Source organism: Canis lupus, chromosome 20 (genome assembly GCF_048164855.1).
Source record: "Canis lupus baileyi chromosome 20, mCanLup2.hap1, whole genome shotgun sequence".
NCBI classification, from domain to species: Eukaryota; Metazoa; Chordata; class Mammalia; order Carnivora; family Canidae; genus Canis; species Canis lupus.
Window position 1 is genome coordinate 32776047 of NC_132857.1, and position 144179 is coordinate 32920225.

The window sequence follows — 144179 nt, forward strand, 5'->3', positions numbered from 1 at the left end:
CTTGATTTTGTCTACTCATTACCACCCTTCTCTGGTCTTGTAAGTCCCAGGCCTCACAGGGTGATGTTGGAGAAACTCACAGAACTGAATTCCCAGGGGTCCATCTGGTGGCTGAGGAACAGGCCATAAGTAAGACCTACAAGTGACTGTACCATCTGGCAAGATCAGTCCTCTCATCTCCATGCATCCATGCATTTGTAGACGTTGTCATTTCCTTTTTCTGTTTTTCTTTCTTTCTTTTATTTTATTTTTTTTAGAATGGATGTCTCATCCTCTACTGCCTTGCAAACTGCTGGCCATTTTTCATGCATCTAGTTATGGCAAAGCTTTACCATGAAACCTAGCAGTTAATATGTCCCTCAATAAATTGTGCATAATTATTAATGCAATTTTCATATCAGCTAACTATGACTTATTAATGAGTCTTAACTCCCCTAATAAACCATGAGCTCCTTGAGGATAAAGACCATGTGTGAGCACCTGGGTGGCTCAGTGGTTGAGCAGATATTTGCCTTTGGCTCAGGTCATGATCTCGGGTCCTGGGATCGTGTCCCACATCGGCCTCCCTGCAAGAGGCCTGCTTCTCCCTCTGCCTATGTCTCCGCCTCTCTGTGTCTCTCATGAATAAATAAATAAAATCTTAAAAAAAAAAAAGACCATGTGTTTGCTGCCTGTCCATGATGTTCTATTTATGAAAGATAGACAATAAACACGATGAACTTCATAAATGAATAAAATGTATGGCACTCTGGGAAGTTCTATGTATGCCAGGCAAAAAACAAAAAATGAGAAACAAGGCAAGGGGGTCTCAGGACTCAGAGGAGGCAGATGATGGAATTAAATAGGGTCACCTCATTGAGAAGCTATAATGGGGTAGAGGCTTCAGAGGTAAGGGGGTCACTGAGGTTTTGAGGAAAGAAATTTCTAGGTTTAGGAAAGATCTATGCCTATGGCTATTATGTGACTGGTGTGTGCAAGGTACAGCAAGTGGATGAGAAGTGTGAGACAGAGAGAAGATGGGAAAGGAGTGGGCTGGTAGACTTAGCATCTACTCTGACTCTAAATGAGGTGAGTGGTCCATGGAGTCCATGAGACGAGTTTCATTTTAAAGGTTCAATCTGGTTGCCCTGTTGGGAATAGATAGTAGGAACAGGAGATTTGTAAAAAAACAACTACTGCAGTAATCTGAGAGCACTGGCAACTGGAGTGGTAGCAGTGAATGTAGTTTGCAATCGCCAAGATCTAAAGGTATTTTGCTTGGACTTGAGCTGTAAGGGAAAAGCCAAGGGTGAGAACAAGGTCTTTGGCCTGAGAATTAAGACACACATCTGCTGAGATAGGACAAGCTGCTGGAGGACCAGTTTCAGACACATTAGGATTTTGATGTTCAGAAGACATCCATATAAGGGGGCCCCTGACCTCATGCTCACATTCTTCTCTTCATCTAGAATCCCCTGTATTCCACATTTGTTGTTTTCCTAATCATCGATCATCAAAGCCCAGCTCAAAAAGAAAATTTTTCTTGAAGCCATCTTTTATACCCACCGCGTCTATAGAAAAAATATATATATTTATTTATGAAATACATAGATAACATTTTCTTTTTTCTAGCTTCCTTTGCTATAAGAATATAATTCTTATATTCATATTATATTCATATATTCTTATATGTATATAAAAATATAATATATATGATATATATATGTGTTGCATTATATATGTCTATTATCTGATATATATAAAATATACTATATAAATCTCTTTTCTAGCTCCCATGCTGTAATAATATATAATATATAAAATTAAAAATAATATAATTTTATATATTATAACATAATATATAATATATAAACATTATACAAATATATATATAATTTTCACTCATTCATTCATACTCAATTTATATCCATTTAATAATGATTGAGCATCACTTGTCCACACACACTTTTTAAAGAAGACCAGCAAGATCTCCACTTTTGTGGAACTTTCATTCAAGTTGGAGGAAGGAGAAGAAAGTCAAGAAATAATGGGAAAGGAAATTTCAGATAGAAACAAGTCCTGTAGAGTACAGAGTGTGATATTGTGACACACGGCGCCTGGAAATGAAGGGATATCTTAGTAATATAGTCAGAAAAAGGCTTTCTGAGGCAGTGAATATTGGGAAGATGTAAGTCATGCAAGGGTGGGGAATTCTAGATGTGCAGGCAGTCCAAGCAGAATGAAAAGCAAATGCACAGTGAAATGTGTACAGAACAGCATGCAGGCCAGTAAGACAGAAGTGTGATCCATGAGGCCCAGGAAGGAGGTCTGAGAGCTGACATTGGGACCAGATTGCATGGTGTCCTCTGAAGCATGGGGAGGACTTTGGATTTTGTTACTGAAGATGGAGAAAAGCCACCTCCTCTTCCAGTCTTGAACCTTCTTGAAGATACAACACATAAATGATTCTGAGTATGGAGAATACTAGAACTTTATTTCTAGTAAGTGTCAAGAGGTATTATCATTAGTAATAATAGCAACCATTCATTATATATTCTGGGTGAGCATTTTGCACTTACTCTAGCAATATCATCTCCAAATCTTCCCCAAACCCTAAAAGTCACTGTCACCTCATTGCAAGGACATGTGAAAATGTGACTGAGACAGGCAGGTGACTGGCTAAGCCTGTGGTGGGGACAGAATTCCAGATTGGGTCAAGGCCAGTAATAGCAGGGTTCATCCTAAACCCAACTCTGTCCCCCATAGACCAGCCCTGCTTCCTTTGTACCAGGCTCCTGCCTCGATGTGCAGTCAGTGTAATTAGGCATGTAATTAATACTTATGTTGAGCACAATGACGCCATTTTCTAAAAAGAATAATGAACATATAGAATATGCATTGGAACAAAGAGAATCTACTGGGGCATGTGAAATTAAAATGTTGCCAGAAGGTCAAAATTAATTTTGAAACAGTGGTGGAACAGAGAGTTTTACAAAGGGAAAATAAAAACTGCATGAGCTCAATGAATAAAAAAGGGCAAAACATCTATCTGGAGGTCTTTTGCCTTTGCTGGAATTCATTGACTTTTATTTTGGCTTCAACTCTTTGAAAAAGTTCTGCCTAAAGGATTTCCTTAATTTGGACTTAATGTGGCCTGTGGAAGTAAAGTAGAGTTGGGAGGGTTGCAGAGGCTGAGTGGAGGCTGGGAAGAGTCCAGGACCACCCAAAGATATCCAGAATCGATGTGGTGCTGGAGGCAGAGCAGGGAGGAGGGGCTTTTCAATATTGGACAGTGTGATGACTGCCAGCAAGCCAGAATCAATCTTGCTTATGAAGGCAGGTGCCCTCAGAGAACACAGCACCCAGAGAGCTTGATATTTCTCTTGTCTTTGTCTCCTGGCAATTGACAAAGTCTCCCCACTACAAGTATTTCTCAACTGCATTCTTCAGGATTCATAGTTTTCAGATCTTCAAGGATTATTTTCACCTTTCCTCATCATTGGTTGAAAGTTTAATTTTTTTTCATAACCAAATAGATGATCTTTAAATTATCAGATTTAATTTATTAAAATTTATTCTGATTTAATTAATCAGAAAAAGGAAAAAAAGAAGCAAAATTCCTGTAACCCTCACCATATAAGCACATTATTATGTAACACATTAGGTTTCATGTACTATGTTACTAAATATGTATAGTTCATTGACCTGTATACAGTTGACTCTTGAACAATGCAAGGGTTATGGGCACCAACGCCACACACACAGTCAAAAGTCTGTGTATAAATTTTGACTCCCCCAAAACTCAACTATGAATAGCCTACTGTTGACTAGAAGCTTTAATTGACATAAAATAGTCAATTAATACATATTTTGTATGTCATATGTATTCTAAGATTGTATTCTTATAGTAAAGGAAGCTAGAAAAAAATGTTATTCAGAAAATTACAAGGAAAATATATTTACAGTTCTGTACTGTATTTATAAAAAATAATCCACATGTAAGTGGTCACACACAGCCTACTAGATAGAATAATAATCATTTCTGTTTATATATTGCAGCTTCCTTATATACTCGATGTCCAAAACAGAGTAGGCATTAAACATATATTTAAGAAAATGACCAATCTTGGTCATGAATGAAGATAATTATAGTGGTATCCCTAAAACAAATAATTTAGTGACCACTTAAGTTTTATCAAACATTTTACATGGAAGTTTCTCAGTCATGGTAAAGATTCTACAAGTTAGCAATTGCCAGCTTCATGGATGGGGATAGGAGGTTGCATAGTTTCCCCTAAATGCATGTTCACTCACAACCGCAGAATGTAACCTTATTTGGAAATAGGGTCTTTGCAGATGTAATTAGTTAAGTATCTTGAAATGAAATTCAATGAACACTATCCTTACCTTATAGAAAGTAGAGTAGAGGCAGAAACAAGGCCACATGAAGATGGAGGCAGAGATTGGACATATGCTGTCACAAGCCACAGAATGTCAAGGTGCCCAGAAGCTGGAAAAGACAAGGAAGGATTATTCCCCAGAGCTCTGCAGGGAGCATGGCACTGCTCACATTTTGATCTTGGACTTCTAGCCTCCAAAACTATGAGAGACTAAGTTCCTCTTATTTCAAGGCACCAAATTTGTGGCATTATTTTTATGGCCACCCTACGAACTGATACAATGGGCAAGGATGCTCTGAGCCTATCAGTTCACTTCTCTGAGCTTCAGTTTTCATGCTGGCAGATGGAGTGGGTTTGGACTGTTCTGTGTTTCCAGGAGAGACACTACACCTTGTACAAAGTTCCTCAAGCTATCAGAGAGGGGCAGCAGGAATTCTTCAGCATATGCAGAAAATGGGGTAGACATCAACTAAATGATGAGTTTAAAATGCAGTCCAAATAAAGCCCCTTCTAATGCAAGTATTCTTAATTTTAGAAACAGTTTATGTCAGACCTTCCCGGCCTCACCTCCTTCTACAGTTTCACTTTTATGAAAATAATACAGTGAATTGGTCTTGTGACTCTCTTTTTCAGGGCCTATTAAAAGTATCATGACCTGTATCAGTCAGCCAGTCATCTTTCTCTTCTCGTGGATCCCACTTTATAACAGTAACATGTGCTCTAATAACATTATTACCTCCAGCCTCTCCTACCAGAAATGTCAACTGAGCAGGCCCTGTTTTCCATAGCCTCATTCAGATAGGGCATTCCTATTCCTACCTTTGTGAAAGATCCTGCTAAACATGTAAAGGATTATTAACCTAAAAGTGTTTAAAGATTCCTTAAACGATTTCCTCCATTTTAGGCAATACAGGACTACAAGGAGAAATTTAAGGTGAAGCCATTTAACATCATGGAAGAAAGGTTTCTTTTGGTATAATCTGAGTTTTCAGATGTCATTTTCTACAAAACTGTTGTATTTTAGTCATTGGCCATATATTGTATTTTGTTCTGATCACAGATCCCATGTCTCAATTTTCCAGAATTGTCCAATGTTACAAAAGTATCTTATTCTATTACTTTACCTCTCTGCCTTCTTCCAGTAATGTAGGAAGTAGTCAGGAAGGTCAACAAGGTGCCTTGGGCTTCCATAGCTGAGCCCCTTAACATAATTCAAGATTAGAGGACATTTGAAGATAAAAAGAGAAACAACCTTGAATACAAGGAGAAAAACACTATTATATCTATCCTGTGATACTCAAGTAATATCAGTATTGTAAGGCTAATTCACCACTCCCTTAGAACCTAGAAGTTCGGAAGAACTCAGTTAGAATACAAAATCTATTAGTGAATATCCGATATTGACTAAGCCATTACTTAAATTTTCAGGGCCTCCATTTCCATGTCCAAAAATTAAGATAAGTAAATGCTCCATACATTTGGAGTAGTTTTAACTGTTAAATTATAATGAAGAACACCTAGTACCATAACTAAGTGTTTTGGTAATTCAATAAATAATAAAATTCATAATCTCATAGGGCAAATCATCCCTGAGTTCTACAAAAGTCAATAATAATATGGTAGAGTTAGGTCTTAGTTTCTACTATCAGAAAATCTTAGTTCTCAGTCACCAAAATAGCTCCTTTTGGGTGAGGGTTCCCTAGGGTGCCCAACTAGCTAGGACTAAGCATAATTACAAGGGAGAATTAATTACTACCTATTGTTTATTGCACATCTACTACAAACCAAGCACTGTGCTAGGTTCTGTTTTAGGAGCACTTTTTTCTTGAGACAGTCTGAGTTGAATTTTCTCTACTAAACTGAGAATTGTCCTTATCTTCAAGAATGATCTGGAACCTAACCCAGGAACCAAATGTGTCCTTGCTGTGAGGGCTCAGGGGCTTTTCCTAGACTGTTCTGTCTTATCCTGATGAATCTCAGTTTTCAAGTTCTTTACATCTTATATTCTTAGATTGGGGTACTGATACCTAGATTTCATGAAAGCATAGAATATGCAGTGATATTGATCTTATTTCACTTTGAAAGAATTGTTATATCTCCTAAAATTCATCAGTGGACATTGGAAGCAGTAATGAAAGAATGCTCTAGCCTCTAAGACAGGAAAATGGAGTGTTCCTGCCCCAACCCAAACTATTCTTGATAGAGACCCCAAAACTCAGATGGTGACATCCAAGGGTTATTTTTCTAACCCTGTAGTAACCTAATGCCAAATGTCAACACTGCTAACATAAGCTCCCTTCATGAAGCCTTTTCCTTTCTTGTCTTTCATTTAGAACCACACACATGTGTTTTATCCTTCTTCACCAACTCTTCTTCCCTAGAATTTCCTTCTCTGAAGGATATCTACAGACCATGTTCCACAGAATTCAGTCTTGTTCTGTTTCCTTTTTCTTTTTCTAGTCTCTCCATATAATCACCCTAGATGATCAAAAACATTCCATTAAATAGAATCTATAAGTGTAAGACTCTGATCATTGTTATCAAAGTGAAATAATGTGCTTTGGAATCATGTATGCTTCAAGGAGAGATTTCTACTTAGATATCTCAGAAGCATCTCAAATTTTACATGCCAATGCTATGCAAAAATCATTTTAGAAAATAATATAAATGTTTATAATTAAACTGTGAAATTAATATGTCCTGCTTTTCAAAATGCTCACGCCATCTATAGGGTCTGTCCTAAACTTCCTCAGAGAGCCTCATGTTTCCTTGCCATGAGGATCCATGAACTTTTCCCACAGGCCCTTTAGGTTTTCCCAGAAGAACCTCAATTATTATTCATATTAATCAGTTTTTCTCTGTTAGTATCTTCTGTAACTTGTGTGATTACTTGCTTTTGTCTTTTTAAAAACTAGACAATGTAAGTGCCATGAAAAGAAAATCAAAGACTCTGTTACTCACAACTGTAGCACCAAAGCCCACCATAGATTTGGCCTGTACATTTACTGCTTAGAGAAGTGATGCGATGGTGAAGGAAGAAGCCTATTGGAGGGGGTTTAGCAGGAAGTAGAAAGTGTGAAGATAAACTACTTTTAAGACTATTTCCGGGGGTCCCTGGGTGGCTCAGCAGTTTAGTGCCTGCCTTTGGCCCAGGGCGCAATCCTGGAGTCCCAGGATCGAGTCCCGCGTCAGGCTCCTGGCATGGAGCCTGTTTTTCCCTCCTCCTGTGTCTCTGCCTCTCCCTCTCTCTGTCTATCATAAATAAATAAATAAATCTTAAAAAAAATAGCCTATTTCCATGAATTTGAAGCAGACAAATACAGGAGTAACCAAATGAGAGAGGGGAAAAGAGAATTATTTGTTTCTTTTTTATTTTAAATATAGAATGTACCAGAACATATCTATTGCTAATGGAAATGATTCAGCATAAATTTAGTTGCTTGTATTTCAAGAGAAACAGGTTAACAAAGCACAGCAAGAAGAGTTGAAACACAGGTCCTAGATGTGAGGGAACTGACCTTTGATAGAGAGACAATCCTTTCTTTGCATAGGGGTTAAGAAAATAAAGCTGAGTAGATGTGAGACAACTGGTTGGTTATAGGAAAATGAGGTATTTTGTTTTTGTCAATTCTTTTTTCCTCTCAGTGCCATTTGAACAACATCATACTTGAGAGTGGGGGTAGAAGGAATGGTATGGCATTCCTATAAAGATAGGTGCTATACAATATTTACCAGAAATGAAAGATGTTCCTTCTAGGAATACAGACAATGCCATATACAAGTACCCATTTTAACTTCTACTACAGTTTTAAAGTGAAGCTATTGAGAATGCTTATGTGATTTTCCCCAGCAGCTCATCACCCAGCTGAGGGTTTCACCCTGTATTTGGACTATGGCTATGACTATGGACTACACCATTATCATAAATATCTTTTTAAAAAATATTTATTTACTTATTATTTGAGAGAAAGAGAAAGCACGGGGAGAGAGGCAGGTGGAGAGGGAGAGAGAGAATCTCAAGCAAACTCTCTGCTGAGTGGGAGCCCAACATGAAGCTCCACCCCAGGACCCTGAGATCATGACCTGAGCCAAAACCAAGAGTCAGACACTTAACCAACTGAACCATCCAGGCACTCCAGAAATATCTCTCATTCAACAACTGCAATCAAGGAAGCTTATAAGAATTTTAATGTTCCCAGTCAATTAAAATATGAGTTGATCTCTGATATTATGCCTGTTTTACTGATATGGAAACTAAAGTCAATGGCATCAAGTGATTTACTCAAGCTCTCATACCTTGGAAAGGGAGTATCCCAGATTGCATCAACAGGCCCTTGACCTCATTAATTTGATGACCACATGTAAAAATCAGAGCCACAAAGTTCAGAGCTCAGGGGAGGAGGTGACAGATGACTCAGTTGAAGGACCAATGCTCTCAGCCTGAAGGGTCAACTGTGTCCCAGATGCAACCCAGTCAGAAAACACCCCAAGGGCACTCATTGGGTTCCTTCCTAGCCTAATGTATTTCCAATTTTCAGAGTCCAGACAGTCCCTGACGACATGACAAGTTTTTATTTTACTTTTTTATGCAAATGGAAAATGAGCCACTTAGAACTAAACTTACTGTTCCCTCTGCATGATGGCCTCCTGTGGGTGTGGCAACTGCCTTCCTGGTCAGCCTCTCACTGTCAAGTACCATCTCTTCCAACAACTTTCCCTCTTGACAATCTGCCTCCTCCATTTCTCTTTGTTTAAACCAGACATAAATCAAGGTCCTTTGCTTTTATATAACCCAATAAAAAGAGAACTAAATGATTCTCAATAACTGGATCCAAGTGCCTAAGTTGAGAGTGACATATTTGCATCATGTCAGATATGAAACTGGGTTGCTTTATCCTCTCTAAACACATCTCTTCTCATAAACACATTTTAAGGAATATATTGTTTACCAAAACTCTGCTGTTAGCTTTTTGTTCTTGTTGTTAATAGGCCTGATTTCAGCTTTGGCTGTTAGAAAGAAAACAAATCATGTTCTTTATTTGAGGACTTTGAAGACAATTCTTTCAAACATCATTTTACCTTAATACAGTAAAAGCTATGTTACATTTAGTGCTGTTAGCAATAGATACCGAATTGTTCCTATATTAATTAGGAGAAGAATATGGTCTGGGCTGTAGTACTTTATTAACATGTGCTCTAAAATTATATTTGTTTACTTACATATAACCTGGGTTTAGCAATATCTACCATATGCTAGATCAAAACTCAGAACAAAAAGACTCTTAAGTGTAATATAACACAAGAAGTTTAAATGGCTTTTAGTTGTGGATTTTAATCCCATCTCTGCCATGGGTCATTAATTAGTCCTGACACTCAGTTTCTTGCTGTATGAACTGAGGTCAAACAGCACTCATTTTGCCCAGTTGTTTTAATGGCTAAATGAGATAATGTATATGAAAAGACATATCAAATAACAAGAATACAATGAGGATATTTAGTTGTTATTGTATTTCTCTTCCTTATCATAGCTCTTTACAGTCCTATATAAGGGTTGATTAAACCAGTAACCACTGCAAATATATGATAATTTAAAATAGTAATGTAAATATAAAGTTTGTTAATGAAAGATGTGTTATGTTCTTGGCTTGAGTCACAAGGTACATTTGCTGTAGTGATTGCCCTAAGCACATGGAAATGTTGAACCAGAATAATGCCAAGTTTGTACAGTCAACTCTTGACATTTTAAAGCTGAGAAAATGAAGACACAAAATGTTAAATATAACTGGCCCAAGTAGGCTGTCCTACAACATTGCAAATATGACATACTTGAGAAAGGAATGCCTTCCAAGTCATCTGTAAATAAATCTTTGGGTTTATAAAGAGGGTTAAGAATTCCTGATATAACATAATTTCCAAATATAGAATGAGAATGAAAGCCTAGACCAAGCCCACAATTGCATTTGTGTTGTCAATGACAATAAAATAACATATCTGTGGTTGAATGGGTGGTTCAGACAGCCAGGCTTCTCCAGGTCCACCATCAAGTAGCTGACCTGTTCATCAGTTGGTTCCAAAATGAACTGAACTCAACTGGGTAACTGTCAGAAGGCTGCTTCAGGTCCTTCCATGCTAATATGGACTTAGCACAGAACAGGAGAAGGGATCTGGAGCAGAGGGATCCTCCCTGACATCTTTCTTACATTGTATGTACACATGCTTAGGATCCACCCCACTAGTAATGAACAAGAGCAACAAAACTGTCATCCTTAGTTACAGGGGACCAAACTACACAAGTGCAATTATTTATTCTCTACATATTTCTCTCTAATAGTTGGACCTGTTAATATCTATTCTTCATACCTCTCATCCTCTTGAGATTTTTGGTATTCACAGCATATGCTGCTTTGGAACAATCTGCTAGATACCACTAAGTAATGATAAACTGGAGCTGTGATCACTCCTGAATAAGGCAGAAAATCACTTTCAGGGAGTTTAGTCTAGCAGCCTGTAATGCAATGGTAAGGTTATGAATGTATATGCTCACATGTGTGTGTTTGTGTTTAACATTATGTGCATGTTCAGGTGTCTGTATATCAAATAAAGGAAAACCACCCATATGGATTGAATTTTATCTCCTCAAATTCATGCATTGAAGTCTTAAACCCCAAGTACCACAGAATATGAACTCATTTGGAAGTAGGGTTATTATTAGATATAATTAATTAATATGAGGTCATACCAGGGTAGGATAGGTCTCTAATTCAATATGACTGGTGTCTATATAAAAAGAATAAATTTAGACATAACCATGCACATGGGAGAATGCCTCATAAACGTGAATACAGAGATCAGCGTAATATGCCTATAAGCCAAAGAACACCAAAGATTGCCAGGAAACCACCAGAGAAGTTGGAGAGTTCTGGAACAGATCTTTCCTTGGATCCATAAAAAGGAATATGGACATATCAATGCCTTGATCTCCAGCTTCTAGACTCCAGAGCTATCAGGCAATACATCCTATTGTTGAAGCCACTCAATTTATACCACTGTTACAGCAGCCCTAGAAAACTCATGCACTCAAATGAGAACAAGCAACAACTGTTGATTCAAAAATTGCATGTATGTATATACGCAAGAAGAACTTCAAATACCATATTATTCAAAGATGCTCATTTTCTGGAAATAGGGTTCAAATTAACAAATTCATGTGATGAGATATGCAAATACTTTCCAATCAGAAAGGAATAAAATCACTTCTAAAGGACCCTTAGGATAAAAGCATTAATATTTAATAAAATAAAACCTAAAATATTTACTCTTAAAGTGCTAAGTTCAAAATGACAGTGACAGTCAAATATCAAACCTCTCAACACATTATTATACACTTAGTGTTTTTTGAATTAATAGGAGCTAGATAATAATAACTTTGGTGTTTACTGTGTATCAGACTCTGTACTAAATGATATACACACATTTACTCATTGAAATCTCAAAATGCTCTTATGAGATTGGTACTACTATTACTAATTTTATAGGTATAATACCAAATTTTTGAGAGTCTAAATGATGTTCTAAGATCAAATCAGCAAATACATGATGGATTCGTATCCATTTAGTTCACACCCTTGAGAACTGCTCTATATTATCTGCATATATTGTACTATTTGAAATTTTACCAAATTGCCATCTCCTTAAGAAATTCTCCATTTTCTACATGAAGGCCTGGGCTTTACCCAAGATGTTTAATTGTCCACGCTCTTTTCCTTAACAAAGAAGCATATTGCAGCCTCTGCCTCACCTTCCTCAGACCTCATTCATTATATATTTCATGACACAATATAAAGCACTATATCCACGGAGCTACCAAGAATAGGTTTCAATGCTATTCTACAATCTATAAATATGCTATTTAATGCTACTGAAATTTAATTTATCTATAAAATTTTTTAAAATCTTACTTCGAATAGTTTGCATATGTTGAGAAAGTGTGCCTAAAACATAAATGCAGGAGTATATGCTCTAAAAATTCTGTAGTGTTCAGAGTTCTGGAAAGATAGCAGAGTAGGAAACATTAGAAATCCATCTTCTGGGCAGCCCTGGTGGCGCAGATGTTTAGCGCCACCTGCAGCCGGGGGTGTGATCCTGGAGACCCAGGATCGAGTCCCATATCGGGCTTCCATTCAGGGAGCCTGCTTCTCCCTCTGCCTGTGTCTCTGCCTCTCTCTTCGCTCTCTCTAAATGAATAAATAAATAAATCTTAAAAAAAAAAAAAAAAAGAAATCCATCTCCCGACCCATGTAACAATTGCAATGACAGAATCGTTCCAATGTAACCATTTTGGAACTCTCATCTGTTGGAGGCTTACAATTGCCAAGGGAAGGCTGAGACAGTAAATTCTGGTTAATTTCTGACACTTTAAGCTTTTACACATTAGCACCTACCCATTCGCCATCCCAGCCACATGGCAGGCAGCCAGGCATATTTTCCTGAAAGGGGAGTGAAGGTGAGTGAAAAGGACCTTGCCCTCCATATATTGGGCACCTGTGTTCTTATGCTGTTTGCTACTTCTGATCACAGAGATGCAGACATGGATTTAATGGGTTGGTACCCTTTTAACCCCTTTTTATTTCTACCTTTTTGTGTAAAAAGACATTAAAGACTAAAACATTCAAAAACAACTATATATATGGGGGAAATAGAAAATGGCTATGCATGCCCAAGCAAAGGCCCAGTAAAGACCTGAGAAGACCTTAAGTTTACACCTCAGGCTGATTCTTTGCACAAGATTTATTGTTATAGAGTAAAGACAACCTACATCAATAAAATAATAATAGTAATAATAATAACAATAAGCAGAAACTACAGTACCTGAGAAAGGAAGAAATCTGATTTCCAGAGTTACCACACTATTAAATGAAATTTCCAATTTTCAACAACAACAAAAAACACAAGACAAATACCAAGAAATAGGAGAGTATAATCCATTCAAAGAAGAAAAATAAATCAACAGAAACTTTCTCCAAAAAGATCTTAAGGGAGATATACTAAATGAAGACAAAAGCAAATCCTTAAAGATGCTCAAAGAACTAAAGGAAAATGTTGATAAGGTTGATAAAATAATGTATGAAAAAAATGGAAAAGTCAATAAAAAGATGGAAAACCTAAAAAGAAACCGAAAAGAAATTTTGTAATTGAAAAGTAAAATAACTAAAATGAAAACTTTACTAGAGGAACTCAAGGGATTGGAACAGGCAGAAGAAATAATCTGCAAGCTTGAAGATGCATCAATGGAAATTTTCAAGTAGAAATAGAAAGGAAAAAAAAAAGCTGGAGAAAATGAACACAACCTAAGAAATTTATGGAACAAAATCCAATGAACCAATATGTGCATTGCAGGATTCTTGGAAAGAGAAAAGAGAGAAAGAAGAAGAAAGAATGTTTTAAGAAATGACTGAAAACATCCTAATGGGATGAAAGACATGAGTACAAACATCCAAGAGGGTCAACAAATTCTAAGTAAGATAAACTTAAAGAGATCCATACAAAGACACATTATAATTAAACTTCCACAAGACTAAAACAAAGAGAGGGTCTGTAAAGCAGCAAGAGAAAAATAAATCATCACACACAAGGGATTCTTAAAAAGAAAATAAGAGATTTATCATCACAAACATTAAAGACCACAGGCAGTGGACCAATATATTCAAAATGATAAAAGGAAAAAAAATAAAGAAGACGATATCAGCAACAATACTATATTTAGCATAACTGTCCTTCATAGTGAGGAGGAACTTAGGATATTCCCAGATATACAAAAGCTGAGTGAATTAGTTACCAGTAGACCTCCTCTCCAAGAAACACTCAAGTGAGTCCTGCAAGGTGAAATGAAACACCACTAAACAAGAAGTTGAAGCCACATGGAGAAATAAAGTAAAGGTAAATACATGGACAATTATAAAAACCAACATTATTGTAACAGTTTATAAATATATTTATTGCTTTACATGAGTTAAGAAAATAATATATTAAAAAAAAAACAAAAAACAATCAATAGGAGCACCTGGATGAATCGGTGGCTAAGCTTCTGGCTTTGGCTCAGATTGTGATCCCAGAGTCCTGGGATTGAATCTTGTCAGGCTCCTGTCAGGGAGCCTGCTTCTCCCTCTGCCTATGTCTCTGCCTCTCTATCTCTGTGTCTCTCATAAATCAATAAATAAAATCTTTAAAAAAAATCATTGATCAGAAGGTAGTATTATTATAAATTTGGTTATAACTCTAAGTCTTGTTTTCTGCATAATTCAAGAGACCAATGCATTTAAAAGAGTTGTTAGCTTAAATTTAGGGGCATAGAATGTAGAAAGATTTAATTTTGTGATATCAACAACCAAAATGAATGAAGATAAAACTATGAATGGCAGAATTTTTGTATGTTATTGAAATTGAGCTGGGATAAATTCAAATTAGAGTATTATAACTTTAGAATGCTAAATATAAGTCTCATGGTAACCAAAAAGAAAAGTCACTATGGAATATATATAAAAGGAAGTGAGAAAGGAATTCAAATAGTTCACTACAAAATCATAAACTAAACACAGAGAGGACAGGAAATGAGAGACAAAAAGCTATAAGGCACATGGAAAGCAAATAGAAAAACACTAGAAGCAAATAACTCCTTAACAGTAACTACAGGAAATATAAATGGACTAAAATCTTCAGTTAAAAGACAGAAATTGGCAGAATGGGTAAAAACATATGATCCAAGTATATACTATGTATAAGAAAATCACTTTAGATCCAAAGACACAAGTAGCTTGAAATTTAAGGGATAGAAAACATACTCCATGTGAATAACAATGACTAGAAAGCAGGGGTGGATATAGTACTATTAGGCAAATAGACTTTAAATCAAAAAAGATTAAAAGACATAAAGAAGGAATTATATATTAGCAAAGTTTCACTAAAGAAGAAATGACAGTTAAAAATACTTTTGTACCTAGTGACATACCATCAAAATATATATAAAGCAAAAACGGACAGAATTGAAAGGGAAAATAGACAATTGTACAGTAATAGTTGGAGATTTCCATACCCCAAGCTCAGTAATGGATAGAACAATCAGACAGAAGATAACTAAGTAAAAAAGAGGACTAAGCAACATGATAAGCCAATTAGATGTAACATACATGTACAGAATATCCAACAAGTGCACACACATTTTTCAGAAGCAAAAATTAGATGTTTTCCAGGATTGGCCATATGTTAGGCTACAAGTTTAGTCTCAATATATTTTATTTTATTTTTTGAAAGATTTTATTTATTCATTTGATAGCGAGAGCACAAGCTGGGAGATCGACAGGCAGAGGGAGATGGAGAAGCAGGCTCCCCACTTAGCAGAAAACCCGCTATAGTGTTCAATCCCAGGATCCTGGGATCATGACTTGAGCCAAAGGCAGATGCTTAACCTACTGAGTCACCCAGGTGCCCCATCAATATATTGTAAAAGATAGATATCACACAAAATATCTTTTCTGATCACGGTGGTGTGGAATTAGATATCAATGACAGAAAGAAAACTGAAAAGTTCACATACTTATCAAAATTTAAAAACACTCTTTTAAAAAAACTAATGAACCAGAAAAATCATAAGGGAAATTAGAATGTACTTAGGAGTGAAAGAAAATGAAAATACAGCATATCAAAATTTATGATACCCAGCAAAATGGAACTAAAGCACATATTTATAGCTATAAATGCTTATGTTAAAATGCAAAAAGAGATCTCAAATTAAATCTAACTTCAAAATTTAAGGAACTAAAAAATAAGAGCAAACTAAAGCAAAAGCTGGCAGAAGAAAGTAATAAAAATTAGAGAAGACATAAATAAAAGAGAATAGAAAAACAACAGAATAAACATATGAACCCAAAGGTTGTTTCTTAAAAAGATCAACAAAATTGATAAACCTTTAGATAAATGGGTTAAGAACAAAAGAAGACTTAAATTACTAAAATTAGAAATGAGAGTGGGGACCTTACCACCAATTATACACAAATTAAAAAAAAAAGATTAGAAATAGTACCATGAATAATTATACATCAACAAGCTGGATAAGATATAAAATGGATGAGTTCATAGAAACACAAAACCTACCAAAACTAAGTCACGAAGAAATAGAAAATCTGAGTAGTCCTATAACTAATATGATTGAATCAGTAATCAAAAGTATCCTGACAGGGACGCCTGGGTGGCTCAGTGATTGAGCGTCTGCCTTTGACTCAGGGCATAATCCTGGAGTCCCAGGATCAAATGCCAGCCACATCGGGCTCCCCACATGGAGCCTGCTTCTCCCTCTGCCTATGTCTCTGCCTCTCTCTCTCTCTTTCTGTGTCTCTCATGAATACATAAAATCTTTAGAAAACAAAAGCAGAAGTATTTTGATAAAGAAAAACTCTGGACACAATGACTTCATGGATGAATTTAACCAAATAGTTAAAGAAGAACTAATAACAATCATGCTCAAACTCAGGAAAGTAGCAGGATAGACAGTCAACAACAACAACAAAAAAATCGATTGCATTTCTACGCACAAAAATTGAATATGAAAAGGAAATTACAAAAATAATCCCTTTAAATAGCATCAAAATTAAGAAAGAAAGAAAGAAAATACTTAGTAATTAAATTAACCAAGTAGCTGAAAGACTGGTGTAATGAAAACTTCAAAATTTTGCTGAAAGAAATGAAAAAAATACATCAATAAATGAGAAAGCATCCCATATTCATGAATTGGAAGGCTTACTATTGTTGAAAGGCCCATACAATCCAAAACACTCTACAGATTCAATGTAATCTTAATATTAATATTAAAATCTTAATGATGTTGTTTGCAGAAAGAGAAAAACATATTCTGAAATTCAACTGGAATCTCAAAGGTCCCCAAATAGCTAAAACCATCTTGGAAAAAAACAAAAAACAACAACAGAAAAAACAAAAAACAAAAACAAAAACAAAAAACCCTACAGGACTCACACTTTCTGATTTCAAAACTTTCTGTAAAGCTATGGTAATCAAAGCAATGTAATACTGACAAAAGACAGACATATAAACCAAAAGGAATTGGGTATTGACCAAAAACAAAGCTTCACAGATATGATCAAATTATTTTTGACAAGGGTTCTAGGATAAGCCAATAGGGAAAGGGCAATTTTTTCAACAAATGATTCTGGGAAAACTGGATTATCACATGCAAAAAATTGAAGTTGATTCCTTAACTAACATTATCCAAAGAACTTAATTCAAAATGGATGAAAGGCCAACATGTACGACCTAAATCTATGAAACATTGGGGGAAAAAAACATAGGATAAAAGCTTCATCACATTTGGATTTGGCAGTGAGTTCTTACATATGACACCAAAAACACGGGTAACAAAATAAAATTATAAATAAATAAATAGGCAAATTGGACTTCTCAAAAATTTTTTTAAAATTGTGCATCACAAACATTAACAATAGAATAAAGAAAGTACCCCATAGAATGGAAGAAAATATTTTAAAATTATATACCTAATACATGTCCAGAGTATACAGAGAATTTGTAAAACCAGACAACAACAGAAAACATATATGATTTAAAAAATGGGCAAAATGGGATACCTGGGTGGCTCAGTGGTTGAGTCTTTGGCTCAAGTCATGATCCCAGGGTCCTTGGATTGAGTCCTGCATCAGGCTCCCACAGGGAGCCTGTTTCTCCCTCTGCCTATATCTCTATCTCTGCCTCTCTGTGTGTCTCTCATGAATAAATAAATAAAATCTTTAAAAATAAATTAATTAATTAGAAAATAAAAATGGGCAAAGGATTTGAATAGATATTTCTCCAAAGAGGATCCACAAATGTCCAACAAGCACATGAAAAGATGCTCAGTATCACTAATCACTAGTGAAATGCAAATCAAAGCTATACTACCTCACACATTAGGATAGCTACTATTAAGAAAAAAAGTAAAGAAAAGAAAAGAGAACAACAAATGTTGGTAAGAATTTGGGGGAAATTAGAACCTTTGTTTACTCTTGGTGGGAATGTATGGTACATCCATTGTGGACAATGGTATGCTCATTCCTCAAAAACTTAAAAATAGAATTACCATATCACCTAGCAATTCCACTTCTGGGCATATACTCAAAAGAAATGACAGCAAGGACTCGAAAAGTTATTTGCACACCCATATTCATAGCAGCATTATTCACAAGAGCTAAAATATGGAAGCAACCCACACAACCATGGTTGGGTGAGGTAAACAAAATGTGATGTGTACATACAATGGAATAGTATTCAGCTTTAAAAAGGAGGGAAATCCTGTAACACACTATAACATGGATGAAATTAGAGGACATCGGGTCAAGTGTAATAAGCCAGTCACAAAAGAACAAACATTATATGATTCTACATAAATGAGGTACTTAAACTCATAGAGACAGAAAGTAGAATGGTGGCTTTCAGGGCAGGAAGAGGGAGAAATGAGAAGCTATTGTTTAATGTGTATAGAGCTTCCATTTTGCAAGGTGGAAAGATCTGTAGAGATGGATGGTGGTGATGGTTTCACAACACCATACATGTATCTAATATCACTGAACTATACCAAGAAATGTTTAAAATTATAAGTTTTATGTTATGTACATTTATTAAAATTCATTTTTAAAAATTCTGTAGTGCTTAAATCTCAGTTTTATTTGACCTTAGTATTGTATATATGGATTAATACGCTTGGTAGAACTCAGGGCCAGGATCACCCAGACACCTATTAGTGAGCTGGCCATCTAGGCCTCTGCTAGAGGTATCAGTCTACAAAGGATGCTAAAATATCAACAGATATATCAATGGGATATAAGGTGCCATTTAACATTGGTTTCAGCACATAATTGGTAAATAGTAAATTATAAATCATTTTATCTTGCATTGAGTAGAAGTTTTAAAAATCCCTTATTTTGAATATTAGTATGTAACAAGAAGACATTATTTGTTATTTGTTATAACGTGTTGCCTTAAGAAAAAGGAGAATCCTAGAAACGAAACTGTCTTTCCCTTAGTGAGCACAAAATCCTCAAAAATCAAAGTATTTGAAGCCCTTGAAAACAGTTTTAGGAAATAGACACAGAACACAAAATAAAGAAGCTGGAGCAGATTGAAATGACTCCAGCAGAGAAACTAAGAAACCTGTGGGAAGGAGTGAAGAGAAAGAGATGTCAGATAAGTAGTCAAAAGCCAGGAAATCTAAACACAAGATAGGAAGGGGAGAAAATGGAGACTAAGTAAATGCCATCTGGAGAATGATTTTGCTACTTCAAAGCTCAGCGCTGGGCCACGGGAACTCATCATCTCTGTCTTACAGGATCTTCAGCAAGCTCTACATTTTTCCCTGATGCTCCCAGAAAAGTCTAGTTTTGTTTGGGGATTATCCATGAGAAATTTGAAGAAAGGACATCTTCTATATGAGTGACAAACATCAGTAAAAAGGTATTCAATTTAGATTAAGTGAAACTCTAATTTTTCTCTGGTTCCAGTTTAACAGAATGTTGGGTTGAAGGGAGGGGTGATTATGACCCTGCCAAGGGCATCCTAATGTTCTGTTTGGCCTCAGGTAGATAAAAATTAGTTTACTTACCATGGGCCTATTCAAAATATTTCACTGCCAGCTCTTTCAAGGTACTAATTAAGAAATACCTACAGTTATGTTTAACTAAGCCTGAATAGCATGGGCCATGATTAAAACAGCACCCCCAGGGCAGTACAGCATGATATTTCAACTCATAAGAATGGAGTTCTTCTAGATTACCCAGGATTTTGTTGCTTCTTGGTTTCAATGTTAGATAATTAGTTGAACTGGGAATTGAGCCACATACACAGGAAAGTGGAGTCTAAAGGAAGATGTGGCCAGGATTTGCATGCAGAAAAATGACAACCCTGGTGAAGTGCCTTAGTTGGCTTCCTTTACAGTCACCCGATAGAAAAAAAAAAGCCCTGGGGAATGTGTTATAATTCTATTTTCTGAATGTTATTTTTCTCAGCCTGAGGAAGACTGATAATTCTCTCTGAAACAAGAAACAAGGTCTTGAAGAGGGTATGGAACTATTTTAAAACCATGAAATGATTGTAGAGGAGTCCCTATTGGAAATCTATGTAGAAGAAAGTTACAATATTTATGCCCCAAAAAGCCACCATCCAGAAACTATATATTATACAATGGTCATAAAGGAGAAAAACAGAGGGCTACCAATTTGGTGTGCACAAAGGAGCTACAGTTCCTGCTGCTGCTAATAATAGCTACTGTAATAGGATGCTGAGTGAAATTTTCCTAGTTGCTCCATAATTCAGCATTCAGAGAAGAGCCATAAATGAATGGGGCCAGATACAAAGATGAGATGGAAATATTTCTGGAATGATTGCCACTGGATAACTTCAACCCAGGATGTGTAATGGATGACTGAGGAGGGGTAAGGAGAAACAAAGAGAGTCATTTTTAAAAAACATTTTCAGTCCTAGGGAATAAAACACCCATGGTACCAAAGACGTTACTCTCTCCTATGATCCCCCTCACCAATTCACCCCAAAAGCCAACAGATAATAGGTAGTGGAGCTCTGAGAAAACCATCCTCAGAGGTTGAGTATGTCAAGAAAGATAGATGGGCATTTCACTCACCAGATGATGTTCACAGCATTACAAATCTATAGGGCTATCCTAATGCTTCCTGACAACATTATATTATGAGAGTTCTCTAGGAACTTGAAGTGTGTGCCCTCAGAAATGCAAACAAAGAGGACTATCTGCTTTTTGTCAAACAAGTTGATATTTGAACGTGGGAATTTTATAAGAGTAGCCCCAACCAATAGAAATAAGTATGCTGCTCCCCTCCCATATTCCCAAACGCCCCCAGGAGACAGAAGCAAGAGGACCTCATAGTCTCATGGCTCCTTCTGAAGAGAAAATGTTGAAAGTGGATTATCGATGAAGGCAGCCAATGAAGAGACACATATGCCCCTCTAAAAGTAGCCTTCATGTGGGACTACTTTAAATTTAAAATCTTCTACATAACAAAGGACATCATCAGCAACACAAAAAGCCAACTGAATGGGAGAAAATATTTGCAAACCATATATCTGATAAAAGGTTAATATAAAAAATATAGGACATACAACTCAATAGCAAAAATAAAATAAAATTTTAAAAATTCCACCTAAAAATTGGCAGAGGATCTGAGTATACATTCTTCTGAAGAAGATATACAGATGGTCAACAGACACATGAAAAGATGCTCACCATGATTAATCCCTAGGGAAATTCAAATCAAAACGCTAATGAGATGACCTTATATGTGTTAGAATAGTTGTTATCAAAAAGAGAACTAAAAAGTGCAGGTAAGGATGTGGATACAAGAAAACCCTGGTACACTGTTGATAGAAATGTAAATTGGTACAACCACCATGGAAGACAGTATGGAGGTTCCTCCAAGAATTAAAAATAGAACTACCTTATGATCTAGCAATTCCACTTTGGGGTACTTATCTGAAGAAAATGAAAACACCAGGTATATGCATCCTTATGTTCATTGAAGCATTGTAATTCCAAGATATGGAAACAACCTAAGTGTCCATTCATGGATAATTCATACACACACATACTGGAATGTTTTTCAGTCATAAAAAAGAATGGAATCTTGCCACTTGCAACAATATGCATGGACCCTGAGGACATTATGCTAAGTGAAATAAGTCAGAGAGAGACAAATGCCATATGATTTCAGTTATATGTGGAATCTATAAATAAATAAATAAAACAAATAGACCTCGTGGATACAGAGAACAGATTGGTAGTTTAGTTGTTAGAGTCAGAATGTGGGGTGGTGGTCAAAATTGGTGAAGGGAGTGAAGCAGTACAAACTTCCAGTATAAAATAAGTCATGGAATGTAATGCACAGCATGAAGACTATAACTGATGATGCTGTATTGCATATTTGAAAATAAATCTTAAAAGTTCTCGTCATAGAAGGGTCCCTGCGTGGCTCAGTTGGTTAAGTATCCAACTCTTGATCTCAGTTCAGTCTTGATCTCTAGGTCATGAGTTCAGGCCTCATTTTGGGCTCCATGCTGGGTGTGGAGAATGAATGAAATAATTAATTAATTGATTTTTAAAAATTCTTATCACAGGAAAAATTTCTACGACTACATATAGTAAAAGATGTTAAGTAGACTTATTGTGATGATCCTTTTGCAATACATATCAATATGAAATCACTATGCTGTCCACCTAAGACTGACATAATGTTTTATGTCAATTATACCTCAAAAAAAAAGTAGTCTTCAGTGGAAGACCGTACACTCTATACACATAATACCAGGTCTGCAGATGCCTTACGCATTAGGGGAAGGCCAGGGCAATTCTGCATCGTGTCAGCACCCTGCAGCTGCCAATGACAATTACTGGCTCATTATAACCCTTCACTCAGAGTTCAGAAGAGGGATGGCAAGGAGAAGTGAAAGAACAAGCCATGCCCGGTCTCCTCTGAAAGACTTTCACCCTTGGTTATAGCCAATGGGAAGGAGACAAAACCTTTACTGTATGAGGTTGAATTTATACACTATCCTGGACTGCATTTAGTAATCATAAATAGAAAGTTATGTAATGTTATAATGTTTTCCTCAGATGGGAGAATGTGCTTCAACTCAGCAAGCTGAAAATAGAGAATAGAAAAAAAATAATACTAATTTTTATATATTAGGCTATATTTTCTGAAAAACTCCATGTTCTAGGTGCTTTGTGTATTTCCAAAACCCTTTGAAGTGACGTTATTAGATCCATTTTTCAGACAAAGAAATTGAGGATGAGAGCAGCTTATCCAAAGTAGAGCATAAGTTAGATTCAGACTTGTGTCTGATACATAAAAATGCTGTGCTCCTTTCCATACATAACATTGTTTTCTCTGGTTTCATTGACCCAAATCACATCAATTTCTTTAATATACATATATTATCTAGCTAACTGGAAAAGATTTTAGGCATATATGTATGTATTTGAAATGTATTGCCTTTAAATTCCTTAGTACTACCAGTTACTCAAACTAAATACTGACAAAGTAATTTGTGTCAACACCCTTGCTAAATGTTCTATATTTTATCACCTTTACCCCTATGAGGTAAGGATCTGTGATAGTCAGCTCTCTGTGTCCACTTGGCTAGGCTATAGTACCCAATTGTTTAGTCAAATACTAGTCTAGATGTCTCTGTAAAAGTAGTTGTGGATGTGATTAACATTTACAATCAGTTGACTTTATGTAGAGCAAATTACTCTCCATGATATGAGTGGGCCTTAGCCAATTAGTTGTAAGACTTCAGAGCAAAACTGAGGTTTCTCAAAGTAATTCTTCCTCAAGACTGATATAGAAATCTGGCCTGTGTTTCAGGTCTGCTCGCCCTCTCTGCGAACTTCAGACTCAAGAATATAAACATCAATGCTTCAATGAATTTCCAGCCTGCCAGCTTACCCTGTGGATTTCAGACTCTCCAGCCCTCATAATCTTGTCAGCCAATTCTTTAAAATATCTCTGTCTCTCTGTCTCTCTTGTACACACATACTCTCTAGGGAAACCTGACTAATACAGTAACTTCATTTTCGATTAGCGATGAAGTTCAGAAAATTCATATTTTCCCAAAAAGCCAAATGACGCTTCCCAAGAGCTGAAGGTGGATTCTTCTCTTTGAAATCCCTTTCATAGGCTGTCAACTAATGCTTCAAATCATATTTAAGTCAGAGATAAAGCACATATTTTCTTATTTGCTCATAACCTTCCCCAAATGCATTGCTAAACATTTTTTCTCTGGAGTCAAACGATATTCTGCAGTATATAAATGGAAGGAACTCATGGACACAGGTGTCTTCCGGCCTCCACCCTTCTAAAGTTCCAAGGTTGTGTGTGGGGTTAATAACCATTATGATGAGGTGGGAGGTCCCCCCATAGTGTCTCCATAGCAACCAGTCCAGCTACATCTGTCCAACATTAGCTGTTGAAACACAATGGGTCCTTCGAAACCTGGTATGTTGGGGAGCAGTTATGCTCAGCAATACTTATTTGCAGTCAGAGCCTTTAAATCTTTCTCTTCTGAATCTATTTTCTTACTAGGAATTTCTTTCCTTACTTCTTATCTGTTTTTCACCCTAGACCAGCCTATTCTCCATTCTGTAGTTCCTATATACTCTATTTGATGGTTTGAATTCTGGGCCTTCACCTTGAATTGTATAACCCAAGGCAACTCACAGCAGAAGCCTTGACTGGCAACAAGTTCTGTCAAGAAAGTGTGATTCTGTACTGCATTTGCATTGTTACAGCACATTTCCACTGTTGTGCTAGGTGGCCCTCCTAATAACTTTATGCATTGGGAAGATCAGTGTCACTATCTGCATTTGACAAATGAGGACAGTGAGATTTTTTAAAGTTTAATTAGTTTTTCATATCATGTAAGTAGACAAAATACAAACTGGGGCGTGGGTCTCTTTAGGCCTTACCAGATGAACTTGCTTCTGCTAATTGGCTCTCTCTTTGTCTTGACAGGAAATATGCCACCCAGTTGGGGATTTTATTTACAGCCTCAGAAAAAGAGGCTAAAACTGATTTTTGATTTGATATAATTAGTAAAACAGGGTCACATGCTGTAATTGATTTTTCTGAACTTTTATTTTGCGTTTGGAAAAATATAGACACACATGAAAAGCACTGTAGTATCTGCAACATAGCTAAACCACTACTACTTATTTCAGAAAATACTATCAAGCAAATGCACAATTGTCAAAATACAGATTCTTCCTAGAGAATATTGTTGTCTCACTGTTCAAAAGAATCATGGGCAGGAACAAGGAGATTATACTAGAACACTAGGAATTTTGGTTTCATATTATTTCAAAGGAAAACATCTAATTACCATAAACATCAAAGTGGGTCCTTTTACTTAGAACCTCACTTACTCAACAGAAAATCTAAAATTGTTTTGCTCTTATTGTTACTTTCGTAATGAGCAACTATCATAGGCCAAGCATCATTCTAGAAGTGGTAAATAGAGAGTATAAATCAATTTCACAAAAACCTTTTGTGTAGAGCTGCAGTTTCATTCAGGGCTGAAAGTCTCCAAAACCTGTACCATTTTCACTCCACCTTCCTGTAAATGATAGATTTTCTTATGAACCAGAGTTACTTTTATGCGTTTGCATGTATCTTCATTCCTGCTTCTTCATTTATTGCTCCATGAAAACAGGAGCACCAGAAAAGAGGGGCATTTATATTTTGCTTCTCAAGTGTGAGTCTTAAGTATGTTATTCCAGGCTTTATAGAAAGAGTAGATCATGCTATGTGCAATTATTCACAAGGGGAATGACCAAGAGCATTTAGTGATAACTGGGATGCTAATATTGATAGTCACAGTAGCATTGCTGGTGTAAATGACTGGTACAATGGTGTCTTTTCTTGGATAAAAATTATTAGAGGACTCAAATGCAGCATTCGAAGGAGAGTCTTGATTCTTTTTGTGAGTTGTTTTATACGGGCTGACCAGTGCTCATCAACTGCCACACTGACAGAACTGCTGGGACCTCAACTCCTTACACCGTAGAAACAAAAGTCTCTTTTTTCTTTACCCTTTTATGAGGTGAAAACCTGGAGGGTACATATAAATTACAAGCATGGGAAACGGATTTGTGAGAAGATTCTGGAGGAAGTGTAAGGATTCCAAGTTTGAGATGTAGTTGGATATAAACTGATGCTGGAGTGTAGCAAGTGTAATGCAGAATGTGAAATAAAAAGTAACTAAAAAATATAGGAAAGAAAGGTCAGTAGCAACATATCTTCTCTATTCTTATCAGACCAGGAAAAAGTTTACATCAAACCTATTGTCCTGGGGCAACTGGACGACTCAGTCAGTTAAGCGTCTGACTTCAGCTCAGGTCATGATCCTGGGGTCCTGAGATCAAGCCCCAAGTCAAGCTCCCCACTCAGCAGGGAGTCTGCTTGTCCCTCTGCCCCTCCCCCCCACTTGTTCACTCTCACTCTCTCTCTCAAACAAATAAATAAAATATTTAAAAAAAAAACATATAGTCCTGGCTGCTCAAGAAAAGGATACACTTTCCTCATAAACTTGCTTTGCTTGGGGCATACCAGAAGAGAGGAAATGAAATAATGAAATAATGAAATAATAATAATATTTCAAGTCAACAGACTTGAAATAATGTCTGTTACAATTAATAATCTAATGAAGACTCATACATAAAATTGCATGTGGATATGTGTGTATTTATATTATGCTGTTTTGTATTGCAGAGTACATATTCTTTAATTCCTCTGAATGAAAACGCACAGCAGGCCACTCTAGGGCCTGTTTCTGCCCTGACAGATACATCAAGTTCCTGGTCCTAATTAACATCAAAAGCCTATGGCTCAGGGGCACCTGGGTAGCTCAATCAGTTACGTGTCTGCCTTCTGCTCAGGTCATGACTCAGGGTCTCAGGATTGAGCTCCAAGTAGGACTCCCTGTTCAGCGGGGAGTTTGCTTTTCCCTCTCCCTCTGCCCTTCCCCACCACTCATGCTCTCTCTCAAATAAATAAAAATAAAATCTAAAAAAAAGAAAAAAAAAAAAAAAAGCCTATGGCTAAGAGGAAATCAAGCACCAAACCATATTTTTTATATTTGCAGCTCCAGCCTTTCTGCCTCATACGTCTCTGACTCTAGCTGATAGCTTTATTTTCTTATCTCCTGACCCTAGAACTAATAATTTGATACCATTTTGGGACTCTGAGGACTACTTGCATTCCCCCTTACACTGGGGCTTGCCTGACTTCTTGGATTATACTAATTGGGCCCAAACAACATCTTGCCCCAGATCTCACAATCCAAAGACATCAGAGTTTATTTTTTCTTGTATTTCATTTGTTCTAGATAGTAACAATACTTTAGCTGGCTGGCTGGCTATAAAGGACAAGTTAAAAAACTAAAATCACAGGCTTTATTTATACAAGCCAGCTCATTTTTAAAGTAATGTGCTACAATGAAAAGAAAGGAGGCTTTGGGGATCAGAGATACCTAGGTTCAAATTCAATTTCTATCATTCTAGGAGAACTTTTACTTCTAAATTACAAAAACGATCGTTTGAAAGTCATTTTGAAAGCCATGTTGCAAATGGAAAATCACAAAGGAAAAGACGAATAGATTTGACTATGTAAAAATCTGAAGAGAAAGAGAAGTTCCATAGAAATACTAAAAATGAAAGTAAAGGGCAAATGGAAATTGGGAATAAATATCCAGCACACACATTGACTTTTGAGAAGTTATTATATTAAGCATGTGAGGAATCCTTAAAGATTAGCAAGGAAACCTCTAACACTCCGGTAGATACATAAATTGACAAATCGTGATGGGACTATCATAAGGAGAACAATGCAAATGATCAATAAGCATGAAGAAGAAAGAGTTGAAAAATAATTAAAGGATAAAATTGAGCATAACAATGAGATCCCACTATCACCTATAAAATCAGATTTTTTTTAAATGGGTACTTTTTGGTCATGCTATGAGTAGACAATTATTTCTTTGCATGGCTAGTTCAGCTGTCATTTGGATTTTTCAGTCACTTCCTTCCTCCAAGAGCTCTCTGATCATGTCACAAATGTCTTCATTATATCCTACCACCTGCTTTAGCTTTTCTTCATAGAACTAACTTATCACTCTCTAGCATTATCTTATATTTGCTGCTAGTTATCATTGCTTTCCCACTGAAATATAAGAAACCTGAGAATAATACCCTGCTCTGCCTTTTCCCCCCAACGTCTAGAAAGAGTTTCCATTGTTTTGTACAACTCAATAAACATATCCTGAATGAAAGGCTGAAAGGAGTGCATATTTTACACTTATGGGTCACAGCTCTGCAATATATCAAAAGCTTTCAAAATGGTCTTCCTTTTGACTCAGTAATCCCACTTCCACAGATTTATCGCCAGAAAATAATCAGAAATACTCATTGGGATTTATGTGCAATGATAGTCATTTTAGTATTATTTATAATAGCAAAAAAATGAGAAAATAATATAAATGTCCAAAAATACAGAAGTAGGTAAATAAATTATGGTGCATATCTAGTATATAAAATTATGAAATCATCAAAAGTTATGCTATTGAACATTATTTTATGACCTAAAGAATTTTAAATACTGAGAGAAAATAGTACATCAAAGTTTATAGAGAGAATAATCCCAATTTTGCTAATATATGTATGTAAATAAAGATATCCTACATACATCATAAGTCACAGTCCTTTCAGCTCACGATTTCCTTGACACCAAATTACAATTGTCCAAGTGCTCATCTAAGGTTACTGAAAGAGTCCTTGTATTTTATCATGTTCATTTCCCCAGGCAGCTGGATTGCCTGGTACATTGTCCCATGTTTTATACCATCCTACCTATCACTATCTCAAGCAGCTCCCTTATTTTTTCCAAGGCACCAGTCTTACAAGACTCAAATTATTTCCTTTATACAAGTATGGGCCAAACATGGGATGAACCCTTGCTTTTGGATGGCTTGGTAGTCACTTCCTATAATATTTAATGAGAAGATACACCAGGAATATTGGAATGGAAGTACGATACAGAAAATAACCTATAAATACCTATCATAGGGTTATCTCTAGACTGACTATAAGAGAACTGGATACATTTATGGAGAAATGTTCTTGTGAGATAAATTTGTAGGAGACAGAATTGAGAATGACAAAATTGGGCAGAGGGAAAAGTTGTCCCAAATTGAGATAAGGGGCTGGGGCCTGTGATTCTCCATATCAACTGGTCTTTGACTATGAGCCACACCCTAGGAGAAGGCACATTCCAAGGCAGTTCCTTGTGGCAGAAGGTCATATGCAGTGACAGTCCGTGAATCTTCAGCAATAAAATTTCCAGTAGCTGTGGGGATGTGGTGGAGCTTAAGAGAGAACCTGGGTGGAGCCTCATTATATTAGTGTTTAGGGCGCTGCTGTAACAAAATACCACAGATCGTGTGGTTAAAACAATAGAGTGTATTAAAGGCCCAGAGGCCAGAATTTTAAGATCAAGTTTCTAGCCATTTGGTTTCTGGTGACAGCGCTCATCCTTGCCTCTTTCTCATCGTGTATTCAAATGGTCTTTCCTTGGGCCTTTTACCGTATGACAGAAAAAGCAAGCTCTCTGATTTTGAGAAAACATGGTGATCATTTTTTCTTTATTTTAATAAATTTATTTTTTATTGGTGTTCAATTTACCAACATACAGAATAACACCCAGTGCTCATCCCGTCAAGTGCCCCCCCCAGTGAATGTCACCCATTCACCCCCACCCCCCGCCCTCCTCCCCTTCCACCACCCCTAGTTCGCCTCCCAGAGTTAGGAGTCTCTATGCTCTGTCTTCCTTTCTGATATTTCCCACACATTTCTTTGTCCTTCCCTTCTATTCCCTTTCACTATTATTTATATTCCCCAAATGAATGAGAAAATACACTGTCCTTCTCCGATTGACTTACTTCACTCAGCATAATACCCTCCAGTTCCATCCACGTTGAAGCAAATGGTGGGTATTTGTCGTTTCTAATGGCTGAGGAATATTCCATTGTATACATAGACCACATCTTCTTTATCCATTCATCTTTCGATGGACACCGAGGCTCCTTCCACAGTTTGGCTATCGTGGACATTGCTGCTAGAAACATCGGGGTGCAGGTGTCCCGACGTTTCATTGCATCTGTATATCTTTGGGGTAAATCCCCACAGTGCAATTGCTGGGTCGTAGGGCAGGTCTATTTTTAACTCTTTGAGGAACCTCCACACAGTTTTCCACATTGGCTGCACCATTTCACATTCCCACCAACAGTGCAAGAGGGTTCCCTTTTCTCCGCATCCTCTCCAACTTTTGTGGTTTCCTGCCTTGTTAATTTTCCCCATCCTCACTGGTGTGAGGTAGTATCTCATTGTGGTTTTGATTTGTATTTCCCTGATGGCAAGTGATGCGGAGCATTTCCTCATGTGCATGTTGGCCATATCTATGTCTTCCTCTGTGAGATTTCTCTTCATGTCCTTTGCCCATTTCATGATTGGATTGTTTGTTTCTTTGGTGTTGAGTTTAAGAAGTTCTTTATAGATCTTGGAAACTAGCCCTTTATCTGATACATCATTTGCAAATATCTTCTCCCATTCTATAGGTTGTCTTTTAGTTTTGTTGACTGTATCCTTTGCTGTGCAAAAGCTTCTTATCTTGATGAAGTCCCAATAGTTCATTTTTGCTTTTGTTTCTTTTGCCTTCGTGGATGTATCTTGCAAGAAGTGACTGTGGCCGAGTTCAAAAAGGGTGTTGCCTGTGTTCTCCTCTAGGATTTTGATGGAATCTTGTCTCACATTTAGATCTTTCATCCATTTTGAGTTTATCTTTGTGTATGGTGAAAGGGAGTGGTCTAGTTTCATTCTTCTGCATGTGGATGTCCAATTTTCCCAGCACATGGTGATCATTCTTAAATCCAATCCTGGATACTCATTTTCCACCAGGGAAACTGCAAGTACAGAGTCTGTTAGTCATGCACTGGTGAGCAAGTACTATAATATCCTATATGACGAACTACTCGAAAACTCAGTAGCTTAAAGCAACAATCATGTGTCTTCAGGTTGGCTGATCTAGATTTTCAGAAAATTAGTTGCAGACAATTTATTGGGGCCATGATTTGCCTGTGTCCTAAGAAGAACAAGGGAGGCAAGACTGAGCCAAGAGAGAAGCTGATGTAAGCTGTGTCTGCTGAGCTTGATCTTAAGCTACAGATCGAATCAAGATTGTTCCACATACTCCTCATCCTCTTTGAAACAATGGACTAGCTGAGCCATGTCTCCACAGAGAGATGGCAAAGGTGAAAGAGAATATAACTGTATTTGTCCAGTGTGCATGGAACATTAATAATAAAAATACTCAATAGCTTACTACCTGAATTTTGTTTTCTCTTAAGCTTTTTTTTCCCCCTCTTGCTCCTGGATTATTTCCTATATGTGTTTATGATCTTAATCCCTCTAATAAACAATCTGGTTCATCTGCCACAGGAGGTCCCTAGGGCAGCATTTTCCTCTGATTCATGTTCACCTACCTGCTAAGTGTCAATTTACTCCTCCTTATTTTCCCCTCTAACCCTGAGAGATGTTTCATTCCTTCCTATAGGGCTAAAAATGTACTTAAAACCACATTCCTGTTATTTATCCAGCATATGTAGGTTTTTCAGGGAATAGAAGACCATTCAGAATCCCTAGATCATCATCTTACTGAAAGGCAAATCTCCTTTTTACTATCCTCTTAAGGTTTCTATTAGAGAGGCCTTTGAGATAAGCAATGTGTGATGCCAGAGCTGGAAATAACATTCCTTGGAATTTCAGAGACAGAAACAGCAACATGTGTAGATTGTCCTATAGACCTGCATGTGGGGTGGTACAGAATCTCAGTGTTACAGGATTGCAGGGTTCTTGTCTCACAGAGTCGAAGAATGAATCTCTTGGACACAAAGGGGTGAAGTGAAGTGAAAGTTTATTAAGGGGAGATGAGAACAGAAAGGAAAGAAAAAACTCTTTAAAGTGAGCCGGGTCCCAAATGGGTTGCCACTGAGGGTTTTTAGGGTCAGTCTTTTATTGAGAACTTGACCAGGGAGCTTGTGGCCTTGAGATTCTTGTGCTGTCTTGGTTTGAGCAAGGACTATTAATAACACCCTTCATGACTTACTTTGAGGTTTGGCCATTTTCTGTGATTACATTGTAAGCTGCCAAAGAAAAATACTCCCTAAAAGGCAGGGCCAGGTGGTCTGGTCTATTCCCTTATCACTTGTTCACTGTGACTTAGTACTTTTGCCTACCAGGAATAGTCTCAGAGCCTAGTCAGGGGCCCCCTACCTTTCCCTGCCTAAACCTTAACCCTTTCCTTACTCAGGCTCTACAGGGTAGCTAGAATTACTGTAGTGTGATGTGCTACCTGGCCGCTACCTGCACTGTCAGCTGTGTATACACCAGCACCTCCAAAGGTGTGATCAGAGATGGGAGAGCCAGCCTTCTGGATGCAGCTGTATGACAGACAGACTGCACATTCTACCACCTGACAGGACACATTGCCTTAAATGCTCAGTGGCATCAGATTGTCATGGAGCTCTGTAGGAAACCGTTCTCAATCTGTAGTCCTTCTGCTGGATCCTGTTTCATCTCTGTCATTTATATTTATTGTAAGTATATAGATTTAAATTTGCCACCTCAATGTGTTTACATTTTATTTTACTTTAGTTTTTTTATTTTCTTTTTCCTCTCTTCCTATATACTAGTGTACATATCACATTTTCTTCTGTTTTGAAAATTGTTTTGGGGGCGCCTGGGTGGCTCAGTTGGTTGAGCATTTGCTTTTGGCTTGGGTCGTCATCCCATGGGTCTCTGCTTAGCAGTAAGTCTGCTTCTGCCTCTGCCACTTCCCTCCATTTATATTGTGTTTCTCTCTGGCTCTCTCTCTCAAATAAATAAATAAAATCTTAAAAAAAAAAAGAAAAAGAAAATTGTTTTAATTTTTCTGTTGCTTTTACTAACTAATTAAATCAACACCTTTTTTTTTTTTTTTCTTTCATAATCTTATTGACTTCTAGGTTATTTATGTCTTCCCTATACTGCTACCTCCTTCTTGACTTCTTCACCCAATCTCACTGGCATGTGATCCTCAGCCACAATTTATTCTTATATTAGTATGCCTGTTTTTTTACAGCTTTATTGAGTTATAAATGACATACTATAAACTGCACATATTTAAAGTATACCATTTGATGTTTAAATATATATATATGCACCTTGAAAAATGTTTCACTTTAAAAATATATACAATAAATTTAATAAATTATTTGCCATCTCAGTTTTATTTCTCCTAGATTTGACTTTTTCCTTCTAGTTCCTAGACTGCTTCTTCTATGAGAACTTTCAAAGTAAATTATTTTGTAATAAACTTTCTCAAGTGCCTATGACCTTAATATCTTTCACTTTAAAGCAATAATTTAGTTTGATCTGAAATTCCAAATTTGAAGTCCTCATCCCATCTTTCTGAAAGTGTTTATTGTCTTTTTGCATTTGGTAATTCTTTTGAAAACTCTAAGGTTAACTCAGTCTGAATTGTATTCCTTATAAACAATCTTCTTCCATTCATAGAACATATTAGAATCGTTGCTTAATGTCTAATCTTCCAATATTTAAATATAATGTGTCAGCTATGAATATCAGTTCTTACTTACTTGTTTGGCTCTTTAGCATCTCTGTCAAATGAAGTTCTCTATTTTTAAACAATTCTAAAATTTTCTGTGATTATATTTTTAAAAATACTTCCTCCCCTCCATTTATTTTTTTTCTCAGCACTTAAAAATCCTATTATAACAGATGTTGAGACTTCTAATTCTATATTTCTTATTTCAGTGTTTCAGTCTTTATTTCCATCTCTTTATCCCTTCCTGGTGCCTTCAAGAGAGTTCTAAAATGTCATATTCAGACTCACTATCCACTCCTTGGATTTATCCTTGTAGTTCTTCTACTCATCCACTGAGTTCATTTTTTCAGCCACCATGTCTCCATACCTAATGCTACATACAACTATCTAGTTTCTATTACATCCTATGTGCTGTGGTTCTAATGTTGGCAAAGGTGACTGGTTAGAGGAGGTGAAGTGGCCTTTGAGCTCCTGGGTCTCCAAATCTAGAGTATTTGTTTCAAGATGTGATATAGATCCCAAACTCCTGGGCTTTGGGCCTGATGCCATAAACAAATGGAACTTTGGGGTGCTTTATGGGAGAGGTGAGGGTAATACATAATTTTGTTCAAGTGGGTAGATAATGGTACATTGAATCAATCCCTCAACTCTTTACTTATTCCTTTAAAAGAATTAAAATCAGGTCTTTGGGGTGGCTTCATGGTGAACAGATTTGTCTTCTCCACCCCTTGAGTTGCTTGCACAGTGGAATATTAGTGGTTGTGACATGAGCACAGTGTTATAGGTACGTGCACATTTGGGTGGACCCTTGCACTTCAGTGATCCTTAACACTATGTCTTTGGAACTGTAGCTTCCAAAGAGAATATGGAGAGATGTAAAGAAGACCAGAGGCTAATTCCAGTTGAACCACAGACACGTTACAACTAATAAAAATTTAAATTGTCATGGTAAGCCACTGAATGAGGAATCTATTTGTAGCAGCATTATTAAGCAATAGCTGACAAATACACAGAGTGTGCACCACTGGTTATTTCTCAAAACTGTGTGTTCAGGATTAATGTGGATAATATCTTCTCTCATTTTTTAAAAGAGATTTATTTCATTCATTTTACATTGTTGTGCTGTTATTCATAGCCCTTAGGATATCCTCCCGTGCTTCACCAGAAGGGCTGCACTTTTCCAAGAGCTCCTTTCCCTGGTTGAACTTACTCAACTCCCAGGGCTGCAGAAAGTGGCATTACTGAGATAGGCAGCAGATGGAATCTGTTGGGAATCATTCTCCTGGCCTTCCAAGCTTGACCCTACTCTGACATGATCCTCCAGCCTGTGAGAAAAGTTGGACTATATGGGATATGATGCAGGCAAAAAGTGCAAGCATGCTAGTATTGAAGGGGTCAAAAAGTAAATTTAGGAAGCTTTCTAGCATCTTGTTCCCCTAGAGGAATTTTCTGCCTGCATTGTCCACACGTGCTGGGACACAGCAGTGCCTGATATTTTTCTCAGGAAAAGCACATTTCCCAATTAATTTTCTCTTTGTGCCTGACAAGTTTATATATGTATAAAATATGTTTTCAGTTTTGACTCTTTGTGTAATTTGTTATCTTAAATAGTGAGGACTTAATTTGAAAGCCATAAAGTATCCTCCAATCATCCTAAAATATCAATAATGACTGAATAGTCATAAAATTTACAGAAGTTGGAAATATTAGTACCAACTAGTCCTTTTTTAGTTTCCTGTACTTTAATTGATGTGTAGGGTAGACCTAGGAGTTCATTTTGTTTTCTGGCAACATTCATTCTTCCTTTTACTCCTCAAAATACTTTCTACACATTGCCTCAACTACATACAATGAGATTTCCTAATATTATCTTCCATGTTGACTCCAAATAAACACCACCAACTCCTTGTTGTGCAAAGGTGCTGCATATTGAGTTATATTTAATAGTCAATGGAACATATTCATCTGACTCAACATTTGTAATTCCAAGATTTCTAATAAAATATGCAAATAAATGGAAAGGGAAATTAAATCCATTAAAAATACAATGAAAATTATTATAACCAAAATACAGGATAAAAATATATTAGCCTTAGAGTAGTTGTCATTACCTGTCTGAAAATTGGCTTGTTCTGGCTCTATTAATTCTGAGAAAAATACAATCTTATGCCACAATAGGGGGTTTTCGGGGGCCACTTCTGATCCTGAACGCTTGATCAATACACCGTGCATGGCCTCTGTGTAACTCCACTTTTCCTTCTGCTCCTCTACCCTAAAGATGATAGCAGCTTTTTGTAATTACTGATTTTTGGATAGCAGCATAAGCCTTCTTATACTTTGTGTTTAAGTCCCTGTATAAAAATTCCTCTTTCTTAAATACCAAGAGGAGTTTCTGGACTGATGCAACAAACCTCTGACAATATCCAAGTAGATGAGATTTCCTTAGGATTTCAGGTTGTGACAAACTTTTTTCTTGATAAAATTTTATCTATTTTCCAAGACTCATTGTAAGTATCACCTTCTCAGCTATGGGTAGACCAATACTTCCTATTTTTTAAAATCTAAGTATTTCTTATATTCAATAAGAAAAGATGAATCAAGATGGGGAATATATATATATATATATATATATATATATATATATATATATACATATATAAAACCTCTTACCTCAAGGCCTTAAAATAAATATGAAAGACATTATGATATTTTAAATATTTAATCTATAATAGCCTTGGTATAAGCACACACAAGTACACACAAACACAAACAATTTGTAGAATTCAGGAAAGATAATTAATTGATAAGGGAAACCAGCAGGAGAGAAAGCCTGCAGAATGAGAAGCACACTTTTGGTTTAGAGGAAGAATGGGGCTTCCTGGAAAACCTATTGGTTTAAGAATATGCATTCAAATCAGTTCTAGTGATCTGAACCAGTATTTCCTATAATCAGAACTACATCGAAAGAGAAGTAAAATAAATGCAAACAAACACAGTGAGTAAAGGCCAGGCAGGGCTAGGTAGGGAGAGATAGATAGGGGGCTATGCGATCAGGTTCACAGAAATCCCCAAAATGCTGAAGTGTAAGGAAACCAGACATAAGGGAACAAGCCCTAGGTGAGGGCAGGAAGGGTGTCTTTTATATGACAGTCATCTGTGACCAACAAAGGATAACCAGACCCCAAAGAAGTAAGTCATTAAAGATGCTATCACTAGTCTTTACTCAATGATGATATCAATAGGTAATGTTAAAAGGATTTAGGTTCTCTGGTTGACTTCCAATAAAAGAGCAACCTTACAAGCCCTCAGTGGCAACCCTGTCAGGACCCCTAAAAAGATAAAGAATTCAGAAATTTAAAATGTGAAATCAATTTTTTTCCCCAAGGATTCAAGTTGTACTATGTAACCAAATTACCACAACTGAGTTAGTGTGGTGAAGAATGGAGCAGATGGCTTCTCTCTTCGTAGAAAATGGTTTGTGGAGGTCAAGAACCATGAAGAGTAAAAATAAAAGTTCCAAAAGAAACCTAATAGTATTCTAGACCAAGAGGAAGGAGAGAATAAAGGAGGGGAAGTAATCAAAGAAATAATGACAGTAAGTTCTCAGAGCAGAATAGTGATAGTAACAAAATTCAAGGCAGAATCAATGCAAAGAAAAAATCAAAGCATGCAAAAAAAATTGCTAGGCATAATGTGATGAAATTGTACAACTGAAAAGGTAAAGAAAAATCATTTTTAAGTTGTAGAATAAAATAAATGGGAAAAATGTTATTTAAAATAAACTAGAATAAGAGTGGTACCTGTCCATTGAAAGAAGTATTAAGTAGCTAAAATATATATATATATTTTTCAGGCATACATAGACTTAGAAATACTGCCATTAGAGAGGCCCTTTCTAAATATAATTACATAATACATTATATATATACAGTTATGTAATATATTTAAGAAAAAGGAAGTTGTAGAATACAGAATGAATTGTGAGAACAGGGGCACCTGGGTGGTTCAGTCAGTTAAGTGTCCAATTCTTGGTTTTAGTTCAGGTCATGATCTCACAAGTCCTGAGATCCAGCCCTGTATAGGACTCTGTGCTCAATGGAAAGTCTGCTTAAAGATTCTCTTCTTTTGCCCATACACTCATTCACACACTCCCTCTCTCTCTCTCGAATAAATAAATTCTTTAATAAAACAAATTGTGAAAACAGTATCACTAAATAATAGTAATAGGTCAAAATAGCTGTTGAAATATAATGTAAAAGATAGAAACTAGTAATTACTTGGAATAAAAATCACAGATGATCCCTGTGTCACAGTTGGAAGGAAATGAATAGTAGGGAGCACTCAGAGGGGTTGTTTTGTTGTGGATAGGCTACAGAAATTGTTTGGCGTAAAAGGTAAGAAAAAATATTCGTTTAAAAGTGTAAGTTAGGGATCCCTGGGTGGCGCAGCGGTTTAGCGCCTGCCTTTGGCCCGGGGCGCGATCCTGGAGACCCGGGATCGAATCCCATGTCGGGCTCCCGGTGCATGGAGCCTGCTCCTCCCTCTGCCTGTGTCTCTGCCTCTCTCTCTCTCTCTGTGTGCGACTATCATAAATAATAAATTAAAAAAAATAAATTTCTAAAAGTGTAAGTTAACAATTTAATGGCAATAATAGAAAATGATAAATGTAATACATAGTTTTAAAATTATTGCAATAAGTTCCACATGATATATCATCAGGGAAATACAAATTAAAACAATGATTAGACACCACTGCACACCTATTAGAATGGCCCAAATCTACATCAACATCATCAATTCTGAGGATGCAGAGAAACAGATATTCTAATAAATTGTTGGTAAAGATTCAAAAGGTCACTGCCTCTTTGGGAAATAGGCAGTTTCATACAAAACTAAACATACTGTTAACATATAATCTGGAAATTGCACAACTTGGTATTTACCCAAAGGACTTTGAAACATGTCCACACAAAAACTTACATATAGACATTTACAGTGGTTTTCCTCATGATTGCCAAAACTTGATGCAACCATGATGTCCTTCAGTAAGTGAATGGATAAATAAATTGCGGTACTTATAAACAATGGGATATTATACAGTGCTAAAAAGAGATGAGCCACAGAGCCATGAGAAGACACAGAAGAAACTTAAGTGCGTATCACTAAGTGAAAGTAGACAATCTGAAAAAGTTACACACTGTGTGATTCCAAATAAATAGCATTGTGGAAAAGGCAAGACATTGGAGACAATAAAAATGTTAGTTATGGACAGAGTGAAGGGCTGCAAGTAAGTGGGCAAAGCACAGAGGAATTTTAGACTTGTGAAAATACTCTACAAAATATGATAATGACAGATATATGTCATTGTGCATTTGCCTAATCCAAGACAATGTACACTAAGAGTGAATTCTAAGGTAAACTCTGGATTTAGGATGATGATGATGATGATGATGTGATGATGATGATGATATATCAATATAAGTTTATTCTTGGTAAAAAAAAAAAAAGGTATTAATCTGGTGCAATTTTTCAAAAGAGCAGGATAGTAACATTTCACCAATTCTTCAATTTCCCCTCCAGTTCCTTACCTTCTAGATTCAGTCACAATTGTGTAAGGTCTTATCCTATCATAAAAATGTTATTCACAATACAGGGTTTTGTCTCTTTGGTTCAATTTGACTTATATACATTACTTCCTAACAACATCCTACAATTCTTCACTGGTGTGGAAGAATAAAAAAAACTGAAAAGAACTTAATGTCCCAAATACTGATTGAAAAAAGAATAAGTTAAATGGGCTTCAATCACAAACAAGGATCTTTTCACTCTCTTTCACTACCCTTATTCCGACTCTCCTTGTCCACATTTTTCCATCTCGTTGACATTCAGTTTTAGAGTTTATCTTTTTATGCTCAAAACAGAAAGGAAAAGGCAAAGTTAGTTTCAGCAGAATGCCCAACAGTGATGTTGATGTGCTATATGTGGGAGATTATTCATTTTCCTCATGTTCCAAACTGCAGAGTCCTGCCAGTTTCCAAAACAACAGCTTACACATGACTCTTCTTATTTAAGTGATTATCGTTCTGGCAATACCCAAACTTGACAGCGAGGATGGCTGATTCAGGAGAAATGAAAATTAAGAAATAATTACGATTCAGACCTTCAAAAGACTCCAGATTAAGAACCTTAGAAAACCTGTAAAATTTTTTTTTTTAGTATAAATGTTTATAAAACATATCCACCTCACCATGAGGATAATTTTTTAAAATTGCAACTAAAACAACCAAATTCAATAAACAGTACAGCCTTAAAAGTGTTCAATAAGTGAGTGACCTCACCAAAATGGTAATATAAATTGTTTCTGACTTCATCCTCCAAGAAAAACAAATTGCATCTAGTTGAGATCAAGACACCATGAAGAAAATCCTGGAACACAGAGGTACAATTGAAGCAATGCTCTGTACCATGGAGACTAAATCAGGCTTCATTAGAAGGGAACAGAAGGGCCTATTCACTGACAGCACTTCCCCTCCCCTGGGCCAGTTCAGCACCACAAAAAGAAGTCTCCTCTGAGTCTCAGGTTCCTCTAGTAGGAAAAGACTACCCTAGGGAATAACCTGCCTTCCTCAGCACTGTGGGTCACTTTGTGGGAGTCCCTACTCTGTTCTTGCACCCTGAAGATTTCAGGGGAATCTACAGGGCCCAACCATTGGGAATCTGTAACAGAGAAGGAGGTAGATGCTTGTTGCAACCAGCACAAGATCTTGGAAAATCAAGTTCATACCTAAAGTGCCTAAGTAGTAATCCCAACTACTAGCTTTGCTCATCTGCAGAACAAGGTTGGGAGCACACTGTGACCAGGGAATTTGGTGGGGTGCAAATCTGCCTGATTTGGATACTCAAACAAGGGGTCCTGCCAGTCTTAGAGCCTGGTTTACTCATGCCCAGGAAAATGTTGAGTCATAGCCCCACCTGCTGTGAAGAGTACCTTCTAGCCTTCTCTGACTGGAAGGGCTGAAAATGGCTCCAAGAAGTCATGTAACCCAGGATGTTTGAACTGAGAGGTGGACAGAACTGGTTATCCCCAGAACAACCCATGTAGCAGATATGGAGGCTTTCTGAGCTATGCACCGGCAGAAGGATTGATTCATACACAAGACTATGAATAGATCCTGGACCCTTCCAAACCTTGAGACTGGCAAATTGAGAGTACCCTGGATTAGCCCTTCCCCCTCCCAACCAGGCATAAAGACTGAAACATGTCCCTACCCACTGTAGAGAGTGTCTGCCAACCCCATCTGACCAGAAGGGCTGGTGAAAACATCTGAATGCTGTGGAGAATATATATGGATATACATCCAAAGATAATGAAAGCATTAACTTGAAGAGATATATACATCTCTACATTCATAGCAGCATCACTTACAATAGCCAAGACATAGAAACAACCTAAATATCCACTGACTGGATAAAGTAGTTGTGATATATATATAGTGAGATATATTTTATATATATATATATAAAATGTCATACATACACACACACACACACATACACAGGAATATTATCCAGCCATAAAAAATGAAGAAATCCTACCACTTGCAACAATATGAATGAACCTTGAAGGCATTACGCTAAGTGAAATAGAATGATCTCACTCATATGTGGAATCTAAAGCAAACAAAACAAAAACAAACTCACAGAAAAAGAGATCAGACTTGTGAGATAAATAAGTACTAGGGATGTAATGTACAGCATGATAACTACAGCTAACAATATAGCAAAGTTACTAACAGAGTAAAGCCTAGAAGTCCTCATCACAAGAACTTTTCTTTATTTTCTCTTCTTTTTCCTTTTTTTATTGTATCACTATGAGAAGGGGTGTTATCTGAACTTACTGTGGTAATCATTTCACTATATATGTAAATCAAATCATCATATTGTATGCCTTAAACTTATAGAGTGATATATGTCAATTATTTCACAACTGGAACAAACAGTTCAACAATTCTATCTCTAGGATATGGCAGAAGCCATAGCAGGAATAAAAGGCTATAACCAACCTTTACCAAGCTCCTACGGTATAAAGTGCTGTTCTAATTGCTTTATGCATACAAATTCATTTATCTCTCACAACAGCTCTGTGAGTGGTACACTCTGTTTGCTAGATGAGGTGCCAGATCAGGACATGAAGAAAATTGTCCAAAGATACCCAACTGGTAAGTGGCAGACCCTTAATTTATTCCTATGCTTTTAGTCGACAAGAACTCTTCTCAGTTCACAGATGTTTATGGCTCTGTCATTGATACTAATAAAAAATAAAATGTTAATGATCCCACATTAGGAAATGTTCAAGAAAATTTTGAAATACTTCTATGGTTGAATATTATGAATAGCCTAAACAGTCTTGAGAAAGAAACACAAAGCTGGAGTCATCATACTTCCTGATTTCAAAACTTGTTATAAAACTGAAGCTATGGTAATCAAATCAGTGCTTGGATCAAATCCAGTGCTAGATTAAAGACAAACCAAAGGGATGGAATAGAAAGCTCAGACCTATGTGGTCATATCATCCTCAACAAGAGTGCCAAGTCTATCTGGTGGGGAATTTGAGTCTCTTTATAAATGGTGGTGGGAAAACTGGATCTCAATTTGCAGAAGAATGACTGTGACCCCCACGGGGCACCATAGACACAAAACAACCCAAAAACAATTAAATATATAGATGTGAGATCTGAAATTATAACTAAAACTCCTAGGAGAGAACAAATGGAGAAAGCTCCATGGCATTGACTTCAGCAATAATTTTTTTTTATTATTATGACACCAACAGCACCGGCAACAAAAAGAAAAATAAACAAAATGGGCTACATCAAACTTCAACAACAACAAACTTCTGCACAGGAAAGAAAACAATTAAGAGAATGAAAAGGATGGGGCACCTGGGTGGCTCAATGATTGAGCGTCTGCTTTTGGCTCAGGTGGTGATCCCGGAGTCCTGGGATCCAGTCCCACATGAGGCTCCCCGCAGGAAGTCTGCTTTTCCCTCTGCTTATGTCTCTGCCTCTCTCTCTGTGTCTGTCATGAATAAATAAATAAAATCTTTTTTTTTTAACAAAAAGAATGAAAAGGCAATATACGGAATAGAAGAAAATATTTGCAGATCACTTCTACCACCTAAATTATATAAACATCTCCTACAATACAACAACAAAAACCCCAAATTACCTGAATAAAACAAATAGGAAAAGGACTTGAATTTCTCCACAGAATATATACAAATGACCAACCAGCATACACAATGATGTTCAGTATCACTAATCATCAGGGAAATATGAATTAATACTGCAATAAAAAAAAAGTAAATAAAACCACAATAAGGTATCACCTCGCACCCATTAGTATGGCCAGAATCAAAAACAAAACAGAAGATAGGGGCAGCCCTAGTGGCTTAGTGGTTTAGCGCTGCCTTCAGCCTGGGGCGTGATCTTGAAGACCCAAGATTGAGTCGCTCGTGGGACTCCCTGCATGGAACCTGCTTCTCCCTTTGCCTGTGTCTCTGCCTCTCTCTCTCTCTCCTTCTGTGTGTGTGTGTGTGTGTGTGTCTCATGAATAAATAAATAAAATCTTAAAAAAAAAACAGAAGATAAAAAGTATTAATGAGGATGTGGAAAAATTGGAACTCCTATACATGATTGATGGAAATGTAAAACAGTGTGGCTGCTACAGAAAACAATATAGAATTTCCCCAAATTTTAAAAATTTAATTGCCATGCAATCCAACAATTCTACTTCTGGATATATATCCAAACGAATTAAAAATGGGATCTGAGAGAAATATTTACACACTCATTTGTTGTACAGCTTTTCATTTACTTGGCAGCATTTATGTACAATAACTAAACGTAGAAGCTACCATCAAAAGGCAAATAGATTGACAATATGTAGTATATACATACAACGGAATATGATTTATCCTTAAATGAGAAGGTAATTGTGTCACCTGCTACAACATGATTGAACCTTGAGAACATTGTATTAAGTGAAATAAATTAGGCATAAGAAGGCAAATACTCCATGATTCCACTTATACGAGTATCTAAAGTAGTTAAACTCTTAGAAACAAACAAACAAACAAAAAAAAAATAGAAGGATGGTTCCAGGGGGTCAGAAGGGAGGGAAATGAGAAGTTATTTATTGGGTGTAGAATTTCATTTCTGCAAGATGAAAATGTTCTGGAGACCTATTGCACAACAATGTCCATATAGTTAACATCACTGGATGTTAACACTTAAAAATAGTGAAGATGGTAAACTTTATGTGTTTTTTTATAATAATAATACCAGTACTATTACTAATGATAAGAATAAAGGCAGAGAGTCAAGAGCCAGCCTGGCCTTGGATGTGAATGGTGAAGGGTGAGGGATTGGAGGAGAGGCCTGGGACATAGAACTTCCTGGAGAGTTCTAGAGTCCACAACTGACCCTGTGAACACTGGCGAGTAACTGAGTACCTTAAGCAGACAAGAGGGAGTTAACTGATACATTAAGCAGTTAAGAAAAAGTCCTTCCTCCAGAGGAAAATATGAAGCCAATTCTCTTTACTTATGAGCCCAGGTCCCTGAGAACAGTGCTTTGGTGATGGATGTGCAGAGTGGAAGGGTAAGAGGAAAGTGCACAGAATGTGGATGGTGGCCTCCTTCAGAGCCAATGGAAGCAGACAATGGGCAACATGAGACATTTCTAAGGACCAGGGAAGCCTGAATGATCCTCACTTCAAAGAAAGGTGTACATCTCCATCTCCTTGGTCGTTCATCACACCAAAGCTAGCATCGTGCTTTGTCAAAAAAAAAAAAAAAAAAAAAAAAAGGCTAAAACATTTAAGGAAAAATTAATGAGAATCCTTAGAAATCCAGAAGCTTGATTTCTTGTCTTTTTGTTGCTATTGTTGTTATTACCGTTGGATTTTTTTTCCCTTTGAAAATACAAATTTTATCACATAGTAAAAGACGTTCTTCTCCAAAATTCTACTTTGTATCATGTCTCTTTATCATGTTGTTTAAAATAATGAATAACGGGCATGGCCTTTTTGTATCTCAGACTCTAAAGAAATACACTGCTGATGAGTACTTATAAAAGGTTAACGACTAAAGAACGAGTTTTAACATCTAGTAAATATAATCCTACCATTATGATCCACCGTATTGCTATGAAGAGTGTTTCTTTAAAGTACCTCTTAACAAACACTGAGATCCACAACACGTTTCTGCACTGCTTCCCCTACTTCTACTGTTGTCAGCTTTAGATCTGAAGATGGTAGGGGGTACCCTGAAGCCTCATTATTGTTTCATTTCTTCTTGCTTTCCTTTCCTGACCCTCTGCCCATCCCCTGGGTTCTAGGTGCATCTGAAAAAGTCTTTTTTAAAAAAAAAAAAAAAGCCAACATAAAAGGGTAGATTTCTTTCACGTTAAAATTCATATTACCTAGCATTCCACAGGACTTCCTTACTGATCTCAAAGTTGCTACCAGCACTCTTAAAGTAGAGAAACATGGAAAAAAGGTACTGAGACATGATAGGTCTCAGTTTTACCTTTTCCCGTTTCAGTGATTTGGAACAACCCTCAAGCTCCTGAATCTTCATTGTCTTCATTGACAAATGGTGATATAAATCCTTGCCCTCCTTCACTGATCTGAGGATTACAGATGGTAGCAGATTAATTCTGGACTTAATGTTTGTGTGCCCCCAAAATTTGTATGGTGAAGCCTTAACCCCTGTGTGGCTATAGTTAGAGATGGGGCCTCTAAAGAAGTAATTAAGGTTAAATGAGGTCATAAGGGGGGGCTCTGATCTGATAGGATTAAGGCCCTTATAAGAAAAGACACCAGAGAGTTCTCTCCCTCTCTTTCTCTTTTTATCTCTCCGTCTCCCTCCTGCATACACAGAGGAAAGGCCCAGGCAACGGGACCAAAGAAAACAGCCATCTATAAGCCGGGAAAAGAAATCTAACCAGAGAATGGCCATGCTGATACCCAGATCTGATCTCCAGATCTGTGAGAAAATCAAGTTCTGTTATTTAAGCCGCCTCATCTGTACTGGCTTGTGATGGCAGCCTGAGCTAACTAATGCAAAGATGATAATGCATTTTCTAACCTCTGAAGTCCTTTTCAAACAAAAGCTATTGTCATGTGTCTAAAAAATCTCCTTGTTTGTGATTAAGCACTCATCTGAAGACCATAGGGTGCAATAGTCCCAAACCAGCTGCCTACACGAAGAAGCACAAGAAGAGCTTTGCTTTATGTGAAGCATATACAAGACTGATCATTCGAATGACACACTTGCAGCTCGTACACACTTTTGACAGGATTCTCTGCCCTTCCCATCATTTTCTACTGCATTAGAGAAAGAGCACTTTGGCTGATAATAGTTATTTCATTCTCAGGCATCAAATAATTCTTTTTCTTGCAATTGCTGAAAAAAATTGTTAAAATCCCAGATTTCACAACGCACTAAAACTTCGAAAAGTGAAAAATTAATTAATAAATAGTATTGAAAACAACACCATGATGGAGAGCTTGCAGGTGTTTTGTGAAATGAAGAAGATGGATAACTCCTATCCATCACACAAAGTCATAACCTCATTAAATAGACAAAGTACACAGACAATACAGTGCATCCAATGGATATGACATTCCATGGCATCAACTAAAGGGGGAACAGGAGCACAGGGAGGAGGGATCACTACAGTGATATGGATTCTTCCAGAACTTCATCTCCCCATCTCCTACTTTCCCTTACTCCAAAATAGCTAGTCATTCCTCTCTTCGAATCTTCTCCAGATACCCAAATACTTCTCTTTTTGCCTATATTAGAGGGTATTATTTATTTATTTTGAAAGTCTCCCTTCCCTTTATTAAAATATTATAAATTCCTTGAAAATAGAAATTAATGTTTTTATTCTTGCAATTTTTGCCCCCCATACAGTGTATATTAAAAAGTGAAAGTTTAATAAAAAACAGGATGGGGAGAAACTTGAGGAATGAGTAAGATTAGGGAAGCAAGAAAAAGGGCTGAGGTATCTTCTACAGAAAGCATGTGTTGAATAAAATCTGGATAAATTGAATGGGATCAAATCAAGGAGAACTCCCAAATTTGGGCAAAATAAAGTCTCTTTAGTGTCACTATTTTAGCAAAGCATAATGAGTTAAAGAGATTGAGGTTCCACTTACTCCCTTTTTATTTTAGTTCTTCCTAAATTCAAAACATCAAATACTAAGGACATGACTTGCTCTGTTTGTTTGGTGTGTTTTGAACCAGAACAGCAAATGACATAATATAATTTAATTTATTAAAGGTACCATATCAGACAATTTTGAAATTTCTTATAATCATTTCCATTAACTGCCTACTTCCTCAATCTATACCTGAGCACAAGGAATCATTCAGTGGAGCAGAACCTCACCTCTTTGACAAGATTATTATGATGCCTTCCCTAGGAATTAGACATTGGGAATGAGAGAAAATTATTCTATCTCATGATGGAAAGAGTGATGTATAAGCCCAAGAATTATTACTGGCCAAACTCTACCTCACAAACTAATGAATCAGAAGAGAGCAGACTAAGACATAAGAGAAGAATGAAATGGTTTTGCTGAGTACGGCAAAACAGAGTGAAGTCAAAAGACACTGCATGGGATCTAGTACTTGCTCCGGGTTCATTTCTGAGGCTTCTACATCTGTCTTTGGCTATCTGAGATGATTCTCTATCCCATGGTAAGTTCTCTCTTTTTATTTTGCTAGCTTAGGTTGTACCATATTATTTGCCATGAAAAAATCATATAATAATTACAGAAATTATGTGGTATGGTTTCCATCTCAAAAATGGAATATCAAGGATTGTGGGATGGGACCTAAGGTTTTCATATGCATGAAATATTATTCTACCAAGTAATATTGAAATAACTAGTTAGACTAGGAAATTACATATGCCATTTCATGATATATCATTACACAAGAGTAAGGGAGCTATATATATCATCATTTTTGCATTTGTTTCTTTGGTACAGAAGAATTTGTAACAGAATATGGACCATTAATATTTCATATTTTTTCTCTGCCAGATTTCCTGTTTCTTCACATTGGTAAGGCTGTATGAGTAAGTACTCTCGGTTAATAACATGCCCATGGACATGTGCCTGTAAGGATTTGGAGATTAGGTTAAAGCCAACCCATTTGGGAAGTAATAGTGCTTCCATGATTTAATAATAAGCAGCTTTGAGGCACAGAGTATCAAATGAAACATTGGTTCTCATAATACTAAGATATAAGGGTGAGCCTCATAACTAATGTTCAAGTATATATAGCACTATAGCTGACATTAGCTGAGTAAAGACTGATTATAAAAATAGGAACTCACTTTGCAACCAGTTGGGGGGGAGGGGGAAGGAATCATGTTTGAAACTCTAAATGACCACGAGTTGTGTGTATTACAGATACATGTAAAATATGTATGTGTTAGAGATATATGTAAAATATATATCAATGGTAGTGCTTTTCAGAATTTGCTTTTGTGTAAACGATGCCTTGTACAATCTAAGTGAGTAGGTTGAACAGTTGTTGAGTTTAGAATTGGGGTGGGGTGGGGGTGGAGAGCCTTGCTAGAAATGTTAATTGGACTTATTAGAATATAGGTTATATTTATAGCCTGGAGACTAAATAAGGCCCCCGGAGGGTGTGAAGATAGAAGAGTCCAAATGCTAAGCCTTGGGGAACTTCAGATTTGGGAGATTGAGGAAATGACAAAAACAGTTCTAATAAAACATAGTAAAAATTGTGATTAAGAGTTCATAGATATATTATTTTCTTCTTTCCAAACTCAAGTGTGTGAAAATGAGACTTCCTTTTTTTTTTTTTTTTTTTTTAAGATTTTACTTATTTATTCATGAGAGACACAGAGAGAGAGGCAGAGACACAGGCAGAGGGAGAAGCCATTCCCTGCGGGGAGCCTGATGCGGTCTTGATCCCAGGATCATGACCTGAGCCAAAGGCAGATGCTCAGCCACTGAGCCACCCAGGCACCTTATGACTTCCTTTGTATATAGTCAAAATTCACACTTTTTAAAAGAATCTTGATATAGAAGGACACTGGCGTTCAGTGTCACTCAGTGACCCCGCCATCCTAAACATTATAGGAATGTTCTTTGAGAGCCATTGCTAATTTTCTCTATTCTTCTTGGTCTCTAATTTACTCCCATAAGGCTACCAGAATAACTTTCTAAAATAAAACTATTTGTATGTTTGCAGTACTTCCATGGTCCCCTCTTGACCTTAGGAGAATGTTAAATTGCTCATGGAGTCACACAAGCTTCTTCATCCTCTCCCTCCCGCCCACCTCCCCTGGCTATATAGTTTGCTACTCTCCTATTGATGCCCTTAATTTCCTTTCTCATTTACTAGCAGGCTTCATACTTGATTTTATCTCAATCTGGAAAACTCTACCTCTTGTGTGTGTTTCTGACATTTCCTAAAGGGAGCTCTCTGAATTCTCCAGTTTGGGTGAAGTGCTTTCTTAGTACCCACCTTGTAGTAGGTGCTGGAAGGCTGGTTTGCACAAGCACACCCTGAATGCCCCTGTTAATCACAATCTTGAGAAAGAAGGGATCCCGTCCTCCCTCTATATTCCCATTAGGCAGAATGTATAGAAGAATACATCGCTTAGCATCAAAGTCACAGACTTTGGGAATGGCCAACCCAGAACATCTCCTTTGTAGTGAAAGACATCTGGATGGCCATTGATCTTGGCATGCCTTGATCTTGGAACACTGTCATGAAAAGAGGGGATGGGCTATAGGTAGTTGTGAGGCTAGTTGCTATGCTATTTGTTTCATGTAGATCCTAGCAGCAGATGCTTTGTCCAGTTGGCCACTCCTGGCCCCTCTCTACATGAGTTCCTCCAATAAATTCATGTTTCCATCACTGTCTCTGGGTCTTTTCTTTGGTCTTACTGGACCACCATTTACCCCTGGCTTAGAGTTTGCCAGTATATGGCAACATATCCTCATGACATCTTTTTCTACTCTGTATTGCAATTTTTTAAAGTAACAAGAGAAAATGTATACAAAAGAAGAGTGGTTCTCAATCATTTGTCCCCCCAGAGAACATTTGGCAGTGTCTGGAGACGTTTGTGATGCTCACACTAGAGATGTGCTACTGGTACCCAATGGGTAAAGACCCAGGATGCTGTGAATGTACCCTACAATGCACAAGACAACCCTTTCAACAAAGAATTATGCAGCCCAGACTGTCAATAGTGCCAAGTTTGAGAAATTCTGAATTGAAAGAATGAAGAGAGAACCACATGAGCAGAGCAGAAAGCAGTCCAGAAAGGCCAACCCTGCTGAGGTTGTGGGTGTGATGGGGACTGATGGCAGGAGAAGCCCAAGCACCTGAAGGCAGGGAAAGGAAGAATGAGGAAGTCTGACAGTGAGAGCTGTGGGGTAGAAGAGATACAAGGAGAGTTTACCAGCTGTGTTAGGGAAGGGGAGTGGTGTTCAAAGAGGACATTTAGAGAAGGTTTCTGAATGAGGTTCTGTAGGAAGTCTTCCTCTTTACAAAACACATTGTAGGGTTCGGCATTTCAACGTTTCTTGAGACACACTGCTGTTCCTTTTAGTTCCATGGCAAGCAGGGAATGGACTACAAAGTATCAGGTCAACTCTGTTTGAGTTAAAGTTAGTCACCAATCATTTGCATGCTTTGTGATCTCCTGGGGAATGGGTCGTGTCTTATTGCCTTTGAAATCCTAGCGCTGACCACAGTGGACAACCCAGATTTGGAACACACTCAGTGTGTTTACACTTTGGGGGCCAGGCTAGGTGAAATTTTAAAGTAACCACTGGCATTTTCCTGCCTGTCCCTGCAGCAATAATTTCTCTGTTTTTGGCCTCAGGTTTTCATTCCCTTTTGTGTGCTACCCTAGTGGGACATACCCACGCTAGGGTTCTTTATATTCCTCACCATCATACTCCTCCCAAAATGTAAAAGGAAAGTAGTTACAAATGCTTTAGAAATGTCTACTTATTCAAAGTTTAGTGACATAATATGCTTTTTTATAATTTCTAAAAATTTTATTTTAAAGGAAGAATCTTTGGAAATCCCAATGCCTGCCAACAAATTAATGCACCTTCAGTGTTGAACTATCAGGCATTGTTGAAGTATACAAAGGAAATATTTTGACAGCAGGGAGATATTTCAACTATATCCTTCAAATTAATTCTTACCAGAGACTTCCGTAAAGCAGCCTTCAGACTATGATAAAGGCAGTATCTATAATCTGATGTTGTCATGTGCTTTGGAAATAACCTTTATATTGTGTGTGTGTTTTGCATGTGTATCGGCGTGTGCACCCCACATGTGTATAGTAAGTGGGAGGCTGATCCATTTGGATTATAGGCTGTGTAGTACTTCTTTATACACAGACATACAAGAACATAGACACAGACATATGCACATATTCTCCAGCAGCTTTCTTATAAATTCATCTTCTATCATGGCTTTTGAGTTTGATTAAAACAGCCCGGGCTTTTGAGTTCCAATGCAGGATATGCCATTTGCTAGCTGAGATCTAAGAAATGTATTCTGTCCATCTTCACTTTACCTTCCTCGACTGTAGAATGGGACTAAGTCTGTATACTTCATGCTGTTCTTGAAAAGAATATGTGCTTCAGGCCATCACAGAGTGCTGGGCGATAATACCCTTCAAAGCCTATTGCCCTTTTGGTGAATGTGATTAAGTAGAAGTAGGGCCAGGAAAAAAATCAAAGACAGATGAAAAGGATGAGATTTAGTCATGCTGACTTCTACTGCAACTGTGAACTCCCACTTCTGTCTAGAACTCCGGGCAACTTTGATACATGTGCATTAAGAGATAAAGATACTGATACTTACTGCAACATTTTGTAATATTGAAAATTAGAAATAATCTTAAAAGTCCATAAATAAAAGAATGAGTAAAACAATTATGATGGACTCATACCACACAGATTTTAAATGGGATGACTTCAATCAAAATGTTTAATGCTCAGTAATACGCTATCTTCTGCAAAGAGAGGAAATGAGAAAAGTTAGACCAAGAATGACAATACACAAGACACTTCAACTAGAACCTTTTGAAGGCTTTAGAAATATGGAGCAAATATTGCAAAAACTGAAAATTTCTTACACCTAGCATATTTATTGATTATGGTACTTTTTATATTAAATGTTGAAATATCTAATACCTGGATGACATATTTATTGATTTTGTGTTTAAAATCTACTGGGTCTGTATACTCATATGGATATGTATATGTGTGTGAGAGAAAGATTCTTGGATTTGAGAGAGTATTAAATGAGTTTTGGTAAGAACTTTCTGAGACTTGGCTGTTTCCAAAGCTTTTCATTAAGTTAGCAAAGAAAATAAAATGATTAAGTTGAGAAACCTAATATTTCTAATCAGGCACTGAGTTTAACTTTCTTCTTCCTCTTTATTTGCCTAATTCCTAACATTTTTCTCCAAAAGCAAGTTTTATTTTCTTGAAATTAACTTGTAGGTATATAGATGTGTTATCTTTTTCATTTCTTCATTTCAAATATTGCCTTGAGTTTCTATATTTCTGTGCATTAGTAAGAAGTTTGGTTTTCATATTTAGGAATAGTATTTATTGTCTTATTTCTCTGTGCTTGAAATGATTATTTGCACTGATTCCTTCAGTCTTTTTCTTTATCTGTGGTCTTCAAGATTGCCATTATTTAAAATTTCTATTTTGGCCTTTTAAGATTCTTATAAGTAGGCCTAGGATAGTTTCCATGCTCATGAGCCTTTTAAATTCACAAGAATTATTCCTTCTTATGGACAGGCTTGAGAAACACTGACTTAGGGTAATTTCTTATTACTTATCCTTTAGTTTTATAGAACAATTTTTAAATAACCATATTAAAGCTTACCTCTTCCTCCTTAGTCTTTTACAGCCCTTCCGTAGTTATTTACCCACATAATGTCCTGGCCTTTTGAGCTTCAATGTAATGATTCCCTTCTCTAGGAAGCCTTCCTTGAATCACTCACTTGAATTAGAGTCTCCACTTTTCACTCCTCATTCCCCTTGAGATCCTCATTTAATTCTGGTTTTCCTAAAGATAAAAACTATATCTATATGTATATATCAATATCTAGATAGATGATAAAGACAGATATGATGATAGATAGATAATCCTTAATCCACCAGTGCTGAGTACAGGGCTTAACACGGAATACTCATTGAGCATCTGATAATAAGGAAACCATGATTCAACAAAAAACATTTCATTAGCTTTATTAAAATGCAGGTGTCCTCCTGGGCAGTTAGTATTAGTAAGACGAGCTTGCTTTTATTTTCTATAAGATCTACATTTAAAATTCTCAAGCTGATATTTCAGCATGTTTGGCTCACCCTTGTCAACTGGTTATGATGCAGGGTTATAGACCATAAATGTAGAGTAGAAACAAAACTACCATCTAAATTTAAAGCAAAGTGGTAGGAAACCAACTCTCATTCCTTAACTTCCAAGAAATTCCCTTTCAATTAACTTGTAGGTATATAGATGTGTTATCTTTAGATAACTAAAATAATAATTAGCACCAGAGAACAATACTCATGTATCTTGGGACAAAATTTCTGACACCTTCAAAAATGCAGATCTAGTAAAGCTGGGCTGAAGAAAATAGTCTTCACAAAGTCCTTTCACTGCATTGTAAGGACAGATTTCTACTGAGTTCCCATTCTTTAAAATTGCACCATGACATTTATTCTTTTTTCTTCTTCAAATATTCAGTGCAATAATGGTTTCAGGTGTAGAATTCAGTGATTCATCACTTACATAAAACACTCAGTGCTCATCATGAGTGACCTCCTTAATACCCTTCTAGCCACTTATTCTTTATTTGAATGCATTGTTATTCAGGTGCCAAAGACACTTTTTTTTTAAATCACCCTAATAATTATATTGCATTTTTATATTGAATATGCTTTTTAAAAAAGGAAACTGACAGGGGCCCCTGGGTGGCTCAGTGGTTGAGTGCCTGCCTTTGGCTCAGGTCATGATCCTGGGGTCCTGGGATCAAGTCCTGCATCAGGCTCCCTTCTGGGATCATCCTTCTCCCTCTGCCTATGTCTCCACCTCTTTCTCTGTGTCTCTCATGAAAAATAAATAAATAAATAAATAAATAAATAAATAAATAAAATCTTTTTTAAAAAGGTCTTCAAATATCTATTCTCTGCCTTTCTTGTGCATAGAGACATACAGGGGTGTTGATACAAAAGATTATAAAACAATAAACTTGTGAACGTGAAGTAACAAAATAATTTTTGAATAAATTATTCAAGAGGGTGCTGTCAGTGAATGGACTACTCTGTAGCAAATAGAGACATTTACTTACATATGTGGAGAAAATATTTATGGCACATATTTTCTAAAAGGAGAACATTTTTTAAGATAATACATACTCAATGTTAACACATATGTGTAAAATAATAATGGTGATTATTATTATTATTATTTGATGATTTTGATTCAGTGTTTAACCGAATACCAGAGCATGAGATCCAGACTCCTGATCTGGTATGAAGCCCTAACTAGGGCACAAAAGTGATTCCCATACATCTGGGTTCAGTGACATGACCAATTAAATATCCCAAACTTTTCATCTTTATCATTTAAAAGAAAAACATAGCCATTTATGACTTGTCAATGATGTAAAGATGATCAGAAAAGTGTTTATTCTAGAATTTTAAGGAAAGTTCAAGATAGGATAGAAACAAAGGAAAGGCATGTTAATAAAACTCTATGTGAGTGAAAAGGAGGTTCTGTAATTTTATCTTCAGGCATTCATTGTGATAATCCCATTTATATTACAACAGTGCTCTGATATGGTATGTAAAGGTATTACTTAGTTATCTTTCTTAATAAAATAATAAAAATATTGAAATGAAAGAAAAATTGAACTATAATTCAGTTATAAGACTATTGATTGTGTAGCTTCTAAAAATTCCTATTAAGAACAAGATACATTTTATTCTCTTCCTGAATTATAACTTGGGGAGATATAGTGAAATAGTGAAGTAACACCCAATCTCAGAATCTGATCTTCATCTTCTTCCCTTTTATAAGATAAAGTCAACAATATGCTTGATTTTTGAAAATTCAGGCAGAAATGGACACCCTGAAATTCTAACAAGCTCTTGACCCATGCTGACTCTTCCTGCATTTCATGAGAGCTGATGTAACTCACTGTTTCCACCAATGTGTTCAGACCTCTTGGCCAGCCTCTTTGCTATTCATTTATTCAATCTAGAGTAATCTGTGTCTAATAGAGTGCTGGAGCATGTCAGGATGAACAATTAAATATGATTGTTGTCATTGACAACCAGCAGTTATTGCTAAAAATGTCCCAGGCAGGAATGTGAGCATTAGGGTGTTTATTTTAAATAACAGAGAAGTTTAAATGAAGTAGCTGTTCCAGAAAATGACAATTAAAAGCTACTATTCAAATAGTGCATTTCTCCTGCAGACTAATAGAAATATTAGTAGCTTTTCTTTTTCTTTTCTTTTTTTCTTTCCTTATTTGCTGGCACAGAGGACTAATTCTTTACCTGGTGAGGCTACTAACTGATCATGTGATCTATAATTATTTGGCTTGTCTTCTGGAGCAAGATGGAGAGTAGATGGGGGTGATCATTTCTGAATAGGACAAGAAGAGAACAGGCCCTTGAAATAAACCATAAAGGACAAATGACTTTTAGCTAAGCACAAAGAGAAAATATTTTGAGTAGTGAAAAAATAAAGTGAGATTTTTGTCAGAATTTCCACATGAAAAAATAGTTGTCATAAATGTACCTTTTTGCACCAATTATATATCTAAAATGCTAGTGATATGTACCAGTTCTCATGTGCAATACCTGCTGTGTGTGTGCATGAGTGTGTGTAGTGTGCAGACACATGCACATAGAGAGGGACAAAGAAAAGGGAATGTGGAGAGCAGCTGACATAAATAAATACATTTCCTTTGATGAAGTCACTTAAACTGCTGGAAAGTATAGTTGTGTTTTTCCTAACCCTTAAAATATGACTGCTAATCAAATTTCCCAATATGCAGACGAAAATTTCTCATGATTGACTGTTCACTGACTCCAGAGAGTAGTTTCCAGGAGGAATTCTTATGGAACTGCTATAAGCATCTCTCTGTATCCAGAAGGGGTAAAAAAAAATGTGGCTACATTGGGGGGTTCCTGTCAGTGACACTTCTTATTGACTGGTGGCCGAGAGTAGAATCCTGTTTCCACCCCCAGGGTAGATGCTCCACTGCACTGCCTCATTCTGCTTGAAATATTTATTTGCTGCTAGTTTTGTATTTAAAAATGCCTGTGTTTTCTTCTAAAGTAAACTTTAAGTTCTTTTTATGGTAGGGAATATATTCTGTGCTTAAAGCCACTCCAAAATGCTTTGTATATTAAAAGAGCTGTAGGAAATATTTGTTGAATAAGTGAATAGTTGATAGATGGCAAAGCATATAAGTATAAGCAATTACCAATTACCCCAAAACCGAATACTTCACAGGGTGTTCATTGACCTTTTTTTCACATGTTCTTATTCCAATTTTTATTTTTATTATTATTTTGAGCATTGGAGAGTAATTTACATATTGAAAACTCCCCTAACAAATAGTTTTGATTGTTTACTATTAATAAACTTAAATTCAATCAGACTACTGATTGTTTATTTTTCTTCAAAATTTTCTTCTTTCTCATGCATTCTATGGAATGCAGCTTGAGTGGCAATGGAAAACCTTTTACAGTAAAACAGTAAATTAATACTTTGACATAATGGACCAGGAAAATTGGCAAAATGAAGTTATATAAGATAGACCAATGATAGAAATAAAATTGAGAGAGACAGAGAGAGAGAAGTAAATTTTGATGTGAGTTTTGCATTCAGCTTGAAACTGGCCATTTTCAAAATAGAGTAGGATAATTCAATTAATGTTAGGTTGGGAGAAGAAAGTTGCATACCATGAGGAAAGTAAGCTTTACTTCTTTTTTTTTTTAATAAGATTTTACTTATTTATTAATGAGAGACACAGAGAGAGAGAGAGAGAGAGAGGCAGAGAGAAAAGGAGGTTCCCTGCAGGAAGCCTGATGCAGGACTCAATCCTAGAGCCCTAAGGTCACAACCTGAGTGGGAGGTAGATGGTTAACCAGTGAGCTATCCAGGTGCCCCTTAAACTTACACTTCTTAAGAAAGTACATTTTTAGAGTTTTCAGAGTTTTCAGAGTCACAGGCATGTTAATTAATAAATGCCAAGCATATCCCAAAAGCAAAAATAAAGAATTATCTTCTCTTTTGTATATCAGAACTCTGCTCTCCCTGATAACATGAAACAGCACTTTGTGCTCTCTGCATTGTCAGCTGTCCTTCCCTAACACCCTGCTTGGAACAGCTCACTAGGGGATACAAAGACTGATGAGATCAAGACACCTGAATAAGACCCAGAAACCACAGCAGGGAGATACAGCAAGCCAATCACATGATGAGAAGCTCCTGCTAAGAGAATAACATGGGTACATATGTAGATCCATCTCTCCAGAGTAGAAATGTCTTGCCCACTTTAGAAATTGTTTTGGTAGCAGCTTTTGAATTAGAGCATTCCAGTGCACATCTGCTTTTAGTTACAGAGAGTTTGTTTATCTCTTCTATAACCACAGGCTATGCACCACAATTGTGGGCAGGAGCAGAAAGAGATACAAACTTCTTTTTTATTAAACATGCAAAGTGTTCATGACATGTCGGAGTGCAGCATTAAACACGGAATCTTCAGTTGGGATCTTCTAAAGAAACTTCTTAATGAAGTAATTATTTACCAGCATGTGGATAGAGTGAGGAAACTCCCAAGGGTATAAGCAGACATCTAGGAACTAGCAATAGTGGGAAGCTGTTTCGCCCTTAGACCTAATAGAGTGAAGGGAGGAGGTGGAATGTGGTCAAGAGCAGAGTATGAAACAGGAGCTGCCCCCCGGCTATAGTCTCAGGGTTGCCACGTTGCCAGACCTGAAGATGGCCTGAGTGAGAAGAATAAGCACTTGGTCTTCCATTTCCCACCCTCTTCCCTTTTCCATGCTTTCCATCAGGCTACCAGAGCTGAAGCCAAAGAGGAAAGGATCCCAGTCAGTACCCTGGGCCATCAGCCTCCAGGAAACACAGAACAGGAGAGGGTAAGCTAGAGAATGGGGATGGACAGTAAATGTTGAGAAGCCAATACCAGAGGGAGTGACGCCTTCATCTAATTAAATATTATAGAGAAAACATAAAGCACTTTCCACTTAAAGCAATATTCTCCTGAAAGACTAGGGGAGATCAGAGTCCAAGTACCAAGCCTGCCGTGGGTTTGCTGAGAAGCTTCAAAAGAGTCCCGTAATCCTTTGTGCTTCAATTCACAATAATATTTTTACTTACTATTTTTTTAATAAAAGGGTTGTTCAGATATATGTGATAAGATTCGCAATAAGCCATGCTTCTTCAGGGCAGGATGGGGTTTAAATCCAGGACTTCCTAATAGTGAATCTCATAATGCTGAGAAAGTACAATGTAAATTCTGGTGTATTTTGGACCTGTGAATTTCATGAACTTAAACTTGAACATACTTGAAAAAACTTAAAAGAAAGATTCAGCTGAAGTTAAGATGTTGAATAGTGAAGCCCTGGGTTTGGAGGAAGTTGGGTTCTATTTTCAACACACCTATTAATGGTGCCTTTTGAAATTCTTTAGATTTCCAAACGGTGTTTCAAAAGGTAATTTGGGTTGAAGTGGTTGAAGTTACAAGTGGGCAAACACAGCGGAGTGTTCCCTTTCACATAGGTTTCTATTCATCTACAAATGCCTTTGGTCTGCAATTTGCCTTTGGAAAATGCACGCAATTTTCTCTGATAAACTGAAAATTCCAGCCTCATGCTGCTCTTTTAGGGGAAATCATGAGGCTCCTATAAGAATGGGTAAACAGAGCTGCAACTTGTCAAAAGTACTAACATTTGAAAAATTAGAATTACAGTAATTTGATACATCTATTTTTAAGGGTTCCTGTGAAAATAATCTCCTAACACTATTTAATTCAAAAGGTTTTAATGCTTCAGTTCTAGTGCTTTGGGTCTACCATGCAGGGACAAATATATATCCAAAAGAGGGATAAAGAACTCCTGAAGAAAAGCAAAGAGAATAAATAGCATCCTGTACCAGGGGTGGTGGAGGGGGATTCATGGTAAGGGAGGCCACATGGAGCCTTAATGTACCCTGGACATCCCCCTAAATACGGCAGAAATAAGACATCAAACACACATGGCAATGTGAGAACATTTTTCTTTCTCATCTCTAATTTTGTTTCATGTTTCTTTCATTTGGAACTCCCCCTTAAAAACTTGCAGGTTTTGAATACATTAAATATTAAATATTTTAAAATATTTTTACTTTGGCCCTTCAGACATTCTTTCCCTTGTTGTTACCTGTGTAGTTGTTTTCTTCTATAGATAGTACTGAAATAAAACACGACACATCCAAAAATGAAAATAAATGGCTAAGGCATAAATCTTTCGGAAATACTTACTTGATTGTTTTAAATCTGGTCACCCAAATCTTCACAGGTATGGGATTTCTGGCTAAGGAGGTTAAATAAAGCCATTCCTGTTTCACTTCTTACCCTAGGAAACTTGCTAAAATCTACAAAAGCAACCACAAAAAATCAATGAGACAGGTCTATCTTCACCACAGTATGGATATGTTCCTAACTCCAACGCTCTGAAGATCATTTTCCAAATATAATGGTACTGGGCACAAAATGAGGTAGAAGCCTCAAAGTGCTAACTCAGGTCTTCAAGATTCAGATCTCCCTAAAAGAGGGACAATTGGAGGGAGTAACAATGGAAGGAGGAATGAGGGATGCAAAGGAAAAGTAGGAGATGTTCACATGCAGACCTCATTTAAAAATAGGTAGAGATGAAGAAGGAAACATTCCCAGGTGTCATTTTGCGTCTTCAGCCTACCTCTGGCTGGGAAACTGTTGGGAAGAGGAAAAGGGGAAGAAGGAGCAGAAATCATGAGATCTTAAAAAAAAAAAAAAAAAAAAAATCCTCACATGAAGGTTTCTGTGAGCCACACCAATTCACTCTGGAATCACACCTAAAGAGTTGTGTTCCTAGGACAGGGGACAGAAGCTCTCCCTATTCCAATAAGAAGACATATCTGTCTCTAGCTATCTAACTACTCTTCTGCTTCTCTGCCTCCACATCCATATCTACCTCTCCTGTTTATTGAATACTAACTGATTTAATTCTCTTTCATTGAATTGGGCTTCCTTTTTTGCTTTTTAAGGTTTTGCTTCTCCTTTCTGTTTGCTTATTTTTTTTTTTTAAGTAGGCTTTAGCCTCAGTGTGGAACCCAATGTGGAGTTTAAACTCATGACCTAAGGATCAAGAGTCAGATGCTTAACTGACTGAGCCACCCAGGTGCCCCAATATTTTGCTTAATTTTTAAATAAACGTAAATTATTGCTTAACTGAAATGCCACATAAAGGAACCAAGCAATTTGAGTTTTTAATAAGGCCAAAGTCATTAATTAATGGCTTAAAGAAGACAGAAGAAATTGGTGATGACTAAAATCATAATTCCATATTTTTAATTCTACTTGAATATATATGTATATGTATAATATATGTATATATATAATTTGTGTGTTTGTGTGTGTGTGTGTATGCATGTGTGGAGGAAGAGAGATTCTGCCTCTCTGGTGGTATTCTTGGTCATGTTGCTGAAGGAATAGTTTGTGTGTTCTAGTTTCCCTTCAGAGCTTTCTTAGTTTGTGGCATGCTGTCTTTTGCCCTTTCTGTGGGGAAGAATTCAGCCTAAAAATGAGTCTCTCACTTATTAAACATGCATTCCTTCATTAGCACGTTAACCATTTAACTTTGAAAGTAAGAGATTTTTTTAAAGATTTTTATTATTTATTTGTTTGTTTGTTTGTTTATTTATTTATTTATTCAGATAGACACAGAGAGAGAGGAGCAGAGACACAGGCAGAGGGAGAAGCAGGCTCCATGCAGGGAGCCCGATGCAGGACTCCATCCCGGGACTCCAGGATCATGCCCCAGGCCGAAGGCAGGCACTAAACTGCTGAGCCACCCAGGGATCCCCAAAAGTAGGAGATTTTACTGTCATCACTTAACCATCATCTCAAATCCAACACTGAGTACATAACATCACCATTCCCAAGATTACGTTACCTGGGTCCTAATTGGCCTTCATTTACTCTTAAGCATAGATTTATAGAATGAGCCTAAAGGAAAGAGAAGAGGGGGATGGCTCACCACTGTTGAACACCATTCGTGTGGCATGCCATGTTTCAGTACTTCACATTTCTCATTTCACTTAGTTCAAAACCAGTCTCTATGAAATATCATTGCCTCTGTTTGATAGATAAGAATATGAAAACTTGGGATCCCCGGGTGGCGCAGCGGTTGGGCGCCTGCCCTTGGCCCAGGGCAAGATCCTGGAGACCCAGGATCGAATCCCACGTCGGGCTCCCGGTGCATGGAGCCTGCTTCTCCCTCTGCCTGTGTCTCTGCCTCTCTCTCTCTCTGTGACTATCATAAATAAATAAAAATTTTAAAAAAAGAATATGAAAACTTAAATGTGCTAAATAACTTGCACGAGGAGTCTGAACTAATCAGTAGTAAGCCTGGGATCCTAGCCATGACCACAGGCTCTGAAATCTTGTTTCATTCACTGCACTGTGCTAGTCCAGCTGATACTATATCTCCTCCAATGCTTCATCTAATGTATCAGGAAGCTGAAGCCCAGAGCGGAGAGAAGTCTTACACAAGTTCACAAACCAAGCCTCCCAAGTCTTGTCTTAGTGCTTTACCACTCACCAAGGTATCTACCCCACTGCCCCCAGCAGGTAGAGCTACAACCAAGCCCTATGCTGGCCCCACCAGAGCACAGATGCCTTTACTGATCCATGAAGCTCCCTTGGTACCAGTGCTCTGCCTTTTAATCTTTGGGTCATCCTTGTGCTTGTCTATCTACACAGCTCATAGGCATGGTAGTCACGCATAGTTACTAGGTGCTTTCTAACAATCATACTAGTACAGCCCAATGATTGGATATAAGTGAAACTTAGCACTCTCTCATAACGTAGGTACCAGGAAATTATAAAATCAAGTCCCAGACCAAATTCTGTCACATGTACAAATATTAACAAGCAAGAGTGCAGCCCCAATGAAATCCCACTATTCTATTTTGAGACTGAATATGCCTTGCTTGGAAGATTCTTTGAAAATAAATCATATAATATTCAAAGTGCGTATTTCAGCAAATCATCTCTTGGAATGCTATGACCAATTCTTTTCTAAACCAGCCTCTAGACACAAGCTCACTGATGAATCAAGCCATCCACGTTATCTCTAAAGGGTATATGGTAAGGTGGACACTAGATTTTAGTGCTCTGTTCCTTAAAAAGCAAGGATTATTTTCAAAATATCTTACTTTATCCACAAATACTGAATACCAAAAATTATTCAGTGGAAGCACATTTCTAACACCTCCTATTTCTAATCAACAACCTTTCTAATATCTATCAAGCTTTCTAGTTAATTAGCAGAGCCTCTAATATCATTTGGTGAGAAAACAAATAGAATGCATAGGTAGGCACTTCTGCAGTGTGAGCTTGCTGATTTAAAGCTAGCAGATCTCCCTGGCATGATTATGGCAACTGACCAACCCAAACATGCAATGGAAACTTGCTAATATATACATTTATACTACATGGCCTGAGATGAAGTAGTTTAAAGTACATTGTTGTTTAAGCATTGGCTCACCACCTCCCCTGGCTTGGAATCATTTGTTCACATAACTGCTTCTTGCCTGTCTTATTTCTAAGATAGTTCTCTGGCTGCAGTACAGGTGTATTTCCAGGATCCTGACCTCACCACTCTGCATGCTCCCACCTTGCACCTGTCCAAGGCCTGGGGCTACAGTTCTAGAGAATTTCTGGACTTGCCTGGCCCTACTTTCTTCTGGCTACAATACACAGGATGTATTCCAAATCTGTGTTTTTCTGTCCTATTGGGACAAGGAAGCTTAAAACTTCAGGCAGGCCTCTACTTGAACAGGCACGAAACTACCTTCTAGAGGGAGGTTTACAGGAAACATTTGTTCATCTGTCTTCATTATCTGAGCTTCAGTGGGAGTTCACCTCTGTGACTTTATCATCCTTCTCAAGCCTGATATCACCACCTCCCTTCCTCCCTTTTCTAATAGTGAACGTTAAAACACTGGATAGTCCCATCTATTTGTCACTCTTGATAAAATAGAATTCTCAAAATATGGGATAAAAGATATGTTTGGTGGCTCTGAGACCAGGTGAAAATCTGCATCAAATAATAACTATTCAATTTTCGAGAAAAAAAAATGATACTTTAGATATCAGCAAATGAACACAGACCACTTTTCAGGACTATTAAACTTCTGAGCTTAAGATGAGGGTCAACCAGACAGGCCAGATCAGTGATCAGCAGAGTGGGAGCTGGGACAGCCCTTTCTGAAGGGACAGCCTGACACAGTTGAGTCCCCCCTCATCACCACCTCACCAGAACAAAGCCCAGCTTACTTGAGTTTACAGTTTTTCAACAGATGTACATTAAGTTTGGTTTTTAATATGAAATCTCATTATTTTAAAATGTTTTGGAGTGATTTTAGTTTCATGAAATGCTGTTCAAATAAAACATTACGGTTGGCCTGCATCCCATAATGTAGCTGAAACACTGGGCTTCTTAAAGAATCTTTGGTCAGTAAAAAGGTTGAGGCATCCTACATATGAGAGGAGATTACTGGGCCACTCTATCCAGGCAATAAAACGTGTTTCATGAGATATAGAATTTAAATGTTTTTTTATAAAGTTATTTTTAAAATTGATAGAATCAGGATGCCTGGGTGGCTCAGTGCTGGAGTGTCTGCCTTCGGCTCAGGGCGTGATCCCGGAATCCTGGGATCGAGTCCCACACCAGGCTCCCAATAGGGAACCTGCTTCTCCCTCAGCCTATGTCTCTACCTCTGTCTGTGTCTTTCATGAATAAATAAGTAAAATCTTTTTAAAAAATTGTTAGCATCTTCTAAAAGTCTACTCTATGAAAGACAAAACAGAGAGCTTCTTATGTAACATAATTCTCCCAGCAACCCAAGAGGCAGATCTTATTACTTCCATTTCACAAATAAAGAAACTGAGAAACTTTGAAAGGTAAGTCACTTTTGCAACATGCTGTGCTAGCACTTGAACAAAAGTTGTGTCTGAGTCTATGCCCTTAACCCCAGATCCTTCTCACTAACTCCCAGTTATTGAAGTAACCTTTGTTATAGGTATTTTCTCAACCAGTAATCACTACCATGTGCCAGCATCTTCCCCCTTTTCTCTTATTCCAGAGAGAACATTATATATTTCTGTCATGCCTGGCCATGAAGGGAGGGGCCTGGTGATAATATTAGTCTCTCAATTATCTGAGCTAGATCTATACATAAGAAATTTGGGAGGGGTTATTTTCATGTTGTCTCTTTTATTTAAACTTTTTTTTTCATACTAGGGCCTAGAACGAATGGTGTCTGCTTTAATTACTTCCTTTAATGTGAACCTATGAAAATACCAAAGCATTCCCCCAAAGGGTAGAGGAATTCCCAATGGTGTAATCATTTGAATGAATTCAGGAATCTTTGCCTCAGTGTTGAAGAAGTCACTCATGCTCCTATTGCATGGCTAGAAGTAACTGTGAAAACAAACAGAGGAAGAAGGCAATGTTGAAATCAGAGTACTAAACTCTCAATGGTAAGATTTCAGTCATCACTGGGGTAGCAGGAGACATGTTTTACTGAGGCAGTGCCTCTTCCTGACTCCTCAAATTATTCCATTAAAGGGTGGGGGGGGGGTTCTCTTTACATTGAGGCATGTAAGTGGAGAAGAGCAAGTAGAGAGAGTCTAAGAGGCCATACGGAGCACAGAGTAGGGCAACAATGTTTTAACTGAGCATGTCACGTGATTTCATAGAGAATTTGGTTATGGGTCAGAGGAACTGACTCTACATCTCTCATTAACTACTACATGACCTTTAATAAGAACTCAGTTTTCTTTCTGTTCATTGAGAGCAAAGGATATACAATTTTAAAATATATAAAATAATAACGGTGAGGCACTGGGGGGGCTTTCATGATCTTAGGGTCCTAGAATCAAGCCCAGTGTGGGGCTCCATACTTAGCGGGGAGTCTGCTTCTCTCTCTCCCTGCTCTCCTCTCCCATCTCTCTCTCTCAAGTAAATAAGTAAAATCTTTAAAAATAAATAAAATAACATAAATTAATAATAGTAATAACAGCTACATCAGTTGAAATAGCAAGAATTACAAATTGCCTATCACTTCGTATGCATTGCCTAATCTTAATGGTAGGCATGAAAATTATGTATCAGTCTCCCTATTCTTTTTTCATTGAAGTATAGTTGACATACAATATTATATTGGTTTCTGATGCACAACATAGTGATTCAACGTTTATATACATTATAAAATGATTTCCAGAATAAGTCTAGTTACCATCTGTCACTATACCAAGTTATTATGACTATATTCTCTATTCTGTACTGTACTTCCCCATGACTTATTTATTTTGTAACTAGAAGTTTGTACCTCTTAATGTCCTTCACCTATTTTGCCCACCACCCCAACCTCTTCCTCTCTGGCCACTACCAGGGTGTTGTCTGTATGTATGAGCCTGTTTCTTTTCTTTTTTCTCTGAATTTTATTTTATTTTATTTTTTTATAAATTTATTTTTTATTGGTGTTCATTTGCCAACATATAGAATAACACCCAGTGCTCATCCCATCAAGTGCACCCCTCAGTGCCCGTCACCCAGTCACCTCCACCCCCCGCCTACCTTCCCTTCCACCACCCCTAGTTCGTTTCCCAGAATTAGGAGTCTCTCATGTTCTGTCTCCCTTTCTGATATTTCCCACTCATTTTTTCTCTTTTCCCCTTTATTCCCTTTCACTATTTTTTATATTCCCCAAATGGATGAGACCATATAATGTTTGTCCTTCTCCGATTGACTTATTTCACTCAGCATAATACCCTCCAGTTCCATCCACCTTGAAGCAAATGGTGGGTATGTGTCGTTTCTAATGGCTGAGGAATATTCCATTGTATACATAGACCACATCTTCTTTATCCATTCATCTTTTGATGGACACCGAGGCTATGAGCCTGTTTCTGATTTGTTTTGCTTGTTTGTTTTGCTTTTTATAAGTGAAATCATACAGTATTTGTCTTTCTCTGTCTCACTTATTTCACTTATAATAATACCTTCTAGGTCCAACCATGTTTTTGCGAATGGCAAGATCTCATTTTTTTATGGCTGAGTAATATTCCTATGTGTGTGTGTGTGTGACTTCTTCCTTATCCATTCATCTATCAATGAACAATCAGTTTGCTTCTGTATCTTGGCTATTGTAAATAATTCTACCATGAACATCGGGGTACATATATCTCTTTGAGTTAGTGCTTCTTTTTTGTTTTCAGATCAATATCCAGAAGTGAAGTTGCTAGATCATATGGTATTTCTATTTCAATTGTTTGAGAAAATTCTGTATTATTTTCCATAGTGGCTATACCAATTTGCATTTCTACCAACCGTGCATCTCCATATCCTCACCAACACTTATTATTTCTAGTCTTTTTGAGACTCTAGCCATTCTGACAGGTATGAGATGATATTTCAATATGCTCTTGATTTGCATTTCCTTAATGATTAATGATGTTGAGCACGATTTCATGTACCTCTTGGCTATCTGTATGCCTTCTTTGGAAAAAAATGTCTATTCAAGTCCTCTGCTCATTTTCAATTGGCTTGTTTGTGTATGTATTTATGCACATTGAGTTGTGTGCATTCTTTATATAATTTGGATACCATACCCTATTAGATATGTCATTTGCAAGTATCTTTTCCCGTTCACTAGATTGCCTTTTCATGTAAAAGCCTTTCAGTTTGACATAGCCCTGATTGTTTATTTTTGCTTTTGTTGCTTTTTCCTGAGGAGACAATATTCCAAAAATCTAGAACTAAGATTGATGTGCAAAACTTTACTGCCTATACTTTCCCTTTTGTGATTTCAGGTCTTATATGTAGGTCTTAGTCCATTTCACATTTATTTTTGTAATAGTGTAAGAAAGTGGTCCAGTTTCATTCTTTTGCATGTAACTATCCAGTTTCCTAGCACCACTTTTTGAAAAAAAACTATCTTTCCCCCATTATATTAGTCTCTTGTTTCATTCTTTTCTACTTTATAAGGGATTAAGTTACAGGCCCGTTAACAAATGTTAACTACAGATCTCATCATCTTTCCATTCAGCTGGCTATTAACATTTATTCCAGCTCTTCGTAGGGTTCTGTTTCCTCCCCCACCTACCCAATGTTCCTTTTATTTCTGTGGAAATTTTTATTTCTTCCTGGGAGTCATTATGGTGTTCTGGAAAGATGATTGATAGCTATTTAATGAAGTACAGAGTACAGATCTATAATCCCAGGATATATATATATTTTTTTTCTTTGGTTCAGTACTAAGAACAAAGTAGGTGCCCCAAAACTTTTTTGTTCAGTTTTGATTATTTAACTTAATGCAAATAACACCTTGATCCACTCAGAGACAAACACACTTGAGTGCTCTTCAGCTGTGGTTGCTCTATCTCACTTCTTCTCTGGCCTATTTCCAGCCTTATTTTGCTCCTTCCAATAGTTTTTATTCTAGAATCTTCTGGATGACCATGAGTTTACAGCATAAACAGCTTCATGCAAGAACAGGGTGTCACATCACAGAAACTGTACAGGTGTGCCTTCCCAGAGCCTTTAGCACAGACTAAAATATCTGTGATAAAATGTTCCAGATGGAAATAAATCCCTCAAATAATCAATAAACAAGGACTGGTATTGATCACTTCATAGGATGAAAGGCAATTTGTGGTCCATGGCTTGAGTCTCTCCCTGTCATTCATTTATTTTGTAGAAGTCACAGCAATTTAAAAATATGCTTTCACTTAAAGTAATTAAGCAAACACACACACAGGCACTTAAGAAATAATGACACTTAAACGGTAATGTTCTTTTTTTTCTGATGATTTCAACAGCTATTATTCATGTATATTTACATAACATTGGGGAAATAGCTTTGAAATGTCTACTTTGTTCTTCATTCATGTGTTCATTAGGAAATGAGAAAAAGAGATGGATAGATTGATAGATGATGGATAGATAGATAGATAGATAGATGGAGTAGACAGTAAAGGCTACACTTTGTGGGGTCATAGAGTAGATGCCAAGATCAGAGTAACTGGCTCAAGACTCTATTTCCAGTCCCCATTTCTCACACCCTCCTCTCCAGCTGCTCTCAACACTCCCAGTCTCCTGAGCTTGTCTGTGCTTTCACTAGGAACAATGCATTGCCACTGTTTCACCTGCAGTGCATGAGGGATGCTTGTACTTCATTGCCCCAGCCTTGCTTTTTCTTTTGACTAACTGGTCATCTTTCAGGACTCGATTTAAAGTGATCTGCTCCATTCAGGATCTCTTCATGTCTCAGCCAAGTGCAGTGCACCTCTTCTAAGGATTCACAGACATTAGCTGATCCTTTGAGCAGTGACTCTACTGTACATGTTTCCTTGTCTGGGTTGATGTGAGTGACTTACCAGCAGTGACTTGGAGGGTATCATATTCTTTTACTTGTTTTGTTTCTTTTTACCTTGGGATCTAGTTATGACTCAAGCACAGGGAGCAATCTCTAAATAGTACTTGTTGAGTAAATAAAGGAAGGAATAGTTAAGGAAATCATACTCTAAAAAGTTAGTAAGTAGCAGGATGCAATATGACAAACTCTCTCAGCACCCATGGAGGGAGTATCCAGCCCAAAGCATCAGGGAAGGCATTGCTCCCCTAACTTCACTCCCATCTTATCAAGTAAGCTGCTCACCTCCATCCCTCAGGAACAGGCTTAATACTGATTTCTGCTCCAATAAGAAATGCAATGTAAAACAAAATGTATAAAGAGACAATCATTTTACAGAGGGACCTGTGGCTTATGGGGAGGAAGGAGAGGTCACACAGAGACTGTTTCCGCTGTCTAGTCAGAAAGAACCTACTGCATCAAAACATGGGGACAGGAAGAGGAAGAAAGGCATGATATGCTACAGAGGGGAGAAAAACAAGTTTGGAGTGTGGCAGAGGGGCACAGGGACAGCACTTAAGCTGGGTATCTGTGTCCTAAGGAAGAAGAAGAAGGTCTTTACCACCCATGAAGATTGTACTTTTGGCTATTTCCAGCTAAGAACATTTCTGAGAGGCTACCCCATGTTTCTTCCTACTTGAATCAGCTAGCTCCAACCCCAGGTCAGGTAGAAGTCAGGACAGTATAAGGTTAATATTAAGAATATAAAACAGGATTTTTGCTACAGGAATTCTACTACTCACTCCTTTTCAGTTTCAGAGGGAGGAAATTATATTCGCATAGATACAAGGACAATAGACGAATGGAAATTGAAAATCCAAACTAACAAACTCACAAAACCATTTTCTCCTAGCAGCTGACGCGATCCTGGAGACCCAGGATCGAATCCCACATCAGGCTCCCGGTGCATGGAGCCTGCTTCTCCCTCTGCCTATGTCTCTGCCTCTCTCTCTCTCTCTGTGACTATCATAAATAAATAAAAATTAAAAAAAAAAAAAAAAATTTAAAAAAAAGGGATCCCTGGGTGGCGCAGCGGTTTGGCGCCTGCCTTTGGCCCAGGGCGCGATCCTGGAGACCCAGGATCGAATCCCACATCAGGCTCCCGGTGCATGGAGCCTGCTTCTCCCTCTGCCTATGTCTCTGCCTCTCTCTCTCTCTCTGTGACTATCATAAATAAATAAAAATTAAAAAAAAAAAAAAAAAAATTTAATCTCCTAGCAGCTGAGTCAGAGCATAATTGCTTCACTGGGACAACTCTGGGTGATCTTCTCCCAGCAGCCTTCCAAGCTTGGCTTCAGGAATATGTTCCTACTGAGAACAAGAGCTAGATGTTGGAACCATCTACCAGGTAAATGGCGCTAGGACTAGCTACTTGGACATCTTGTTTCCAGCACATTGAGGGTCTAAAGCAGGAAGTGCACATTTTGCTGGGCTCTCCACAGATAGGCTCCACCCATTTGCTTTATTCCTGGAGCCAAGGAACACAAGGGGTTAACTACCAAAACATTCAGGAAGAGCCATCACAAGTGCCTGGAATAAGTGACAGGAAACTGCCACATGAGGACGTAGAGCCATTTAGCCCAGAAAAGAAGTGCCTATCTTCAAATGTGAAGCCACCATGTTGACAAAAGGCCACACTACCTTGTTTCTACAAGGCACAGAGATGGAACCAATGGCTAGATTCACAGATAAAATATTCAGTCCACCTATTAGAAAGAAAATTTTAGGTGTGCCTGAGTTGCTCAGTCAGTTAAGCAACTGACTCTTGGTTTCAGCTCAGGTCATGATGTCAGAGTTGTGAGATTGAGCCCCAAGTAGGGCTCCATGCTCAGCAGGGGAGTCTGCTTGAGATTATCTCCCTCTGCCCCTCTCCCTCCCTTGAGCTCTCTCTTTCTCAAATAAATAAAATCTTTAAAAAAGAAAAGAAAAAAGTAAGTCTTGACAGTCCATAGTGAGATAGACCAGCTTACAAATATAAGATCTTCATACCAAGGAAACTAGACATACAACCATGTTACGTAAACCTCCCTATATATCTTCCTAAGACATAGTAAAACATCTGAAAATGATTCAAATAGACAAAGGAGGGGACTTGAGTATAAAGAACAGGTACATCTATTTCAGGCCCCATATTAAAAAAAAAAAAAAGAAAAACTACGGTATTCCTGGGTGGCTCAGTGGTTGGGTATCTGTCTTCCCCTCAGGGCGTGATCCTAGAATGCCTGGATCAAGTCCCACATCGGGGTCCCTGCATGGAGCCCACTTTTCCCTCTGTCTATGTCTCTGCCTGTCTCTCTGTGTCTCTCATGAATAAATAAAAATTTTAAAAAATAATCAATCAATAAATAAATATTTAAAAAAGAAACAGTAGAAAAGGAAAAGTATATTTACTGCCTCAACTATATTAAGAATCTATTATGAATAAATACATATTTAATTTCAACACTGCGGGAGGTACATTAGATCAATTAGTCAGAACACAGTTCTCATAAAATTTACAACCCAGTAGAAGGAAAGCATGCTCATAAATAATGATATTGCCATGAAGAAAGTGACATATATGCAGTGCACATAAAGTCCTCTGAGCATTAGACTTTCAATAAGAATGGACAAATCAGCCTATGTTTTAGTTATAGTAAAAAAAAAAAAAAAAAAAAAGTTAAGACACCTGAAATAAACTGCTTCTCATTTCCAAGAAAATAATGAGGGCCGAAGCAGGATGGATCAGAGAAAGGAGAAAGAAAAAAATTGAGAAAAGTGTTTTGTGTTCAATTTCTTTCATTCTTAAACTTTATTGACTCTCAGGTTTGGGCTGGACACACAGAATACATTTTTGGAGTTATTCCAAATACCTTTCAATGAAAGGTTGTTTTTATTTAAGGTAAGACATTTACAGAGGAAATATTAGAAAAATTAAAATTAAAATAAAAACAAGTCATATATAAAGAACCTATAACTCCTGTTATTCTGTTTATGATAAAAATACAACTTTTTCAGTGCATATAAGTATAAATTGATGTGCATGTATATGCATATATATAGATACCATTAATACTGGATGATGAATAATTCGAAACATTCTTCTTTGTGAGCAAGATTCACACATGGTACAGAAATTCTTTTCCGGGATCCCTGGGTGGCGCAGCGGTTTAGCGCCTGCCTTTGGCCCAGGGCGAGATCCTGGAGACCCAGGATCGAATCCCACATCGGGCTCCCGGTGCATGGAGCCTGCTTCTCCCTCTGCCTATGTCTCTGCCTCTCTCTCTCTCTCTGTATCATAAATAAATTAAAAAAAAGACTTAAAAAAAAAAAAGAAATTCTTTTCCATGCTAATAAAAACACTCGGTGACATCACTCTTGGTGTCTCCTTCCTTTGTTGGATGCACTATTATACATTTTTAAAAACCTCCTTATAGGAGACTTAATTCTGTCCAATGTATTATTACAAATAATGTGACAATACACATACCAATAAATAGGCATATTTCAAATTATTGTATTGTAAATTTGTTTTACATGTATACTAAAGTGTAGATGAGTGTCTACTTCTGCACACTTGGAAACATTATTTCTATTACATTTTCTTTAAGAATCTGACAGGAAAAAGGTGGTATCTCCGTGCTACACAATTTACTTTTCTTTATTTTCAAATAAGATTCAATGTTCTTATATACTTATAAACCATAAATCAGAGGAACTTATTTCTTGTTTAAAATCATCTCCTTATGAAATGTTTTCTTCTTCTTCCTTATTGATGGGAGCAGGTTTACACATATTTCTCAGCATTGATTTTTTTAATACTTTTAGACTTTCTTTTGTTATTCAAATTCACTTAAGTTTTATGCAATTAAAACTGTTAATATTTTCCGCATGGCTTCAATTTTGGTTTTATATTTTGAAAAGTTTTCTCCAACCACCCAAATTATAGATATATTACTAAAATATTTTGTAATTTCATCATTTACATTTAAATATTTAGGACATTTGGCATTTATTTATTTTTTTAAAGATTTTATTTATTTATTTTTGTAAGACAGAATGAACAGAAGCTAGGGGTGAGGGGCAGAAGGAGAAGCACTCTCCACTGAGCAGGGAGTGGATTTCAGGACCCCGGGATCATGACCTGAGTCAAAGGCTCAGACGTTTAACCAATTAAGCTACCCAGGTGACAAACATTTGGCATTTATTTTGAAGTTATGTAAGGCAGAGCGCCCTATGTAATTTGTTTTAGACAATTAACTCATTATCCCATTATAAATTATTGATTTCATCATTTTGTTCTAAATTGAGATTATTTATTGGACACTCCTAATATCAGGCACTGAGAATAGAATAATGAGGGGAAAAAATGGACAAAATTAGTTTTCTCACACAGCTTACATTCTAGTAAGAGAAACAAGTATTAAATAAATTCTCACTAAAATATTTATAGAAAACCATGGGGAACACCCTGAGTGTGGAGACTAGGTAAAGATTAAATACAAACCTTGGAGAGAGATGTGGGGAGAAAAATAATTTTACAGAAGAAACAAGATCCAGTTCAAAGGTCCAGGGGTGGGCTGAACGCGCCTCATTGCAAGAAGTGAAAGAAATTCTCAAAAGGCTTGAGTATGGAAGGTAAGAAGCCACCTACATTTTTAAGTACCGGTGTCCCTTTCACACAAGGCACAGCTAATCCCACATCCCTTTAAAAAGAAAGATATCTGCTATTCTGTTTTCTCTTAGAGAGAAATTTGAGAACCATTTTCTAAATGTCAGAGAAATATTTTGATTAGAATTTCTTTTAATTGAAACATTAAACTGTGCAGGAATTTTTTTTTTTTTTGGTATTCAATGGAGTGATTATTTTTAATTGAATGAGTTAAAAGGGTTTTGTCTTAGATTAAAAGCACACTTCTTTTGCCTGCATGTGCATATACGCAAGTATGTGGGGGATTTTTTTTTTTTTTAATGTGACTTGGTTTTCCAAGACTTATCATGAAGACTACTGAGCAGTTAGTTTCCAAAAAGGAATCTTTGCCTTTAACTTGTTTTTCTGTGTTCCGGCAATACATGGTTTGTAGATTCAGTGTGACAGCCAACCAAAGTGATATCAGGAAGTAAGCTTATGCAAGATTCAGAGACTTCTTTATAAGGCATGTGGAACCATTGGATGGGAGAGAGCGGTGCTATTGTCCAATTCATTTAGATGAAGCTCTCCTAAAGGAACATCAAGTACAGCTTAAGATGGATTGGACTTTTAGCACAACATTTCCATGGATAATGGTCTAGCCTGCCTATCTTGAGTGACAGGTATGAACACAAAAACTTTTAGAATACTAAGCATTTTTAATTAATGAAATACCGAAATAAAAATTAAGAAGTTCTTAAATTCACATATCCTAATCTCTTGGTACCAGATATTTGGTTAATCCAAGACTTATGTCATAGCAGTACCCTAACAAAATAAATTGGCTCTTAGGGGAAAAATAATCCACAATTGAGTCTTTCATATAATTTTTATTTTCTATTTTTCCTCTGATCTTTTCAGTTTTTTTTTTTTTTCACAGAGCTACTAAGAAGTGGTTAGCATGCTTTAATGAACCTTACAGTTAAGCATAGTCCGAGAAAGTCAGAAAGTCATGTAATAGACAACATTTCTAGACTATCAGTCATCACCCCAATGTGATTAATTTATTATAAAGTGATCTGTATGTCGTATTGTTTTTCCTATTGGTGTTAAACAACTCCCAAAGTGTGTCTTTTGAGATTTGCCCCCAGGAGGTAGCAATTGCTTGGCATGTAAACAGTAGGGACAGCAGGGCAGTTTTCCCCTCTTCTAAGGGAACAGATCTCAGACACAAAGATGCAGTACTGGCAACTGAAATTTGGTAGAGCACAATGAAGGGTTGGGGGACTATGGGGGTGGGGGGCACTCACTGTGTCGGCTACAGCCAAGACGAATCTTCCTACCATAAAGAAAAAATCGCTTTTAAACTGTTTTACACTTTCTTTCAACCTATCTTTACTACAAATACTATCCATGGAATTTATATTCTTCATATTGTTAAAATTGTTTCCATAATTTTCATGGCCATATAGTGTCCTTTTGAATTACTTTACTAGAACTCATTTAGCTGTGTTTGCCCACTAGTGCGTCATAGCAAAATGGTGTGCTGGGAACACCAGGTGAGCTGCCCAAGTGTGGTCGGTTTTTACTGTTAGTGTGTATTTTCCTGTTAACTAAGGATCATACCCTTCAGCAGTGTCTGTTAGACAGAGCAAGGAGCTGAATGCAAGAAACTGATTAACCAACATCAATCCGATACTAAAGAAAGATCATATATTTATTAAAGCACTTGGGGATTTTTGCCTGAAGACTACAAGAGAAATGCACAGCAAGAAATAAACTCCTCTCCTCAAAAAGGAATTGAGATAAAGACTGATCAAACAAAAAGCATAGGAAATACTAAATTAACCAATACCTTCAAGATGGCAGTGTTCTAAACTACAAAGACACACTTATGAGTTGAATATGAGTAACTGAAATATCTTGCTGCCATGCGTTTTCTTCTTTTTCATTGGCTTCAGCTTTGGAATTGATAGTATAACTTCCAGTTTATGGTATATAATTCTCATCAATTCATGGAAAAGCTCATTCTCTCTTATGTGCTTTTCACTCTTCTCATTCTGGGTCCTGTCCTACTCTCCCACACAGGTACCTAATCTGCTGTGTTTGTCACATGTCCTTGGATATGTATAAAACCGTATGAAAATACAGTGGTACCTTTGTATGTGTTTTTAGGTTGCGCAAATGATATTGTGCTATGGAAATTGTGTGTGTGTGTGTGTGTGTGTGTAATGCTGTAGCTTTATGTCTTCTTCATGCTGTTGTATATACCCCTAATTTATTGCTCTCTAATGTTGTTACAGTAAATGTATCCATCATATTTTATTTATTTAGAGATGAACACATGAGATGTTTACAACCAATAGCTACCACAAACAATGCTGAGAAGAATTAGCTTCATACATTTTTTTTTATGAACTTTTTGGAATGGGGTCTCAGGGTAATAGCATATGTACATATACAATGTTGCTACTGCCAGTTGCTCTCTAGATCAGCTATACCAGCTTTATCCACACTGCCCACATCCACACCACGTGCGCCCATCCAAACTAATGTTTGGTGTGATTCAAACCTCAATCATTTTCTAAAAGGTATGTTCTAATAATAGTAAGATGATATCTGTGTTTATTGTTGCTGACTACCTATATACTCTAGATGTTTTTGCTTGTTCTTTAGGTTTCCTTGTGTTTTGGTAGATCTATAGTAGGTCTTCCATATCCAAGATATTAATCCTTAATTGATTTCAGTTGTTGCAAATACCTCTGCCATGTTTTTACTAATATTGTCTATATTTTCCTTCTTTACTGAATTTCTGATGTTTATGTAATGAAATCCATTCATTCGTTTTCTCCTTAGAATTTTTGGTTTGAAGGTCAGGAATGTTATCTCCTTCCTCCACCTTTCCTCCACGCCCCAGTGATATTCTCCTTCTTTTTCTTTATTTAGTTTTATAGTTTTAAAGATTTGTAAGCACTCTAGATTTCACATTTATATATTGAATGAGAGAAATCCAATCCACTTTGCTCCATTTAGTGGGCTTATATTTTTGACATTTTCATGACTGGGTTGGCATGCCAGGCCTACCATATATCACATCTGCCATACACACATGGTTATGTTTCTGAGCTTTTTATCCTCATCTCTCAATTTCAAATCAGTAGTATATTGGCCACATAAAGCTCCAGTGGCTCTTTAGACTGCATATAGATGTGAATATATATATATATGAATATATAAATAAAGATTACTCTGACTTCAGAAAATGAGCTTAGAAAGCTTCATTCTGTGTTCCTACTTCCTCAAAAACATTTATTTATTGAGAGAGAGAGAGACAAAAAAAGCATGAGTGGGGGTAGAGGAGACGAAGACGGAGAGAAAGAATCCCAAACAGACTCTGGACTGAGCACAGAGCATAGAATGGGGCTCGATCTCATACCCTGAGATCATGACCTGAGCTGAAACCAATAGACAATGCTCAACCAACTGAGCCACCCAGGCACCTCTCCTGGAAAAACTTTTTAAGTTAATAAATAACTACTCCTTGGAAGTTTGTAGAACTTATTGGTTAACTCCTTGCTGACCACTCTAATTGGTTTAACACTTCATGAATGCTTCATGTTATTTCCCTGACAGTTTTTGACATTTCAGGTTTTGTAAGAATTTGCTATTTCATCTAAATTTTCGATGTATTAGCAAAGAATAGCTCATAATATCTTTAATACTTTTCAAAACCTCTTTAGTGTCTTACTTAAATATCTTAAATAGAATTTTGAAGTAGCTCTATTATTATGATTTCCAAATTGTATTGCATTGGGATCAAAGAGCTTAGTCTACAGGATTTTATATCTTTGAAATTTATGAAACTCCATTTGTAACCTCCATATGGTAATTTTTGTATTATTTGTGAATTCAAAATATTTATTTTTGGTGGAATCCCTCCATCTACACATGCATTATGCATATCTGTAATAAATTAATTGGTTTAGATTTTGTAATAAATTTATTTTAATCTGATTGTGTGACCTGTTATTTTCTGAAATGTGTGTGTTCAATTATCCAACTACAATTATGAGGTTATGTATTTGTTCTCTACCTTTGCAAGTTGTTTCATACATTTCAATTCTACAAACTTAGGTTCCTATATAGTTAAGTCTGTTATGTCTTGATCTGTTGTTCCTTATTATGTTCTCTTATGCTGTTTTTAAACTTTGTTTCTATTTTTACTGAGAAAAATTTAAAAATATTCTCCAGATTGAATATATTGAAAACAAAACTCAACAGAGCACCTGGGTGACTCAGTCAGTTGAGCATCTTACTCTTGGTTTCAGCTCCATGATATCATGGGATCCCAATCATGGGTTCCAGTCCCACATGGGGCTCTTCACTCAGTGAGGAGTCTGCTTCTCATTTCTCTCTCCCCCTGACCCTTCCCTTGCTTGTACACTCTCTTTCTCTCCCTAAAGGAAATAAATAAATCTTTAAAATAAATAAATAAATAAATAAATAAATAAATAAATAAATAAATAAATCTCAATACCCTGCCAATAGTTTTGCTCTTGAGGTATCTGATAAAATTTGATTCTTACAGAAGTTATTTGGAATCCTGCTTCATCGTTTAATCTATCTAAATTTCACTATAATTTCAAGAATGTTCTGGGGTTTCTTTTCCTTATTTACTCTGTGGCCCCTACAAACCCCATCAATATAAAATCATCATCCTCCATTAATTATGATTTTTTCAGCATAATTTACTCAAGTACCTACTTTTTCCTCCATTTCTCTTATATTGTCTAATGGGCCTATTATTTTAAAATTTCTTTTATTCTGTTTATTAGTTTGTATTTTATATTTCTTCTCAATGCTTTCTGGGAAAGGGATCTGCAAATCATTGCTTTGTAAAGTCAATTCGTCACCATAAATCAATTCTCCTCTTTCAACTATTAAAATTTTCTTGATTAGTATTTTAATTTGATTCTTTTAAAAGGAACTATTGGAATTTTTTCTCATTATCAATATTACCCCTTCTATTTATGGGTGTCATTTTAATTCTCATTTTTAGTAGGTCATCAGATAGAAGTTAGTTAGCTTATTAACCTTCTTTTGGGGTCTGTGTTTCTTTATTTTCCCCTGTGATCCCATAATTTCTTGAGGCTTTCAACCATATTAAAAATTGCTGTATTCCCAAGGAGAAGAAGCAAAATCCTAGGCTTTAACATATACCATATTTGGACTTTGGGACAGGCCTGGGCAAAGGGGTATCTCTGTATTGGTAAAAGGACACATCCTAAAGTGTAAATCTAATACCTTTGCCACATCCCCCCACCCACAGCCCTGCTCCTCAGGGGACATGCCTATGCCTCTTCTTTGATTTGTGCTGTTTGTGTAATCACCTAGCCCTTGGAGGTATGTGTTATATGAGTGGGCAAGGATTTCTCAAGTGTCAGCTCTGCTACCTAAATTGATTGAGATTTACTTTCTGCCAGCCATTATCACAGGCTGCTCTGTTGATAACCCTCACCACCTCAGAAAAGCATGCGGATAGTGCTGCTATTCCTGACCAACCATGTTGGGTCACAGATTGGGCAACAGTCTATTCTGGGAAATGCTAGGGGAGAAAAAGTCACAATAAGCAGGGTTTGCCAACATACTCTCTGAGCATCCATCAGGATCATTTTTACTCAAAGCTGCTCCTTCTCTCTCAATGAGACTCCATTACCTTCTGCATTCATAATATTTTCTCATAGATTTTGCATGAGTTTCTCTCACCTCTGTTTTCCTTTTTGTCTTTTGCATCAAGCATCCCAACTTTTAGATCAGTATGCCATATCCTCTGGAAGCAGAACTCAGGAAAAAATTTTCATCTCCATTTCACATATGAGACAACTGAAGTTTGGAATTTAAATAATTTGTCCTCCATTACTGAGCCAGTAAGCAGAAGGGGGAAGCAAGAACTATTAGATTTAACTGCAAATCTCATGTTTTTCCCTGGAATTTATATCATATAAGTTGCAAGATACAGGAATCGTTTCTCAGAATACCATTACATTTAAAAAATCACCTTGTTTTTATGAACTCTGGAGCTAGAAAATCATTTCAAAATTTCCCAGGAAAATCAAACACCTAAAAGATACTTTCAGTCCCAAGGGTTCATTTCTGCTTGATGGAGATGAGGAAAGGCTGTTGGGTAAGTGTAAAGATATTTCTGAGTCCCACTTATAAAGACAACTCATGTAGAAACCACATACATAAACCCCATAAGTAGACACTGAGGTATCCTAACTTAGAACTTCTCTAGTGACATGCACAAAGCAAATGGAAATCAGTCATTGCCCTCTGCCATCAGAACACTGGCTTTCCTTTCACGTAGCGTTTTTCAATGCAATGCCCTAAACAGCAGCTCTTGAAACAATACAGAACATTTGATTTTTAATCACCACATAGTTTGTTATGGGAGTGGACACACTAATGCCAAGTACTAAAATATCAGCTAGTCAAATGGAAAATACCACCTGGATTGTCATCTCCTTGAATATTTTTTGGCAACATTAAAAAAACTTTCTGGGATGTTTGTTAATTTTTATGGGGTTGTGTCTTCTTATTCTTGTGCATTTTAATTTGGGGAGAAAAATAGTTATTTGAAGGCAAGAGGAATTACTTTGACTAAGTCTTGTAATTCAAGTGGAAGTGAGCCTTCTCTTTTTAAGGCACTATGATAGGTCTTTAGTGTCAAAATAAAGACTTTTTCCTGAGGGTCTGTAGAGCAGTTGAATAGTCAACAAAGCCTCAAGCCAACAGCCCTATCATTTCTCCATCCTGGATAACTCATTCTGTATAACCAACACTCTACAGCTTTTGCCAAATCATGTCACCAATCTGATAGAATAAAGTTAAAAATGGAGCTTATAGTTGAATATAGGATTCAAAGCAGAGATGACAAATCTATTTACTTTTTTATTTGGGTGAAAATATGGCCATAAAAAGAAGGGGAGGAAAATGCTAAATGGAGCATCCTGTGTGTTAATATTTTGCTAATTATCTTACATTTGTAACTCAGACAAGTTGATACAAATCTATGATGCTATTAACAGAAATTAGCTTCCCCCTCAAAATGTCCTGATCTTTTTCTGACACTGCTGAAGGGAATGGTATCACAGGCTCAGGAAGAAAGTCCTCAGGTATCCCACTCCAGCCTGTGGGCACCGCCACCATCAGCCTCTAGTTGATGAATCTAGCAATGCTCTGGGGTCAGAATCCTCTCAGTGAGGACTACACTGTCACTGCTACTCTGGAAATTGGAGATGGGACATTCTTTTTTTCTGTATCATGTTTTACCCTAAGCATAAGTATGGTTTTTACCTGCTTCCTGACAGATAACTGACATCAGATAATAACTCTTTATGAAAATTGCCAGAACTCTTGTGAATCATCTTCTACTCAGAGACTAACTTATTCCATTTTCAAGAGGCAGACACCCATGATGTCTTATTGGGAACCCCTCTACCTCATTCCAGGCTGCTTCCACAGGTCACAGGAAACATCTCCCAAGACCTCTATATTTCAGAGCCTCAATGTAATAAGAGGATGAGAGCTTAAAATAAAATAAGAAGGATTCACCATTTATTCAACATTATATAAGATACTAGGCATGATTCCATAGAGAAGTAATTCTAATATTTTTAACACTTGAGGATGGATATTATTATCTCCCTTTTAACAAATGGGAAATTTCAAGGAAGTTAATGGCTTGCCAAAGATCACATAAGACTCAAGTATAGTCAACTCCATAGTCAATACCTTCAAGTACATCATCTTGCTTTCCTACAGATTATAGAGATCACAGGAATACTGCTGAAGAAAGAAACTTGCAAATATATATTTTGTATAGTCATTTAATAAAAACAGAACATCCTTCATGAGTTTATCTTCCTTTTATGACATGTTGGTCTGGATTCCCATTACCTAGTGAAAAAAAAGTCTAAAAGTACTTTGAAAAGTTTACAACCCTATTAAAAGGCAAGGTATTATTATTAATAATTTTAAAGTTTAATGGTCCCTTGCATAAAGAATATTTTTATTATTTATTTTATTGAATATTATTAAAGAATTATTTATACCATGATCTCAAATCTGTGTTGTTAGTGGAAGAAAATAATATGGATTTTCTGATTACTTTGCACATATTATGAGGAGAGCTATGAACTATGCACACTCCAAAGTTGATTGCCTAGAGATCCTTTATGCAAAATGTTCAAGGACTATGTACATGATTTATACAGAGTTAAGCCTGTAGAAACCTCTTGCTATTGATAAAATGGAGCAGTAACCTGGCTTTGTTTCAAGAATACTACATATTCATCTATATTGTGAATATATAGTGAATTAATGCTTATAAATGCATGTATAAAACATTAAAAATTATTATTAATGAATTATGCCAGTGACTTAAGTGGGGGCACCATTAAAATAATCCCAGCTACCATTTATTAATGGTATTTTATGTGCCAGGAAATATATTAGATGTTTTATCTCCATCATCTCACTGTATTTCCTTGGATGGTTGGATGTGGAGGCTGAAAGAAGTAATGTACTCAGAGACATACGTCTAATAGTTGTGTAGTACAGAGAATTTGAATCCAGGCTCATTCACATCTGAAATTCCTTCCATTTAGCTAACAGCCTCAGAGTTCCGTATATGCTGTGGACTGAACCAAGATCAAAAATGCTCACTTCACCCAAAGCTTTGACATTTATGATTTTTTGACCCTCATAGCATTCTGTTTTTCCCTCAGGATAACTATGCAAAGTGAAACTTCCTCTCCTAGACTACAGGTACTATTTCTTTTCGTGTACATCTCTTTCTTATGAACCTCAACAATATCCTGCTGAGTCTAAGCCTATACCTAGGGTGATTCAAGGTCAGTCAAAGGTACAGAATAATTTGGGCATGTTAAACTGAAATCCCTTTCTTAGGGTTTCTCAAAGATTATCTGGTCTAATGGAAACTTACTAGAATAGCCTGTCCAAATGCACTGCCCCTGAAACAGAGTGAAATTGTAAGTCATATGTCAGACTAAGGCTGTCAGAGCCAGAAGGGATCTTAAGAAATTGTTTTGTAATTTGTTTCTAGAAGTGAGGACTTTGAATACATTTGAGGCAAATAGATGGCTCCTAGTAATTCAGCACAAAGGCAGAGCTGGGAATAGATCCTTCAGACTTTCAGATTTACAATCTTAATTCTAATGAATATTCATATTTTTCATATTAAAAAAAAACAGGAGAGGTGCCTGGATGGCTCAGACAGTTAAGTGTCCGACGTGATTTTGGCTTAGATCATAATCTCAGGGTCATGAGATGGAGCTTCACATGGAGCTCTGTGCTTTGAAAGGAGTCTGCTTTGGATTCCCTCCCCCCACCTATGTGCACATAGGTGCACATGTGCTCTATCTCAAACAAATAAATAAATCTTTCTTTAAAAAAAGAAACAGTAAGGTGTAAGGAAAATATAAAAATATGTATATATTTATCATCCAAAATGCCCCTCATCCTCTATCCCAAGCCATACTTCCCACCCCAGACATAGCTGCTATCATGAATGTAGGTGTGTGTACTCAGTACATTTTATGTTTTTCATATGTATGCATATGTCAATGAACTACATGAACTGAGTTGTGATTCTCATTTACATTAATGGCATCATGCAGTGCATTGTTACATTCTGTAACTTATTAACTCAAAACTGTATTTTAGTAACTTGTGTTTATACATAGTGACACGTTTTTATCTGTTTTAACTGCTCTATACTACCAAATGGTATAAAAATATATCAGTTTATTTAGCCATTGCCTCACTGTTGGAAATTTATTATCTCCTCCCTGCCTTTATTGTGGTCTCAATCCATGCTGCTTAAGTACCTATGTATCTCAAAGCATATATGATTTTGTTTTGCTTCTTTCCATAATTTATAAGAAAAAATCAAGATTTGGAGTACAGTCTTCTATTTCTTGCTTATATTTTTAAGAGTGAGCCATGCTGACTCACAAAGTTATGTTTTATTCATTTTTACTCCTATATAGTATTCTGTTACATTAATACACACAAATTATTTATCCATTATTATTGATGGACATTCAAACGTTTCCCACTTTTTCCTATTATAAGCCATGGTGCTGCCAAAATTATTATACATATATTGTGGTACATATTGTGGTTCTTCCTAGAGAAACATTATAAGTTTCTCTAGGAAGGGAGCTGATGTGATACATGAAACATTTACGTTCGACTTTTGAAGACTGAGAAGTAAAAACACTGTAAGAGTTTCTCTATGCCACATGCTCAGCAACATGCTCATTTTTCTCATGTTAAGTAAAAATAAAATGAGTCATAAAAATATTAAAATTCCCATTTGTCAGGATTCTTAACTTCTGCCTTTTTAATAGGCAGAAAAATGCTTCTCATGGTGGTCTTAATTTGCATTACCCAGCTCATTAAAGATACTGTGTAGCTTTATCTGTATTTATTTATTATTCATGCTTCTGGGAAATGTCCATGCATTTGGTTCAGATTTCTTCTTATGGAAGTTATGATATATTTTTCATACAAATTTGTTCCTAACTTTTTCTTATTGTGTCTAAATTCATGAAATACTGATTATTCACCTAAATGAAGTGGGAGCATAGCAGATTTTAAATAACATTATAGTATCTTTGCTCTTTTCCCATGAAATCTTTCCTTATTATTTTTGCCTCACATTTTATTTCAAATATTTTTATTTTCCTAAATAACTATGTTTATTTTGAATTCTTTTTAACTCTTTTAGTAAATTTTACCACATGCTTTGCTCATCATATTTTTTCCTCTTACATTCCACTTGTATTTGGATTCACTTAAAATCCCAATGAAGTGTTTGCATGTTCATTTTCAGGAAGTTGAGATTCGTCAATATTTGAAGATATCTTTATTTTGCTTGAGCTACTGACTGGGCATCTATTGGTAGGGATAGTTTACATCTACTCTCAGATGATACATTAATATTTCCATGCAATGTGTCCCAGATGATATTTTAATATTTCCATGCAATGTATACCAGCCACAGCACTTGAGGCTCATGCTGCTGTACAAGGGGAGCTCTCTCAACTACCGTATATTGGGGAGATCCACTGTGTCCTAAAGGAGGAGTTGGCAAGTCAAAAAATGGCAGTGGTGAGGTTAATCTGAGGCCCAGGCTGGGGCAGTTTAACAATTGGCTAGGAAATATCTGACAACTGGTATTGCCACACCAGCACAGACCCAAAGAATGCTTCCCATGAACCCTTTGTTGATCTAGTTCTTTCCCATTGGTGAAAACTTTGTTTTTAACCTTAATGGTTTCTGTTAATCTTTAACATGCATCAGTTTTTCCATGATGTGTCTAAATGAGGGGCAATTTTGTTTATATTGTTTAGTACTCAGAGTGTATTTTCCATCTGTAGATACTTGTCTTTCAATTCTAGAAAATAATCACAATCATTTTGAAAATACTATTACACTCTTTCCTTCTGGAATTTACATACAGGTGTGTGTTGGTTCTTCTAAATAGATATTCCATGCACCTTTCTTCTCTTTCACGATTGTCATGATTTATCAATATATATTGCATTCAAGAAATATTCACTGCCATTGTCCATCTTCCAAATTTACTCCTTCTGTCCAGCCAAGAGTTTATCCCATCAATTGACATTTTTCCAATTTCAAGAACTTTTGGAATTGTTAGAATTTCCAATTAGATCTTATTTCTCTCTATTTTGACTTCTTATTGATGTTTGTAGATATTATTTCTTTCCTACTATTTAAAGATTTCATAAATATCTATTTTAAAGTCATTTTGAAATTGTCCCATCACTTTTAATTATCTTCTTCATTATGTAGATAGTGGCTCTGCTTCTTCATGTTGAAATTCTAATTGGTATAGGAGAGCAGGTGCCTAAGTTTAAAAAAAAAAAAAAGAATAAATACCCACAAATAAACTTTCATCTGAGAACAGATAAAAGATAAACACGGTTTGATTCTAAGTATGGAATATACAGGTTCTATTCCATGTGATTCATCTATAAATACACAGTTCAGGCAGTACTCCTTCTACCCCTACTTCCAGGTGACGAGTGAGAGTATCATGATGTGATCCCTTACCTGCAACATGGCATTAGCCTACTAACTTTTATATCCTCTCCCTCCCTCTTTTCTCCACACAGCCAGAATGGTTTTTAAAAACCTAAAAACAGAAAAAGGAAGCAAGATGGCAGAAGAGAAGGGGTCTTTGTTTCATCTGGTCCCCAAATTTAGCTAGATAACTATCAGGCCATCCTGAGCATCTATGAATTCAGCCTGAGAAGTAAAGAAAGAATAGTGGAAACTCTACACATAGAAAAGAGACCACTTTTTGTAAGAGGCTTGAAAGCCTCCAGGGAAGAAAGACCTCACTTGGCAAACTGCTTACACTGAGCCCAGCCACCTGGCAAGGGGTGGTACAACTCCACCCAGACAAAAGACATCTGAGAATCAGTGCAGCAGGCCCCTTTCCTAGAAAACAAGCTGGAAGAACAGCTGAACAACAAGTATACTGACCAAGCAGGAAAACTCCAGGACTGAGAGAAATAGTATATAAAACTCGAGGTGTCTCTCTTATGGTTCATTTATCTTTCAGGTTAAAATTTTCCCATATTCTTTCTTTTTTCCCACCTCAACTAGTTTGATATTTTATCAACTCTTTGTTTTTAAGTATTTAAGTTTTCTTTCTCTTTTAACTTTCATATTTTACAAACATATATTATAGATATATTCTTCATTTTTGGCTTCCTTTCACCGTATTCTATTTTACTTTTGTATATATATGTTTTGCTTTTAAAAAATAATGACAATTTGGGGATTTAGTAACATACAGACCAAAATACACTCAGAACCAAATGGGTCACTGTCTTGATCCACTCTGTGAGATTATATTCTCTCACCTCCGCCATTGCCCTCCCCCCTTTTTAATTTGTTTTTCTTTTCGTTGTCTTTTTTCTTTTATTTTCTGGTCCCTGACCTCTTCAGATTTGTCTAGTGTGCATTTTGCTCATGTTGTGGTTGATATTTTTGACTCTGCTCATTCATACAGCCATTCTCCACTGGACAAAATGACTAGACAGAAGAATTCACCACAAAAGAGAGAACCAGAAGTAATACTTTCTGCCATGGATCTAATGGATATGGATTTATGTAAGATATTGGATATAGAATTCAGGATTATAATTATAAAGTTTCTAGTTGGATTTGAAAAAAACACAAAAGACCAAAGAATCTCTTACTGCAAAAATGAAATCTAATCAGGCTGAAATTTAAAATATTCTGAGAATGCAGTCTAAACTAGTTGCTCTAACAGCTAGGTTAAATGGGGCAGAAGACGGAGTAAGTGACATAGAAGATAAGTAGAAGACAAGTTCATGGAAAGGGAGGAAGCTGAGGAAAAGAGAGAAAAACAACTAAGAACCCACGAGAGGAGAGGCTCCAAGAATTAAGTTATAGTTTGAAAAAAAAAAAAATCCGTTATTATTGGGATTCTGGAAGGCATGGAGAGAGAGAGAGAGACCAGAAGGTATAGTTGAACAAATCAGACCTGAGAACTTCCCTAATCTGGGGAAGGAAACAGGCATTCATATCCAAGAGATAGGACCTCTCTTAAAAATCAATAAAAACTGATCAACACCCCAGCATGTAATGGTAAAGCTTGCAAATTTCAGAGATAAAGAGAAAAATCCTAAAAGCAGCTTGGACAGAAGATTGCTAACATATTGCAGGAGAACTATTAGATTAACAGCAGACTTATCCACAGAGACATGAGAGGCCAGAAAGAGCTGGCATGATATATTCAGGATACTAAATGAGAAAAACACACAGCCAAGAATACTTCATCCAGCAAGGCTGTCATTCAGAATGGAAGGAGAGATAAAGATCTTCCAGGACAGACAGAAACTGAAACAATATGTGACCAACAAACCAACCCTCCAAGAAATATTAAGGGAGATCCTGTAAGTGAAGAGTGAGCCCAAAGAAACAGAGACAATCTGCAGAAACAGTGACTGTACAGGGAATACAGTGGCACTAAATTCATATTGTTCAATTGTTATTCTAAATGTGAATGGGCTAAATGCTCCAGTCAAAAGACACGGGGTATCAGTCTGGATAAAAAAGCAAGACCCATCTATATGCTGTCTACAAGAGACTCATTTTAGACCTAAAGACACCTTCCCACTGAAAATGAGGGGATGAAGAACCATTTAAAATACAAATGGTTCTCAAAAGAAAGCTGGGGTAGCAATTCTCATATCAGATAAATTAGATTTTAAACCAAAGGCTGTACTAAGACATGAAGAGGGACATTATATCATACTTAAAGAAGACCTAACAATTATGAATATTTATGCCCCTAATGTGGGAGCAGCCAATTATATCAAGTAATTAATAACCAAAGTAAAGAAACATAGATAATAATACAAGAGGAGACTTCAACATCCACTCTCAGCAAAACAAACAAACAAACAGATCTTCTAACCAAAAGGTCAACAAAGAAACAAGAGCTTTGAATGACACACTGAACCAGATGGACTTCACAGATAAATACAGAACATTCCATCCTAATGCAACAGAATACACATTCTTCTCAACTGCACATGGAACTTTCTCCAGAGTAGATCACATTCTGGGTCACAATTCAAGTCTCCTATGGGTTTTTTTTTTTTTTAAGATTTTTTTTTTTATTTATTTATGCATGAGAGCTATACAGAGAGAAAGAGGCAGAGACACAGGCAGAGATAGAAGCTGGCTCCATGCAGGGAGCCTGACGTGGGACTCGATCCTGCATCTCCAGGATCAAACCCTGGGCTGAAGGTGGCACTAAACCACTGAGCCACTGGGGTTGCCCCCACAAATCAGGTCTCAACCAATTCCATAAGATTATGATTATTCCCTGCATATTTTCAGACCCCAATGATTTGAAACTAGAACTCAAGCATAAGAAGAAATTTGGAAAGAACTCAAACACTTGGAGATTAAAGAGCATCCTACTAAAAAATGAATAGGTTTACCAGGAAATTAGAGAAGAATTAAGAACATTTATGCAAACTAACAAAAATGAAAGCACAATGTGCAAAATCTTTGGGTTACAGCAAAGGCAGTCCCAAGAAGGAAGTACATTTCAATACAAGCCTTCCTCAAAAAATTAGAAAAATTTCAAATACACAAGCTAACCTTACACCTACAGGAGCTGGAGAAAGAACAGCAAATAAAGCCTAAATAAAGCAGGAGAAGAGAAATAATAAAGATTGGAGCAGAAGTCAATGAAATAGAGACCAGAAGAATAGTGGAACAGATCAATGAAACTAACTAGGACCTGGTTCTTTGAAAGAATTATTCAATAGATAAACCCCTAGCTGACTTATTAAAAAGAAAAGAGAAAAGACTCAAATTAATAAAATTATGAATGAAAAAGGAGAGATCACAACCAACGCTAAGGAAATACAAATGATTTTGAGAACATATTATGAGCAATTATATGTCAAAAAAATTAGGCAATCTGGAAGAAATGGATCCATTCCTGGTAAACCTATAAATTACCAAAACTGAAACAGGAAGAAATAGAAAACCTGAACAGACCAGCAAAGAACCAGCAAAGAAATTGAAGCAGTCATCAGATCCTCCCAAGAAACAAGAGTCCACAGCCAGAGCACTTACCAGGGGAATTCTACCAAACATTTAAAGAAGAAATAATACCTTATTCTACTGAAGCTATTTCAAAAGATAGGAATAGGAAGAAAACTGCCAAATTCATTCTATGAAGCCAGCTTTACCTTGACCCCCAAACCAAACAAAGACCCCATCAAAAAGGAGAATTACAGGGGATCCCAGGGTGGCTCAGAGGTTTAACACTGCCTTGGGCCCAGGGTGTATATCTATCTATATCTATCTATCTATCTATATATATATATATATATATATAGAGAGAGAGAGAGAGAGAGAGAGAGAGAGATGGAGCATCCAGGAGACTCAGAAAGGAAAAGAGGGAGTCTCATCTTTGTTCTGAGTCTGGGGTTTTTTAATGAGTATAGTGGTCTGGTGCCTTGTCCTCTTGGGCATCCAGGAAACCATTAAACCAAAAAAACAAAAATGAGGTCCCAGGTGTTATTCCTTGGAGCTAGAAGGCCTTGGCTTGGAGTTGTCTAGTGCCGGTGGTCTGGAATATGCATATGATAGCTTTCTCTGGTCATTCTCATCTGGTCCTTCATAGATGCTATTATTCTAGAGAATCATTAAACTCCTTGACCCTTACAAGAAGGACATAAATGAGTTGCATTACAGGGCATGCATAGAGTGCAGTGGGAGTGTAGGTCTTAGCAAGAACAGAAGCCCAAAAAGAAGAATGGGGAAAAAAAAGTTTTTTCTCTCTTAGGGTCCATCTCACTATGAAGAGAAAGCAAGACACATTAAAGAATAATGTTGTAAAGAGTGAGAAGAGGGACACCTGGGTGGCATAGTGGTTGAACACCTGCTTTCAGCCCAGGGCATGATCCTGAAGTCCTAGGATTGAGTCCCACATCAGGCTCCCTGCATGGAACCTGCTTCTTTCTCTGCCTATTTCTCTGCCTCTCTCTCTCTCTCTCTTTCTTTCTCTCTCTCTCTCTGTGTCTCTCTTGGAAAAAAAAAAAAAAAAAAAGAGCTGGGGGAGTGTATAGGGTGAGCTATTCAGAGGAGGGACCTAGGAGGAGGTCATATCAGAGCAGAAACCAGAAGGAAGCAAGGGAGTGGACCAGAAATTGATCCCAAGTTCAAGTCCAAGGCTATAACAATCTTGGTCTTCTTAAAGACCAATGCAGATAGCCTGAGAAAGTAACACTAAACCAGAAGTCTACTTCTCTCCCTCTTCTTCTCCCTCTACCCCTCCCCTGCTTGCTCTCTCTTCCTCATTTTCTCTCTCTCTCAAATAAATAAATAAATAAATCTTGGAACACCTGGGTGGCACAGTCAGTTAAGCATCTGACTTTGGCTCAGGTCATGATCCTGGGGTCCTGGGATTTAGCCCTATGTGAGGCTCCCTGATCAGTGGGGAGTCTGCTTGTCCATCTCCCTTCGCCCCTCCCCCTACTCATGCTCTCTCTCACTTGTGCTCTCTCTCTCTTTTGGGTAAATAAAATCTTGAAAAAAAGAAATACCCTTAAATTAGAATATATGTGAATTCATGAGCAGTGGCCAATGGGCTGGTCAATTGGTGAAGGGCCTGCATAGAGAACAATCAGAAGATTAAGGACAAGGTGGTCTGAGGTGGAGACATGGGAGTGGGCACAAAGTATGAAGACCTTTGTATTGCCCATTAATGCCCAGCAGAGAGCATCCACCATGGAAAAGGCACTAAATCATAAGCTGACAAAATGTCTCATCCACTTGACATGGGCCAGCCTCTGGCACTGGGCATTTAGTACTGTCATGCTGGCAACAAAAGTAAAATAGCTGTTTTGACAGAGATAGAGGTTATGCATGGATCTATCTGCATGGATTCCTAACCGGAGCTAATCTAGCTTCCTTCTACCTTGTTCTCAAGTATAATTTCTTCTTCTAGTGATTGGCATGGGAAAATCCACTTTCTTCTGATTTTATATCCTCTCCTAGAGCAAAGTGACCCAGTCTTGTGAACCATTACAAAACAGATGAATATATAAGTTCACACTGGTTTTTCTCTAAATAAGGCATCTCACAAATGGATAAAGAAAATGTCATTGGGATTCAGGAAACGAGAATCCTTTTTGCTAGAGGAAGCATAACTGAGGGAGCTAGCGATTTAATTGAATATTCAAGAACTTGCAACTTGTAGGCATATTGTTTAAATTGACATTTGGATTTCATTGTTCAAAATCTGTGCCCTGGCTCTGAGTTAGAGCATAACCAATGAATATGAGTTAAAGCACTTCTGAGACCATGACTATAACTGTTTTCAAAACATTCAGATCTTGACAAAGTGTCTTCAGAACTTTTTCACTTTGGGCAAAAGAAGTAATCAATTTCTTGACATAAATAAGTGACCAGCAAATACTCAGTGACATCTTCTGACTTTCCCCAAATTAATGACTTATCACCTAGTTTCCAGTCTGACTTTTCCTGCTCTGAGCTGTTAATTTCCTCAACTATTTAAAGTCATGCTTCCAGGTATCAAAGGAGTTCAGTATTCCTTTTCCTTGTGTGTTCAAGTGATGAATGTCTGAATGGCCATGGAAGATTTTAATACCATGACATTCTAAGAGTAGAGAAGGTGATTATTTTTGAGACTGACTACACATATTAAGAGTTCATCTGAACACAATCATTTTCAAACCAATCAGTATCCTTTCTCAATGTCTCCCTATGTTAATATTTTTTCCAGGTCTCTGGAAATTTTCACTTCACGGCATGTTGTCAAAAGAGAAATATTCTCCCTTGGATGTGCATCCATACTGATGGCACCTCAGGAAAATTCAATTATTAAATAAACTTTCCTGTCACAGCCAAAGCCATGACATGAAGTAAGTACTGGTTCTATAGCTTATTAGCCCAAACAGGACTCCTGAGTAGAAGAGGAACTAGTTTCAATACAGCCTTCCTGAAATTCATAGGCAGAAGAAGACCCATAATTGGTTTTCCTATTTCCACCTGCCAAGTGGACATCATTGGATGACTTACAAGTGCTTATCTGAAGCTATGAAAATTCAGTCATTATCACATCTGTCCTCCCCCTACCTTCTCATATCCAAATAGCCATCAAACCTTGCCATATAATACCACTTTCATTTTTAAATTCTCCCCCCTCCTTTTCCATCCACATGGCCTCTGTCTTATTAGTCTGTGTTTTTCTTTAGCAACCTCATTTGTCTTTCTGTCCCTGGCCCCTGTTCCTATGAGACCTTCCTCTGCCCAGCTAACAGGATTTCGTTTCCAAAACAGTAATTGTTGTGATATCCCCAGTCTGGAAATGCTTAGATGGCTTCCAATCACCCATAACAATGAGGAACAGTCAAAAGGGCTCTTGGCAATGAGGCCTCAGGCTGATTTAAAGCCTCCATTCTGCTGGTTCCCACAAGACAGTCTCTGCTTGAGCAGGACAAGATGATGATAGTGACCCAATGTCCCTGATCCTTCCTGCCTCCATTTCTTTACAGAGTGGTGCACAGCTCTCTTCCACTCTCACGATACACCTCATCTTTCAAAAACCCTCCAGCCTGTGAGATCTTCCCTGGGACCCACAAAGAAATCTTTTCTTCTGTACTGCAGTGGCCATTTGTACTTATTCTTAGAGGGCTCGGCACAGTTCATTGGGACGGAATGAAACTTGCCTGTGTGACCTGATGGCAGCTAAGATAGTATGCAATACATAGCTCTTGCTCCATAAATCCTTTCTGAATGAATGAATAGGTGAATAAAAGAATGATTGTCACTAACCTTGCCTTCCTCTGTTCCCCTTCACCATCTCTAATGCAAAACAAGATAGGTGAAATTTTCAGGGGTGTGTCTCTAGGGTCTTTATACCTTTGTTCCAGCATGACATGCTAACATCCCTTACTTAGGGTCCGGAGTTGACCTTTCATCTGGTCTCCAAATCACTTTGCCAATACTCATGGCCACTTAAATCAACCTGTTTATCTAATAAATTATCCTTCTCTAACACTTTTATTTTATAAAATATTGAATAAGTGATCAAATATGAATTATTCTACCAAGAATTTTAAGCATTTAAAATTCTTTAATATTTGCTTCAATTTTTTTAAACTAAAAATAATAATTTTTAGTAAATTCTAATTCAGTGTCATACCCTGTGTCATTCTCCTTTATTTCCTTCCTATTTCTCCATCCTGGTCAGAAGCAACCTCTATCATGAGTCCAACTCATTTTTACAGTTTTACATACACACACTAATTTTTGAAAAGGATGAATTGCACTGGTTTAACAAATTAGCATACTTAATGTGTATGGTCCTTTTAAATTTATATAAATGTGATCGCTTGGACAGATTATGCTGCATTCAAAATATGCTCGGATATCTATCTTTATACAATCATTGGGACAAATTTTTCCCATTATCTGATACATAGAATATTATATTGTATTTAGTATTATATTTAAATATTTAATTTGTCTTTTTAAAGAATGTTTAGCCCACACATTTTTTTCTGTTTACAAGTATTGCTGCAATAAATATTCATGCACCTGTACCAGAATTTATATTTATACATACGTTTTGTATGTATGTGTATTCTCTATATATACGTGATCTTTATATATGTATTCTTTGCATATATATTCTTTCTTTGCTGGATCCTTTTTTATTTTAATAGATATTAAAATTTGTCCTTCAGATTTTATACTAGTTTACATTTCCATCAAAAATTCTAAATATCATATACATTCTAAATTGATTTTCCTAATCATACTTCCTGTCATTTTGTTGATGGTATCTTTCTGTGATTGTTTTCATTGTTGTAAAATGCTAATTTTTATGAAGTCAGATAACATAATCTTTCTTTCTTTCTTTGACTTTTTTCTTTGACTTTTTTCTTGAAGAATATATTCCTTACCTGATGCCATAATTATACTCTGTTTCATTCATTCCAATAATTTTGATGCTTCCTCTTCCGTATTTTGCTTTTAAATCCATCTTTAATTCATTTTATTTTTGCCTGTAGCATGGTTGGTAAATATTTTTATTTAGAATTATAATAGTATATTTAGCACATGCCATATACATTTTGGGGAGATGTCCTTAAATCCTTAAATTTTCATTAAACACAGTTACACAAAAAAAGAAAATAAAAAACAAAAACAAAATAGAAAAAACAAAAATACATTTACATAAATATTTAAACCGACATGCATTAGTTGACATATAATGTGTGTTCCAAAAGACACATATTAAGTTTACAGATTGATAAAATTTTATCACCAGTCTGATCAAAAAACGGAACAGTATAGTAAAACAGAACAGTATAATAAACAGAAGTCCTCCTCAAATCCTCTGAAACTGATTATCCCCACAGGTAAATATTTCTTAATTTGTAACACTAAATGTACCTATAAACACAGTTCATATAAATGAGCTAACCCAACTATTAAAAAGGAGATTCTTAGATTGTAAATAAATAAATAAATAAATAAATAAATAAATAAAACCAAATCAAAATTAATTAGCTATATATTGCTTAAATAGCATATAAAAATAATAAAATTATTTGTGTAAGTTTATTAAAAAGAAAAAAGTAGGTGTATTCTAATCAAAATGAAGTTATAAAATGTTAATATAAGAAATAGAAATTAAGAAAAATTTATACCAAAATTTATCTATCCTACTACAGTTAAACATTTGTGCTGTTTCCACTTTAGATTCACATAAACATTGCAACTATGAGTATAAATATATAGATATGCCTATTTACCTACCTGTATTTTTTCATGAATATGTACATGCCATTCTTTGGGGTATATGCTTGGCAATGGAACTGCTGGTCATACAGCATATAGTATGCGAGCACTTAGCTTTAGTGCATACTATAAGATAGATTTCCAAGGGACTGTACCAATTTATACTCCCACCAGCAATATGAAAGAATTTTAGTATTAAAAAATCATCACTGTTTTGCTTTTGTTTTCAACTATAGTCATTCTAATACATAGGTAATAGCATCAGGTTGTAGTATAATTTTTATTTCTGTGATAACTAATTATGTATAGAACATTTTTGTGTTTGCTAGCAATTTTTTAAAGATTATTTATTCATTTGAGGGAACCCTGGGTGGCGCAGTGGTTTAGCGCCTGCCCTTGGCCCAGGGCGCGATCCTGGAGACCCGGGATCGAATCCCACGTCAGGCTCCCGGTGCATGGAGCCTGCTTCTCCCTCTGCTTATGTCTCCGTCCCTCTCTCTCTCTGACTATCATAAATAAATAAAAATTTTTAATAAAAAAAATAAATAAATAAAGATTATTTATTCATTTGAAAGAGAGAGAAAGTACAAGCAGGGGGAGGGGCAGAGGGAGAAGCAGGCTCCCCGTTGAGCAAGGAACCAGATGCTGGGCTCTATCAGAGACCGCCTCCCCCCTCCCTTCATGACCTGAGCCAAAGGCAGACGCTTAACAGACTGAGCCACCCAGGGACTCCAGTGAAATGCCACTTTTCTTGTTAAAAATAAAATAAATGCTTCCTACAACTCAGTACTAAAGGAATAATTTTGTTTTAAAGTTATGAGTTTTGTACTTTCCTCTTTTGAAGAGTAACTAGTTGTATGGCATCAATGCATGCAGATAGCTTATGAGAAGAATTCAAAGATGTCTTAGGTGAAAATGACAGGAACTGCTCCTTGTGGCAAACGCAAGCACATTGGGAAGAGAGAAAGTTGTGGTCCTAAGAGCCTTCCCAAAGCCAGGCTGCTTCATTAGACCTCCAGGCACTCACTCAGCTTTGAACTGAACTCTGAAATGCTCCCCTTCCTCCCTGCTGGCCCCAGCGTCAAAACTTCGATTCCTGCAATTGTCATAGTTGCCACAGAGGTCATTTGTAACAATCCAAACATGAAACAATACAAAAATCATGGCCTATGGAGTTATAGCCCTGCAGGATAAATCTGGGTGTCACCACCCACCAGTAAACTCACATCCTGCCTCGTCTCAGTGTCCCTTCAAGAAAATGAAGATAGCACATATAACCAACCACCTATTGTAGTAATTATGAAGAATCAATGAGACAATGTGTGTGCAAATGGGCCAGAATGTGAGGTGTGGCCTCTAGATACAGCCTGCAGAAGCAGTATGTAGAGGGCACTCTTGAGTGGCTCAGTGGGGTTAAGCCTCTGCCTTCAGATCAGGTCATGATCCAGGACTCCTGGGAGGGAGCCCCATATCAGGGTCCCTGCTCAGTGGGGAGTCTGCTTCTCCCTCTGCCCCTCCCCCACTCGGCCCCTGTGTTCTCTCATGTGCTCTGCTCTCAAATAAATAAATAAAATCTTAAAAAAAAAAAAAAGAAAACGAAACAGTACGTAGAGAACTAAGCACCAAATCTAAAGCATAGGCAAAATCCAAGACATGCCCCTAATGTTGTTATTAATAACTATAGAACAGTATATAATTGTTCACTGTTACAATATTCTCACTAAGTTGCATGTCACCGTTGCAGAGACCATGCTAATCTCCCTATCGTCCCAATTTTAGTATACGTGCTTACCAAAGGGAGCACACGACAATATTCTCAATAAGCATAAACACCTAACAGGTTTTCCAAAAATTCTGTTTAAAAAAAAAATTATTTACTTATTCATGAGCGACACAGAGAGAGACGCAGAGAGACAGGCAGAAGAAGCAGGCTCCCTGCAGGAAGCCTGTTGTGGGACTTGATCCCTGAGCCAAAGGCAGACGTTCAACCACTGAGCAACCCAGACGTCTCAATTTCTTTCCATTTTAGAGGAATTAGCTTTGAGAGAGGGGGTTGGTATACATACTGCAATGTGCAGGCAACTGGCGGAACTCTGAAAGCCAGCCAGGAAACAGACTGTGGAGAGGGCTGTATACTAAAGCCTTAGAGCGGCCCTCAGATCAGCTAGAAAGGGAATCATGTATTTTCGTTTCCATTAGACTAATCCTTGTACCAGTGCTAATATACAAGCCACTTAGCAAATTTATTTTAATTCAAACCATAATGACATTCAGCCCAACATTTTACAGAAGTTAACAATTCTCCCGGCAAGCAGCAGCCGGCAGTTTCTGCGGCGCTAATATGCAGCTAAGTAGTTTGGGCCACTCAGACAGCTGGCCCAAGTGAAACAGCTGGAAAAGCACGGCTATTAACCTTTTGTTTGCAGTGAGAGGTGTCCCTACAGACGCCAAAAACGTTGTGGTAGACTGAAATACCTCCTAGTAGTTCGAACCACTTTTTCTAATTGCAGGTAGTGGTGTTATGTCTTCTTTTCCTCATTGTTGGGAAAGAGAATCCTGTCTGGTTTTTCCTATTTGATCTGTGTAATTTGTGTACACTCCATGACATTTAAGCTTACTAATACAGGCAGAGAAAGTCTTTATAGAAACACATGTGTACCGTATCTAAAACCAAAGAAGCAGTGTCTTAGCCAGTGAGGACATCTGAGGAAAGGGAAATTAAATCAAAATTCGTTTTATTATTTTATTGAAAGTATAGGGCCACAGCACTAATAGCTGATAGACCAAATCAGATAAATGTTAGTTATTATTTATTTATTCCCATTTTTTTTAATGTTCACTGAAATTTTGTTTATGGAAAAAAAAGGAAGCATGAAGAGCTTGTGCACATTGTCTAGAAAAAAACTTGAAACCTGGCCATTCTGAGGTTAGAACCCGGGCAGTCTGCGTGGACCTTCTGTACAACTCCCTAAATACATCAGATTCTAGGAGTGCCTGGGTCACTCAGTCTGTTAAGCAGCTGCCTTCCTCTGGGGTCATGATCTCAGGAACCCTGGATCAGCCCCACCTTGGGCTCCCTGCTCAGTGGGGAGCCTGCTTCTCCTCCTTCCTTCTGCCCCTCCCCCCTGCTTAGACATGTGGGCTCTTTCTATCAAATAAATAAAATCTTTTAAAATATCTATATCAGATTCTAATTCTTGCCTGGAATTTTTTCAGATCCAATTGCATTTTAAAATGCTCCATATAAACTCCATAGGGGTAGTTTTGTTGGGAAGGTTAAGTTCCAGATATTTCTGGATATTTTGTGTGTCTTGGGGGATATTTGTTCAGAAAAAGTTACAGATAAATAAATGATGATATCTACCTCAGCATCTTACGTGGAAGGCTCTTGTGTGTAACAGTCCTGGTCAGATACATTTAAAATTGCAAGTAGTAGTAAGAATGCAAAGTGACCAGGAAAAGCATCAGAGCATGATATGTGGGGAGAGATAGGCAATGACAAAATTATAACATATGGAGACTTAAGGTTTATGACCATTTTTTCCAGTTTAAAAAGGAAATCCATCACAATATTTTAAACAGGTGGGTGTTGATAACATGACTTAATTAGTGTTTTGAAAGCTATGTATGGCTGCGGTGTGGAGAAAGGATTCCTGGAGGAAAAAAGGGCAGGAGGTGAAGATATCTTGGATTACACCAATGGCTCGAGGAAATAAATCAGTAGACTGGAAAATGGATTTGGATTTAGAGGGTACAGAAGTAGACTTATTGGAGAGGACTCTAAGGGTTCTGGCTTGCATAGTAGGGTGACTGGTAGTGTTCTCCATTTATCAGGGACCATGGGAAGAGGATTGTGTATGAAGGGAAGTCCTTGAGTTCACTTTGGGACATAACAAACCTGAAGTACATTTGAGACAACCAACTGGTGATGCAAGCACTCAACTGCATGAATTTTTTTTTGTTACACAGCAAAGTATCCTAGGATGGAGACATTTACTAATAAACAATTCTTATTTGAAGTCTCTTGCACAATTAAGATTGCTTAAAGAAAGAAACCAAAACAGACAAGACAGAGATGAGTTACTTTATTACATGTTATGCCGAGGAGCATTACTCAACTTCAAAAAGCACCGGTCGGGATCCCTGGGTGGCGCAGCGGTTTGGCGCCTGCCTTTGGCCCAGGGCGCGATCCTGGAGACCCCAGATCGAATCCCACGTCAGGCTCCCGGTGCATGGAGCCTGCTTCTCCCTCTGCCTGTGTCTCTGCCTCTCTCTCTCTCTCTCTCTATGTGACTATCATAAATAAATAAAATTTAAAAAAAAAAAAAAAAAAAAAAACAAAAAACAAAAAGCACCGGTCCTTTGGACTATATTGTAAATGGGCCCCTCTGAGTTATGCAACTTGACAGCCCTGGACAGAAGTTTGAGGACCCAATGACTAGGGGAGAGAAGGATAAGCTTATCAAGTGAGTGCATGTAAAGAAAAATAAGAGAAAAACATGGACCAATTATGGCAGCAGAAGGAAAGAAAAAAGAGTATTTTAAGCAAGGCAAGATGAGAAGCTACAAAGGTGGCTGAGACATCATCAAGTGTGGTGATGATATAAAAAAGGACATGGAACTTGGCAACACAAAAGTCATGAGAATTCTTAGCAAGAATTATCTCAGTGGGATTATAGAGGTAGAAGCCAAATTGGAGTAGGCCAAGGGGTAAGCAGAGGTCTGACTGCAACTCTCAAATCTCATCACACTCTGAATTCTCTAGTAATGTTTACCTCCTTGCAGTGAACCTCTATCTGTCTCAGCCTCTCAAATGAAGTGTGAGTTCACTGATATTAGGACCGTATCTGATTCACCTTAGCATGCCTGTCTCATAGTACTAGTCAGAGTGGGCCTCCCAAATCACAAATCAGATCAGGTCTCAACACATCTAAAATGTGGCCCCTTCGCCATCCCATCACAGTAGTCTTTATTCTCTTTCCCTTTTTATATATTTTTTCTCTTTAGCACTTAACACTTTTAAGCAAACTCTATATATTATTTGTCCTACCTATTTTGCCTCTTCTCCATTAGAATATAAGTTCCATGAGGATGGAAATGTCACATGAGTTTTACTGCTGTTTCCTCAGCTCCAAAACAGTATTCTAAACAGAAAAGCATTATTTGTTGAATGAATAAAAATTTCTAGTGCCTAATACGGTGCTGTATACATGATTGACCAATGATAAATTAATGAATAAACGTTTGTGTTATGACCAAATTGCATTGTTAATTGCTAAGATTGTATTGAATGAAAGGATGCAACTGATTCTTTTTAAAATCTATTTGCTTGTCATTCGTTTTGATATTTATCTGTAACTCTTCAAAATTGCAATATAGTCATTATGGTAAAATTCTTTGCAGCAATTTGAAACTTCAGGGTTTCAATGGCCATCCGTATCAATCCTGAAATTAGATTGATGTAGTGCTATCTACTCATCTGAATCCAATGCCTTTCCTGAAGCCTCAAAGTAAAGAAAAATGTTGTTTCTTTGTTTTTTTTTTAAATGAATTTCCCTAGTAACAGCACTGAAAATATGGATTGTACAAGTCTAAAATTCTTTTGCTTTTAATCTTATTCTAAGTATGAGCCTGACTTCTTTAAATTGAAGATAATGCCATAGGCTGGGCTTGACTGAAAGGGGAGATTAAACAATTGGGTGAAAATGTTTATGGTATCTTTATGTCCTTCACTGATGTTTATTTCAAATCGAGTCACTTATTCCTCCAAAAATTTCAACTTACCAGGGTTTCATGTCATCTTTCTCCCCAAAGAAGATAAAGACCAAGTTGTTGAGCCATATGTCAGTTGACTTCATAAATTTATGACCTGTCACCAAGTATAAGTATGTGAAAATTGTCATAATGACAGAGATTAGTCTGTCCAGGGCAGAGGCGAGATCTTGATGCATAACTTCTAAGCAGAATAAACTATTCTCTCTGAGGAGCTTGGTGAATGCTTTTAAGAAATATGGTCCACCAGTGATACTGTCAAAAGAACAGCTAGCTGTGTTTTTGGAAAACAAAAAAAACCCCAACATTTAATGATGACAGGTCTGAGGCACAGCAGCTGTGGCTCCCCTGAGGCCCAAACACTACAGAAAATGTGTACTGAGAGTATATGGCATGTCCAAAGATCATGGTGTAGGTTTCATGTCTAAAGTGAAAAAGAAAAAAATAGTGAATTCATTCCTCTGGGACAGATTTCTACTTCCCTGTCTTTTATCTTATCCAAACTAAGATAACCTTATCTGAACTCAAATAACCTAACTTTTTAAATTCATTAGCATTCATGATAAATCCCTTTCAGAGCCTAAAAGGAAGGAAGCAAGAATTGTACTCTGATCCCCAAAACTGTTATAAATAGAGCAACTAGGGATTCCTTATCTTCTATCATTATAGAGACAATATCATAAATATCACCATCTATAGATTTTTTTTTTTTTTTTTTTTAAGGAAACAGCTTCTTTGCCAACTTGAAAATCTCTATGGTCCAGCCAAGGCACTCGTGCTTCCCAACAGGAATCTCTGATATCAATCAGCTCATTCAGGCTGGACCAGCCCTCAAAGACCCAGGGTATTTTAAGTGAAATGGCTTAAGGGAAGAGCAGTATTATGGTGCTATCATTTGTTTGCTCTAAGGCCCATTTGGTTATATAGTGATATCACTTACATGTGTTTATCCATAAGAAACCTTTTCCCTGAGGTAAGTCATTCACCAAAGGCCTCTGTCTCCTGCCTAACTAGAACATTTCCACAATGAGAGTACAGGTAGTAGAGTCTGAGAAACCTCCCAAACCTGGTTTGGCCAGTGACTATCTGTGTCACACTGAACAAATTACTTGAACTCACTGGGCTTCAGTATACTCCTTATGGAATAGGAATAATTAATAATTCCTACTTAATAAGGTAGTTGTGCTAAGTAGTTGAGTGAAAAGTTCCAGGTTCAACTAGTATGACAAGGAAGCCAAGAACACTCAAGGGACAAAGGATGATTTCTTCAATAAATGGTGCTGGGAAATTTGGATAACCACATGCAGAAAAATACAACTGGGGGGCACCTGGGTGGCTCAGTCAGTTAAGTGTCTGTCTTTGGCTCAGGTCATGATCTCAAGGTTCCCTGTGTCTATACAGGGATCTCCCTCCTCTCCTTCCCCTTACTCATGTGCTCTTTCTTTCTTTCTCTCTCAAATAAACAAAATCTTAAAAAAAAAAAAAGGCAGAGGACCCAAATAGACATTTTTCAAAAAAAGACATCCAAATGGCCAACAGGCTTGTGTAAAGATGCTCAAAAGTACTCATCATCAGGGAAATGCAAATCAAAACCACAGTGAGATACCACCTCACACCTGTTACAATGGCTGTCATGAGAAAACAAGAGATCACAAGTGATGGCCAGGATGTGGAGAAAAGAGTTTCCCTACGTACTGTCTGTTGGTTCAAAAGCTCCTAGGGAGTTTACCAGGTGAAATCTGAAATTGGCTCCCTTATTCAGAGGGCAGGGAGAGGCCAGAGAAAGAGATTGGTAGGTAGCAGTATATTAATTAATAAGTAAAGGAACTTATTTACAAGGCTTGTCATGGGTGGCTGCAAGACACCCGAGTAGATCTCTACACCTACCTGCCGAAATGTAAAAATTTATACACAGACCTCGACCTGGGTTCAATCATGTATACCGTCCAGATGATCTCAGCACTACATCACTATCTCAAAGCTATACCCTTGGGCAGCTTCTGGTAGTGGAGAAGGCAAGTGGAAACCACATTCCAAGTGCAGGAGCCTCAGATTACCCAAGTCTACCTCACAGGGCAACCAGTGGCAATGTCTTCTCCATGACCGCCCCCAATACTGTACCTTTTCTGACCAATTCTTACAATGTCACATCTCCCTCTTCACCAGTGTGTCCTGAGTGGTCAGCAAGGGGTTCACTAGGATGGAGGTGAACCATGTGGCCATGGTTCTTTGGTGGCCATGTGGCTGCATTGAAGGCAGATGTCACAAGGACAATACAAGCACATCCAAGAGAAAACACAGATTAAGACAACGATTCCCAAAAATCAGTGACAGCTTGTTCCAGTAAGAACCTCATGATACGAACCACTGATTTACTAGATCTCTTAAGCCAGGATTCAGGATCCGTCAAGACATTCACCTATATCCTCATGTGATTTAAAAGATGATACATTAGCAGATCCATCAGGTGTGGACACACAATATTCTGTTTGGATAATGGCACAGGTATCTCCTTCTGAAGCAGTATTAATGTCAAAGTCCATTGTATCTTGGAGGACAGCTTTTCTCATTAGAGATATTTTAGTGTAGCTTTGTTGGCTATGATTCGGATGCTAGCTGAGTGAATTTAGTAAGAGCTTCTGTGTATGCTATGATGTCTTTTAGGACAATGGAGAGAACAAAGAGAACAGCCAAATGATTGCATTGGTGGGAAACAGTGTCCATCTGGCCTTGAGAAGGGAGAGGTTGGTCGTGTTAGGAACTTGACCTGGTTGTATATACCATATATGTTAGCCAGCAGGCATAGTGTTGTCAGGCATGAGAAAATGTACTGGGGACAGGACATGCCAGACCAGAACTCCCACCATCTCCCCTATTTCATGGTGCATGTTCCATTCCAGATATAGCGCATTCCAACAGGTCCAGCTTATAGCAGGACAACGCTTCCCAGCATAGTCTCCCCTTCACTCAGGGATGCAAAGTAACTTAGCCCAAAGGAGCATCCCACTGCAATTTCCAGTAGAGAATTCCTTTCCCAGATGTGATGGGGCATGGTGTTCTCAGCAGCATAGCACATGAGCCACAGTGAAAGAGGGAGCAATGACTGTTTCCCATGACTTCCATACCTTTACCACATTAGGCTCCTCAGTAGGGATCTACAGTTTGGCACATGGGGCAACAGGCCCTACTGCTTAATTATTTACATGTATTGAGGCCTAAATGGTACTTTAGTCCATCCATGCAAGGTGGTTTTACCTGTTAGTAATTTAATCTGCTATTTTAATATTCCATTCCCCTTTCTACCAAACCAGGTGCTTGCAGGTTATAAGAAAGATGGAACCTTTATTCAATGTCATGCTATTTTGCCTAATCTTACACATCATAACCTTTGAAATGTGACCTTCAATCATAGTCTAGTAGATAAGGATTTCTACACGTGGTACTCAACTTCTGTAATTCTCCAATGACGGCAGACTGGTTTGTACAGCAGCAGGAGACAGCTTGGATTAGGCCAGATGCCGTGTCCACATAAGTCAGGGCATATTTAGAACCCTCACTTGGAAAGAGGCAGCCAATACAATCAATTTGCTAATCTCTTACTGGTTGAGAACTCCAGCTGAAGGCCCCAGACTCCTTTGGCAATTGCCTTGGGAATTGTTCAAAACACACCGGACATGGGGTCACTACTAACCAAGTCACAGTATTTAAAGGGCAACCCAGCATTCTTAGCAATATTCCATCTCACCCTGGGCACCGTGGTAGCTACTATGTCTATGCACCCAATCTGCTGCATCTACTAAAGGGTCAGATGCTAGGGCTCATATGGGAACTAGGGTACCAGCTTCCTAATTGCCAGGAGGGTGTCAGTGCCTTATGAGCCAGGACACGGATGACAGGGAGGACTGCCTTAGGCTCTTACAGATGGACCAAGATATCTTTCTACCTATCCTGACCCCACAAGGGCTTATTCAAGATCATATACCCTTTGGCCTCCCATTGTCTAAGCCATAGAATTCATCCATTTAGAAAAGCCCAATGTCAATGCAAAGGGTTAACATCCTGGGTTCATAAGTCACCACCAGCCAGACTGGTCTGAGCTCATCCCCCACCTACTACCCCCACCCCGACCCCCCACTAGCTGCTGCATTGCTTGCTGTGTGAGAGGCTCTGCTCTACCCCGAGGAGAATAGTGTATACTGCTAGCAGCTGCAGCTCTACTGAGGTATATTGGGTTTCTGCCCTCTTCCACAGCTGGGACCAAAATCCTTAGACATTTTCCCCTGTGCTGTTTCTGTCACAGCATCTGATCCATACCTTCCTGAGTCACAGACACATCTAACTCAAATGACAGCCCTGCTTGGGAGATGCCCAGAACTTTAAGTTGTTTCACTAAGTCACTCAAAAAGGACTCTGGCTGTTCTAATCATCTGTCCTACACATGTTTTGTTTTGTTTTGTTTTGTTTTGTTTTTTTGCTTTGTTTTGTTTTGTTTTTCAACCAGGGCATAAAGGACAGAGAGACACTGCATAAGGTGGGAATCAAAAGTCCTCAAACTCCCAAAATCTCAACAAAGCTTGCACTTCTTTCACAGTCTTAGGGGTTGGACAGGCTTGCACTGTACCAATCACAACTTCTGGAATGACACGCCTTTACCTGACCAAATGACTCTTAAAACCTTATGGTGATGCCTGAACCTTGAACTTTGTGTTCAAGATGCCATCGAGCAGAGGCAAATCTTCACATGTTAACATTGTATCATTGTAAGGGGCCATTTTACTAAAATGTGGGGAAGCAAGGAAGGGACAAGTATCCAGTTACCATCGCATGACATACTGTCAGGCTCTGCAGGTAGCCTTGCGGAAGCATTTGAAAGGTTCATTATTGTCCCTCCCACACGAAGGGAAATTGATCCTGGTTATCAGAAACCTATCAAAGTCTTTTCCATGAATCTCCTTGAAGATGAAACACTTTTTTTGCAAGACCGCTTTTTGCCAAAGCATCAGAGTAAAACAGTAACTGTCTCAAATGACAAAAGACTAAAAAATGGCCATCAGTGAAGATCTGATGAGAGCCCTCTGGAATGCCATTGATATAGGAATTTGGTTATTTCTGTGACATACAGTTTTTAATTGACTGATAAGACTGTGCCAGGGTATATCAGATTTTTAGAAATTTCCTAGAGTTATGCCCTAATGAAAGTAGCATCACTTCTTATTTGACAATGTTTCTCATGAAATACAACATATACTACATAATTGTAAAAACTTGGCTCTTTTAGTAGAGAAGGCTCAGTTTTCTTAAGTAATCCAACACCCATTAAAGACAAAACACAGAATTTTTGTTTTCTAGATTACATTAAAAGAAAGAGAAATCTTTGTTTACAATTTCTTATTAAGAGTAGGTAAATAACCTAAGAAAACTTTGGCTTTTTAACACAGAGAAAGCCAAATTCTAATTTTACACCAGTGTACTTTTGACATTAAAACCCACCTCCTTTTAGCTTACATAAACCCATTCCAATCCTAGCTTGACTACACATAAAATTCCTTTTTTCAATATCCTTCTTCCACACACCTGCAACTTTCTTTCTATATCCATTCAGCTGTTATTTCAATACTCCAGCCTGAATCAGGTTCCCCTCTATGTGGCTAATGCTGTTCGCTGCTATCTGCGATCTTCTCGAGGTTCTGCACAGAATTTGGGGCAACGGAATTCTGGCAGCAGTCTGTATTTTAAAAAGTCTCTCCCCCTCCTCCTTTTTTTTTTTTTTTTTTTTTTTTTTTTTGGTGTGTCTTCATTCTCTGTGGGTAATCTTTTTTGTTTATCTCCCGGGTGTTCACATTTCAAAGACGTGATAAGATTTACAATTTCAAGGGACAGAGAAAGAATGCAAGTTTCCTCCCAGAAGTCTTTTTGGGGAATTGTTATTGCAAATGTTCCTTTATATTAGGGCCCAGAAAGAGCATGAGGCATTTTTTCTATTTTCTCATCAATTACCATAACATCCTCTTCTTCATTCTTTCACCACTTTCCCAGAAATTCCATCTCTCAGGATTCTAATCAGACTGCCACAAGTACCTGGATCTTAAGACAGCTTGCGTCCCCCTAGTCTTACAGAAAGGCAGCTAAGGCCTTTAATTTACTATCCTGCCCTCCCAGCTTGTCTGCCAGCCCCAAAGCCAGCAGAGCGGTGGACACTCAAAAGCTTTTCTCTTACCTGAGCGCTTCTTCCAACTTTGTAACTTGAACTTCAGCCTCTAGTTGGACATCCACGGCCAGCCAACTGTGCAGCCCTGTGCTTCCCTTCTCTACCTCAGCGTACTCTGCGCAGTTCCACAAACAAGCCTCTAAATCAGTCAACATTTTTGGGGTGTCCCCATACTCACACAATACTCCTCAGGCATCTAGCATGTGAACCACGGACCACCTCTCCTTACATAGAGGTTACAGACCATTTCCCCTGTGGATGCCTCTTTCCAAAGGCTATGAAACTTAATTAAGAGGCTTATACCAGCCACCCTACCCCACAGAGAGGTCAATGGCCAACTCAGGATGTTCCCCCTCAGATGTCTCATTTCCACGGACTGTGTCTTTGATCTCCTGGCTGGCTCACGAATGTTTGGTTTACAAACTCTGAGGGAGCTTCCCAGGTGTGGTCTGCAACTGGCTTCCATGTGCACAGGGCAGAGAGAAACCAGTGAAAGAGGCAGCCACTCCAGATTGGTAGCAGCAGACTTTATAACCAAAGAAACTTACACACAAGCCTTGTCTTGGACGGCTGCAAGAAGAGTAGGTCTCTGGGCCCATCTGCCAAATCTTCAAACTTTATATAGAGGTTTCACCTGGGTTCAGCCATGTATACTGTGCAAGTGTACTCAGCACATATCACTACCTCAAGGCTATGTCCTTGGGGCAACCTCTGAGTAGGGGAGTCAAGTGGAACTCATGTTCCAAGAGTAGGAAAGGAGGCGAGGAGCCTCTGTTTGCTGGGGTCCAGGCTCAAAGGTCAAAAAAAAAAAAAAAGTCACATCTTCTCAATGATCTCCCTCAACACTATTGTTAGGAATATAAATTGGTACTGCCACGATGGAAAATAGTATGGAGGTTGTCAAGAAATTAGAAATGCAACCATTGTAAGATCCAGCAATACCACTCTGGGGTATGTATCTAAAGGAAATGAAAACAGGACCGCAAAGAAATATCTGCACTCCTACGTTCATTGCAACATTATTTACAATCGCTAACATATAAAAACACCTTAAGTGTCTATCAACAAATAAATGGATTGAGAAGATGTGGTTTATATATACAATGGAACATTATTCAGCCATGAGAAAAAAGTCATGGGATGACATGGATGGAACTTGAGGGCATTATGCTAAGTGAAATAAGTCAGACAGAGAAAGACATGTCCTCTATCATCTCACTTATGTGTGGAATCTAGGAAAGTTAAATATAGAAAGAGAGAATAGAATGGTGGTTAACAGGAATGAGGGAGTGGGGAAAATGAGATGTTGGTCAAAGGGTAAAGCTTCCAATTTTAAGATGAATACATTCTGGGAATCTAATGCACAACATGGTGATTATAACTAATAATACCATATTATATACTTGCAATACTTGCAAGTTGCTAAGCGAGTAGATCTTAAATGTTCTCACCACAAAAAAAAAAAAAATGGTAATTACGTGAAGGGATAGAGGTTTTAGCTAATGCTGTGGTGGTAAGGAGTTTGCAGCGTATAAGTGTGTCAAGTCAACACATTGTACACCTTAAATTTACACAATACTAAATGTCAGCTATTTCACAATAATCTGGGGAGAAATAAATCATAAGTAAAGGGGGGCCTGAACAGAGCTAGAGCTCAGTCGATAGCTGTGGCGTTCTCAAAGTCAGGCTCCCAACTACAAGATTATGGAATTCTCTCACATGAATTATCATATTGGTGACGTGACAATCCAATAATGAAGTGGACTCCACAGCTGACTTGTAAAAAATAAAATCCTAGTGCCTAGTGTGAGCAATAGCATCAGATTATTTGAGAAGAGCATAGATGCCAGGCAGTAACAACTCTAAATTAGTTTCCACTTGACTAAAGTTTTTTGATCTCTATTTGTGAGCCAATTTTGAGAAAATGTTAGACTCATAAAGATCCTTTCTTGCATCGCTAGAGATATCTTTTTAATCATTGAAAAATTCATGTGTAGCATCACTTCTTACAATATGTTACGATAACACACTGTGAAATGTGAATCTAAAGCATCAGGTAATTTGTAATTCAGCTCTGGGAGCCTATTGAGGGAGAGAAGTTTTGGAAGCAGACTGCCTACGATCAGGCCATCCAGAATCACAAGTAAAAAACAGCTTGTTGGCATTTGGATTCTTATTCTGAACTATTTTATATTCCTAATACTTACAGAAATGAATAGAGGATTAAGAGAGGTGTCTATTTTTGTCTCTTCATTGCCACCTCAGAATTATATTTAAACCTTCAGAATCGGCAAAGACCAAATTCTCAAAAATGTATAAAACAAGTACAAACAGTCATCAGTCCTCTACTTAAGGGATGCCTACTGTGTGCAAAGATGTGAAAAACTGGAAATACAACAGTAAGTAGGAGAAACAGTGTATCTTATGAGGGGCTTACAGGCTAATGTGAGATCACAGTTAATGTGAAAGAAATCGAGTAGTGCTCAGGTTATAATTCTCGTCTCAAAGTGACCGTTTATTCTAATCATGCCTAGATATTCCTTTAGTAAACAAGATTCATTCTTACTGTGATGCGCAAGTTATACTAAGTTAAATATGCTGCATTTGTCAGTATGGGATCCGTGTAGCCGCTCCTTCCCTGACAAATAGTAAACAAGATCAGTAAGATTATCTATCCTGTCTCATTCACTGAGGATTAGAATTGTGATCTTCAGCACAAACTGATCACCTCTGTTCCCTGTTGCAGCACTCCTTGTTATTGTGACGGGGGAGGTATCTTCATCTTATTTAGAAACTACTTGTCTCTTTTGCCACTTAAAAATGTCAAAGCTGACTTCCTAAAGCCTCATTTTCACCAGTGGCTCTCAAAGAGGGAGTGGTTCTGGGACTAGCAGCCCTGGCATTGGCGGGGAACTTGCTGGAAATAGAAATTTGAGGCCCTATTCCAGACCTATTAAATCAGAACCTCTGGGTGTGGGGTCCAGCAATTTGTGTTAACAAGTTGTGCAGGTGATTTGAAGCATACTGAAGCTTGAGAACCATCATTCCAATCCAAGGTCATTCCCCTGGAGATCCTTCCAAGATTGTCATTCACATTTCCTAGAGCTACACAGTCCCTTGAGGTAGTTAGTAGTCAGTGTGGCTTTGCAGCTTTTGAAATGGGGCTAGTCCAAACTGAAATGTACTATGAGGGTAGAAATTGTCCAGACTTCGAATATTTCATTAAAAAAATATATATATCTAAGTAATTTTTTGATCAATAAACTTTAGTTTTTAGAGCAGTTTTGGGTTCACAGTAAAGTTAAAAGGAAGGTAGAGAGATTTTTATATACCCTTTGCTCCCACATATGCATCGCCTCCCCCCACCCCCATTAACAATATCCCTCACCATAGTGGTACATTGATTATAATCAATGAATTAACACGTTATTATTATTTGAAGGCCAGAGTTTACATCAGGGTTAGCTTTTGGTGTCACACATTCTATGGATTTGAACAATTGTAAAATGACATTTATTCACCATGATAGTACCATACAGAATAACTTTACTGACCTAAAGTCCTCTGGGCTTCACCTGTTCATCCTTCCTTTCCCCTGAACACCTGAAAACCACTCATCCTTATACTTTCTCCGTAGTTCATAGAGTATGTGGCATTTTCAGATAGGGTTTTTAGACTCAGTAATATATATTTAAGGTTCTTCAATGTCTTTACATGACTTCAAAGCTCATCTCTTTCCAGCACTGAATACTATTTCATTGTCTGGATTAGCATAGTTTATTTATCCATTCATCTACTGAAGAATAATTTTGTTGCTTGGAAGTTTTAGCAATTAAATATAAGGCTGTTATAAACATTCTTATGAAGGTTTTTGTGTAGATAACGTTTCCAAGCCATTGGGGTAAATACCAAGGAGTGAGGTCGCTGGGTCATGTGGTTAAGAGTATGTTTAGTTTTGTCAGAAACTTTCAAACTGTCTTCCAAAGTAGCTGCATCATTTTGCATTCAGGCCAACAATGTACAAGAGTTTGTTACTCACATCCTCACCAGCACTGGGAATTATCCGTCTTCTGGACCATTCTAATAGGTGTGTAGTGGTATCTCCTTGTTGTTTTAATTTGCAATACCCTAATGACATATAATGTGGAGCATCTTTTCATATGCTTACTTGTTATCTGTATATTTTCTTTGGTTGAGAAGTCCGTTCAGGTCTGTGGCCCATTTTTAATTGGGTTGTTCATTTTTTTTATTGCCGAGTGTTAAGAGTTCTTTGCATAATTTGGATAGCAGTCCTTTATCAGATGTTTCTTTTGCAGATACCTGGCATATCTTCTCATTCTCTTAATCAATAATATTTTTTCTTATTGATTACATATTGACATGATTGAATTTCTGAGGTGTTGGACTAGATATAAAACCATATTGAAATTGGCTTTACTTTTTAATCTTTCCCTAATGTGGTGACTAGGTAATTTAGAAGTTCATATGTGGTTTACATTTTTTGTCCATTTTATGTTTCTATCAGACAGTGCTGTGCTAGAGTCTTACATTTCTTTTTAGAAAAGTCTCCCATTTCACTGTGATACATGGTGCAGAAAGCAATCCTAAGCAATAGCAATAGGAGTTCTGAGATAAATACTATAGTAATGAATTACAATGAATTGTGAAAAACATTGAAAATAATTTATTTAAAAAAATATATTACTATATGTTACGTAGTCAAGAAAACAATCCTGAAAAAGGAAACACTTGCCCTAAATCAATTCTACTAGCAAATGTAAATATTATCACTTATACAAGATTGAATATCTGTTATGACTGTAGCCTCATACCAGGAACTAGATGTTAAACACTGCCTTCATTTCAAAACTCATATGTTCATACTCTGTGTTAAAATGACTGCTTAGCCTGAATATGTTGGACATAAATGTCCGCCTACCTTTTCAGACCCTCTTGGACTCATCTGTTTCTTAGTACCAGGCCCTCTTGCTTTGCCTTAGCAGTGACCAGTCATCATGGAGACATGAATGAAGAGCTCCACTCTGGTGCCTGGGAACTGGTTTTCCAGGCAGCTGCCAGCCTAGCCAGGCAACACAGTCCAGAGCTACTGGGAGAAAGAGAACTCCCCTTGGGTAAATTTTGATCAATGAGAAACAGAAAATGGCAAGTGTACACAGATTCGTGCCTTCTTTTTCTCCTCCAGCCTAGTAGCCCAGAGAGGTGTCCTTCCACACTTCGTCATTCAGCAGAAGCCATAGTGCTGGCCACTCCCCGGCATTGCATCCTTGCCTGTTCTCACAAACATCTGAATCCAAACACAAGATGAAATGCTAGGTGGGTCAGAGAGAAGGGAAGCATAAACAGGTTAATGAGCTGTGAAAAAGCAGTTGGGGTCATGAATCAGAGGCCTCATTACATAGAGATGATGTGCGGAGTCAGGACAACAAAAGTAAATTTCTTCAGTTAAAAAAAAGAAAGCATGTTTAGTTCAAATGAAAGGATTTTTTTTTCATTTCCGTGCCATATGAGGATGACTTGTACTCTGTGCAATATAAGGGTTATTTCTGAAATATAGTTAATTTCCTGCAGTTGAACGAAAATAGCTTCTGTAAGTAACAATTGACTCACTTTTTTTACTACATATTTAGAGGTAAAATGAAGATCCTCCAATAGAAAGCTTCTCTGACTTATTCTTAGGTCACCTCCTGCTAGTTGTGAATGTGACAGAAAAGCTAGCTCATTAGTGCTCTGTAGATGCTTGTGTGGGAAGACTTAGCATCCCATTTTACTTAGCTGTTTGACATTTTTCTCTCTAATGTGTAATCTACTGAGAGAAGCTAATCCTCAACTCATCCTGCTCAGTGGGAAGTGAAGAAATTGCTAATTATCCCATCGTGAATCCACAAGTACTATAAAATTTGGTTTGGGTGTTTTGTATACAGCATTAATGAACTAACACCCATTCCTCAATGCAGTGATCTAAAAGTAGGATGTCTACCGGATACTCGCCTTATATTTGCATTGGGCAAAAAACTAGGAATATAAAGGAAAATTGCCTTCACATGTTCACAAGTGGCTGGGAAACAGTACTGTCACATTTCTACAGGGGCAAAGGTAAAGGAAACTTCTGAGAACAGACTCCCACAAATGCCAGGGAAGAATGTGATATCCCAACATGAAGGACTCCTAAGAGAAAAGTCACAATCTGGCAGGCCCTTTGGCTGAATTCAGCTCACAGACAGGTTGAATTCAGCTCATTTGGTGTTTTTATAACAAGAGCTAGTTGCCAAAATTTAAAAATTGGCAGGCTGCACATACAAATGCAATCTTTATTTCTGACTTCCTTTGAAAAACAGGTCAATCTAGCATACCGGTCCCACGTTCCATGTGGCTTCCGTTGGGTGGAGCAGGGGAGCACGATCTCCTCAGTTCACCTCTGTTCCTCCCACCCCAAAACTGCTTCTCTAATTCATTTTACAAACTCACCACCTGTTAGGATTCTCAGTTAAGAATTTTTCTACACTTCAATTGCATCTGACATGATAGTCAGATTTTTAACGTGGGGATATTCTGGGACAGTGGTTCCCAAGTCTGAGCACACACTAGCATCACCTACAGAGCTTTAAACGCTGCTATGAGGCCACTTCGGCCTCATAGTCACCAAGTCCCCCACCTCTTGGGTATAGCACTCAGGCATAAGGGTTCCTCAGAGTTCTCCAAGTTATTTCAATATGCAGCTATGGTTGAAAACCATTGTTCCTGAAAACTTTTCAAACTCCTGAAACCTTTTTCCACAGAATTTGACAACCAGGTAATGCCTTATCAGGAGCAGGAAGACAGCTGATGGGATGGCAGACAAAGGGGCAGGCAAAGGGGAGACAGAAATTGGTTACGTCAGGGGTTTGTAAGCTGGTTGCACATTAAGATAACACGGGGAGCTTTGGACAAAAATCTCCTGTTGTGGCACCACTGCCAGTTCCTGATTTGAACGATCTGGTTTAGTACTCATTCATCAGTTTTTTGCTTTTTTTTTTTTTTAATTGCCTGGTTTTTCTAGGAGAAAGCTAGGATTGAAGACACTGGTTTAGAGCACTTACTACAACATAGAGTACTTACCTGGGTAGGAGTTACTTACTCACCTAATGATGAGCAAACAGACAACTAGATACCATTGAACAAACCTGCCTTTCAATAGATCTCATTTTCTTCCTGTGTGTACATCTGACCTTCAGCTCACTTTAGCTTTTGAATTTCCATGAAAAGTTATCACGTCTCCAAACTTAGAGGGTGAGTTTCTAATTGAGAGAGTCTACAGTATAATTTCATTTTTAACATATATTTTAAATGCCTACCAGCTGCTGGTTTCTATCTTGCTTCTTGCTCTGTCTCAAGAACCTAGTGTGGAATCTGGCACCTGGTAGACTCCCAGTAAATGTTTGCTGCATTTAGAATAGAGCCGGAGACTTTTCATGAATTCTAACATCTGCCTCTAAATTTTCTCTTTGTTCATCCTTTATTATAAAACAAATACCACAATACGGTCCTTTTCCCTTAAAATAATTTCCTCAAAGTTTTAAAATATAGACTTATCTCAGAAAGTTATTCACTAATTTAAACTTTTCTTGGGGTAACTGCTTTCATTATTCAACAATCCAGCACCCTTGTCACCAGCTCATAGTTTCTTCTCTTTTATCTTCGTTTTTGAATTTCTGGTTCAAATTGCAGAGGATCAGAGCTTTTGCCAGACAACTTGAAGCAGCATGGATCAGGTAAGGAATAAATTTGCTGTCTACCATCAGGGAAACAAAAGTTATATGGAGGAAAGCAGGAAAAAAAAAAAAAAACTATACATAATCAAAAGGAGGCAGCAAAGTTACAATCAGGAGAATACAAACAGAAAGGCTGAGAAGATGCAGACAAAATCTCATGCAAGTAATAGAATCAGTAGAAATGTTCAGAACAGAGACAAAAAGTAGTGACTTCCTGGTGATAGACATGGAAACCTCCCTAAGCCATAAGAACATAGACAAATGTATTGTTTATCATCATCTAGGGTTGGACTTTCCTATTTTATAAAATTCCCTCAAATTAAACTTCTTCAGCTCCTAGACTGTATCATTTGGAAATGATATCCTACCTCATGTGTGTGAATTTTGTCTCATATTGATGAAAGCAACACTTCTCAAATATCCTCTAGACTGCTGACCACAGTGGCAACTACATATAATTGTCTTTCTCCAACTCATTTATGGATTGGGCTCTGAGGCAGATTGTATTTTCTCCAGAGAGCTCAAATATCTGCCATTCTACATGTTCTTGTTAAACTTTTCCATTCCCTTATTGAGAAATGGAGTTGACTTTCACTGTCCTTGAGTCTGGGCAGATTTGTGACTTGTTTGTAAGCAATAAAATACGCTAGAAGTGATTCTAATGATTTTTTTAAGGCAAGAGATAAAAAGTGATGTAGCTTCCACTTTCATCCCTATGACACTTGCCTTTGGAGCTCTTGAAATACCACATAAGAAGTACAACTACCATGGGGCCATCATGTTTTGAGGCAGTTCAAACTAGTTAACACAGAAAGAATACCTGGAAAAAAATTACATAAAGAGAGAAACATGGAGGCCCCTGGGTAGCTCAGTCAGTTAAGCGTCGGCCTTCGGCAGACTCAGGGAGCCCTAACTGGGGTCAAGCCCACATAGGGCTCCCTGCTCAGCCTGGAGTCTGCTTCTCTCACTCCCTCTGTTCCCTTCCCCCCACCACTCATGTTCACTCTCTCTCTCTCTCTCTCTCAAATAAATAAAATATTTTTAAAAAGACAGACAAAGATGCACAGCCGACCCTGCTGCTCCCTCTCTAGCCACCGATGACTAAAATTGACTGAGAGATTCTTAGCCATAATTATACAGCCATGTCTTTCCAGAACTATTAACCAATAGAACTGTGAATTTTAATAATAAAATAATAGCCGTTGGTTTAAGCTACTAAGTTATAGAGTAATTTTTTTTTTTTAACAATAAGAAAAGCATTTTTATTCCATGGCTCTTTCTTTGGATACAAAAGTCCCTACTTAATCAGCAGTGTGCTTGTAAACAACCAGTTCTCAGGGTTGAGGAGGTGGGATGAGGAGTGGGGGGCGGGGTGGGGGGGAGGAGCCCTAATTTGTAGTACTGGCTGATTACCTTGTAGTTTCAAGCTACCAGCCAAGATATCACTGAAAGTAGAGTTGGAAAGACTTACAGTGGCACATCATTATGCTTTTTCCACCGTATGGATACAATAGGTATAAATAGCCTCAAGAGTATAGGTCATCATCAATTGTAGAAAATAATTTGGAAGAGGTGAATTTTAAGTTTATCTGTCTTTGTTTTTTATACAGGTAATTTTAAATATATACAATTTAATGTTTAATGATAGCAGTGTCCAACTGGCAGCTTACAGAATTCCTGAGAAGTTAACTGTCGGCTCCAGCACACCCCTGTGCTTGTCCTTCTCTATTACTCTGATCCTCAGCCCTTCTGTAAGTGCCAGCACTTAGGGAAACATGTCAAATGTCAGGTAAGATCTTTTTGGTGCGTGCTGTGCCTCCCACTCAGCATCCATCCCATTTAGCCTCCCAGCTTGCCCCAGTGACTTCCATCTGATTATCCATAATCATCAATATCAAAATCCATTTCCCAAATCAATTTACTAGGACTTATTATAGTATGCCCCAAAGTACCTCAAATTCAGTTTACAAAGGGTTGAAGTAATCATCTTTCTCATCATCCCTTTTCCCAGTTCTTTATCTTGTTTAATAGCATCATGAAACCCCTGGTCCCTGAGCATGCTTGAATTCCACCCTCTCCATGTCCAGGCATCATGAGATCCTGTTATTACAAGAGATTCCTTTTATCCTGTTATTCCTGTTATAGCCCTCAGATTTCATAATTGTGTTTACTTCTCTCCACTTCAGATGTGAATATCATAGTCTGGGTATTGATGCTTTCTTGATAGATCACTGTAACAGCATCCCAACCTCTTGGCTTCTACTTATCCTTCCTTCACTCTGACCTCGGGGTTCCTTTCCTGACCATGCTGTTTCTGTGGGTTGCTACCATTCTTCCAAGATTGTGAGGAATAGTAGCACGTATCACAAGCATTTCCACTCCATAATTTTATTGTCCACTGGAAACAAACAAGAGTAGGTCCCCGGGGCACACACAGGGTTTATATATACACCTTTATATACACAATGTCTTAACTCAAATTACAAATTTACTTATTTATTTATTTTAAAGATTTATTTATTTATTCATAGAGACAGAGAGAGAGAGGCAGAGACACAGGCAGAGGGAGAAGCAGGCTCCATGCAGGGAGCCTGACGTGGGACTCGATCCAGGGTCTCCAGGATCACGTCCTGGGCTGCAGGCGGCACTAAACCGCTGCGCCACCAGGGCTGCCCTCAAATTACAAATTTAGTCTGAATTTTCCTATTGACCAGTACTTACCCTGATTGTGGAATTCCACTACAATTTAGGTCATTTAAATTTTTCATAATCCATTTCAGAGATATTTCTCCTTTGTATCTGTACTCTCTAGCAAACCCAGCCAATGGAAATTAAAATCTATATGAGAGATATTTGCTATGGTCTAGAGATTAGTCTTAATTTTTCTCCCTGATTACACTATGAGATAGAGCTATAGAAATACAATTATGGGCACCCAATTTAATTCTTGAGAAAAGATTCCCTCAGGAGTTTTGTCACTTTGATCAACCTTAATTTATAACAATAGAACCATCTGGGTTTGATTTCTGTGGACACCAAATTAAAAGAAACTCAGTTAGTTTACCCACACTTCACCTCTGAGCTGTATCATTTCATTTAAGTGACAGTAGCTGCATAAGCAAAAATATATTGGATTTTTTTATTAACCCTAATTCATATACTCAGTATTTTAATCTTAATCCTAAAGTACTTAGGTTCAGCATGAGTTGCTAAAATGAATAAAATTCATTGGATCATAAAAGAAGATAGAAAAGTTAAATGATCTGAAATACATTTTATATGAGACTCTCATTTTTCAATAAACCTTCAGAAAACATGCCTGTATTCTACAAGAAGGGATATATTGCAGACACATTGGAGTTTTCAATAACTTCTGATGTTCACAATGGATTATTTAGATGCTTATAACCGAAAGAAAATGTTTTCCATCAAAATATGCTGAATTACATTTTCTAGGGATATTTTTCCAATATAGTCTTATACAGTAGGGGAAAAAGGGCTTTAGAAAACTATCTATCTTAAAAAGAAAAACAGATTTTACTGTGAGATCTTCATGTTCTTCACTCCCATATAGAGAGTTTTTCACTTCTTTAAAATCTGGCTCAATATAGACAGCTACACACAAGAGTTGTTTTCCTCTTCATGATGCCTGCCTCCTGACTGCTATTTTGTACTTGTCAACCACGTCCCAATGTTGTCAGCCTCCCATTTGTCAAAGGCACAAATGCCACTTGCAAGATTTTACCACTTCACCTAAAAAAGAAAAGATGGCATTTCCACACAACTGTCACGGGATTTCTTGTTATGCCACTTTGTTTTGATTATTTCCCATGCAGAATGGGATGGATCTTGAGCTTCAGATAGAAAATAAATTGCAATGAACTATTATAGAGTATTACTTGGATTTTCATAGTGTGCTGCTTTACCAAGATCATTTATGCATTCATTCATTACCCATCCACGTCTTCATGTAGTATTTATTTTAATAATGGTTGAAATTTATTGAAGACTTACTCTAAGCCAGACCCTGTGCTCAGCTTTTCACATGTTATCCCATATATATCCCCTTACAATCTTAGGAGAGGTTGTACTTAGTACAATAATAGTACTTAGGTACTATTATTTTTTATTTTTCTTTTAAGATTTTATTTATTTATTCATGAGAGACACACAGAGAGAGAGAAGCAGAGACACAGGCAGAGGGAGAAGCAGGTTCCATGCCAGGAGCCCGATGTGAGACTCAATTTTGGGATTCCAGGATCATGCCCTGAGCCGAAGGCAAACGTTCAACCACTGAGCCACCCAGCCATCCCTAGGTACTATTATTATATCTATTTTCCAGAGGAATAAGTTGAGGTTAAAATGCTTTACACGTGGGCCAAGATTTCTTTCTCTGTACTTCCCACCATTAGCTTTTAGAAAGAAATATTCATTCCTAAAACTGGTAGAGAAGGTGATTTCCAACTTCTGCAAATACAGTTCCAGATTTAGCAAACAAAAACATACCATGCCCATTTCAATTTAAATTTCAGACATAAACTTTTTGGTATAAGTATGTCTCGTACAATATTTGGGACATATATTTAAAAATTATTCATTGTTAATTTAAAATGCAACATTAAATAGGCATTCTGTATTTTATCTGGAAATGCTATTTATAAAGCTAGTTTAGGCTTCTAAAATTGGATCCCATATATCTTACGTAAGCAAGGCTTATCCAAACTCCTGCAGGTACAAAGCCATTTTCCATACTGTAATCTTAGCTTTGATTCCAGACACTCTGTGGAACACGCAGAGTGATTCACGTGTCCCCATTGGACCTCACCTGCAGTGCCCTGCAGGCCCCCACCTACCAAAACCTAGACCCCTTCTCTCGGCAGGAGGAGAGATCTTTGCTTCTGGGTCTGTCTTTGCGCAGTGCCATGTATCTGCTGTGTTGTCTACAGTTTGGGTTCCTGACCCTGCCAGCCCCTCCTGCTGTCCTTGGAGACCTTTGTACTTCTCCAGCCTGACTGGTGGCCACACTTGTCCAAGCCTGTCCCAGAGTCCACATTGGAGCTGTGGGCTCTGTAAGATACCATCTCATCATTCCCTCAAAACTCTTAGGAAAAAACGTATCTTTTCTATGCTGTACAGAAAGTCTGCACACTGAAGAACTCAGGGCACCAGGGTGAAGGGACCATGACAGATTCAACATGATCAAGAAATAGGAACATGGAACCCAGCAGGGACAAAAATAAGAAGGACTGAGAAGGTCCAACTTCAGCATAGGTGGAGGTTTGAAGTATAGACAATGCTGACAGATAAGAAGAGCAGTACTGCCCTCCAGTTGGTCCCTTTTGGATATAAATGTCTTGAAAAACTCCGGATACATTCTTATTGTTGGCAGGACTAGTAGGTGATAGAGTACCATTGGACTTTCTTCTGCCCCACCAACATGATGACTTTCTCAGATTCCCCCTGAATCTTCACCATGTAAAATGAGCATGCGCTGAAATTCATTTAATTTTTAGAATGAGTTTTAGGTTAATTCAAAGGAAAGCAATACCTTATTTATCAATCCATAAAATGCAGTTACATGACCTTACATGCTCCTACCTGTCAACACTGATCCCTTACCTGGTATTCACTTATGTAAAGTATGTAAAGTATGTCAGATATAATATGATATAATAATAAATCACATTGTACAGGAGCTTGGACTAGAAAAGACAAAGAGGCAGACTCCAACATCAGCTCCATCACCTACTAAGTGATTTTGCCTGGATGGAATCATCTCTGTGAGATCACTTTTTTTCCCTTATGTATGAAATGGTTTGATACCCACAGAAAAGGGTTGTGCTAAAGATTTTTAAAAGTGCTGATTTATAATTGACTGAGGGCTAGTGAGTTCTTCAGAGATACTGGTTCTCTTCCCTCCTCTATGTTGGCGATAACTTCTTCTTGCATTCAGGTTAATTAATTTTAATTTCTTATATGAAGGAAATAGTACACAAAGCCCTCTCTAATGGACCATCTGTATTTGTATAGGAGAAAGACTAGACTTAAAGACAGGAATCTTGGGTTTGAGTCTTAAATTGACCAAATACTATCACGGGTGGAATAATTTATCTTAATGTTGTGCCAAAATGTGAGCATAGGAGACCCTTATCCTCACAAATACTTAATTGTCCTTAAAACTGCTGAAGAAAACTATTCACATGTCATTACAGTAACATTTGTGAAATCACTTTGGTCATATCCATCACATGAATTTCTGAGCATCTTTATTTTTCAAATAGATTATGTGCCACAACAACTTGTGATCATTAGCAAAAGAACCCAAGCACAGGCCAGTCAAGATCAACGTAGAACAGCCAAGTGATCAAGGTGGTTTTAAACTCTAAAAAATATAATAAATGATGGTTTTTAGGTCTTTAAGACTGGAATGGTTTGTTATGCCACAGTAGCTTCGTGATATGCTGTTTTTAGAATCCTAGCCCATCTCCTACTGATCCTCAGATTTCCCTAATTCTCCTGGTCCAAAATCATTTCTCCTTCCTCTGAAGGTCTATGGAACACAGAATTCTTATCACAAATTCACAATTAATCCTTGGAGTACATACATATATTTTTATATCCCTAATCTGGTGGTAATTGCCTTGTTAAGAGAATCTAGTGCCTCTTTAAACTCACCAGATCCTCATACAATGCAAAGAATATATATGTTTTGTAAGTGTTTCTTTCTTTGATTAGTATACTTTTTTTTTTATTATTCAAACCCCATCTGATTTTTTTTTTTTTTAAAGAAAGATGGCATTATATGTGCTCCATGGCACTAGCTCTCAACAATTCTGATTTAATTAAATTAGGGTGAGGCCTGGGCAATGGTATCTCTTAAATTTCTCAGGAGATTATAATGTATATCCAGGATTAAGAATTGCTGCTTTCAGCTTGGCTCTGAATGGATTAAATCCTTAAGAGACTTTCTTTTAAAGGTGTTTACTCTGCCATGTTCATTTACTCCAGGTAGAAATCACTGACTGCCCCTTATAATCTGCTCAGGTTTTTGGCTTATTGATATCCTCCGGCTCCAGCTATTTCTCCATCTACTCCTGTTCCTGAGCAGAGCTGCATGAACCCTTGGTTCTTTTTATACTTTAAATACAAACAAATCCTTTAAAACCAAATTGATTCGGCTGGGGAAAAAAATAGCACCAAGTGGAATGTTGGTATTTTTATAACTTCTATGTGAACAATCCATATTAAATGATTAATATCATTATACTGCAATTTATATCTAGTGCCAGCTAATGAAATAAATTAGTTTCAACATCAATTCAACCTGCTTCTCTTTCTCAGATATTCTTGTTAGCTTCATCCTGAATGTTTTTCTATAACAGCTCCCCTGCCATACTGGCTGCACCATTGCTGGACTGTTGGCATTGATTACTGAAAAGTCCACTGCAAGAAGGAGGAATATGCAGGGAGCTGGTTACCATGGTCACTTTATAGTCAAGTTGGGAAAAAAATATTGACAAGATATATATTCCTTTTTAAAAAGAATATTTTTCTTTTTAAAAAAATTGGAGATCCCTGGGTGACTCAGCAGTTTAGTGCCTGCCTTCGGCCCAGGGCATGATCCTGGGGACCCGGGATGAGTCCCACTTCAGGCTCCCTGCATGGAGTCTGCTTCTCCCTCTGCCTGTGTCTCTGCCTCTCTCTCTCTCTCTCTCTCTATGTCTCACATGAATAAATAAATAAAATCTTAAAAAAATAAACAAAATAAATAAAAAAATATTTCATTTTTAAGTAATCTGTACACCCAACATGGGGCCTCGAACTCACAACCCCAAGATCAAGAGTCACATGCTCTGGCAACTGAGCCAGACAGGCACTCCAAATTATAAATTATTCTATTGTCTATTTATTTTCTAAAGGAAATGTGTATTTCTACCCCCACACATTTTGAAAGGCCCTGATAGATAAGCAAGTTCTAAAACCATTTTCAAGGATGTAGCACAGAGGACTTGATTTATTATATTAAACAATAACATTACATATGTTGCGATACATTGCTGTACTTACAGTGTTTTCTCATTCCCTATCTTGAACCTTCAAGGAAGTCCTAGGAAATCAGAAATATAGATATTTAGCCACATTTTATTAATGAATAATTGATAATTAAGTCAGAGGGCTTCTGCAAGTGACCTCAGACTCCTTAGTGGCAGAATTGGGACCAGACTTTCTTTTTCCTGATTAGCCTTCAAAGCCAAGAATCAGAAACCAAGAATGACATGTTTGGAGAATCTGAGGTATGCAGGTTGTATAGGAGGGAGAGAAAATTTCACGTAGAAAGAAGCTGTATCATCCATACTGTCAAACACTGAAATGGTAAATGTGACTATAAATGTTCCACTGAATTGGCTCTACTATCAGAAATGCCAACATGTAAGGAAGGTTCCCATTTACCTGACCATGTTATTAAATAAATAAGCCATTTCTCTCATGAAGAAGTCATTTAAAACCAACTGCCCCAGATGCAGCACATCCTATTAAACCAGTATGTCTATAAATTTAGGCAATGAATCCCTCAGAATGTGGCATAGCATGGATCCATGTTATCGGTCACATGAGGAGTAGATTCAAAGACTCTGGGAGAGCAGAGTCAAAGGGGCATTGAAATAACATCCTTAGAGTAGATATTCATTGAAACAGGATGGAAAGATGGTGATGCACCAGCCAGTACCCCAAGACTTCAAGGAGAGATTGGGGCCAATGTCTTCTAATCTACTATTTTGTGGAGAATTCTATGTCAATGGAATGGAATAGTGTAAAGAATATCGACTTTGCAATCAGAGATGCAAAATCCCTTTCATCATTATATTAGTTGAGTGACATTGAAAAGTTGTTTTATATATCTGATACCCTGGGTTGTCATTTCAGAAAAACATATATAATCAGGGGTGCCTACTCAGGCACCTGAGCTGTTGGTTAAGCATCCAACTCTTGATTTCACCTTAAGCCATGATCTCAGGGTCATGAGATCAAGCCCTGAGTCAGGCTCGGGCTAGACATGGAACCTGCTTGAGATTTTCTCTCTCCCTCTCCTTCTACCCTTAGCCTCTGGCTGCTGGCACATGCGTGCTTAATAAGTAAATAAATACCTACATATATACATACATAAGAAAAATATATAACTGATGAAATAATTTAATATATTAAAAACTCCTCTAGAATATATGATACAAAATATATAATATAATGAGTGCTCAAAAATAAGTGTTTGCCCTGTTTCCTTCCTCCTCATCTATTTCCCCTAATAACTATTACAATCCCCAAATCTTCTAAGTTTTAAACATTTATCTTTGTGGAATGCTTAACAGTTCAGAACATGAAGTCATACATAAGTGGACAGATCTTGTCTACTTATAACTGGAACCTTGAGCAAGGAATTTAATCACACCTTATTTCAGGACTTTCTGAATTCCTCATTTATAAAATAGTACCTACTTCTTTGGGTTGCAGCAAAGAGTAAATGAGGAAGTATAGGAAAAGTCTTAATACGTGGCTTATAGCAAGTACTCAGCAAGCTCTCTAGTCGCCCATGTTATTATGTAGTGTTATGTATGCCATTCACCACCTATGGGCTCCCTGGGTTTGACTAGGGCCCCTTACCTGTGGCAGAGCACCTTTGTCTCTGTCTGCTAGCATCTGTCATCTGTCAGTTCCACCCAAGATGGACACACCAGCCTCCTACTGACTGAAGCACCACCATACCTTCCCACTAAGCATCTTCGCTCCAGGCAAGCCCATCCTGGTGATTTTAGGCTTCTTGGGTATCTCCAGGTGATGGTCACCTTCATAGCAGTTTGCAAGATGAAGTTACATACTTCACCTTTCACTGATCTCATATATAAAATGAACTGGCTCATTTCAGGTCTCAAAGTATGACGATGGTCATGTTTAAAGTGGAAAGGATATGATTTGAAATGCAATGCCATTATTTTTCTCTTGCGCATATTCTTTTTTTTTTTAAGATTTTATTTATTTATTCATGATAGTCACACAGAGAGAGGCAGAGAGGCAGAGACACAGGCAGAGGGAGAAGCAGACTCCATGCACTGGGAGCCCGACGTGGGATTCGATCCCGGGTCTCCAGGATCGCGCCCTGGGCCAAAGACAGGCGCCAAACCGCTGCACCACCCAGGGATCCCATCTTGCGCATATTCTTAACTGGAACCTCTGTCTACTTAAATATTGATGATATATAGAATCAGCATGTAAAGCCTGTTCAAAGTCATATATTAGATGTTTTATTTTAGAGATTATTAAAACAAAAAGACATATTTAGCTATCCAAATTTTTGAAGCTAAGCCAATTTTGAGGAGTCTGACAAAATCACAGATAGCAGGTATCATTGCTAACATTAAAATAGTCAATCAAACCCTCAGTTATAATGTTGTTGTTTTAATTGTCTCTTCCCTGCATTTTGTTCTGGTTTCAAGCACCCTCCAGCACATGAAATGTTTATTCATTTTTGATACTCATTCACAGTACCCTAAAATTTCAGAAAATTCCTGTCTCACATCAACTTTAAAAAATACTTGATTTTTTAACTCTTTCTTAGATTCCTAGTAGAACTGGGATTTAGTGATTGAATTAGAAGAGATAACAGAGGATTTGTGGCCTGATTCAAATCTCTACTTCTTTCCTTGTTAGCTCTTTGACCTTGGATGCATCACTGAATCCTCCTGAGCCACCTATCCCTCAAAATGTTGGCTCTGAAGTTTGGCTAACATAGCATATGGGACCAAGCTCTCACATGAGGCCCTTAGAAAACCAAGAGAGAGAGAATCCAATAATATATTTTTGTCTGGATTGAGGAGGGATTCTAGGTCCTCAGCTTTTCTCAGTATTCAGCAATAGCCCCCCCCAAAAATGATTATTTGTCACAAAATAATACTACATATGTTGATTAGTTTTCTTTCCATTCAGCTGGTATTACAGGTACTAAAGATATTCACACTGGTTTTTCATTAAAACCCAAAGTTCAGGATTAGTAGTCATATGTGATTTTGATAAAGTTAATTTTGGCATTTGACAGCTGTCATGATGCTTAAATCTTGAAAGCTCTAAAGATGGAATAATAAAAGGGAACTTCAGTGCTAAAGTGGAAACTACTGACCTACATCTAAGGCTTGAACATTTAGAATTTGTGAACACATAATGCTACCTAATACTTTAAATTTTGTTTCTCAATTACTTCTCATTCTTCTTTTCTATCATGGAGGACCAATACGTGGCTTCTGGGAGCTATCTCTATCCACTTCACAGAGACAATACTGCCAAATGCTATTTTCTCTTCTCTGTTTCAAAGCTCTCAGACACACATTCTCACACCAAATTCTCAAAACAGTTGCTAGTTCATCAGCAGGAATCGAGACAGGGTGAGGAAAGTCAGACCCAGGAAGGCTAAGAGAATTTCATGAGATCAGAGAATGATTGTGACAAGTTCGGGGCTAGAACTAGGGTCTTGATTTGGCCAAAGGCAGTTCCAGTCAACACATTTTGAGCCAGCATAATTATTAAATAATCCCCCTCATCTTCAAAGGGAAGATGGACTGATTCCATGATCACCTTAGCTGGAAAACACATCTCCTGGGTCTCTGTCTCATGCTTGTTCCACTGTACCCAGCTGGGTTTCGATACATCCATTACTTCAAGAAATAAACATCGCATCTCAGCTACTGGAGAGCAGAGAGGAAATAACCCTGGAGGGATGGGGGGTTGAAAATGGATTCATTACCCCCTTGGCACTTACAAAATGTCTGTTTCCATTTCTTTTTTTTTTTTTTCCTGTTTCCATTTCAAATTACTACCAAGAGTATTAATTTTTCAGACATCATGCTGAATGACGTCCCAAAGTTTATTTTTTTCTATCAGTATTTCTCCCAAAAGCTGCATTCTAGAAAAGTCTAAATCATTATTGTAATCATAAAAAGATTTTAAAAAATCAGCATTAATTTGTACTCTCTGGACAGTTTAAGGGTTCAACTGAATTCCATTAAATTTGATTTCATTATTAATAAATATCAAATGTTTTTATCAAGCACTCAAAGAGTTTCATTTCAGCTTTGTGTTTCCTTTAAAATTTGAATTTAAATTTAAACCATCTGTTCCTCATGAACACAACACATCATGCTTATCGGTCCAGGCTAAAGGTTGCAAGTTGCATATGCTATCGGTCCGGGTCTTATTAGCATCTGGCTCATGAATGTACATAGCAAATAGCTCACCGTGTGAAATGGAGCCAGGCAAACCATCCTTCAGTTCAGTTAGCAAAATGAAGAACAACTCAATACTAAAACCTTTTACACGCAGATAGCTCTTCATGTTTTCTGCATTTGTTTGAATCATCTAACATCTTTAAAATGCAAACAGGCCAGGTGCTACTGAAGTCTTCAGATATAGAAATCAGGCTCTAGTTCTCTGGTCAGTCTGATGAGTAGGTTCAGCCAAAGACCACATAAAGAGAGAATCCACTGTCCTTCTAACAACACAGGTTCCTTCACTCTTGGCCTTCTTTTTCTTTATTCCTGCACATCAGTCATTCTTTCTGAAGCTTTTCTGTTTGTCCAGTGGGGTTCTCCAGCATTTCTTCTACTCATAGAAGAAATCTTCTACTTCATGCCACCCCACCTTCTCACTTCATGCCACCTGAAGCCCTGTTCCACTCCTTCTGTGCAGGCTGTACAGGTAACTTCCAACTATGGATGGGGATCCCTGAAAGGATCTGGCCACCTAGAAATGAGGAACCTGTCTGTGGGCACACAACTTCCAGTCTTGTGGAGCACTTGGACAGAGGCCTGCCCTGAGCAGCTCTCTCTTGGTGCCAAGAATGTCAGAGTAGGGATCCCTGGGTGGCGCAGCAGTTTGGCGCCTGCCTTTGGCCCAGGGCGTGATTCTGGAGACCCGGGATCGAATCCCACGTCGGGCTCCCGGTGCATGGAGCCTGCTTCTCCCTCTGCCTGTGTCTCTGCCTCTCTCTCTCTCTCTGTGACTATCATAAATAAATAAAAATTAAAAAAAAAAAAGAATGTCAGAGTATCGGACAAGATGGAGCCTCTGACCTCACAAAACTTCCAGCCTCTTTGGCAAAGCAAGCCTTAGGAAAAGTAAATTTAAGTATGAGGTGATTCCACCATTCTTTGAATGCAAGAAAGCAGGGCATCCCATAGTCTATAGAGCTGGGAAGGTCTTCTTTGGAGAAATGACATGTAAGCTGAGATGTGAATAAGAATGGAAGTTGGTCAAGAAAAGCCAGTCAGGGTTGTGATAACTCCTCAAGAAATTACTTGAATAATAAGATGAACTGACTCCTTCTCAGTCAAGTCTTTCAATATCAGCATTGCCTTATTGCAACACCTTGCTTTGCTGTCAACCAGCCTCATTGCAGAACTTCTGATGCCATAGATCCTGTTAAGTACCAGCTCATTCCCTAAGGGATGAGCCACAGTTCCAGCATTTTTCCAGAATGTACTTCTGTCCAGAAAAATAAGGTATAAATAACTTAAAAGACATTTCACACATTCAAGTCAGCATGGATGGCTACCAGGGGCTGTTAGTTAGCCAGGACAGAATGTGAATGATCATAGCAAAAGAGTTCAGGGATGCAAGAAGCAGAGATCTCAGATAAGAAGCCTGCATGAGCAGAAAGGCCTGTGTGAGAGGGAAAGATTGATGTGCAAAGGACCCAGGATTGCAGGGTCAGTGACCTGGAATCCAATCCCCTATGTCACTCCCTCACTGAGACACTAAGAGCAGTGCAGGCAAAGCGGTCCGTACTGAGGATGGCACTTGGTAGTGTGCTCTTAAGTGATAGATCTATTTATTATCAACAGTTGTTAGAAGGCCAGACCAAGTTTAAGAGCCATTCAGACAGGGAAAAGCAACATGGATCAGGGCTCTTCTCTCCCCAGAAAAGTTAGAAGAGGCACGGTGGAAAATTCCAGCGACCCACACTCAAGCTAAAGCAGTAGCACAGGCAACTCACACTTAGCAGCAGCAGTGAGGGTCTCCTGACCCCATATCCATGAATTCTGCAGGTCCAGCACCCAGGATTCTGTAGCTACCTCCATGCTCAGGGCTGGTGACTTACCCTCCACTTCTAGGCACCAGCTGGTCTGAGAAGAAAAGGCAGTAATTAGAATAATTAGGACCAATCATTGCAATGAATTAATGAATCACCAGCCCCACCCCACGCCCCCAGCACCATGGTGGGTTTAACAAAGAGCGTAATTCCTAAAAATGCTACAGATTAATAAACATTCTGTGGCACGTCCGGGTCCAAAGGACACTCCAGGAAGAGGAAAGCGACTTTCTCTGTTCCAGATTTGGCTGATCTGGTTGAACTGATTTTTTGAGGATAAGATCCTGGAGGTTAGAGGCCCTAGCAGCAGGAAACATTACAAATGCAATCATTTCAGCTGAACCTCAGGCAAATGTCCTCTTTCTCAAAAAACAAAAAACAAACAAACAAACAAAAGAGTGTTCATGGTCCTTCACTCTGATTCCTGAACCATGGGAAAGATTCTGATTTCTTTTATTTTTTTTTTAAGATTCTGATTTCTTGGCTGACATTGTATTCTGATGTGTGGTCCCATTTCATTCATCAGGAAGCAGTGGGTGTAAAGCACCAAGAATATACAACTCATAGCTGTGATAGAGGAACACTAGGTATATTCTATAAGGTTTTTTTTTCTATTTAATATAGTAATCATATTAAGAGATGTTATCTTCATATTACCAAAGAGAAAACTGAGAGTCGGGTTGATTGCATATAAACCTTGCCCAAGGTTACACAGAAAGGAAGCAATGGAGAGAATTCAAGTCAAGGGGGCTCCTGAGCTAGTATTTTCCCCCACATGTGTCCATGTGTCCCTATGACTAGCTCCATCTTGTTAAGAATCAGCAGCCCACTGCATCTCTGCTTTGGGACATTTGCCTGAGAAGTAAAGCCTCATAAATTAGGAATTGAGGTATGGAGTGAAACATTCAAGACTCTGCATTTGGAAGATTAAAGAAAACCTCCAACTATATCTGAGTGTACCTTAAATTCTGCTCCTCCTAACTTCCGAATTCCAAAAAAGTCAAGACACTCCAAGCTATGGATGTTCAATCTAGAAAATTAACTCTGAGGAAACAAACCAGAAATCTCTCTCTCTCATTCTCTCTCTCTTTTTTTTTTTTTTTCCGGTTGTGTAGGCTTTCAGCAAGGACATCCTGGACTGACATCTTTGGATATCAATCATGTCGGAAGGCCAGCAGGGAAGATAGAGCCTTCAGAAGGCTTCAAGTCAGTGGGGTCATCGCCGTGCACCTTCCAGTGTTAGCAAGTAACAAACATTTTCAAGGTGGTGATAAAATTGGAATTGAAGAGGGCTGACACAGATAACGCATCCTTCATGAGGACAAGCTCATGTTCTGTGATCTAGCCAACACCAGTGTGTGAAAGACAAGCTTTAAAAAAAAAAAAAATCACTTCCAGTTCCTAATGACTTTGGAAGAATGGCATAATAACCCATCACAGTTTCCAGTGATTTCCTCCATCAAAAACTTAGATAATGCTAGTGAAAGAACTAGCATTATCTAAGTTTTTGATGGAGGAAAAGATGTTAGGATTTGAAGCCAACGAGAAAGAATTCTTGAGATGTCTTTGGTGCAAAAAGGTCGTTTTATTAAAGCACGGGGACAGACCCTGTGGACAGAAAGAGCTGCACTGGGATCAAGAGGAGTGGCCCATTATATACTCTTAAATTGGGAGGGGATTAGGGATAGGGTAAAGCTCTAAGGAATTCTGGAAGCAAGGTTTCCAGGACCTTGAGGGGACTAGCTATTGTTGGGAAAAGGTCATTTATTACTATCTAATAAAACCTTTCATGAGACCCTTCAGATGTATATCTGTGGGCCATATGCTTGGGGGATGAATGCCAATAGGCATCTTATGGCAGTAGAGAGATAAAGGAAATTTCTAAAGAAAAAAAATTTTTTTTAAAGAAATTTTTATATGTTAAAGTAGGCTTACAGGATCCTGGGGTTGGGCTAAGGTTACCTGTTGCCCTTAGCAAACTATTAACATCAAGACAGCTGAGTCCCTAGAGGAATGTCGCTCTGCCTGTTTCAAGGTAGTAAGGAAATTTAATAATTTGTCTTTTACCTTTGTTTCTCACATTAGTTTTCTCATTTAAATCCTATAAAAAAGCTGTAAAGCAGGCAATATTTATTCCCATGATGAAGGAAAAGAAGAAAGAAAAATAGAGTCTTGCAGAAATCAAGCAGTGCTAACAAGGCCACAGTCACAAGCTGTTAGAATGGAGATTCACGAGTGGCTTTAATGATAGAATGAAATCTGTCTGTAGTATGAAGATGTGTGTACATGTATATATAAAAATATATACTTTGGAGAATGCAATGCTTTTAGTACTTTTCAAATCATGCCACCTTCCTATGTCTAGATTTATGATGTGACCTCCCAGCTACCATCCCGAAAGGTGACTTTTAAAACTATAATTGATAAGTGAAAATTTAAAACCGTAAAGAGGCCTAGAGATCTTATTAGTTAAATTATTCTTCATTTTATACAGAAGCACTCAAACCCCCAGGGTGCTGCTGAATTACACAAGACCCACAGCAAGCTAGTGGCTGAGCCAAGACTTTCATGGAATGGGCTGTAGTCCAAGCTCAGTGTTTATCCTGTTTTTAATACACTGCCCCATAGATGGCAAAGCATTAACTCACCTACACACACACACACACACACACACACACACACACACACACGCGAGTGAAGGGAAGCTATTTTTCACCCCAGATTACATTTCCTTTTATTGAATCTCCACTGAATCTTCTGGAACGCCCAGGTATTCACAATATTAGCATCCTCACTGAGGGGAAAAAGAAAAGATGATTAAGAACAGAAAGGGGAAAGAAATCCAGGATAACTCCCACTCATATCTGCTGCTTTGATACCGACAGCATCCCTTCCACGCTCCCTGCCTACTCCCCTGCGCTCCTCCTGAAGAAAACCATTCTCTGCCTGCCTATTGCGGTGGATCCCCTGAGATCCCTGCAGGGGCCCCAGTCGTGGTCTGGGGGTGGGGGACGACCTCACCGAAAGGAGGCCTCCCCCTCGCTCCTTGTCTTCTGTCTGCCAGCTCCGGCACTTGGGGGATCACAGAAATTAGAAGTATCTGCCATGGGCCCCAGGCCTGTTCCCCTCTGCCCCTTGCTTTGCTCTGCGTTAGGCATTTGCTTGCGCTTATGCTCTGGCTCTGGCCGAGGCACAAGCTGGTGCGCTGGGCGCTGGGCCGCACCCGAACTGTAGCCCAGGCCTAGCAGAATGCTGAGCCCTAGGCAAGAAAGTCCTGATACAGCTGCTGGTTAACTCTGCTGGGACTGGGGACTCAGCCCTCCCCAGGCAGGACACACTAGATTGCCTCACAGCTGCTTTGGGTCCCTCTCAGTGCTGCACGGTCTCCTACCCCAGGACCAAGGGCCCACTGTGCAGCACATATGGAAGGGACCTCAACCTGAGGCTTCCTTCGCCCCGGGAGCACAGGCATCCTTGACGAAGTTACTTCTCTGCTTTGGAGCTCATTTTCTTTCCCCCTGAAATGCATATTTGGTCCAGGGAAATAATTTTAGATATGAGACCCATCCCCCAAGAAAAATTTCTAAGAAAGCCCTGCACTCGGCACTAACGCAAAGTATTCTGGAAAACAGGCTGGGTGGAAGACACGAAAAATTGCAAGAGCTCTGAAATGCCCTTAGAATCATGTCAGAAGTGAGGAACTGGTTCAGAGACTGAGATATTCTCTCTTCCCTCATTTTATGTTATACTTAACCTAACATTTGGAAAACAATTTCATATATAAATCTTGACTATGGAAACTTCTGATCAAAAAGTAAGGCATTCTCTGACCACCAATGTAACATTTGCAACCATATTCCCATATCCACTTAACTCTGACACATTTTTATAGTATTTATTATTATCTGACATTATATTGTGAATTTATTTGCTTATGTGTTTATTGTATGTTGCCCTCATCAGCCATACTCTCCATGGAGATCAGGATGCTGTTTGTTTTGTTCAGTTGCTGTTTCTTGAACTTTAAATAATGCCTGTCACGTAAAAAAAAAAAAAAAAAAAATGTATTGAATATATGTCTAGATTTCATGGAATTTGATTGGAATTCTCCTTTGCCCCATAGCTTGTTTATACGTATAGCCAACTTAAAGTCTGAGCAGTGAGATGAGGATGTCCTTGCCTCTCTAAAAAGTTCATTTTCTTTGAGGGAAAAATATGAGACTTTTAATTTCCAAAGAGTACCAATTCTATACATTTTATTGCCCTAAAAAATAATCATCCTCTTCATAAAAAGGTTAAAAACACAAGAGTGATCTCAGTGTACAATCTGGTAGAAGAGTTGACAAAGGCAAAGCAGCAGCAACTCCCTGGCAGGCTGCCCAGTGGCCAAGGGTGGGCATGACCAGGGAGCATGAAGCATCCAAGGCTAAACTGAACCCAGGGAAAATGGAGCTCTGTAATCAGCAACAAAAAGCAGGCAGCCGCAGGCTTAAGCCTCCTAAGAGCTTTGATTGCATCCAAGTAGAGTAACAATTTGGAAAAGTGTGAATTGCCAGATTATTAACACAATTGTTCAAAAAAGAGCTGGGTGCTCTTCGAAGATGTCTACCCCCTCCCAGGGGTGATGCTGGGCTTTCCTTGTGGAGGGGCATTGTGCCCTAGAAGGAGGCTAGGCTTGCTTGAAAGCTGTTAAATCCCAGCTCAGTTCTACTACTCATTTGTTCTGGATACTTCTGCAAATTAGCTAACCTCATCTGTAAAACAGAACTAGGCATAGCTCCCTGGTAGGGGTTTGGATAATTGGAAATAATCTTAACAAGGCATCCAGAGCGTTATTATTTTCCATCAACTATTACTATTACTATAGTTGATGTCAAATTAGGAGGTATGATTTATATATTAATTTCAAACAACATAAACAGGCATTCCATGTGATCATAATACAACATAAACCAAGGATGAAATGCAAACCTTGTAAAAACTGAATATATATGTCATTGCCCATAATATACAATGTAGGGGAGAAAATATTCTCTCTCTATGCCTTTCCTTCCTTTTCTCTTACCTTTTGCTTCACTTTTCATATTGACAGGAAAAGTCTTTCCCTATTTTTTTCATTATTTGATTGACAAATACTTATAGCAGCCTCAATATATGATCAATGATATTAACACATCCCAAATTTGTATTAAGTGTATTTTAATTATTGAAAATATCTCCCAGTGAGGTTTCCACTTAAAATTTCAAGATGGCAGCTCAATCATAAAGTACCACACAATCCTTTGATCATATTTTTGCTTTCTCTATAGAAGGCAATATGCTTAATGGCTAAAATCATGGGCTGTGGAATTGTTACTTCTAAGCTATGTGAATTTGGACAAGCTAATAATCTTTAAAAATTTGGTCTAACTATAAAATGGTTCCAATAGCCCCTATCTCTTAGAAATGCTATAAAAGTAAAATCAAATAACACATATAAACCATTAATATAAAGCTTGACATATCATAAGCCTTCAACAAATGTTCACTGCTGTATTGTTTTCAGTATTATTTTATTATTCTTTCTTCTTTTTCTGTTATCAAATACTACAAAGTAGGTGTGCCTAAGTGGCACAGTTGCAGTTGATTACAAATCAGACTCTTGGTTTCAGCTCAGGTTGTAACCTCCGGTTGTGGACTTGAGCCCCGTGGCAGGCTCAGCATAGAGTCTGCTTGAGATACCCTCTCCTTCTCCCTCTCCTTCTGCCCCTCCCTCTTGTGCTCTGTCTCTAAAATGAATAGATCTTTTTTTTAGAATACTATAAAGTAGGTGCTGAATAAATGGTCATATCTTTTTTTAAAAACTGGCAGAAAACAAAAATTTTTACTTTTTGACTTAAGGTAAATAATGTGGCCCTTTAGTTCACAACATTTGGGAAAATATTGTTAGTTCTAAACACCATTACATTTCTCAAAGATGATCTTCAAAGAAATAAAGCACAATAGTGTCTACATAATAATAAATGTCTGGGTGTAAAGGATAATGTTAATGATATATATGGATTTTCCCGAACACATTAGCTCATTCTCCTGAAGATAATTATGTACTTTCCTAATGTATAAAGGCTTAGCTTGTGGAGGCTGAGAAAATTAAGGCCATTCCACTTTAAGTTCAGCATTAGCACAAGTCCAGCCATCCCAGGCCCCAGTGAATAAGAGCTGAAATTTACCTTACTTCAGTTACAGGAAAAAAACAGCTTACAGCTTAATGTCCTAGAAAGCCCCATATTAGAATGAGAACAGAGCTCAATGCCAGTGGCAGAAAGTCCCATATTAGAATAAGAACAGAGCTCAATGCCCTTGAAAGCCCCATATCAGAATGTAAACAGAACTTGAGAAATTCCTCCACCCCTTCTGGAGGTCCCCTAGACCAGCCCATAAAACTAAGCTGGAACCCACCTCGGGGTCCAAGTCCCTGCTCCGCTGTGTCGGGTATACTTGGACCCAAGCTCAAGCTTGTAAATAAACCCTTGTGTGTTTGCATCGGTGTTCACTCCTCGGTGGTTTCTTGGATTCGCAATCTTGGGCACAAGAAGCTATTGTAATTTTTTAGATCCCATCACAGCGCAATCATGATCCTCAAGAGGTATCTACTCAAAATACAAATTTCCTCCTAAAAAGCCAAAACTATTGATGTAGTTTTTGAATATAATAAGTCAGGTTTGGTGGATTGAGGTCCAGAGCCATCAACCAAAAAATAATTCTTGAGATGTCTTTGGTGCAAAATGGTGGTTTTATTAAACCATTGGGACAGGATCCATGGGCAGAAAGAGCTGCTGCCCTTGGCTTGTGAGGGGTGATTGATTATATACTTGGGAGTTGGGGGAGATAAGGAGAAGGGAAGTTTTCAAAAGAACTTTCAGTTGCTAAAGAGGACCTATAAGATATTGGAGGCCTTGTCATAATCAAGCTAAGGTTATTTTTCACTCTAGCAATGCATTAAGATTGTTGGGAGCTTCTTGGAGGAATGTCACACACATCCCACCCAGGAGTGTGTGTGTGTGTGTGGGGGGGGAGTGGTTTGTGGGATATCGGCTTGTGCTTTGTCCTCAACTTGCCTTCTGCTCCCTCATCATTATGAATGACTTTTATGAATCAAAACATTCATAATTAGTTGAAGATCCAAAGATGTGACACAAAGTTTGGGTTGAGAGTAGATAACCCTCCAGTACCAAGATGTCTCTTGATTGTTCTAGGATCACAAAGGCTGGAGTAAGAAGTTCTCTTACCCAGGAGGTATAGAGCACAGGGGTTACAAACATGTACTGTGGCAGCCAATAGACTGGGCTTTGGGTCCAGTTTAGCCATCTGTGAATTCAGTCTGCACCAGTTACTGAACACCATTAAGCTTCAGTCACCTCAAACATAAAGTGTCGTTAACAATGCCAACTTCGCAGGGGTATTAGGGACATTCAATGGGAAAAAAAATGGGTATAAAATGCTTGGCACAATAGCAGGGCTAAGACTAGAACCTTGGTGTCTTTCCTGTAAAATGATACTTGTTCAAAAATGATAAGAGAAACGTCAGAAATAGCTGGGTACAGTATTTCCCAGAAAAAAATGCCACCTTTATTGAAAGTTGAAAGATATGTAACAAAAGCTGAATAAAAGATAAATGTTAAATGTTAATACGGAGTATCACAGACATCTAGCACAAATATGGAAAACAGTCCATTTCTCTTTCAAGGTCATGATCCTTCTGGTGGATTTAGTTGTTTTGTTACTGGTGATGAGGTCTTATTTGTTTATTTCCTTTTGTTGTTGTTGTTGTTCTATTCTGTTCTATGAAAGGTTTCTATATCCGAAACAACAAGACTTAAGATTCACTGATTTTGCCTTTGCTTCTTAGGCTCTACTGAAGAACACTTGAAATAAATTACTGTCACAGTACCAGAAAGTATGACCAGAGTTGCAAAAACAAATACCCAGATGCATTGGCAGTGGTGACTCCATGAAGGAGTGTGAAGCCACATATTCCCTGGAAGTCTGCTCTCTGGCTTTTCTCCTCTGTCCTTCTTGGTGTCATCTTACCAGGACTCCAGTATCCAGAGCATCAGCCACAATCTCTGACGCTGAGTTAAAACTCATTCTATTCTGGAGCTTTCCTGGGCAGCCAAACACCATCTCACACGCAGTTCTTTCTGCCTATGGGTCCTTTCCCCATGCTTTCATAAAACTAAGTTGGGGACAAATAGGGCTTGGCAGCTTTAGGTAGGGGGCCACGGAAGCAGACTCACAAAAATCCCCAAAATGTTGAGGTTTAAGGAAACCAGAGATAAGGGAGCAAGCCAGACCACCTTGCCCTAAGGTAACCAACAAAATCATCAGACTAAAATGGAAGAGAGCCATTAAAGAGGTTATCACAAGTTCCTACTCAAAGGTGATATGATGGATATGTTAAAAGAATTTAACATATTTGGTGCAAAATGGATCAGGTTCCCTGATTAGGCTCTCAATAAAAACCAAACCTACAAGCCCTCCATAGCAACCCTATCAGGACCCTTGTCACTTCTGAGAGCTTCTCTGTATCTCTGCTTAATTAGCTTCGTATCGCCTTTGCTCAGTCTCTGCTGTCTTTGAGATTCATTCTTTGACTCCATGAGACAAGAACCAAGCTCTCCCATATTATAACCATTGTGCACCAAAGACGTCTCAAGAGTTCTTTTTTGGCCATCTCACCCCACCAAACCTCACCTATATTCCAAAACCACATCACTCTGGACCTTTTCTATGCACCCCCACATACCCCCATGAAGGATTTAACATTTCATTTTGTTGACTCTCAGGAAAAGCCTGGAGAATATCTTCTTCATACCACTTACCTCAACGCAAATGCCTCCCAGGTCAGGGAATGTGCTTCCCTTCTACGCACAACTAACAACAAGCAATCCCTCATGCTGGAGGCAAGGGCCACACCCCACCCTGGCACTCCCTTCAGGCCCAAATAAAGCACACAAAATATTCAATAGTTTTGTTTTTGTTTTTCTCAGCATCAGGGATTTTTTTTCACTGAAGAGTATCCCTTGGGGGGGGGGGGTTTCACTGCAAAAGATCTCCTGTAGGTTATGGATAGAACAAATCTGGGTAGGCGGGAATGAACCACCAACTACCCCCCCCCCACTGCCCCCCGCCACCCCGAAGTGCTCCAGAGCAAAACTGAGACTACACTTTCTTCTGCCATCTTCTAAAGATGCTTCCCTGGTTCATTTTTTGACAGAAAAGAAACATTTCCCAAAAAAAAGCAACACTTTGTAGACACTGCTCTCTAAATCCACATTTAGGGGGAAAAAGCAAAATACACACACTAAATTTACCTGACTCAGCAGGGGCACCATCTTGCTAATGAACCCAATTTGCATGACTAATGAAAATACTTAACCTCTCCTTCCAAGCAGTTTTCTCACACATTTGCATAACTAAAATGACTGTAATGCAGCCCTTTTCGGGACCAAGGGAAGAAGTATTCCAAAAACATCTCCTGTGGCCCTCAGGCAACTGCCAAACTACAGAGCTTCAACAAACATCAGAGAGTCTTATTGAATACTCATCCATTTTATCTCAAAACCAATAGTCAGAAAAAATCTTGCTGTCCCATAACCCTTCCTGGTACTAGATAAATGGGAACTCATTCAGCAATGCTATCAAACACTTACTGAGAATTATAATGTCCTGTTTTCTAATCCAGAGAGAGAGAGAAAAATATATACCTGGCATAATTTTGGCCTTGAGGGGTTCACGTCTACAAGAACCAATAAAAGAGAAACACAAAGAGCAGTAATTCACAGTAGAAAACAATTGTCACAGCAGAGATTAAAAAGCAATGATTGTTCAAAGGAAAAAAGAAATTACTTTGTTTGGAAAATCAAAAAAAATCTTCAAGACTAAAGGCATTTGAATTGGGGTTTGAAGTATTGAATAGGTTCACAGACATCTTGATAGAAAAGTGGATGAATGTTCAAGATAGAAAAATCCAACATGATCAAAATTATGAAGCCTAGAAAATATGTAAAATGAACAGGATATACTAAATTGGCTTGTCAGTTACTGGATAAAAATTTTTAAAAATGGGCACCTGAGTGGCTCAGGGGTTGAACATCTTCTTTCGGCTCAGGTCATGATCCCAGGGTCCTGGAATCGAGTCCCTCATTGGGCTCCCTGCAAGGAGCCTGCTTCTCTCTCTGCCTGTGTCTCTGCCTCTCGGTGTCTCTCATGAATGAATGAATAAAATCTTTTTTAAAATGTTTTTTTTTTAAATAACAGAAGTAAAAAAATAATAAAAATGTCTTATGTAAGTACCCAAATACCATTCAATAGCTTTATATAAAAATAATTTCATTTTATTTTCACCAATTCCTACTAAGGAAAGGCAAATCTTAATATCCCTACTTTTCTGAGAGGCACTGATAGCAGAGAAATCGGGTAACTTGTCCGAAATCTCAAGTTAGAGGCTTATCCTGACAATTCACTGACCTCACTCATATAGACTATTTAGTAGAATACCTGATAATTAATGAGCAAAAGATTGTAGCAAATACTGATTTTCTTGGTGTAACTGAGCCAACGAGAATTCATGCTCCTGATGCTCAGCAAGCCAACAAAAACGGACAGCAAGCTTTTGCAGGGAAGGAAGATAAGCTACTAATGGTGTGACACCACCCAGGAAAACCGGGAGCCAACACTCAAAAGGTCCTAAACTCCTGGATGGTTTGTAAGTGAGGGTTTTTACTGGCAAATTTGGAGCAGGGGTCTCCTGAGAAGGTAGACACCCTTGACTGGTCATACTAGCATTCTGAGGCTGCTTGGTAAAGTTTCCCAGAGGTCTTTTCCATCTCAAGAGACTTGGTATCTAAAAAATATGTTTAGTCTTTTCAGGTTTCTTTTTTGTTTGTTTGTTTGTTTTTTAAGATTTTATTTGAGAGAGAGAGAACACAAGCAGGAGGATCAGCCGGCAGAATGGGAAGGACAAGACTCCCCACCAAGCCAGAAGCCCAATGTGGGGCTCCATCCCAGGACCCTGGGATCATGACATGAGCCAGGCAGAAGCTTAACCATCTGAGCCACCCAGGTGCCCTAGTCTTTTAAAGATTTCATTAGGTCTCTAGGGTAGTACTGATGAACTACTTGTCCCACAGATTCCTTTGATGATAAGCAAATGATTCTACCTCTTAAGCCTAGGCCTACATGTCCCTTGGCAGGTTCAGCCATGCCTGGGGATGATATTACTTCTAAAGTTCGCTCTTTTTCATCTGAGTGACAAGACAGATGCTTGAGTGCTGGCTTCATTAGTAGTAGCCAACTTCAAAAATCAGAAATTCAGAATCTTTCTGAAGGCTAAGCTCTTCCCGTAAATGTACCCTATTTCTAATTAAATAAATATATATTTGAATCAAATGTTAAATTCTATGAATTAATTGAAATAATTGAAATAATTGAAATACTTCATCAATGTATAGCTTCTAAATGACATTGGTCCTGAGGGATTCAATACTTGAAATGAGTATTGAGAGCGTCCCTCTCTTTGATAAAGACTCCAACTCCACCCAGATGGAGACACAGGCAGGGAAATCATACAAGAATGAAGTCAAAACCCAGCAACCCAAAAGGATGTCTTCCTGTAAGGTCTGCGGATGGGTTGCAGTGGACGTGGATTCTGCTGCCACCAGTTCCGGTTCCGCCCATATGCCACGTGTGAAAAATAACTCCTTGCAACCCACTCAGTCAGTTTTACCTGCTGTTTCCAGAGGGATAGCTGGATCACTTCCCTTTTAGCTTTGCTATTCTCAAATCCTGTCACACATTATTGGCTTTGAGTCTGTGATTAGGGAATATGTTTAATGTTAGATGTATGGCAAATAGTGCTTGCAATCAATCACCATTTGGGGAATGATGTTTACCCATTTCTGTTTTGTAGTTGAGGAGATATATATATATATATATATATATATATATATATATATATAGTGTGTGTGTGTTTGTATATATATATATAGAGAGAGAGAGAGAGAGAGGAGAGAGAGAGAGAGACACTGATCAAATAAAGAGTAGGATTCTAGTCCTAAGTGAGTTCTTCCAGGCTTGAATTCTCAACGACCTGCAAAAGTATGCAAATTGCTCCTCAGTTTTCCCTGAACAAGGATTAAATTAGTAGGTATTGTAAATAACACCTCACAGAGCAAAACCAGGCTGAACAAATAGCTACATTTGGAAATAGAGACAAGAGATGATGAAATGAAATGCAGCATGAAAAAATGCTCAGAAATACAGCTGAGAAGGACATAAAACAGCGCATCAGCAATGTTTATAATGCATTAAGGGAAATGAAAGGAAATCATGAGACCATTTGTGTATATTGGCCTGAAGAATGGAGATGGGCGAGTTCCTCTAGACAGGCTCCTACATTTAGTATCATGCAGTGCAAAAAGCACAGGACCAGGATTAAAGAGACAGGGATGCTGGTTTACAACCTGTCCCAGACTACTCATTAGTGATAGTAGTTCTCTCCTGGCTCAGTTTCTTCATCCAGAGAATGGAAAACCACACCCATCTCCAGGTTTTTATGGGAATGTTACCCACATAAGGATAACATTTGTCATTTGTAAACTGTGTTGCCAATTTCAATCATCACCTTATTAGATACAGAAAGATACTTGAAGCAATGTTATTATTGTACAACATAATAATCATGTTTCATATAAAGATTAAAACTCAATGAGGTTATGGTCACAAAGTAAATATAACAAGCGCAGTTTAATGATTCTGGTGAATGCCAGGCTTCATGTTTCTTTGTGCTGTATTTAAACTTCACAACGATTCTACAAGATTGATGAACTTATTTCTATTTATAAATGAAACTCAGCTTGAAGGAGTGGAGTAATCTTCCCCAAATCAAACAGCTCTTAGAAGTAAAGATGTGAGTTAAAACCAGGTACTCCTATTCCAGGGCTTATAAAAAGGATGAACCAGTATATCTAATCCAGTAATATCATAGTAATTAAGTGTCTTACTACCTGAAGTAAGAAACTATACCAGTCTAAAAGGGCTGCGTGTACAGGGAATAGGGAAAGACACAGGTCAGAGAAGGTTTTGAGGTGCACATCTATAATGTTGCACGAAGGAAATCTCACTAAGTGTAAATCCCAGACCCTAAACTTGGGAACACCACACAGGCTTACAGAACAACTTGAAGACAAAAGCCTGACAGCAAGTTAAAACCAAAGTCCTCAGAACACTAGAGATCAAAATAGGGGAAACCAAGTTTGGTCATCACAGACAAAGACCACACGCAAGCCATAAATTTCAAGGGAAAATATCCCGTCAGAAATCACTATGATGAAGGGTGCCTGAGTGGCTCAGTTGGTTAAGCATGTGCCTTCAGCTCAGGTCAAGATCCTGGGGTCCTGGAATAGAGCCCTGCATGGGCTCTGCTCTCTGTTCAGTTGGGAGCCTGCTTCTCCCTCTTCCTCTTCCTCTGCCCTTCCCCCTGCACATACTCACTGTCTCACAGTCTCTCTCAAATAAATAAATAAAACCTCTAAAAAAATCACTATGATGAAATAATTACCATAAAAATGCTAAAGTATCTAGTGGAGAGTGTGGACACCAATATATGAAGAAATGGAAAATTTCAGCAGAGAGATGGAAACAATAAAAATAGAACAGATGAAAGTATTAGAAGTGAAAAATATAATAAATGAATTAATGTATTGAGCTTAACAGCCAACTATACAGAGGAGAGGAAAATATCAACGAACTTGAAAACACATCTATGGAAACTATCAAAATTGAAACACGAAGATAAGAGTGAAATATACACAACATCAGAGATCTGAGATATAACATCAAATACCTAACACATGTGCAATTAGAGTTTCAGAGGGAGAGGAAGGAGAGAGCAAGACCAAGAAACATTTGAATGGATAAAACCAAGAACATTCTGACCCAGACAGGAGCAAAATAGTGGCAGCTCTAACCTCTCATCTCCCATGGCAACATTGAAGAACATGCAGAAATTACTAGAACTCTGGAAAACAGTCAAAAGTTTATAGGAGACAAACTAACATCAAAGCAAAAAAAAAAAGGCACTTCAAAGTGATAGGCATGTCTTGTGACAATTTGATTTGCCCTTAGCCTCACTACTGCCCCACCCCTGGTGCAGCACTGGCCTTGGTCTTAAAGCAGTGGTAGCTTGAATTCACCCTGTGGCCCCTTTTCTGTGGTTCTAGATAGAGAAAGATAATTTGCAAATATTATGTAACTTCTAACCTTCCTGGGACTACTTGAAAGATGATGTAAGGGGCTCATCTCTGTTTCACCTAAGTCAGACTCAGACTAGAAAAGCAGTGAGTATTGGAACACACACACACACACACACACACAAACCAAACCAAACCAAGTAAAAAAAACCCAGCAAGCCAAACTAGCAATTCTTAGATTTCTATGGCTAAAGATTATGATCAGGCTACACAATAGGCTGCATGAGATCCAAAGCAAAAGCCAGGTAGACTTTCTTTGGTAAATTAAAGCATTCAGAAGTAGCTGTGTGTGGTGGGGAATTTAGAAAGTCACATGTATGCCCAGGGCAAGATGCATGATCAGTAAAAGCCTGATAAGTTTAAGCTTTCACCTTGGACTAATGCCTAGTCAGTACAAATGTAGCTAAGTGCTGAGCCACTGGGAGAGGTGGGTTCTCTCTCTTTGGTTTTCTGCTTATTTTCTTCATCTTTCCTTGTTTTATAAATCAGTGAAATAAAAAATTGTTGGAATTTTTTTTTTGAAGATCTGAAAACTGGAAAATCTTACAAATGAAAGAGAGAAGACACACATAACTAAAATCAGCAATAAAAGGAGGGACATTACTACTAACCTTACAGAAATAAAAAGTATAAAATAATACTAGGAACAGCTGTATACCAACAAGTTTTATGTCTTGGATGAAATGGACATATCCCTCTAAACACACAAAGTAACTGCTGACTAAAAATGAAGTAGAAAATCTCAACACACCTATGATAAGAGTGAATCATTAATAAAAACACCTCCAAAATAAAAAAGCCTATGAGCAGATGCCTCTGCTATCAAATCCTACCAAACATTTAAAGAATAGTTAGCAAAAATTATTATTTATGAAAAAAAGTATTTATTTATTTAGAGACTGGTGGGGAGGGAGCAAAGGGAAAGGGAGACAGAAGGCAGGCACCATGCCCAGTGCATAGGACTGATGTGGGGCTCCATCTTACAACCCTGAGATCATGACGTGAGCTGAAATCAAGAGTTGAACACCTAACCAACTGAACTACCTGGGCTCTCCGGAAAAAAAAAATTTGATAAATTCTCTAATTCATCAAAAAAATGGATGAGAAATGTTTCCTTATTCATTCTATGAGGCAAGTATTACCCTTATACCAAAGCCAAACAATGACACTACATGAATATAAATATGCTCATAAAAATAACGTGAGAGATTTTTACCTCCAGAAGACCTGAATTACAGTAAATGTTAAAAGAAATCTTCACATCAGAGGGAAATGGTACATATACCTGCAAGGCAGAATAAATAAAATCAATAAAGAAAATATTTGTGTAAACATAAAATAAATATTTTTAATGATTTTAGTGACAGAAAGAGAGAGAAAGATTTTAAAGACCGATGACCATAAAAACAAAAATAATA

General features: G+C 37.8%; 1 long non-coding RNA gene across 10 annotated transcripts; it reads left to right on the forward strand.

The window, feature by feature from the left end:
- The first annotated feature begins 12728 nt into the window (after positions 1 to 12728).
- On the forward strand, positions 12729 to 98652 carry LOC140611833 (uncharacterized). 10 transcript variants are annotated; one of them, XR_012013082.1, is made up of 8 exons: positions 12729 to 12882; positions 19762 to 19886; positions 23828 to 24457; positions 41813 to 41892; positions 47792 to 47812; positions 81933 to 81972; positions 91565 to 91703; positions 98425 to 98652. It is a non-coding gene; the product is annotated as an uncharacterized lncRNA (long non-coding RNA). The 10 variants fall into 10 exon arrangements; XR_012013080.1 differs by lacking the exon at positions 98425 to 98652 and adding an exon at positions 92337 to 92575; XR_012013081.1 differs by lacking the exons at positions 81933 to 81972; positions 98425 to 98652 and adding an exon at positions 92337 to 92574.
- Positions 98653 to 144179: the final 45527 nt, after the last annotated feature.